Here is a 144,179-nt window from a genome sequence, read left to right as displayed (position 1 = left end):
TATTCTCAGTTATCATCTGAAAAAAGGAAAGAAGAGCAAATAAAAAAAATATAAAAGACAAATAAATACTAATTTTAGTATTACTTATTGAAAGCCAATTTCAACAGAGGTTGTTATTTTTACCAACTTCTTCAATGATTATATTTAATCTAACAAGCACAAATAGTTTTCGATATCGGTATTAGCCACAATGAGCTGTGAATTATGGGTTATCAGTATCGATCCTAATATTCCATTATGTGTGTCCCGGTAAAACTAGTGTCCTCATAGACCAGGATTCTGTCAAACTAACACAACACACTGAGATTCTGTAGTCAAGTTAAACATCAGGAACATGTACTTATGATGTCCTCATAAAACGGTGTCCTCATAAAACAGGTGCAAGACACACACAACCTGACACACACAACCTGACACACTGTAATAAACAAGCATGTTATGTGATGCATTAAAGCCATGAACATATTGTTTTATCATTCATACTTATCTGTGGTAGTGATATTGCAGTATAGGCCTCTGTGAAGTCAGGCTATGACAGGACTATGCCATGTCATTTTACAGTTGATTACTCAATTTCTGTACCTAAATTAGACTTCCGTGGATTATTTTTATTTTACATCTTTGTTACTTTTTTTTTACCTATTCTTGCAATTTATTATTTTCTGTGCAGAAACCCCTACAAAATCACACCAATCATTCTAGAATGATTAATTATTTCCCAAATACAGCTATTTAAGTAATTTGGTGAAATAGTTTTTCATATTGCATTATATTGCAGAAAAAATGAAATACTGCAATATCAGTTTTTTGCAATATTGTGCAGGTCTATTACCGTGGGTAATTTTTAACCTTTAATATTACCTTTTAATAATAAAACAAGTAAAATCATCACTTTAAATAACACATAATGTTTCTGCTTTATTAAACAGTGTCACTTAAGCATGGAAACACTGAACTCACCTTTATAATGATTGCTAAATCTGCCCTGGAGCTCATCTTTGTCTTTCTCCTGAAGTGTAAAATGTATGTCCTCCTCCAGAGGCACATGAGATAATGCCTCACTTCAGGCATTATCTCATGTGTCTGCTGTCATAGAAAAAGGCCCTCTGTTGAGAATTCCTATGGATCACATGACGTAGCCAGTCAGGGGAGGAGCTAAGTCTCCTCAGGTGTACTTAATCACTAGTGTTTGGTGTGTTTTGTGTGTGCCACATGCAATGGAGGTAGACTGTCCTTCCTTTCTCTCCTGATGAGAGCCCTTTTGTAGAGTTGATGTGTTCCTGACAATGTAAGTTTGTGCCCTTTTGATCTGTTACATAATGTCTTGAGATTCTGTTTGAGTCTAATTCTGAGATGTTCTATGTGATTACTCTACTTATGTTTCAGTGTTCTTACTAGTTTGATGTTGAACTGTTTAGGATTGGATTATGAGATTAATGATTTACTATTGAAGTTTTGTGGTGTTAAAGATTCTGTTTGTTGTTTATTTTAGAAACCATACAACTCTATGATCTGTTGCAATAAAATGAGTATGGACTGAGTACTGGACCCCTGTGTTTTAATGGACACACCATCCTGGTAGCACATTTCCTGAACCAAACATTCAAAACTTTACATGGTCCTTTGAGCCGGAGAGGCTGCTAGGATGGATCAAGATGATTCTAAAAGACCTAAACGGATATCAAACTCCCCCAGATGGCATCAGGATTACTTACTGACTCAGTCAAGAAAACCAGCTTGCACCCAGGGACAAACCACTTCTGATCATGTGCTTCGGGAAGTATCACCAAGAGCTGCCATATCTGAAACTCAGGCTGAGGTGAGGGATCTTGCCGCAGATGTACAGCAAATAAAAGAAATGTTGTCAGAACTGAGCCAGAGAATGAGAACAAGTCGAAACTCTTCCTTTTCGATCAGTTCAAAACAGAGTTCCAGGACAACATCTCCTGTTGTTAAACATAATCAAGAGGATGAAAATTCTAGAGCATCTCTTGTTCATGAATTGGGTGAATGCCTAAGACAACATGAGGCAAATCGACATGATATTGATCCACCTCCATCACCTCCTCAACTCAGCAGACAAAGTACTCTCCCTCCTCCACCAAGATCTAAGCTGCCTACACCATTGCCACAAGAAGGATCATTAGAGCCTTGCTCTCTATGGCTGCCTGAGGCACAAACGTTAACGGAACCTGTTGTTACACGGCATGTTCACTCTCAGTCCCAGTCCTCTGAGAATCTTCCTGGAATGAGTAGAAATCCAACTCAGTTTGGCAATGTTCCGCCTTGCTCCTTAATCCAACAGCCATCGTATCCAGTCTATCCAGCCAATCATCTGCATGTAACAAGAAGCGGTGGGCCAGTTCCTAGTCAAGGGCAAGGCAATGGAATTTCCCCATGGATGTTTCCAAATTATCCAGTACCCTTTCCTCCTCTTGCATTATATCCCCCTTATGGTTCTTTTGTTTATCCAAGTCATGTCTTTCCGATGGCCATACCATCATTAAATAGTCAAGTTCCGTCAATACCTCCAGCACAGTTTGGACCATTCATGGGCACTTCAGACGTGACCGCTACTGGTAATGTTCCTGTGTTTAGACCTCAGACATCGTTTGGACCTACGGGTATGATCCAATCAGGAGATTCAATGGTGAGTCAACCGGTAGTAGCCGCCTATGTTCAGCCTTCCACAGTAACTGGGAATTCAAGACTAGCTGCAATTGAGAGACCTTCCTTTCCATGTTTCAAAAGAAACGATCCTCAAGAATTTGCAATGCTGAATATGGCACTAAAAAATCTATTACCTTCAGAGGAAACAGAACAATACAAATATCATATCCTTTTGGATCATCTGAAGCTTGATGATGCACGGCATTTGGCCCTGGCATATGCTCATGACCCCCAGCCTTATACTACAGCATTACATGCCCTCCAACGGAAATATGGCCAACCTCATCACTTAGTGCTGCGGGAGTTGGCTTCCATTCAGAGCCTTCCAGCCTTACGCTCTGGGGATTCCCTTGGGTTTAGTCAGTTTGCACTACGAGTCCAGGCTCTCGTAGGCATGCTTCAATCATGAGGTCAAGATCAAGGGGCAAAGGAGTTGGCTTGTTCTTCTCATGTTCACCAGCTTCTAAGTAAGCTTTCAGCCCATCATGTCTCCAGTTTTGCTAGACATATTCGAACTGTCAATCCAAATATTCCATATAATTTGGTGGATTTTGCAAAGTGGCTGGAGGAGGAAGCAGAATGTCAAAGTCTAGTAGTCCAAGTATCCGAACAATCAAAGGGGGCAACAAAGTATCAAGTGAGAGAAGAGAGACCTCCTAAATCTCTGCATTCTACGGCCACCTTTTTGCAGGGTGCAAATCAAGAGGAACATTGTAACACAAAAGGTAGAATGTCTCAGCATGATAATAGCAACCAATCAGACCCAGGACCTTTCTGTGCCTTTTGTGGTTATCAAGCACATCATTTGAGCCAGTGTATACATTTCCAACAGTTCGATGTGGAGGCTAAAAGGAAATGGATCCTGGATAATGGTCGTTGTTGGAGATGTGGGCGGACCCATCGTTCAGCTAATTGTGACTTGAAGAGGCCTTGTCCATACTGCAAAGAGCGTCATTTGGGAGTTTTGCATGAAGTTAATGTTCGTAAACCTGACTCTGGGATATTCTACTTGAGTAGACCAAGTGGCCTAAATTCTGTGCTGTTGAAAGTGGTAAAGGTTATTCTGAGTTATGAAGGAAGGACTGTGGAGACCTATGCCATTCTTGATGATGGTTCAGAAAGAACTATGCTCCTTTCTTCAGCTGCAGAGATGCTGGGCCTAACTGGGGCGGCTGAGTCGCTAAGGTTGAGAACTATCCGACAGGGTTCTGAGGAGATTAATGGCTCGTTGTGAGTTACATTGTTTGGCAATGTTTTCAAGTTCCTGAAGTTTCAACGTTTTCTGCATCGGTTCCCAGCGTTCTGTCTTTGCAGTTCCTTGTTCGTCAACCGGTAGCTTGAAAGGAGCAGGTTTGGTGGGCTCTGCTACCTTTTTCTCAGTGAGGTGGAAGTCAGGAAGAGGTTGGACCTGGTCAAAAACAGCTCTGTTTTCAGCACGCCGTTTAAGTGCATGTGTCTTTAAATGATAATGAGCTTTGCTCACTCCGCCCCTCTGTTCTGTGGGAGTTTTGCCACAACACCACACGTGGAGTGTTGCAGAGGAACATCGTTGAATGCGGTGTTGAGAGGCGGCGTTCATCTTCCAGTGCGAGCTGTCGCCTCCAGAGCCTCCAGCCGTGTGGTTCTTCAGCCTTATATTAACAGGCAATGTTGACATGGTCCTTCGAGCCTTCCAAGATGTTGGACTTACCTGAACAGACTTACCCTGTCCGTACTCTCCAAAGATGCTATCAGCATCTTAGAAGGATTCCTCTTGAAGAGTTCCATCAGGTTAAGCCCCTGTTGTTAGTGGGAGCAGATCATCCTCATTTGCTATGCTCCACGGAACGAGTAATATTTGGTCCTCCTGGAAGTCCTGTTGCACTGCATACTCGTCTAGGATGGGTATTGCATGGTCCCACTTCCTTGATACCCGAGACTGATTCTGTCTCTCAGTGCCACTTCTTAGCTACTTCCATCGAAGATCAGTTACAGAGGGATGTAGAAAGATTGTGGCAAGTCGATGTCCTTCCTTTCTCTCCTGAGGAGAGCCCTTTTGTAGAGCCTGTCCCCGCCGAGGAGTCCGTCCCTGTCCCCGCCGAGGAGTCCGTCCCTGTCCCCGCCGATGAGTCCGTCCCTGTTCCCGTTGAAGAAGATGGGAAGTTGACTGAATGCTTGTACTCTAAACCTCTTGGATATGCGACATCTAATATATCGGACCCTGATCCCATAACTCCGAATATACTGTTGATGGGGCGGCAAGATGCTTCACTGGCTCAAGTAATGTATGCTGATTCTGAAATACTTTCATGTAGAAAGTGGAGGCATAGTCAAGTTCTGTCTGATAGATTCTGGTCAAGTTTTATCAGAGATTATCTTCCTTCCCTTCAAAGTCGTCAGAAGTGGATGCAGGAGGGAAATTTGATTTCATGTGATGCTGTAGTTTTGGTCGTTGACCTGCAGCTTCCACTGGGACTATGGCCTATAGGAACTGTCACATAGATCATCATAAGTCCTGATGGCAGGATAAGGGTTGTGGAGGTTCTCATTGAAGGGAAATGCTATATACGCCAAGTCAGCCATCTGGTGGTCCTTACTAAGTTTTTGAATTAATAATTGTACAGAATTCTCTAGGGTCAAATGTTTACACATTTGGGGGCGGCTGTTGAGAATTCCTATGGATCACATGACGTAGCCAGTCAGGGGAGGAGCTAAGTCTCCTCAGGTGTACTTAATCACTAGTGTTTGGTGTGTTTTGTGTGTGCCACATGCAATGGAGGTAGACTGTCCTTCCTTTCTCTCCTGATGAGAGCCCTTTTGTAGAGTTGATGTGTTCCTGACAATGTAAGTTTGTGCCCTTTTGATCTGTTACATAATGTCTTGAGATTCTGTTTGAGTCTAATTCTGAGATGTTCTATGTGATTACTCTACTTATGTTTCAGTGTTCTTACTAGTTTGATGTTGAACTGTTTAGGATTGGATTATGAGATTAATGATTTACTATTGAAGTTTTGTGGTGTTAAAGATTCTGTTTGTTGTTTATTTTAGAAACCATACAACTCTATGATCTGTTGCAATAAAATGAGTATGGACTGAGTACTGGACCCCTGTGTTTTAATGGACACACCATCCTGGTAGCACATTTCCTGAACCAAACATTCAAAACTTTACACCCTCAATTATCCTGACCATTGCATTTCTTTTGACATATTATTCAACAAGCTTAAACTTAAGACATAAACTGTGTTTAAGTGAAAATAAGTATGAGTATTGTTTCAGTACCCATGCCTACATAATGGGTGTGTTCATATGGATGAAAGCCTGTTGTGTTCGGTCTCTTGATTTGTGATAGTGGCAGCTATTGTGAAACTCACCTTCTTCATCTACTGAGTGTGGATGGCATCAAGGTCTTGTCCTGAAGAATCACAGGGCCAAACGCTACGGATTATATCTCATCTGATAACAAGAGCACAGCCATAAGTTTAAGAACTCTAATGATATCTTTACCCCCTGATATTGCATTGGGGATATCAATTCAAACATTTTCAAGGCTAAGAGTATGAGCCATGAGTATACTCATACTTATAAGCTGGCCAGATATCTGTGAAAAATAACTTACGTGCCTGAACCACATTTAGCATTTAAAAGTAAAAAGAATTTCAGTATTTATCAGTAAAAAAATTTATACAAAATAAATACCCCTGAGTTGGACAGTATGGTGTCTGTCTCATTGGCCAACATAATTCAAACCAGACCTAGAGAAATAAAACAGAGCCAACAATGTTACATGGGATTTACAATAGAACATCTACAAACTAGAGCAGAGTTTATTTTATATATATAACGTTATAATTCTTTAGATAATGTATTGTGAAATAAATGCATATGAAATTAGTATCACGATTAATCAATAGAGGGTTTTTTTTTTCTGTTGCTCCTGAAATCACCTTTTTTTTAAATCACTAATTTGTAAGTGATGTCACTGATTAACAGTACAGTGCAGTATTTTAGGCTAAATAAATTAGCTTACTTCCTATCACCCATTGTTGACAAATTACCAGCAAAACAAATCAAAAACTGTTATCTACACAAACATAAGGTTAAAACCCCAAACTTTCATACACAAGAGCTCCAGTCTATAAGGTTAGTTAAGTTAGCCTTAACTTAACGTAAGTTAGCAGCTAAGTGAAAATGGTTGAGAATGCTAACAGACTTTTTTGAAGACACAAAACCATTTATATAAAGTAAATATTCAACAGAAGCGTGTCAGTTACACGCAATAAAGGTGTCAGGGACGTTTGTATGTATTATTTGTGGGAATTTGTTGACTAAACTCACCTGAAAGCAGTGAAAACAACAGCGAGAGACGGGAGTTCTGCTGTTTGTCAGTTGATGACGTTTCCTCGTTTCCATCTGCTCTCGCGCGGCGCAGCGCGCTCGCTCCAGTGTTTGAATGCGACTCGAATGTTCACGCGCACGCGGATTAAAACACTTCAAAGTCACGCAGTATTTAAATAAACATCTAGAATTAAAACATATAACATCATTTAAAATACCATTAATATTAAATCATGAATTTTAAACTCATTGTGTAGTTCTATGACCCATTCATGAATTAGCCTATTAAAAGTTTTTTATTTTATTTTTGAAAAATTCTATTTATATTTATAATGATACCTTGCGTTACAATACTAATAATTGCGTTATATAACTAAATGGCAATTTAAAAAAAAATAAAATAATAATAATATCTGGGTTCCAATAATTAACTAGTGTATATTATAATCAACTTCGTCTATATTAACTTATTGTTTGTGTGTGTGAATTATTATTATTATTATTATTATACTAAATTATATATATATATATATATATATATATATATAATTTAGTATAATAATAATAATAATAATTCACACACACAAACAATCTATTTCACACACACAAACTTTCTACAGGCTTTCAGAGAAATCAAGTGTTATATACTGATATATATATATATATATATATATATATATATATATATATATATATATATATATATATCAGTATATAACACTTGATTTCTCTGAAAGCCTGTAGAAAGTTTGTGCACCTCAAATTTGGCTTGTTTTCGGCTGCTGTGAACGGTTTGCGTGCTTTATCAATTTATTAATCTCAACTCGTTTACATATCCCTTATGCTGAATTCCTGCAACTCAGTTAATCAAAAATAACCAGTTCTGGGAACGTTGCTGACATGTTTAGAAAAAAGGTGCTATGTTTTAGCAAACAAGACAGTGATTCAGGTAAGATAAAGTTAGATTTGGTGATGTAGGCCTAAACACCCAACTCAGAAACCAAAAAAAAATGAAAGCTGTCACTTGACATTCCTTGCCTACTGCTCTCAGAAATCACAGAATTTAAAGTTATAAGGCTACTGTGCACACACAGAGACATAAAAGAAAGAAATTTCATAACAGAAAATTGTTTTCCTGTTTGATCATTCTGCATACAGCAGACTTAACTTGACAACAGATCACATTTATTTCATAAGATGAATTACTGAGATGAGGTTCATGATAAAAAATGCAAAATGATAATAAAATAATAATGATCTTAATAATAATTTAAAATGCAGAAATTATTTATTCTGTATACATTAATTTCAACATATATCTTTAAAAAAAAATCAAAGTTGATTTATAAGTGTTTTTATTACCCTTTTTCAACCATTTAGCATTAAACATTATTTCAACGTAGTTTCAACATTGAAACAACAACTGTCATTTTTTCAACCTTATTTCAACGTTGAAGGTTGGTCATGTACCAGTTGGTTTTCAACCATTTAGCATTAAACGTTATATCAACGTTGTTTCAACGTTGAAATGACAACTGACATTATTTCAACCATATTTCAACGTTGAAGGTCGGTCATGTGCCGGCTGGGACATTGTGTAAGTAACTTTAACTTTAGTTCTTCTCCCAGTTCACCTGCCACTTACTTTTATGTATTTCGGGAGAAGTGGATGAATTCACTTGTTGTAAATCCAACAGATCCGATTCTCTGAACTGCATCTGCGGCACAAACTAACATGGCGGCGCCCATCGCGCATACAGCTCAACTAACGCGATCGTTATAAAGGTGTTCAAAAAACAAAACACTTCCACTTGCATATATTTGACAATCGGAATATCAGATATTTCATGCCATATCTAACAAATTTGTGAATATTTTGAATAAAAAAGGAAAAATGACATAAAAGCAGATCATCATTCATTCAGCTCTGTTGTTGCAGCGGTGTGTCACGTGACAGGCAATGACGCGTCACCATGGAAACCATAAAGTGACACATTCTGAATAACGGTCACCTTGAAAAACTCACGCTGGGGGGTCAGCCAGAATATTTTAAATTTACGTGTGAAAGGGTTAAACATATGAACGGATTAATAAAATTGTAAATTCATTATATATATATATATATATATATATATATATATATATTATATATATATATATAATTTGCATTACATTTGGGTTATGCAGTGTTTTTAAATTATATTTTACACTGGGGTGCCTTGAGATTTTATGCACTTTTGAAAGGTGCCCTGACGGAAAAAAGTTTGAGAAAGGCTGATCTACCCGACTGAAGATCCAGACTTTTTCTTCAAGGAGTATGTGGTAAGTGATTTTTTTTTTTTTATATAACAACAATTCTGTTAATACTTTCATGTTTTATAAAAGAAGATATGATTGATTATTATTAAATGCTCAATTTTCATTTCACAATAAAATATGTATTAGTGGAATAATAATATTTTGTTTTATTCATTTTAATAAAATAATATTTTTAATAGTAATAATTTTGCAGGGGTAATAACTCTTTTCATTTCATGTGTATGCCTTTCATTGTTCATCTGAACACAATAGAATTTGTAGAAGTTTTCAGATGTGTATGTCCATAAAATGGAAGTAAATAGCAGCCAACAATGTAATAGTAAAAGTTAAAAGTAGCAATGCAATTTGCTGATTACTTTTAAAATATAAAGGGTCAAATTCACCTGGGCTTAACCAAAGTGTTTTGTGTTTTGTCCAGGCCACTGAGGATGCAGAAAATGAAATCCCAAACACAGTCAAGGAGATTGTACAGAAGACATCGGAGTTGTGATCGAGGGCATTAAGGTTTTGAGGGACCTAGACTGCGTGATCCTGGCATTCATCATGCTGTTCGATCTCATTTATGCTCTTGATCTTAATTTTCCTGACAACCTCAAGTACACCTTCAAGTTTATCCAGAAAATCCTAATGAACTTGGATGGACATCTAGGCTGAATGCAAAAATCCAGCAACTTAAAATCAAGCTGTTTGCATGAGATCGATGTGCACTTTTTTGAGAACACAATGAGAATTATTTGAGAAAACGTTGTATATTGAGTCATTAACATACTTATGCACGCACACACACTACACATTTTTTTTTTTTTTTAAACACTCTTACATGCTTTTTCTTACACACTTTTTGTGTGTATTTCTACTTAGTCGTTCTTGTCTTTAGGGATAGTTCACCCAAAAATGAAAATTCTGTCATTTACTGATCCTAGGGATGTTCCAAACCTGTATAAATGTATTTGTTCTGTTGAACACAAAGGAAGATGTGTTAAAGAATATGGGAAACTTAACAGTTCTGGGCCACCATTGACTTTCATAGCTGTTGTTTTTTCTTCCTACTATGGAAGTCAATGGTGGCCCAGAACTGTTCAGTTTCCCATATTCTTTAACATATCTTCCTTTGTGTTCAACAGAACAAATACATTTGTACATGTTTGGATAAAGGCTTTAATGTGTACTTGCATTTTTCTAAGTACTTTTCACATTAAATAACTATTGCACTATTGAGTTTGAGTTTGTCTCTTGTCTCTATGGGGTACAAAATAAGGATTTCCTAATTGATTTTTCAATGAAATGTTCTAATTTAAGTTTAAGAAGCATAAAACTAATTTTATAAATGTATCCATTTCATCTAAACTATTTGATCAAAATTGAGTTGGACCAACTCATTTAAGTTGGTCAAAATTGAGTTGGACCAACTCATTTAAGCTGCTCATAATTGAGTTGGACCAACTCACTTAAGTTGGTCAAAATTGAGTTGGACCAACTCATTTAAGTTGGTCAAAATTTAGTTGGACCAACTTAATTACATTTCATTGCATGAATTAGTTTTTTATAAGTTGGGGCTACACATTTATTGGATGGAAATCCTGCCCTCAATTAAATTGAGTTTATCCAATGAGTTATTTTTTTGAGTGTACCCAATACGTCTGACACAACATTTTTAAGAAAAAACAGTGCTTTAAAATACAACTAAACCATGATAACAGATGATTTTGACAGTCCTACATAAATGCATGTTGATTACTGAGTTTCAGGCATAGTGCAATGTTCGAGAAATCTAATATTGGTGTAATCTTTGTGAGGTCTCACAACGCACAACTTTGTGTTGGGTGATCCAGGCATACCTTTACTAAAATAAAATATTATGGAAGTAATTTACTCAAAACTGTAATTATACCATATTTTATTTATTAATATTATGGCTTCATGTTGATTTAAAGTTTTTGTTTGTTTGTTATTAACTAATACCTTTATCTTTTAACTAACATCCAGCACAAAATTAAAGAGATGTTTGAGCTAAGGATGTTCTCTGACCCCAAATAAACAGATAATGGAATGTTCACAATCTACAATATACAGTTAGGCTAGATATTATCTTACTTAGTATGTGTGTAAATAGTTGTGCTTAAATCTTTGGGTGTATTTTTACACACCATAGGGATGCAAAGTTCCACATGGACTAACTTTCAAACATAATCTTATTCTTTATCTTTAAGATTCAAAAGACCAAATCACTAAGAGGGTTGAAAAGAGCCGTTTATAATAAAAAGTTTCCAAATGATGGTTTTATTACTCCACTAGATTTAGTCATCTTGTCCAGATAGCAGACGACACTGTTTCACATTTTGTATGTTGGACTGTATGTGTTTTAGGAGAAGACGTTTCTTTGAGAGCCGTCAACATTCAGTGTTTATTGAAATAAATGACCATTAAGAATTTAAGTGATAGTCTTTCTGTTTGACTAAATTGATACTTCATTTAGTGCAACTTTCCCTCTATCTACGAAAGTGCATGCTGTTTTACACTTAAACTATTACAACAGAATCACATCTGACTATTGCACCGAGAGAGCCATATTCACCAAAGCTTGAGGCTGTTAAACAAAGTTCCACACTTTGGTAAAACCTGCTGATAAAATTGCACAAAAGTAAATTCTAGAGGTCAGCTGGGTTAAAAGTAAATGCATCATCATGAGCCATTTAAAACAAATACAGAAAAGCCACTATAGTGATCAGTTTTGGCTTTGTCAATTACGCTGTTTACATCTGGTTTTTGTACAGTTTGCAAAAAGTATATAGTCTCCGAGCGTAGTCAAACATGTTCATATAGTATTTTATGAAAAACATGAACAAATATTGCATAAAGATAATTAAATGACGGTCCTTCTAGTATGAGAGTGTTTAAGACACTTTTAGAGCATCTTTCTGCTATGTCTACGAAACATCGATGTGAAAGATGAGTATTGCTGTTTTTTCTGTTACATATTACACTTCAAACTCGTCTAACTATTACACTTATTTTGTTATTATTACACAGTTATTTTGTTTGTTTGTTTTTGTGTGTGTGTGTCGCTAATCAACAGTTAAGCTAATGAATTACAGTTGATATGTGGTATTTTTACGTGAAAGGAGGGTTGATTCATTTTTTTATTCTGTCCACACCAATACTTTGAGTTTTAGGCATCTGTCTTTTAGGCTCGATCCAGAAAACAGACGTTGTGTTTTATGTCTTAATAATTGTTCTTCTTTTTATGATCTTCTTTTTATTCAGCATAATAAATGCCGAAATGTTTTAACATATCGTAAATTTCAATGGTTAGATAAATCATCTAACTATTATATCTAACAATCAAAAGTTATATGTGAAACAAGCTCAGTCGCATTAGAGTTGGATTCTTGTTTATATTGAACATTGTTATTGAACCGCATGTTTAACAGCGCTATTGTTCTCGGCCTCATCAAAGTTTTCACCGGAGCATACAGACTCTGAAACAAGACCAAATATTAGCACGTAACATTTTGGACACCTTTGTTTTTAGGCATCTTTGATTTTGTTTGCATTTCTTCTGAAACAACCTGTTTTGAAATTGTTTAACAATTTTTAACATCACTAGCGTAACACTTATCGTATTGCCGGGTGTGATTGTAATGTTTTGTATGGCGTTTTCTTTACACTTTCCCCCGGATATCTGTTTTCTACAGTTAGTTGTTGTAATGTTAGTGAACTCTATGTCTTCTCTTTGTTCATATACGACAGTATTCACACGAATTGGTTTGATTTGATAAAATGATGGTTTAAACCATCATCTTCAAGTGAGACATTTACATTATATTATTATACCGTCCTAGTTTTTAAATAGCGCTAAAATGTATATTTTATATTTTAACCCTTTATGCGGATATAGAATGCCGCACAAGGTTCTCTGAAATATCTTATCGTGTAAAACATCTATGTAGATCTAGCTATGTTTTTAAAAATACCGCGAAACAAAGACAAGGACGCATCTTTCTATAAGCGACCCTCAAAATCTGTGCATACAACAAAACACATGTAGGTGTACAATGATTTATCAGAAAATTACTTTTGTTTGAAGAAAAACTTAAATCAGCTGGTGCTTGATAACTATTGAAGTTATTAAACACGGTAATGATGTGTTTAATGCGATATTGATTTTAATTCTAACTCAATGCGCTAAAGGTCTATGAACTTTAACATCTTAATAGTTAACTTAAAGCATGCGCAAAATGAAATAGATCCTAACTACTTTCTAAATGTTTGTTACAGAACTTATGGCGAACAATTCACCCATGCATATGTTTAATCAGATTTTGTAACTGGATTGAGTAAAAATAATAAACTTCTCTCTGGTGGCATATGCATAACTTCTCCATGACGCTACTTCTGTTGCATCATGTATAATTTACATAGTTATTTATGGCTTTCCTGATGATGACACCTGTACATCCTACGCAACAGGGTGGGCGAGGGCCCACCCAATCGCCGTCCTGATAAATATTTCAGGACATCGCACGCTCTAAGCTCTACTCTAGCTCTACAAGCCGCGGACTGCTGTGCTACTGCATCATCTCATTGATCAAAAGTTGAAGGACTGTCAAAGCCCGCTTCAACATTTGCCTGAACCTGACGCAAACTACGCTCCTGACCCAAAAACACAAACCCTGGACGACTGTACCGCAAGGACTCACTCAGGAGATTCCAGGAACATTCCAGGAACAAAAAGCATCTTTCATCATCGAATAGTGGACTATTCGAAAAATTGAAAAAATGGCAACGCAAAAACGGATGGAGAACGAGTTCGCGTTGAGTTCTGGCGATGTGGGGCACAAGTATAATCCGGCGTGTGAGTGCGCCACGGGCAAAGAGTGTCCTTTAAGAGCTACGCTAGACTCTATGTTTAAAGATAATTTTAGAGGCCAAATGGTTGGCTTGATGCACAGGATCATCGATGCTGCGTGTGGTATGAAAAACGATTGTGCACAGGATACCAAACGTGTGACAAATCTCAAAAATGAAATGGTAAGAGGCCTGACAAATTCATGGACTGATGTAACACCCATGTTTTTTAACCCCAAAGAGCCGAACGGCGTAATCCTAATTTGCCCCGCTGTGTACAGAACAGAAAAAAAGAACATTTTGTGGTGTTGAACAAAATTAGATTTTGTTCTTAGCATCGGTTCCTGCATCATAGAGGGAGTAAGCACGTTAAATTTCATAAAAAATTTAAGGAGGTTCATTAAATGTTTTAATAAGATTATGTGTTCTGTCATGGACGACTAGACACTAGTCATGGGATGTCCAGCAGAGAGAGAAGGGCTTGAGTGGACACGCCCTGTGGTCACATTTTTACCCGCCACCGCAAACCTCCTGTTGTCCTCTCACTCTGCCTTTTCTCCCGCTTCGCAACGTAGCCATCCTACAGCTTTCCACCCCTGTGACAGCCGTAACATCGACCACCACGTCATCCATTTCAGGCCAAATGGAGGAGCAGGTGGGTTACTTTAACACGGCATTCAGCAACCTGGCCCTCTCCAGTCCCATTTCCTCCCGTGGAGTTGAGGATATGTCTCACCAGCGACCTCCGACTTGTCACAATCCTGGCATGCGTCGGGAACAGGAACGCCTTGACACCTTTCAGAATTGGACTCTTGCTACAGTAACTCCAGCTGAGCTTGCCAAAAGTGGTTTCTACTACCTTGGCCAGGGCGACAGAGTGGCTTGCTTCAGTTGTGGAGGCCAGCTTAGCAACTGGGAACCCGGGAGATCGTGCAGTATCAGAGCACCAGAGGCATTACCCCAACTGCCACTTCGTTCGAGGTGACCGTGCAGATAATGTACCTTTATCTGGTGGCGGCCTTTCCAATGGATCTAACTCGGCAATGCAACAGTGTGAAGAAAGGTTGCTCACATTTGTCAACTGGACCTCAAGAATAACTGTTCGACCAGACCAATTGGCTAAGGCTGGTTTTTACTATGTTGGTCGTAATGATGACGTGAAGTGCTTTTGTTGTGATGGTGGACTCAGATGTTGGGAGTCTGGTGATGATCCATGGGTAGAACATGCTAAGTGGTTTCCAAGATGTGAATACCTATTGCAAGAAAAGGGCCAAGAGTTTGTAGATCAGATTCAAGCAAGATTTCCAAGACTATTTGAACAGCTATTGATTAATGGAGACAGCAACTCAAGAGAATTTGTTGATCCACCTGTTGTGCACCTGGGTCCTGGAGAAGACCGTTCAGAAGATGCAGTGATGATGAACAATCCTGTGGTGAAAATTACAAAACCGTTCAAGAGTTGGTGTCTGATTTACTAAGTGCAGAAGATGAGAAGAGAGAGGAGGAGCGAGAAAGTAAGTTTCTTACTTTTCTTAAGAAACATCATCTTGCCATATCACAGCACCTAAAAAGTGTGCAGAGCTTAATGGACCATCTTCTAGAGGAGAACGTCATCTCACAGAAAGAGTATGGCATTATTCGTAACTGCACTACAGTCAAGCAGCAGACAGGGCAGCTGATTGAGTTAGTCCTGTCGAAAAGGAAATGCAGCAGCAGAGGTCTTCCGCAACTGGATCAAGAAGAATGATGTCTACCTGCTAAGAAAACTGATGGCCCAGACAAATGAAGCTGCATCACCGAGTCAAGATCTTTCAGACTTGTCTATGGAGGAACAGTTAAGAAGATTTCAAGAGGAGCGCACATGCAAAGTTTGCATGGATAAGGAAGTGAACATTGTCTTCATCCCCTGTGGTCACCTAGTTGTGTGTAAAGAATGTGCGCCTTCTCTGCGCAAGTGCCCCATATGTAGAGGCTTGGTCAAAGGCGCTGTCTGTACTTTCCTATCATAAAGTGAAGATATTGATCATCCAAGCAGGGCCGGCTCTAGCCCTTTGGTTGCCCTAGGCAAGATTGAGTTTTTGCGCCCCCCCCCCCTACAAAAAAATGCTACAAAGAATGTTCATTGATGAACAAACAAAAATGCTCTAATAGTCACTCCAACACTTCAACAAGCAAATTATGACTTGAAGAATCAACTGTAAATTGTTTATACACAAATTCTACAAAGAATGATCAAGGATATTTACCAAATTGGATTAATTTAAGCAAATTATGACCATTAAACTGGTTTAACTATACCTTCTACAAACAAATGTGCTATTATGGATAATGTATGTACCACTACAAAATTGAAATATTTAAGTTCTTTTAGTTCTATCTCAAATAATAAAATATTAACAGTTGTTTCTGCCATTTCTATTCACCTTCAAAGTAACTATAGCTAGCAAACTATAGCTTAGTGACAGCAAACGTCCAATATTAGGTGATGTAGGCTACAATACTAAGTAAATTTATTTCATTGGACACCTTAATAGCTAAGATGAGAAGACTTACTCTATACTGAGCTTTATTTTTTATCTTCTTCCTTTCTCCGTTTTCGTCCCTGTGCACCAGAGGTTTAGACCACTTCATTTTCGATCAACGCGCCAGCAGCTGAGCACTTCCCTAACGTAACGTAACGCAACCCTCCCGCCCCCCGCCAATCCAGAAATGGTCGACAAAAATCATAAATTCAATCTAATAATCAGGTTGACAAGTAATTAAACGTGTGGTTGAGGGGGCGCCCTTTGCCCTTTGATCATGTTTAATAAACATGTTTTATTTCGCGTTTCGTTCTAATTTTATGATTAATATGGGAAGTAGATAGGGCGACACTAGAGTGCGTCCGCGCCCCCAACACATTTGTCGCCCTAGGCAACCGCCTAGTTCGCCTATAGCAATCGCCGGCCCTGCATCCAAGTAACAAACAGTTTTTGGATTTGCAAATTTACATTTAACTTGATGAATAAAAACAATGTAACCAAAAATTTTTATAAAAATTTTACAACTTAGTCTAAATAAGAGCAACGTAGAGTCCTCGGATTTCTTAAAAACATTGTGACAAACTTTGACAACATGTTGTATGGACAAAAATACTGTTTGAAATATTTTTGTATAAATAAGATCTAAGACGACTAAGTACAGTTTTTCAACCATCTAAAGTTTTTGAACAGACGCTGTTTAGTAAAAATAATACATAAGTCTTCTAAGAAGATAAATAGAAGATATGATTTTAATAAAACTTTTATTGACATATATAAATATCTAATTTAAACTTTTAAGGTTATGCTTTTAAAAGAATTTAGTATACAACTCTGGATGTACTCTGGAACGCGGACTAGATTTACTGTGACATTATCTCCAGAGGCTCATCTGGTCTGTAAGTCCTCTCGTCTCTGTGAGGGTCTGGAACATTTATTTCACACTGTAGTTTATCTCTGAAGGATCTGGGGCTGTTTTGTTTATGACAACTTAAACTATTTGCTTTTTGGATTGTTTTTTATTGTTGCATAAAGAACTACATCACCTCTCTGGAAATGTAAGGTGTTTTTATTTAGCTAAAACTTTGTTTACATTTTTTAAATACATTTTAGTAACATATGTTATTATTCATTGGTTATATATTTTATTAATAATCTAATTTAAAATAGAGATTAGTTCATTTTTTAGAACCATGTGTGTGCGCGCGCGCAAAACAGCTTAGAAATGATATTAAATTATTTATTTATTTTATAGTTTTCTGTGATGGTCGTGTTTAGGTGTACGGGATAGAATATGCAGTTACGGTACAAAAATCATTATGGCTATAGAAAGCCATAAAAATTGAAAACCCGCATGGACAAAAAAAAATGCTGATTGAATCTTTTCATATAAATGAGTTCTCTTACGAGAGGTTCTCTCGTACTGCGTAAGTCTTACGCTAGGGGAAAATCTCTTTTCCGCGAGATACTGAAGCCAAAAAATTATCCTTAATTTTGAAATAATGTAAAACGCGTTGCGGCAGCATGCAGACACAGGCGAGACAGCTCGCGCGCCTATTGGCTGCCCCGCGGCAACTGCAGCAGCCTATCGATGAGGCCCTATCGTGACGTCAGCTCCAATGGGGGCGCTTCGCGCCCACTACGTCATGTCCCGCCGAGACAGGCGTGGCCTAGGGCTATAAATATAGCTCGAGAGGCTAGCTCACTGATTTTTCATCTCTTCAGCGGAGCTCACGCATCGCTGGATCCTGAGAGAAGAAGCCGTGCCGTTGAAGAAGCCTTTCAGCAGGACGAGCCTTGCATCTGGAGTCGCTGGCCGCGCCACCTTCAGTCGCCGTTCCTGCTGCGCTATCCGGCGTTATATCCTTTTACTGCTTAGTGTGTGTTCGCCGCCGCGACTCACACTCATTTGCTAAAAGAGCAGAGCGTCTTTTTCAAGATGTCTCGTTCCTTCTGTGGCTCGTGCCGAGCCCCACTCAGCGACGGGGACCGCCATATCATCTGCGTTTCCTGCCTGGGTGAAGGACATGCAGCTCTCGCGCTCGCTGACGGCGGATGCCCTCACTGCGAGCTACTGCCAATGGCGACTCTGAGGACTCGCCTTGCAACCTTCCACGAGACTGCACTTCCTGCCGTTATGCCGCTCCGTAAAAAGCGCCGTGCTCAGCGGGTCCCTGAGCCTCCTCCCACCGAAAGAAGCTCGCCGGTTCGCCCGCCAGCTTCACCGCCTGCTTCGCCTGAGTCTCTTACCCCCGGACAGTGGCCGCCGTTGGCCGCCGCTTCCGCTGGAGATGACGAAGAAGAAGCGGTCGTTATTGAGGAGGATCGCTGTTCTATCCTGGCGTCGGGCAGTGAGGATTGGTCGAGCTCTGTGGATCTCGCCCCTTCTTCTGCCCACCAGCCGTCAGGAAAAAGGGCCAGTATTGAAGCTGAGCTGACGCGTCTGCTCACACAGGCCACAGAGAGCCTCTTATATAGAGAAAATAAGTATTTGAACACCCTGCTATTTTGCAAGTTCTCCCACTTGGAAATCATGGAGGGGTCTGAAATTGTCATCGTAGGTGCATGTCCACTGTGAGAGACATAATCTAAAAAAAAAAATCCAGAAATCACAATATATGATTTTTTAACTATTTATTTGTATGATACAGCTGCAAATAAGTATTTGAACACCTGTCTATCAGCTAGAATTCTGACCCTCAAAGACCTGTTAGTCTGCCTTTAAAATGTCCACCTCCACTCCATTTATTATCCTAAATTAGATGCACCTGTTTGAGGTCGTTAGCTGCATAAAGACACCTGTCCACCCCATACAATCAGTAAGAATCCAACTACTAACATGGCCAAGACCAAAGAGCTGTCCAAAGACACTAGAGACAAAATTGTACACCTCCACAAGGCTGGAAAGGGCTACGGGGAAATTGCCAAGCAGCTTGGTGAAAAAAGGTCCACTGTTGGAGCAATCATTAGAAAATGGAAGAAGCTAAACATGACTGTCAATCTCCCTCGGACTGGGGCTCCAGGCAAGATCTCACCTCGTGGGGTCTCAATGATCCTAAGAAAGGTGAGAAATCAGCCCAGAACTACACGGGAGGAGCTGGTCAACGACCTGAAAAGAACTGGGACCACCGTTTCCAAGGTTACTGTTGGTAATACACTAAGACGTCATGGTTTGAAATCATGCATGGCACGGAAGGTTCCCCTGCTTAAACCAGCACATGTCAAGGCCCGTCTTAAGTTTGCTAATGACCATTTGGATGATCCAGAGGAGTCATGGGAGAAAGTCATGTGGTCAGATGAGACCAAAATAGAACTTTTTGGTCATAATTCCACTAAACGTGTTTGGAGGAAGAAGAATGATGAGTACCATCCCAAGAACACCATCCCTACTGTGAAGCATGGGGGTGGTAGCATCATGCTTTGGGGGTGTTTTTCTGCACATGGGACAGGGCGACTGCACTGTATTAAGGAGAGGATGACCGGGGCCATGTATTGCGAGATTTTGGGGAACAACCTCCTTCCCTCAGTTCGAGCATTGAAGATGGGTCGAGGCTGGGTCTTCCAACATGACAATGACCCGAAGGACACAGCCAGGATAACCAAGGAGTGGCTCTGTAAGAAGCATATCAAGGTTCTGGCGTGGCCTAGCCAGTCTCCAGACCTAAACCCAATAGAGAATCTTTGGAGGGAGCTCAAACTCCGTGTTTCTCAGCGACAGCCCAGAAACCTGACTGATCTAGAGAAGATCTGTGTGGAGGAGTGGGCCAAAATCCCTCCTGCAGTGTGTGCAAACCTGGTGAAAAACTACAGGAAACGTTTGACCTCTGTAATTGCAAACAAAGGCTACTGTACCAAATATTAACATTGATTTTCTCAGGTGGTCAAATACTTATTTGCAGCTATATCATACAAATAAATAGTTAAAAAATCATACATTGTGATTTCTGGATTTTTTTTTTTTAGATTATGTCTCTCACAGTGGACATGCACCTACGATGACAATTTCAGACCCCTCCATGATTTCTAAGTGGGAGAACTTGCAAAATAGCAGGGTGTTCAAATACTTATTTTCCTCACTGTATTTCCAAATACAAATAGCGTCATGTCACAGGCGATTTTTTAGATTCGCCTTCGAGGGCCAGGCATATCAATACACAGTCCTACCATTTGGCCTGTCCCTAGCACCCCGTACATTCACGATGTGCATGGACGCAGCCCTCGCTCCCCTGAAACTTCGGGGGATGCGAGTTTTGAACTACTTGGACGATTGGCTGGTTCTAGCTCAGTCACACTCAGAGCTCATAGAACACAGGACCATTTTACTCGAGCATCTCGAGAATCTGGGTCTCGAAGTCAATTGGGCGAAAAGTTCACTGTCTCCCAGTCAGAGAATATCCTTTCTGGGCTTAGAACTGGACTCGCTGTCCATGACAGCGCAGCTGTCGCCGCAGCGCAGATTGGTTATTCAGCGCATGACGGAAACCTTCCGCCGCGGCGCTATAGTCCCACTCAAGAAGTTTCAAAGGATGCTGGGTCTTATGGCCGCAGCATCAGCAGTTCTTCAGCTGGGTCTGCTTCGCATGCGCCCGCTGCAGTTCTGGCTACAAGCACGAGTACCGCGCCGAGCGTGGACTTCCGGTCTTTTTCGCCTCAAGGTCGATCAAAAATGCATCTCAGCACTGATACCTTGGAAAGCGACCGACTGGTACCAGTCAGGTGTAAGCCTGGGGACTTCCTCGAGTGTGAAGGTGGTGTCTACGGATGCCTCCACCTCGGGATGGGGAGCGCTGCTCGAGGGCAGACTGTTCTGCGGCCAGTGGTCAGAACGAGAAAAGCTCCTGCACATAAACTGCCTGGAAATGATGGCAGTCGACAACGCGCTGAGGCACTTTCATCCCCGAATAGCAGGACACCAAGTCTTGGTCCGCTCGAACAACATGTCAGTGGTAGCCTACATAAATCGCCAGGGAGGCATCACATCCCGAAACCTTTACAGGTTGGCTCAGAGCAGCGCATGTGCCTGGCCATCTGAATGTGGGACCAGACATACTGTCCAGGAACAATGTTCCAGCAGGGAATGATCTCTACATCCGCAGACTGTTCAGCTGCTGTGGGAGACATTTGGCAGAGCGAAAGTAGACCTGTTTGCGTCTCAAGAAAACGCTCACTGCCCAGAGTTTTTCTCCAAGAGCAAGGATGCGCTGGCCCACGTCTGGCCCCGCTGCCCGCTCTATGCTTTTCCCCCCGTCGCGCTCCTACCCCAGGTGTTAGAGCGGATCAGGGAAAACGGATGCTCAGTGCTACTAGTCGCTCCGTTCTGGAAGAACCAGGCTTGGTTCCCAGTTCTGATGCAGCTGACGAGCGCTGCCCCATGGCCAATACCAGTGAGGAGGGACCTCCTCTCTCAGGCCAAGGGCTCGATCTGGCATCCTCGCCCGGAGCTCTGGTCCCTACATGCGTGGGCCATCAACGGATACCCACTGATCTCCCAGAGGGAGTGTTAAACACAATCGTGCAGGCTAGAGCCCCGGCGATGAAAAACCAGTGAGCTAGCCTCTCGAGCTATATTTATAGCCCTAGGCCATGCCTGTCTCGGAGCTGACCCATTGGAGCTGACGTCACGATAGGGCCTCATCGATAGGCTGCTGCAGTTGCCGCAGGGCAGCCAATAGGCGCGCGAGCTGTCTCGCCTGTGTCTGCATGCTGCCGCAACGCGTTTTACATTATTTCAAAATTAAGGATAATTTTTTGGCTTCAGTATCTCGCGGAAAAGAGATTTTACCCTAGCGTAAGACTTACGCAGTACTCGTTCCCTCTCTAGAGAGAACCGAGGTTACGTTAGTAACCGAGTACGATTTAAGACGACTAAGTCCAGTTTTTCAACAATCTAAAGTTTTTGAACAGACATTGTTTAGTAAAAATAATACTTTAGGTCACAGTAATCTTCTAAAAGGTAAATAGAAGATGCGTATGTATTCAAACTTTAAAGATTTTATTTAAACAGTCTTTTAATTTTAAAAGATCATATTTAAACTTTTACGATTATGCTTTGAAATAAATTTAGTACGAACAAAACTTTGGCTCTGGAAAGGCATTAGCAGACTAACATTACATGCGTTGTGACATGATGCACATAGAGATTAGTTCATGCGCGCGTGCAATACAGCTTAGAAATGATATTAAATTATTTATTTATTTTATTTATAGTTTTCTGTGATTGTCGTGTTTAGGTGTACATGATCGAATATGCGGTTAGTGTACAAAAATCATTATGGCTATGAAAAGCCCCCACCATAAAAACTGAAACCCCCGCATGGACAAAAAAATGCTGATTGAATCTTTTCATATAAATGAGATTTAAGACGACTAAGTACAGTTTTTCAACAATCTAAAGTTTTTGAACAGACATTGTTTAGTAAAAATAATACTTTAGGTCACAGTAATCTTCTAAAAGGTAAATAGAAGATGCGTATGTATTCAAACTTTAAAGATTTTATTTAAACAGTCTTTTAATTTTAAAAGATCATATTTAAACTTTTACGATTATGCTTTGAAATAAGTTTAGTACGAACAAAAACTTTGGCTCTGGAAAGGCGTTAGCAGACTAACATTACATACGCTGTGACATGATGCACATAGAGATTAGTTCATTTTTTAGAACCGTGTGTGTGCGCGCGTGCAATACAGCTTAGAAATGATATTAAATTATTTATTTATTTTATAGTTTTCTGTGATTGTCCTGTTTAGGTGTCAAGGTGCACATTCTGGAAACATGACAAATCAACAGCCTAACAACCTTCCACAACGACAGCATAATAATAATAATAATAATTCTACATCATTCGGACAGCCATTAATTCAGATCCCTAATCAGCTTAACTTCACAATGGGCTTTATGCACAGCTGCACTACTTCCTGAACTTCAGGCAGGTCCTTTGTTTCCTGTCTGACATTATTGGACAAACTGATTAATCCAGGTGTGCCTGGCCACCTGGATTAATCAGTTTGTCCAATAATGTCAGACAGGAAACAGAGGACCTGCCTGAAGTTCAGGAAGTAGTGCAGCTGTGCATAAAGCCCATTGACCAGAAGAATGGTGGGACAATATTTGTTCCAATCATGGTAGAAACCCCAATATATGGTGATGTTAACATCAGTGCGGTGAGTGTCTGATAATTTAAGAAACAGTTGCTTAGTTAAGAAATGATTTGTGTATGTTATATATATTTATGTATGAGTATTTTTTGTTTAGTTTTTCAGGTGTCTCACTCTACCTCGGTAAACGAACATGGTAAGATCTCTTGTTGTAGAACACTGTGCATTCATAAGTGTGATGCTCCTGTTAATAATATGACTATCCAACTTTGTCCTGATTTTTAGAAATTCTTCAGAATGTAAGGAATGAGATGAAATCAAGAATGCTGCGTGACGCTGAGAGGACTTTGGAGGGAAGTGCACCACAGTCGGTCTCTCTAAACAAGATCTACACTGAACTGTTTATCATCAATGATGAGACTGACCCCATCAATAGAGAACATGAGATCTGGCAGATCGAGACGACACATGATTTAAACACATCAGCTCAGAGACTCATAAACTACAAGGAAATCCTTCAGCCACCCACAGATGAAAATATAATTGTGTGGTGATTTTCCAAATGATACAACTTAGTCTAAATAAGAGCAATGTAGAGTTCTCGGATTTCTTAAAACCAACACAACAACAACAAAACATTGTGACAAACTTTGACAACATGTTGTATGGACAAAAATACTGTTTGAAATATTTTTGTATAAATAAGATCTAAGACGACTAAGTACAGTTTTTCAACCATCTAAAGTTTTTTGAACAGACATTGTTTAATAACAATTATACCTTAGGTTCAATTTAAACAAAATCATTTATATCATACATAAGTCTTCTAAGAAGATAAATAGAAGGTGCGTATATTCAAACTTTAAAGATTTGATTTAAGTGGTCATTTTCTCACAGATACACCTTAAGGAATTATTGAACATTTCACAGGTGTGAGATGACTTGTGACACTTCACATTTCACATTATTTTACATACCCATGATAAATAAAAAATATACTTTAAGTTCAAGTCAAGTTTTTCCACAGACCATCGATGTAGAATATTTGTTTTTATTAAGAATTTTAATAATTTATTGAATTTAATTTAAAACATCTTTTATTTTTAAAAGATATCATTAAGATTATACTTTGAAATAAATTCAACACAACATTCACAATGATCACTGAATACAACCCTCAGTCAGAGACTGTCAGACGGAGCTGAGAAAAAGAGAGAGAGAGAGAGAGAGAGAACCACTATGTGATTTTATTTTTAACGCATTTTTGTGAACCCATTCATAAACTTGTTTAACTCCCTAAACATTTAACTGATTGTACTTTTGTGACATTGTTTAATCACAGTGTCTGAACAGCACGTTTCAGATGTCAGAGCTCAAAAGGGTGGCAGGGGGAATCCCGTGACACACACACACAGAGACGCATACTCCCTATGTTTTTTGAGACGGTGCTTTGAGAGACTCATTGCAATTTTTTATTTAAACTTTTGGTGTGAGGGTTTAGTAAGATCTTTATTTTATATTATTTATATTCTTTTAAAAGAACTGAATGGTTTTTCAACATTTGTGTGTGAGATAAACTTACACAGTTTTTCCCTTATCAGTTTCACAGTACAGCCCGGATGCGTTCAGGAATAGGAGGATCGTGTGTGATACCAACTTCAAACACACACACACACACACACACACACACACACACACTAAATGTCATGTTCAAAAGGCTTCAATAGGCTTCAAACAATATCAACATTTTCTGTCATACCGGGACATATTGTTATAACAGTGTCTTCAAAAACACACACTAACTGTCATGTTCAAAAGGCTTCAATAGGCTTCAAACAATATCAAAACTAGCTGTCATAGCCATGACATATCATTATAACTGTCTTCAAATGATCAAAACCTTCTGTCAATATCAAAAGGCATCAAACAATTAATACTTTATGTCAGATACCATAACATATTGTTTAATCACAGTGTCTTCAAAACAGCTTCAAAAGACTTCAACTTTCTGTCAAAAACTACATGATCAAGGGCTAACCGGGTCAATAGGTCAAAACTTTGTCAAAACTACATGATCAAGGCCTAGGAGGGGGCAACCTGTCAATCAAAAATCAAAACTAACTGTCAAACCCCTTTGATCCTCTTTGATCTCCTTTGACCCCTTTGATCCTATGCCAAAAGGGGCGGGTACCTGTCACCGGAAGGGGCGTGGCACCTGTCAATCAATCATTTTTGACAGATGGTGGGTCATATCAACTACTTACCTATAAACTACTTACATGTAAGTATAAGGGAACAAAATGTAAAGTTTGGGAAATAAGTAGCCAGTTAAAGTGATGCTTGTTACCCTCTTGTTCCATGTAGTTACAGGGTAAGTACAATAAAAATACTTATATCACTGACTCGGAAACCTTTATTTGAAAAATAGATTAATTCAAAAAAAGATTTACAAGACTTCTTTTTCGTTTAAAACTGCTATTTTTAATCAACAATTCATTTCAAATGCTTAAGTCTTGACAGAAAGTAGCAGGTTTTGTCCGCCTTTTTTCTCAAGATGTATACGACTTTCCTTACTCAGATTAACACAAATTAAGGTTTTTAGAAAAATTTAAAAAACATCTCTGGGAATACATATAATGCAAGCTCATGTGCTCCTAAAAGTTGGAGCATCAAACAACACATACTGCAATAACTACAGTAATCCATACGATCCAATGGATGGATCAATGTCTTCTGAAATGAAACGATACGTTTATGTAAGAAAAATACCAATATTTTAAACTTTTAATTTTAAACTGTAGACTATCACTTCAGAACAACTGTAATAAGTTGTTTTTCAAATAAAGGTTTCCGAGTGATATTAGATTGTGTGTATGTATTTTTATTACCCTGTAACTACATGGAACAAGAGGGTAACAAGCAACACTTTAATTTATGGCCCGCAAAGTCACACTTACCCTGTAACTACATGGAACAAAAATATATTTCCCAGTATAAAAAAAACAAAACAAAAAAAAAACCTGTATAAATGCATAGATATGTACCCTGTACATTTGTACCAAATGTAAGATTGTTGTATCATAATAGTAGAATAAGTACCCCTTAGTTCTATAATACTTACAATATAAATTTTTTTTTTTTATTCTCCTGGTTGTTACCCCTTTATTCCTTTACATATTGTTCCCTTATGGCGCTTTTCCATTACCAGTACCAGCTCGACTCGACTCGCCTCGCCTCGACTCGCAGGAAAACTGCCGTGACTTAATCTTTTACGCGAGACACACCCGCTACCTACACACACAGGACAATGGAGGAAATCGAGTGTATGCTGTTTTTGGATGTTTTTGTTTTTGCTGTTTTTTATTCTGGATACTGCGTCTGGCGCGTGCAATGATGACGCAGTGAAATAGTGACGATTCTCTCTGACCAATCAGCAGTCTGCCATGATTTCACGTCACATTTTAGCAGTGTTGTATAAAGTACTAGAAAGCAATACTTGAGTAAAAGTACAAGTATCGTACTAGAAAAAGACTTTGGTAGAAGTGAAAGTTACCTTTTAGAATATTACTTAAGTAAAAGTCTTAAAGTATCTGATATATACTGTACTTAAGTATCAAAAGTAATTTTCTGATATTTAATGTACTTAAGTAATTGAAGTAAAAGTAAACGTTTTTTTTTTTTTTTTGGATTATGCGTTGAATTCAGTGATCACGGAAACGCGAAAAACTGGAGGGACTGTGTAGCCTGTACTGTAGGCTACTTGTGTTATCGTTTATTTCCCACTGCATGTACCTTTAGCTGTAAAAAAAAATTGCATCACAATAAGTGTATTGTGATTGTCACTAACATTTTTGTAATTAAACTGAATTTTATTAGGTTTAGTGACATGTTACAATGTTTACATGGTACAATTTGGTAAGCTACGCCTTTTTATTATTTCAATTCAATTGTGATTTTATTTAATTTTGACTCATTTGTATAAATATTAGGTAGGCTACACAAAAAAAAAAATAACTCACCTAATGCTGTAAACATACAGAGAGCCCTATCAGCTGGTAGTAGGCTATTATTTAAGGTTAAAAATAATTAAATATAATGCGTTTTTTATTATTATAATAAAAAAACTTTAATGATATAAGTAAAAATATAATAAATTTGTAATATAGAACACATATTTAGCAAAATACTCTCTATAGCTATTTTTTTTCTTGCCAACTGTGCTATAGGCTAGCCTATGTTTATTAAATGGCTTTCCTGAGGTAAATGTGACATAATTGTCCTTCAGCTATGTTATTGACCTCTTCACGCTGATGAAAAACACTTATTGATCGATATTATGTATGAGGAATATACATTTCGGTAAGTTGTCATAAAGTAACTTGCTTTGTCTAGTCTGTCGGTCTCCGTGTACTCTTTGCTTCGCGATTTTTCTGTGCGTGAGAAAATGCATGTGTGGCGTGAGAGCGTGTGAAAAATGTCAATTTCGTGTGTCTCACGGTGAATGCGTGAGAGTTGGCAGCTCTGGTTAAACGTGCTCCAGGTCCTCCAGCAGGTGCTCGTGCTTCCATGGCGGTTTCAGTTGTGCTTCCTCCTCCTTTGGCATGGCAACAAACAAGCATTACGCTGAAATAGAGCGCGCGCCGTGCGGAGCGTGCGTACTGCAATCTAGGAGCAGTGATTCGCCAAACCTCCCTTATTGTAGTCGCACACATTTCTTCTGATTTTATTTTGTAGTAACGAGTAACGAAGATGCTTAGTGGAAATATAGCGGAGTAAAAGTATACATTTTATCTAGGAAATGTAGTGGAGTAAAAGTGAAAGTTGACATAAATTTAAATAACGAAGTAAAGTACAGATACGTGAAATTTCTACTTAAGTACAGTAACGAAGTATTTGTACTCCGTTACATTACAACACTGCATTTTAGTAACGCCTCAGCTCGCCTCAGCCCGCTTAGAACCTCGCCGGAGGTGGTACGAAAAAAAGTACCTGGAAGCAGGTACAGGTACAACTTTTACACTGTGGAAAACCAAACAGAGCCGAGTCGAGTCGAGCCGAGCCGAGCCGAGCCGAGGCGAGCTGGTACTGTGTAGTGGAAAAGCGCCATTATACTTAAATGTAAGTACTTTATAGGTACACTATAATTACTGAAGGTTACACTGTAAATTCGTCTTAATAACGCAGTACTTTCCGGGCTGTAATCTAAAGCATTACTGTATTTTCTCCTTAAAGTCCGCGTGAACCGGAATTTGCAAACGACTTTTCTCCAGTGTTGTGACGTATTTCCCAGTGAAAAGGAATATTGAACAGAGGGCAGGGTTTTACTCTAGCGCTCCTCCTCTCCATCTTTCGCTCATTACAGACTAACGGTTTGAGGGGAGTGGTTAAGCATTTCCCAAACCAAGCCATCAAACCTACGTCATCAGAGAAGGAACGCCATTCCAGACCGGAAGTAAATTTTCAGACTTTGATTAAAGTCTAACGTCACAAACTACCTTGTAACCAATCAGGTCATAGTGCCGGCGGGCTTTAGCATATCAATAACAGCAAATTAGCAGGGGAGTCGCCAGAGAAGCCAGGTTATCCCAGTATATTTTTCTGTTGATCGGGTAGATTTAGCAATATAGCAGGTGTATGATGTATATTACGATATTATAAAGAACTATATGCCTTTCTCCACTGACGTTCTGAGTTGTTCAAAGCGTTTCTGATCATTGTTAAAAGGCAGCTGTCTGACTCTGAGATGGCGAACGGGAACATGGTTTGTGTAACATTAGCAACATATTATTAGCTCTTTGTTTGATAACATAGTCAAGCAAAAGGCAAAGGCAAAATATGAATTACCGTTATGTGTCCGACGTTGTAAAGAGCGATACCATTGTGCAGCGTTTACCTCAGTAAGTTGGCCAAGTGAATTTCTGAGCTGGCATGAGTAGAGGCTGGGCTATTTAGCATATCCATGACTCTGCATGAAGTAAGGGTGTAGAGTTGCATTCAAGCTATTTTAAGGCATGGCGGATTTTTTTTTCACAGGAAAAAAACGTAGCCTATATGTTATTTTTGGTGATCAAAGAGTTTTAAGGGATTAAATGATTGACTATAGGGGGACTTTACCAATATTCCTTACTCTATTTATTAACATCTCAAAGAACTTAGTTCCTCTATGGCTGCATTTACACTTGGCATTAACATGCGACCTGTATCCGGATGTTGTCCACATACACATCGAAAAGACAAACGCGCTCCTGATCGGAATGTTATCAGATCAGTGTGTCCAGGTTCGGAGGTAGTCGAGGACATAGACATAATAAATACATAGACGCCCTATTGGCCGCTTTGGAACGTTGCTGCAATACATCAACGCGTCCGCCATTTTGCGGAGGGCAAGACTGCGCTGTAATCAAATGCAAACAGGTGAGCTGCGGTTTTTCTGTATAAACCCCAAAATATTTATCAACCGATTTCAGTGGTTTGTATGTGGTGTACAAAAAAGTTCCATGTCTAGTTATTTAAAATCTCGATAGTTAGACTTATAAAATTTATTTATTTTTAATAAGGAATGGTCAAAGCTCAGGGTTGTCATGTATTTGGTTTTTCATTCTTGGATAAGAATTGTGAACACCCCCATACTGAGATATAATTTAATTTTCACATTAAATTAAATAAAGTTTTCTTATTGTGGGAAAAGCATATTCTGTCATTGACCCGATTTTAGCAATAAAAAAGATAACTGATGGATCCTTTATGGTAATACATGGTACAACTAGTGCAATGCAAATAGTAAATATAAAATAAAGTGAGAAGTAGGCTAATAGTAAATAGTTTAGTCAATAAAATAAACAAACAGTATACAGCAAATTAAATAGTAATGAAAAGTATAATTATATAATATCATAAGTACTAATATAATAATAATAATATATTGATAATAGCATATAGTTTATGTATAATACTATAATAATAGCATATTATGCCCTGTTGTTACAGGTATGTTAGCCTGTTATTGTTACAGGAATGGTTACTGAGTAAACCTGCAAAGTATTTTTGATACAAGGACAGTTTTCATCTATATAGCTGACTTGACCTACTCTGCTACAGTGGCATAACAGATTAACAGCAGAGTATATCATTGTACTTTTAGAATTTTCTGTTATTCTGTGTTCATACTATCATATGTGGAAAGGTGGTCCTCGGAATGTTTTTAAACACTCATTGGTGGGCCATGAGTTGCAAAAGGTTGAGCACCCCTGATCTACCCAATCAGCACGAGAGGACGCATATATATATATATATATATATATATATATATATATATATATATATATAATCCACTCGTGATATATGTGATATCCACAGTTTAGCCCACATAGACCACTGTTGTGCTTACTGTGTGAAGAGTTTTGACAAAGTAACCCAAGTATTGAGAAATGGGTTCAAAAAAAAAAAAAAAAAAAAAAGTGTTTTAAGTTTTAGAATAGGTAACGTTAGTTAAAAAAATACGATTTATAATGCAAGGCAATACAAAAGTAACCCATGTTTTAGAAAAGAATGCTAGCTGTCTCTCGGTAAATAAAGCAGGCCATCTGCTTCTCACATCTTTAACCTGTTTAGGTTCTGTTCACACATAATCTCTAAAATGTAAAAAACGTATAAAAGGCTCATGTGTGAAAGCAACTACGTTAACATTAAACCACTAATGTAAACGTTATGTATATTAAAATGGACTCAATGGAAACGGGTCAACGAAAGAGGATGACATTTTTGAGGCAAAATTATAATAAATTTAAACCATTTTCGGACTTTTTGCTGCCTAGGAAATACATTAAATTAATCTTAGACAAAACCAGTTGAGATAGAGACATATTGAATTTTAAAATTACTTAACGTTACCATAAACAGCCTAGCAGAGAAGAAAATGGCGCCTTCCCGTTCAGCTGTGGTCTATGGCTGTGGTCCAAGTTACGTCGTGTATTGGCAAACATGTTCAAAAGCTCAACATGTCTGAAATATCACATAAAAAGATTAATTTGAACACTTATTGCTTAAGAAGCATAAGCATAACAGTTCAATCTCTATTACTTATCGCCGTTTCCTTCTCTTAAAGGTAACTTAAAGCATTTTTTTTTTAAACGGGCAATAACGTTACGCATTCATGTTTAATCAAGACGAAAATGAAAAATAACGAAAATATAATTATTTATCGGGATTATTTTAAGGTTGAAACGCTTCACTAACAGCCTTACTAAACTGTAAAGATAAGAAACACAATATTTTAAAATAACCTCAATGGAAACATCTGGAATTTCTGAGGCAAAATTATTACTTATAGATTTAAACCTTCTTCTGAATTTTCGCTGCCTAGGAAATAAATTAAATTACCCTTAGACAAAACCAGTCTATTAAGACATTGAATTTTAAAATGACTTACCATAACTACTCGGTTACTCACGTAACCTCAGTTCCCTGAAATGAGGGAACGAGTATTGCGTAGCTATACGCTATGGAAAAATCCTTTTCTCGAGAATATTGAAAGCTAACTTTTAAAACGCAGTGAAGCTGCACGGCTAGCACAGTGAACGCGAGCGCGGTCATTGGCTGTGCTGCGGCAACTGCATGAACCTATGGCGTGGCGGTGCGGGCGCACTAGCCAATCAGGGCGCTTTGCACCCTGGCGCGTCATAACCCGCCATGATGGGCGTGGCTTACGGCTATATTAGCCCATGACTCGCCATAGGAAATCAGATTAGAAATTCCTGAAGCGACCACTGATCGCAGCACAAGCACGGCATAGTACGCAATACTCGTTCCCTCATTTCAGGGAACTGAGGTTACGTGAGTAACCGAGTAGTTCCCTTTCAATGAGGTCTCTCCTATTGCGTAGCTATACGCTATGGGATAACCCCTGCAAAACGCCGTGCAAAACGCTCTTCGCTCGGATCTAAGAATAGGCCATGCCTCTTGTGGAGTGCGCTCTAACCCCCAAAGGGCACTGCATGCCCCTTGATTCGTAAGCCAGCGCGATAGCGTCCACTATCCAACGCGACAGACTATGCTTAGAGACGGCTAGCCCTTTTGAGCGGCCGCCAAAGCACACAAATAGCTGTTCTGATCATCTGAATGAAGCGGAACGTTCCAGATAAGTTCTGAGTGCCCTGACAGGACAGAGCAGACTCACATCACTTTCTCCGTCCGGCGAAGGAAGGGCCGTTAAGGAGATAATCTGCACTCTGAACGGAGTGGAGAGCACTTTTGGAACATAGCCATGCCTCGGTCTAAGGACAACCCTGGAGTCATTAGGTCCGAACTCAAGGCAAGAAGCATTGGTAGATAATGCTTGTAGGTCACCCACACGCTTGACTGACGCGATTGCCATAAGCAAAGCGGTCTTGAGCGAAAGCGACTCAAATGGGGGGCCTTTCAGGGCCTCTAGTACTAGTGACAGGTCCCAACTAGGGACAGAGGGGGGCTGTGGAGGGTTCAACCTCCTAGCGCCCTTTAGAAATCGAACTACCAGGTCGTTCCTTCCCAGTGATTTACCAGCTACCGCAGCATGAAAAGCCACTATGGCTGCCGTATACACTTTGAGCATGGACGGGGTGCGTCCCGCGTCCAGCAGCTCTTGTAGGAAGGCGAGCACCGATGGTACCTCGCATGACTGTGGGTCTAGCTCCCGTGCTGTGCACCAGCTAGAAAATGTAGCCCATTTCTGGGCATATAGGCGCCTGGTCGACGGCGCTCTGGCCTCAGTTAAGGTCCTCAACACCCTGTTGGAAAGATCCCCTGATATCTGTTCAGTGGCCATGCATGCAGGGCCCACAAATCGGGACGAGGGTGCCAAATCGTGCCGTTCGCCTGAGAGAGGAGATCCCTCCTCAGCGGAATCGGCCGGGGGGCTGAGGCCGCCATCTGAATCAGCTCAGGAAACCATGACTGATTTTTCCAGAGCGGAGCTATGAACAGCACCATGCTCTGGTGTTCCCTGATTCGCTCGATGGCCTGCGGTATCATAGACACCGGCGGAAAAGCATAGAGCGGGCGTTCCGGCCATACGTGGGCGAACACATGCCTGCTCTTCGTGAAGTACACTGGGCACTGAGCCTTGTCTTCTGAGACGAAGAGGTCGACCTCTGCCCTGCCGAAGACGCTCCACAGGTGCTGAACCGTCTGCGGTTGGAGAGACCACTCCCCTGGGAGTACTTTGTCTCTGGACAGCATGTCCGTGCCCTGGTGCGTGAGCTGCCCTGAGCGAGCGCAGGTTGCGCTGAGCCCAAAGGATGATGCTCTCCGCCAGCACGTGCAGGTTTCTGGACCTGTCCCCGCCCTGGCGATTCAAGTACGACACCACAGCTCTGTTGTCCGTACGGATCAGCACGTGATGGTTCCGTAGGTATGGGAGAAAGGCTTCCAGCGCTAGAGCGACTGCCTTCATCTCCAAACAGTTTATGTGAAGGCTCCTTTCCGAGTCTGACCAAAGACCGGATGTTGGCCTGCCCTCGAAGAGTGCCCCCCAACCTAGGTTGGAGGCATCTGTCGAGATGGTCTGTCTGACTGACACGATACCCAGACTCACGCCGGACCAAAACCATTCGGCCCTTTTCCAGGGAGCCAGAGCTCTGACACAGCTGAGACTCGCATGGCCAGATCGCCATGCATGAGCTGGAACGCGTTTTTTTAGCCAGTGTTGCAGTGGGCGCATGCGTAGCAAACCCAGCTGCAGGACCGGGGATGCAGAGGCCATCATGCCCAGCATCTTCTGGAACCTCTTGAGAGGTGTCAACGCGCCCACGCTGAAAGAGGTGGCCAGGCGTTGTATAGAGAGAGCACGTGCTGATGTCAGGCACGCTTTCATGTCCAAAGAGTCCAACGTTATGCCCAGGAAGGAAATTCTCTGTCTGGGCGATAGTTCGCTCTTGGCAGCGTTGATCCTGAGGCCCAAAGAGTCTAGGTGACTGAGAAGCCAGGATCTGTGAGTTAATAATAACTCCTCCGATTGCGCTATGACTAGCCAATCGTCTAGGTAATTCAACACGCGCACGCCCCGTTGTCTCAAAGGGGTAAGTGCCGCGTCCATACACTTCGTAAATGTACGGGGAGCCAGAGACAGGCCGAATGGAAGTACTATGTACTGGTAAGCCTGCCCCTCGAAGGCAAATCTCAGGAATGGCTTGTGATGGGGCGATATCTGGATGTGAAAATAAGCATCTTTCAGATCCACTGAGAAAAAACAATCTCCTGGGCGAATTTGCGCGAGAATCTGCTTGGTCGTCAACATTCTGAATGGCCGTCTCATGAGCGACTCATTCAGTTTTCTGAGATCCAGAATGGGTCTGAGATCGCCATCCTTTTTGGGGACGAGGAAGTAACGGCTGTAAAAGCCTGACTCGCTCTGCGAGATGTGAACCGGCTGGATCGCTCCCTTTTCTAACAGTTTCAACACTTCTGTGCGGAGAATGTGGGCCACGCCCTCTCTCACTGTTGTCTCGACCTTGGCTCGAAAGCGCGGTGGTCTGCGAGCAAACTGAAGCGAATAGCCTTGTTCTACTGTTCTCAGTACCCACTGTGAAATTCCTGGGATGGCCCGCCATGCACTGGCATGCAGAATCAGGGGTTGAATGAGCGTTGGGCGGGAGCCCGCCTGATGCGGAAGTTCAGCCCACTGCCCACTGTTTCGCGAACCCTGTCTGCTGCGGGCGGCATGTACGTGAGAAATCTGACCCGGGGCTGATATCATATGTAGGGGTGCGTGCGGCAACGCTGGCACCGAATCTACATTCATGTTCTCTATCAAACCTGACGAGCAACGCTGTGATAGCGTATTGACAGCACTTATTAGTGAGAGCGCGCGCGCCTCACTCGTGCGACACTCAGAGCCTGGCGCTGTAAGGGCTGATAGCTTACCCCGTTGGCAGCACTTATGTAGGTATGTGCGGGGTTTGTAACTGGCACATGAACCTCTGCTGTATGTACAGCGTGGGCTAGTGATTTGGGACAAGTACTCATGTGTAGCTGTGCAGACTTTGTGGTGGGCACTGGAACTACATTTACAACACTCGCAGCGAGAGCTGGCGAGTTTGAGAGTGGGGGGAGTGCTTGTGTGTAGATGTGCAGACTCTACGGTGGGCACTATATCTACATTTTTCATGCTTGCAGCGTGGGATGGCAGGCTGCTTACAGTGGAAACAGTGTTTGTGAGTGAGGACGTGCGCTTTATGATGGGCACGTGACCTAGACATGACAATAGACAATAGAAAATAGCTCTTTTCTGGGTTTATTTGGGTCGGCGTGAAAACGGCGTTTGGGTGCAGGTGAGCGTCTATTGTAACAGGCACATTTTCCGCAAAATTCACTCTTCCAGCCGTCTTCCAGCGAGGGGGACTGGAGAGAGCTTCGCCCTTTTCGGGGAGATTAACCCGGCCGCAGCGGGGTTTGGACTCACCCTTTTCGTCCCAGCTAGGACGACTTGCGAGGCTCGGTCGAGGACCCCTCTTCTCTGCAAATGGCTGCCGCCTCGAGGAACGTGAGCGGCGGCGGATCTCAGTCGCGGGACGGGACTTAGTCTTCTCCCGCCGCCCGAGGTTGAACTGGAGCGTTTCGGGAGAAAATGGCGCATGGCCTGGGACGCCTGCTGAGCTTCGGAGTAGCGCTCCGCGAAGTTCTTCACCGCAGGACCAAAGAGGCCGGATGAAGTGATGGGGGCGTCGAGGAAGGCCGCCTTATCCGTGTCCTTCATCTCTGTCAGCACAAGCCAAAGGTGTCGCTCGAGTACCGTGAGGTTAGCCATCGCCCGCCCGATAGCCTGAGCCTGATAACCCTCTCGTCCAGTGCGCGGAGAAGCTTCGCTTGGAAGACTTGCAAGACCGCCATGGAGTGCAGCGATGAAGCGGCCTGGCCCGCGGCGGCATAAGCGCGGCCAGCGAGCACCGATGTAGCTCGACAAGGCTTCAGCGGGTGTGTCACCTTCGTCCTCCAGCTCGATGCAGTGGGGGGGCACAGATGGGCGGCCACAGCTTCCTCGAGGGGAGGGGGGGGGCTTCGTAACCTTCTTCCTTCGCGCCGTCAACACTGGAGAGCGCCGAAGAAAAAGAAGTGCGGAAATGAGCAGAATGAGGTGCTTTCCAAGACTTCGTCATCTCGTCGTGCACCTCCGGGAAAAAGGGTGCGAGCCGCTGTGCAGGGGTCTGTCGACGACCCTCGAGAAACCACTCGTCCAGCCTGCTGCGCGTCGGTTGGTCGGGCGAGGACCAGTCGAGCCCGAGGTCTTGCACGGCCTTAGTGAGCACGCGGATTAGTTCGGCGTCGACACTAGTCCTCGTGCTATCCTGTGTAGACGGGGCGGAAGCGGCCCACTCACAGTCCGAAGCAGCAATAGACAGGCTGTCTTTGTCGTCCTCCTCTTCCTCGTCCGAAGCTCCAAACGAGAGAAGACCCGCCTCGCACGAGGAGGGGCGTTGGTCAGCCTGTGTAAACAGGAATGGGCGAGGACTCAGGTGATGGAGAAGCACGTGGGGACTTGACCGGCGTGGGTTCTCTGTCAACCGCAGGCTCAGGCTCTCTCTGCGAGCACCGTTTCTTCTTACGCGGCTCGAGCAAGAGAGGCGGAAGAGCAGGCTCGTCGTCGAAAGCCGCTAACCTGTGACGTAGCGAGGTTAGGTCCAGGAAATCACATTCAGGGCAGCCGCCCTTGGTCAGCACGGCCTCCGCGTGGTCGCGACCCAGGCAGGAGGAGCACAGGATGTGACGATCCTTGACGACGAGCAGGCCTCTACACGAGGCGCAGGTGGAGCGAGGCATTACAACACCTCAATTTGCTCTTTTAGAGAAAAACAAGCGTGAACGCGACGGCGAACGCGCTAGTTGTGCGTTTAGAAATGATATTTATAGCACGCCGGATGGCGCAGCGAGACGGCGGGCTGAAGGCGGCGGGGGCCAGCGTCCTCAGAACTGCAAGGCAGTGGCTCGTCCTGCTGATGGTGCTTTTCTACAGCGGGGAAGCTTTCTGTTCCGGAGTCCAGCGAAGAGAAGTGAAGTCCTCGCTGAAAGGAATTTGATCTGATTTCCTATGGCGAGTCATGGGCTAATATAGCCGTAAGCCACGCCCATCTTGGCGGGTTATGACGCGCCAGGGCGCAAAGCGCCCTGATTGGCTGGTGCGCCCGTGCCGCCACACCATAGGTTCATGCAGTTGCCGCAGCACAGCCAATGACCGCGCTCGCGTTCACTGTGCTAGCCGTGCAGCTGCACTGCGTTTTAAAAGTTAGCTTTCAATATTCTCAAGAAAAGGATTTTCCCATAGCGTATAGCTACGCAATAGGAGAGACCTCATTGAAAGGGAAATATTTATTTTACATCAGCTGTCATGCAGTAGGTGGCGGTATGCAAGTGGGTTTGCCAACCGGCGACCATGCACCATTAAAAGGAAAAGAAGAAATTAAGAAGCTCAAATGTGCGTGTGTGACCAATGAGGTCTTTTCTAGCCCGTCAAACACACTGGTTCAAGCTTCTGTGTTTAACATATTTGATGCCCACTTTTGTAAAGAATCACTCAAAAGTCATTTATTTACTATTTTTATCTGTCGTCAGACTACCTGAGACGTCGTTGCCATAACTCTGTGGGTTGCACCTTGCTTCAGACTTGACTGACAGACTGAGCATCATGCTTTCTAACCTTAAATCCACTTTTTTTCCCTTTATGTTCCAATTATTCTGCTTATTGTACATAAAGTTTATATCAGTAGTCCCTTATTCTTAAGTGTGACCTCACAATCAGTTTACAATGTCTACTACCATTGTAGCATGTTTACTTCTACCAATGTCTTTATACAGTGTGTGCAATATAATGTATATGAATACCTCCGATGCAAAAGCCTCTAAAAGCCACCTCTGTCAAAATGAGATAATAATATTGAGTGAATGCTCTCAGTCTCCGCACATACGTTCATCAAATACTTTCACTTCAAACTCACTAAATCCCAGCCTCAGCTTTGTTAAAATTAACGCAGCATCTGTTTTTTTCATCCTTTGGCTGCATTACGGTAGGCTATATAATCACACTATCATTCATTCAAGTGCTATTAAATTATTCAAGCACGATAAGATGCAAAAAGAACTCAAATCTATACCGTGCTGTCTGTGAAGCGTCTCTCTGTGAACAAACACCCAGAACGCGCGTACAGAATGCCGCATCAGACAGCATGGCAGCGCCGCATTGAGTTCTCTTTCGTGCTTGAATGGTCAAAAATACACTCAATTGTGCCAAAATTCCTGCTTTGTTGAGTATCCTTGTAAGCACAGTAAATGAGTTAGTTTAAGTAATGTAATCGTCTGGCTTTAGCCAGGTTTCTGTGTAACAAATTAGATCAAAGGGGAAATATTAATAATAAATCATAACTTGTTATGATTAACTATGAATATTTGGATCAGTTAATTGGATTAACTTGATGTAGCTAAATTAATATTAAAGGGTTAGTTCACCCAAAAATGAAAATTCTGTCAGTAATTACTCACCCTCATGTTGTTCCAACCCCGTAAGACCTTCGTTCATCTTCGGAACACAAATTAAGATATTTTTGATGAAATCTGAGAGCTGTTAGTTAGTTAGTTTTAGCTTTATTATCCCCCATGGGGCAATTTAGTTTACAGCCAGCAGTCACATACAACGTACCATCAACACAAAACAAAGAACACATAATAAAATAATACAATAAATATACTCATTCATTTAAAAGACTAATTGCTCTGGGGATCATGGACTTTTTGAACCTGTTGGTGTTACCCCGTGGAACATTATAACGACGCCCGGAAGGAAGCAGTAAAAACTCTTGGCACAAGGGGTGAGAAGGGTGAGCAATGATAGCCTTAGCCTTCCTCACACATCTGACCCTGTACACCTCGCTAAGGTCATTTAAGGCAATTCCAGCAATTTTACTACACACTTTAACGACATCATTAAGACGGTTATTTTGCTTCTCCAAGAGGGAACCGTACCAACAGATAAATGAGAAAGTAAGAATTGATTCAATAAAACAAAAATAAAACATTTTCATAAAGGTAGTGTCCAGGTTAAAATTTCTAAGTTTCCGATAAAAGTACATACGTTGATGAGCCTTCTTGCAGACAGCATCTACCTGGGACTCAAAGCGCAACTTATTGTCAATGACCGTCCCTAGGTATTTGTAGTTCTCTACCTGATCCACAGCCTGGCTGTTGATAAGAGCAGGTGGAAGAGACACAGGTGACCTGCCAAAATTGATGTAGCCTACATTTCTTTAGTTTTGTTAATGCTGGCTGGCTCACTCCTCCATAGACTTCTAGGTGACCGAAACTTGCTGGTCCAGAAAATGTATTAAAGAGATCGTTAATATAGTCCAAGTGACTAGTGGCTCAATCTTAAGTGTATCAAGCGACGAGAATACTTTTTGTTAGGGATGCACCGAATATTCGGCCACCGAAATTTTTCGGCCGAAAATGGCCCAAAAGTGCATTTTCGGTTTTCGGCCGAAAGACTTTTATCACCGAAACAATACGGCCGAAATGTTGTGATGACGCAAACAGCAGACACCGCGACCTGCACGTGCTTGTCTGAAGCAACATTACATAGCTGCGGTGTGGACGTATTTAAATATATCTAAGAGTGACCCACGGACAGCGATTTTCAAAACACAGACATCCCAAGTCTTCCGGAAGTTCCGGGAGTCTCCCGCGTATTGATACCGGCTCCCTAATGCCCGCAAATTAGTTTAAATCTCCCGGAATCGCGAGCGAGCATGAGCGCGCATACGTAGCGCGCGCGGCAGAGAGAGGGAGCGAGAGACCTTTGCGTGTGTGTGCAGAGCAGCCGTCATTTCTCAGAGGTTTACCTGAGCTGTTTATGGTTTTTGCAACTCACGTCCATGAGCATATAACTGCAGATATTATTTTGGGCTATGGCAGTATTGACCTAAATGCACTTTGTTTTTATGAGAGAACATTTCATTTTTAAACCTTTCTCCAGGCCAGTAGGCTTTTACATTATTATTTAATGTACACATGAGTGGGGTCAAGTTAAACATTTAATTTTATACTTTGCAAATGCTAAATAAATATTTGCATAAAATTTTAATGGATTTATTCTTTGAAACTTTAATATTAATTTATGCAATTGCAATGCCTTGATTTTAGTAAACTTAGTACACAGTCATAGCCATAAATGCAATGGTACTAACAATAATTGGCATAATTTCTTTCGGTGTTTCGGTTTTCGGTTTTCGGCCTTGGTTTCCTCTTTTTCGGTTTTCGGTTTCGGCCAAGAATTTTCATTTCGGTGCATCCCTACTTTTTGTGCGCAAAAACAAACAAAAATAACAACTTTATTCCACTAATCATTTCCTTCTATCTGGGCCTCGAGTTAGTTCACGTAGTGTTTTTGCGCAGCGCGTCTGTGTTACACGTCACCACGTAGGCTCACTATTGGCCGACGCTGGTCATGTGTGTGATGCGTGTGACGCACAACACAGATGCTCCAAAAAAGAGATGTTCTTCTATTTTTTAAAGATTGCCATTACATCACCTGCCAAAATAACCTTCGTACCCGCCACGGTCGATTTTTAATCGAGGTTAAGGTTAAATAAAAATACTAAAAAAATAAGAGAGCTCTAAACACATTGCAGGCTTGATCTGTTTCGGCATGAGGGCAAAAGAGAACCCATGTGGTTGCATATCTGCTGTATGTATTACATCTAATGTTAGGTCGTACACAAAAAAAAAATAGGGTCCTGCACAAAATAGCTTCACTTACCTGAACAGCGGTTCGGTTGTCAGTGTTCTTCACCCTTCAGCGGGAGAAATTTCAAACGACGCATCACGTGAACCTATATATATATATATAGTAAGTAAGCAGAACTCGGCAACTCTAGCGAACTCTAGTCACTTCTTCGCTGATTTTCCCTTTTGTTGTTGCATGTTTTCCCCACGAGCTCCCCCTACAGCTGTGGGGCATATATTTCACAACACGGTCGTAAAAAACTCACTTGCGGCGGCCTCCTCCCCCTCTCTACCACTGCTCATGTGCGTTTGTTTTGATCAGAGCAAGCCAACTGTATCATGTGGAGCTATGTCTACCAAGGTGGGTAATCTGGTAATACATCATACATGCGTGTGTGTTTATGTCGAATTGCTGTAAAGCAATTCGTGTTTCGCGCTCGTTCTCGCTTCTCACGAGACTTCCAATTTCTATCTTGCCGGGACGGTAGTCCCCAAGTTGCAAGGTTGGTTTTCCGCCTGGGAACGCTGGGGGGAGCGGGGAAAGTCACCAATATCACCAGAACAGGTTGTTTAACCATCCAAATGATTTCTAGACAGTTTTATTACGTTAAAAAAGTTACCAAGTTCTGCTTTAACATGATTTTGTGGTGCTTAAACTAGTATTACTAGTACTAGAGTATGGAAAACTTAGACTATTTTCTATGTGAATTAAGTTTTTTTTATTAGAAATTCATAAAAACAAATTAAAATAAATAATTAAAAAAAATTTAACTCAATTGTCATGTTAGGAAAATGTATATTTTGTTCAGGTCAAATGGATTTTGGAATTTTTAAATGATTATTGAATTTTGTGAACACTGCTGAAAACTAAATGCTATATTTATTAATTATTTATAATTTTTTCTGGACATAGCTTTTTTCACTGACTCATAAGTCAATTCATATTATTATTGTTATTAATTATTAAAATCATTACATCTCTTTCGTAGTTTTAATAACTGCACCATCCATGGACAACACTTTAAACTGTTTTATTTCTCCCGTGAAAAATTGTGATGGTGGGGGGGACAATCCTTGAATATATAGTAGCGGCCTAAATACTTATAACTGTCCAGTACACAAAGTATGGCCCATAATCGCTACACTGATCTGGGCCACACACCTCCCATGCACAATCGGCCCAAATGTTGTCTGCCGTCATGTAGTGCCATCCTTGCCACACTTGGCCCACAGTTGGCTGACATGATCTGGGCCACACACCTCCCATCCACAATCGGCCCAAATGTTGTCTGCCGTCATGCATGCAGTGCCATCATTGCCACACATGGCCCACAGTTGGCTGACATGTTGCATGCCAGTGCTGGCAACACGCCAGCAGTGCCATTGTGAGGCCACATTTGGGCCAAGTCTGTTTGCTATGTGGGAAACTTCAAATAATAGCCCAGGCTTTTATTTTCAATACAACAATACAAGTTACCAGTAATATCCATCGAGCCTATGACCTAGTTGCCAGAAGGCTACTCTGTAAAACAACTGCAATCATTTGATACAAAAGGACCCTACTCATCACTATCATCATCACCGCGATCCTCAACTACAAGTTCATTGGCGAATTCCTCCTCCTCGTCGCTCTCCTCCACTTCTCCCTCTCCGGCCTCCGCTAACTCTGCCTGCCTTGCTTGCGCTAACAGCTCCCGCCCAGATGCGCAGTGTGCAATCTTTTCCATGGAACTGGCTTAAACAGACGATCTGACGGGTTTTAGAAAATTAAATACAACCCGAAACTAAAAAACAGACCGGGCCTCTATTTGAGACCGGCCTTTATTTATCCAAACCTGTAGCCACACCAGGCGTGTAAAAGAGACAGGCGTCTATTTGGGACTCGGCTATTATTTGAAGTTTTATGGTAATCTAAACATACATACATACATGGGTAAAACGGTAAGTGACCAGAAATGGTCCAGGGAATGAAACTATAGAAAAGATTAATTTAGCTATGAAAAGAACAATCATCTTCTTTCAAAGCGCCTCTTTAAGAGCCATCTACCACTTATTATTAAACCTCTGTTTAAAATGTGCGATACTTGCATCTCTTTGCAGTGGAAGCAGTGTGTGACATCTTTGAAGAAGATCTCATTGGTCCCATGAGTCTATGGTTGGAGTTGCGATTGAGTTCTTCTGCATTGAATGAAGAAATTGTGACAAACTCCCGGTGTTGTCCTTGACTCTGTTGTGGTTGAGAGAGTCCATTCTCTCCTGAATGAGCACATGGCTGGTAGTGAGTCAAGGCCTGATGCCCAGGGGCCTGGTGCGGCCACGCAGGACAGCAACCAGAAGATACCAAGAAGGGCCAAGAGAGGGAAGAGCTAGTGTAGATGCTCTATAAAGCCTGATAAAAGTCCCACCTCTCAGGGTTGGCTTGACCAGTTAAGGAAGGTGGAATTTCCAAGCGGGAAAATTCCTTTGTTGGGGGGTTTTATGACTTTGTCTAAAGGCGGGCATACACTGTACGATGTCTTTGCGATTTCAGCAAGGTACCTACTCACACTGAACGAGTAGATCGCATGCGATGTAAAGCCAAAGCTCAGGATTTATGTGCTCACACTATACGGTCCGAACGTCAAGCTGCGACCTCACTGCTCACACTATGCGTGTGAAATATGCGCGAATCAGCGCGACAAACCCTCGTCAATATCAAGATGATTTAGCATTTTCAATTTATGTATTAAATTATTATTAGTATTATTGTATTATTATTATTATTATTATTATTATTATTATTAGGGAAGGCCAAGGCTACTTTTATTATTAAATTGATTAAATTGCTATTATAATTAAATTGCCACGCAATAATTTCATAGCGCATCACCGCATAACCTGTGAGGATAATAAAATATTACATAGAAGCTTACTCCTCCTCATTGAAAATTGTCTAAAACATTTTGGTCGATTACAATGAATTATAGGCTTAATTATTAACAGTCTATAATATGTCCGAACACTGCAATATTTCATCAATGAAAATTAAAAACAGCTTTATTTCAAAAACATTGTTTAACAAATTACTAAAAGAGTACATCGCAGGTGGCTTGAAAGACGTGGGTAATGGTTAATCCATTTTGCAACACGAACTGGAGGTAAGCAACAGTAATTTGTAGCTAGTTTGAACTACAGAACTAATAGATCCCTCCCTCTTTTAATTTTTATATATTTTTTTGCTGCAGATGAAACTTCTGTTTTTGCACAGGTGCAGTGAGGGAAAAAAAACACTGAGTTTAGGGCAATCGGTTCGTAGCTCTGCTTCAACTGTGCAATATAGTCACGAGGAGCGACCAAAATATCTAACATGCCAGAAATTCATCCGACTATCCGATTGCCGGTCGGGAGAGGTTAATCGCCTCTCGTTTCCCTCGTACACTGCACGACAAACGACGCACGACAAAGCTGAAAATCGGCCCGACCCGAAAAAGAGTCGCACGAGTCAGAATTTGACTCAAAATCGGATGAAAAACGCAGTGTATGCCCGCCTTAAAGTGTGGCTAGACATGGGCCTTGCCGTTTGTGTCCATTTATACTCAGATTAATATAACAAACACACACTGCATTCTATGAGGAGGTGATGTACACTAAAGTGTGAGTTGTTAAATGAGTATTAAGTAGATAGAAGACACAATATAGGTGGGGTTACATTAACTAGTAGTTCTCTCATCTATTCTTTATGAATAAAGCATGCACAAAATAAATAGAAATGCAAGAGACACTATACAAGACATCATAATATCAAACTCACAATGTCCTGGGATGAATATTAATTTACATATCAGTTCGTCCATAAATGAATGCAGGAAAGTTAGGTTTAAGGGCTATGGGTCTTTCCTATGGCCTCTGTTTTACCACATGACCAAATTTTTATCTTATCTGATGGTCGCCCTGGTGACTGAGGCCTTTTTTGCATCTCTTTTGGGGGGATGTTTCATTACGAAGAGTGGGCTTTAAAGCTTGTTTGTTAAATGTAACAAATATATTATGTGTCTGATTTGTCTCAGTCGTTACACTGTCAAACACTGTAATCTGTAATCATATCATTAACAATAAGTGCTCTTGAAAAAAGGGATCTAATGTTAAGCAACCCAGCTTCATCTGTATTATATCTGTTTTTTATTTGTTGAACATCAATTAAGTTCTTACCCTTAAATGGGTTTGGGAATTTTTAGTATTTACTAATTCGGGGAACAGACACAGTCTCTATATTATGATATCTAGGTGAAAGTGTCTCTATGTGTTAGGATTTATCTGACTACTGTGACAAAAGAGAGCTAGCAGACGGTCAGTTTAGCCAGTGTGTCTGCTTTCTGACCTTGGCCCCAGATAGTCAAGGTTCAACTCTAAGACTATGAGCCATATTACTACAGAGAAGAGTGGCACCATCCCAGGAGGGATGAATACCATCTCTTTTTAACAGGTCAGGGGTCTCATTTATAAAACTGTGAGTAGGATCCTTACTAAAAGTGTACGTGCGCCCGAAAGACAAAAATGGCGTACGCCAAAAAATATTCAGACTTATAAAACCGTTCGTACGCCAGAACCTGCGCAGAATTCACTTTATAAATCCCAGTCAGCGTAAGACTGTGCGCACATGCGTCTCCACCCCGAAATAACCATATATGGAGCTTACAACGCCTAGTTTTACTATGCAGATCCTCATCTGCATATCATTTGCATATGATTATTCATACACGTGATAACATACAAGACACATTAGGCTACATTAATAAAAATCATGTAGTTGCCTATCCTTGCCTTGTTTTTGAATACATAAATCAAATAGTGTAAAATACATTTCAGAGAAAGTTTTTCTCAATCTTTTCCACTGGCTGAATTGTATTTTTAATTGATTTATATTTTTAATGGAAACAGATGCCTTGGGCATTATTTGCACGAAACTATTTTCTCAGACAATCTGGTATTATCATGATAAGCAATTATCTCTGTGGTTAAAACATTAAAACACAGCACGCCACAGGAAAAGTGTTAAAAAAACATTGCATCCACAACAAATATTTCTATTGATTGAATATAAAAAATGTTGTAACTTCTCAGTAATGATTTCATGTTTAAGTGTTTAACTCCATTAATTTGAATGGCATATTTAATCTAAATGTTTATATCATAAGTAAAACATAGTTTAAATCATTATTTTATTTATTTAAACTGTTATTTGTGTCAGTTTCACTAAACGGCCCAACGTGGTCGCTGGCGCGGACATTTAAGAAGGGATGGATATTTGCTTCAAGTGATAGGCTTGGTGAGTGAAATTATATTTGTATTATCTTTCTGTATATGTTTAATTTTCTTTAGATTTTCTGTCTAAAAGTGACCAAAAAGACATTTAACTCCAGCTCACCATCGGTGTCGCCAAACTGCTCCATCTCCAAAATGTTCGTACGCATGGGTCAGAGTTTGCGTGCAGGTGCGCAAATTTTCCTGTCAAGTTTGTTTTTATAAATCACAACTTATGCGTCGGAAGTGGCGGACACCTCTTTCAGGGCCTGTTTTGTGCGTACGCAACGGTTATAAATGAGGCCCCAGGTCTGCCCCAAAAACATTTCCAATTGTCTATGAACCCTATATTATTCTGCGGACACCACTTAGACCGCCAGCCATTGAGTGAGGACAGTCTACTAAGTATCTCATCACTCCGGCGAACAGGAAGGGGGCCAGAGCAAATTACAGTGTCTGCCAGTTAGCTACAGCTGGCATTAGCCAGCACTTTTCAATTTGCTTTGATGTCAGGCGCTCTGGCTCCCGGCAAACATGTGACTGTGGTGGCTGGTGTCTCTATTTCCATGTTCCGTGTCATAGAATCGCCAATAACTAGGGCACTTTCAACAGGATTCTCAGTGGGTGCATCACTGAGTGGGGAGAACCGGTTTGAACACAGAGTTATGAATTGTACAAGTTAACCGGAGTGCATGGTTTTTATGACATATATGCAGATGCATTAGTCCGGTATCAACAAAGGCACAGTATTGATATATTCAATATAACTGATATTGAATATATTCAATAGTTATATTGATATATTCAATATAACTATTGAATGGTTGACAAAGTGTTTCCTGTTTCCTGTCAGTATGATCGTCAGCTCATAACTCAGAAAATCGACTTGTAGCCTATCGCATTCTTATTATAAAAAAAAAAAAAAGTGACCAAATTGTACATGGTAATACACCATGTGACTCAGATAACAAGTAATTTATGGTGAGAGGAGGAGAAACATTTCTACTCTGGACCAACCTTTTGAGTTTAAAAGCATCAGACAAGTCAGATCAAGATTTGGGAGATGAAAACAGGTTAAGAACGAACACCAGAATAATTCTGGTCGTGTGAAACAGCCCAAATTGTTCTAAACGTGAGCTCCTATCTCTGCTCGGCCACTTTAATTTTGCGGTAAAAATAATTCCACAAGGCACACCTATATATCACACCTTCTCTCGCTCAAATCCTCGGTCCACGCTTTAAGGCCCAGGTATACTTAAAGTGAAATCGAAGAACGAACTGTTGTGTAATTTCTAACAAAATCAGGCCAAAATGAAGTTCGTTCGGAGTTCATTTTGGGAGTTCGAAAAAGCTTGCCAAAGTGAACTTTCCGGAAAAGTTTGTTCCGGCCGGTTACATAATAGGTAGGTGTGCACTGAGGCCCCGCCTTCTTTCACGTGAAAATCTTTTCTGGTTCATTTGGCCTGTTCAGTCGGACGAGGTCAGACATCCGTGAGTAAAAACATGAACACACTAGAGAACTGCATTATAGTAGAAAATGAAGTTGTACTTCTGATGAAACGAGACAGTGACACTGTTTTTCATGTTGAATACGGAAAAGCGGCTTGATTTAAAGCTATTTGTTGTAAAGTGATATATAAATAAATGTGACGTGCCTTTACTGGAGTGCCATGGAGCTTGTGCAAACATCCACATCGCTATCAGATGCTTTTCTTATGCTTTATTAAAATGCTTCCTGTTTTCTCAATTTTGTTGTGTGTTTATTTTATTGAGATGAAAAGCACGCAGCACATATTTACATTTTCATCTAAACCCTCAGCAGTATGGGCAGCGTCAGATGTTCGAAAACAGTATATCGCTGGTCACGTATTTCGAACTTCGTTTTACCCCTAAACAAAAAACGAAAAAGAACTTTGTTGTGAGTATATCGGGCCTTTAGAAAACCAAATCTCCTTAATCTATACAACAGACTTTATCAAGGGTGCTTGTTTGCATCTCCTTGGCCCCCCCAGCTTTTGGACATGCCAAAGTACCCAGCCTCCTCAGTGCTGTTTGAGCTTTTTACCCTCTAGTCGTAGCAGCTTTCCTGTGGGGGAAAAATAGACTGCCAACAGTATTCTAGTTCATTGTGACAATGAAACAACCATTAATAAAGGCTGTTCTAACTCCCCTACAATGGTGCCGCTTCAAAGACAACTCATTTGGATTTTAGCTTGCGATTAATTTGTTATAACAGCCAAACACGTCCCTGGGTTCAAAAACCAAATCGGTGACACCCTCTCTCTTTTCTTTTCAGAAATTTAGGCTGCTGGACCAACCCCAGTACCTCACTATTGAGAGCTGATCTTTTCATAAATCACATTCTAAAATCTATTCTTGACGCATCGCTGGACTTCACCCTTCAAGCCATTTTTCCTCTAGAACCCTCCAATCATACCTGACAGCATGGAGAGGTTAAGACATTCCATATCACGTACAATTAGCTGTTTCTCGATTTTTCCCTGATTTCTGTCACCTCATTCATTTCTTATTTATCAAAAATCTCCAAAAAGGTTCCATTAGAGGCTACTTAGGTGGAATACAATTCTTTCATAAAAATGTATCTCACAGCCTCCCCGAGATAAACAATGTGCAGACATTCAAAGGTATTCCAAAAAACCAACCACCTACCCGCCCAGACGCCAGAAAAATCATAACTCTCGACATACATAGTTGGTATCTCCACTCTTCACGTAGGCCACTCAACAAATACTGCCTGCACACTTGACGCAATGTTCATCCTAGCCTTTACATTGAAGATAAGCATCACATTGATAATAATGGGAGCAGGTACCATGAGCACATACAACCTCCTAGACAATGTTCAGCAAATTATTTTATTTGCATGCTGTTGATTCAGCATTAAACATTCTGAGTTTTCTCCATTAGCACTCTCAAGTCTCTGATGTTACTGCGTTTGCCCCTTTCTCATTTCTTGGTTGACTAAGCAGCTCCTCTATTCGTTGAAGGTCATTATCAGTGTCCTGGTGTTTCTCACTCCTCATTTCTCCAATTAGATCATCTGTAAGCTTTAGACGAGCATTCCTGCAATGGAAATATCAGCTCAATTATCTTTTCAAAAGGATATGCGTCTCTTCAAAAAATCTGTGCATTTAAATATTCTCTTTTCTTGGTTGAACTAACCATTCAGTGACTCTCAGCTCATATAACTCTTGTCTTTCTCGTCGCCTCTTGTCACGCATAGTCTCGCCCCCCAGCTTCTGCAGACCCATGATTAAAACTCCAGCCGGCAACCTGTAACATCACATGTTCTTACAAATTCAATTAAGCAATATCACATGAGAAAGAGTGCTGCTATATTGAATATCAGCACAGATATAGAAACAAGGGGCACAGGACATCATGGCCATGCTGATATTCAGAACAACAGCATTATGTTCTCAATGATACTGCTATCATACAACAGTTTTATAAACAGTAAGTTATAATAGCATAATTAATATTTCAGACACAATATGGCCAGCCATTTTCTTATTGTTAAATCAATGTTAATCAATTTGTTGGTTTTATTGTTTAATCAAACAGTTTGTCCCTGCTACATAGAATGCCAATGCTTGATCCTGCTTTGACTTCTGGAAGTGTGATGAATTAGTTGATGAATTATGTAGTTGTTGTGGAGATAACTTTTTTCAACTTGTCTATTAGCATGTTCCATCATGATCATCTATAGAACTGTAGTTGGATGCCTACAGAACCAGAGAATATATGTTGCATAGAGATAAAACAGGTACTGTTGCTTAATTACCACTCTTAGTACATGTCTCTTATCTTTAAGAAAACATACACCGTTTAAAAAGTCAGTCACCTTACTGTATTGTGCATAATAAATGTGCGTTTATGAATTATGCAGACGGTGAGCATTTTCGGGATAAAACTAATGACATAGCTCTGGTCTCTGTGAAAATAGTCAGAGACAATGGTAACTTTAGCCACATTAGCCATACAGCATGCTAACAAGCACATTCAGAAATGCGATTTGGAAACATTCACAAAATATGAAGTGCGATACTTGTACTGTTTATGAAGTTTGAGCACAAACAGTGGGTATCGACCCATCTTTCAGAATCAACTTTTGAGCAAATCCAACGTTGAACTGACCCTTGTTTGCAAAGCAGTCTGGCGTGAAATAATTTGATCAAGCATATAAAACTTTACCTAATTTCTTTGGCACATTTCCCTCATAAATAAAATTCATCCACTGTGTCCTCAGTGGCTCAGATGCTGGGAGTCTATGGAGACTCATGTTCATTAGTACATTCAAAAACAGAAGATTTGTAATGTTTATCTGGCACAGACATTATATCAATAGGTGCTATAATGAGGATATAAACATGGCTGACTATAGCCATAGTCAATTGCATTATGTGCTCTAAAATGTTTCAACAAAGTGTTCGTGCTGCCTTTAAATTTTAAGTTTAGTCAACTTAAAATGTGAAGTTGAATTAAAGGGTTAGTTCACCCAAAAACGAAAATTCTGTCAGTAATTACTCACCCTCATGTTGTTCCAACCCCGTAAGACTTTCGTTCATCTTCGGAACACAAATTAAGATATTTTTGATTAAATCTGAGAGCTCGATCACTCCATAGGCTTCTAAGACACTATAACTTGCTGGCCCAGAAAATGTATTAAAGACATCGTTAATATAGTCCAAGTGACTCCAGTGGCTCAATCTTAAGTTTATAAAGCGACGAGAATACTTTTTGTGCGCAAAAACAAAAAAATAAGATTGAGCCACTTGGACTATATTAACGATGTCTTTAATACATTTTCTGGGCCAGCAAGTTATAGTGTCCATAAGCCTGTGGAGGAGTGAGACAGCTCTCAGATTTAATCAAAAATATCTTAATTTGTGTTCCGAAGATGAACGAAAGTCTTACGGGGTTGGAACAACATGAGGGTGAGTAATTACTGACAGAATTTTCATTTTTGGGTGAACTAACCCTTTAAGCGACAACTTGGATATTTGAGTTATCTTAAGTAAAATCCGGGAAAGTTATTTTGACCCTAATTTTTAGGTCGTGATAGCGGATCTGACAGTGAATCAAACCGCAATGACTCTTTCAGACTGTGAGAAAGAGCCAAATTCCAACTCCACACTCCAGACCCTTAATCAGACGATCTGTCATTTAAGACTAGTCAGTTAACCCAAGACTAATGGTTAAAAGGACGAGACATCGTGACTTGCATGAGGAAAACCACAAAGATAACCCCAGAGTTTGTTGGACCCCCAAGACAGATATAACACAGATCATCTTCTTAAAGACCTCGGTTTGACCTGAGCTCTTAAACCACAGGATTGAAATCCCAAAAAAAACAAAACATAAAATGCATCAAATCATTCCAAAACAATGCGAACTTATACAGGACAAGCATTTGTTACTGTTACTGTTACTTTTGATATGAAACAAAGTCTTAGGTTTCAAATTCTGTCTATTTTATCACAAAATTCAAACAATACATTTTGGCGCTCTTTATTGTAGAGATCACTGTAGCACCTCAGTTCAAGCTAAGTGGTGCGCAAGTAAACGCGATCATCCATTCGCTGCTACAGAACGAAATAAACACGAATGAACATGAACATGTTGAAAGATACAGTCCATCTTACCGAAATACGCGTCATGTCTCAATCAGTGTTTCAACCACAGAAAGACATCAATAAAACAGCTTAACACTTAACTCAGAAAAGCCATTCGTTAACCATTAACTTGAGCGCACTCACCACCAAGTGGGCAGGGGTGAGAATTACAGTTACATGTTAAAATATATCACCCTCAGTATAATCTGCCAAAATAACAGACGGCTTTTCAGATTCGGGAAAGGTAATACACCATGTGACTCAGATAACGTGTAATTTATGGTGAGAGGGGGAGAAACGTTTGCACTCTGGACCAACCTTTTGCGTTTAAAAGCATCAGACAAGTCAGAACAAGATTTGGGAGATTGTAATGGGAATTTTAATTTTCACACTCTAGGTGTGCTCCTGATTTTTCAATATAATGATTAATGTGAACACTGTGAGACAAAGGGGGAGACAGCTGTAAAGGGAACCTCTGACCCCTTGGGATCAGAGGTGGTCCCATTTGGGACTTCTGAGTTTGTAGGAATAAACTCAGCAGGATTAGGTCACTAGCAGAGAAACCTTCCCTTCTATAGATAAGAGCCGGCCTGTAAGAGACCTTGGAAAAGATATAAAGGCTCCTCTGCCCTCCCTCCCTTCGTCGCACTTGTTCCACAGACTGTACTAATGACTTCTGTGTGGCAACTGGGCCTTCTTGCAAGAATAAAATACTTTTTTAATGATCATTTGAATTTCAGAGTGTCTCTTACGCAGTTGATGATTGTTTAATGAAAAATTGCCACAACAATTTTGGTGTCAGAGTATTGGGATGAGTTTTCCTTGAGGGCTTTCCGGGTCTGATCAGCGGACGGTGGAGGGAAAACGCCCTGAAAGCAACAGGCTTCAGTCTCACCTCGAAAAATATTGAGAGAAGGAGAACCAGCCGCTTCAGACCCGGGGAGGACTTCCAGAGGGAACTCAAAAAAAGAACCCGAGTGGCGACAGAAAAATCTCTGGTAAGAGACAGTAAATTCATTTACTTTTGGGGATTTGAAAAGAATTTTTGTTTTTAAGAAATTATTTTGAAAAGAATTTTTGAAAAGAAAATGTCGTGATGGACCATAATGGCTGTATTTGAAAACTGAAACTAAAGCTGTGGTACGAGGGAAAAGGCTTTTAAGTAGGGGATGGAAATTGAGACCACAAAAGGTCAAGATATTGTCCGGACCGAAGCCAGTACTCGTATAGAAGATTAATTCAAGGCTGAAATAATTGATCAAGGGAAGGAAGTTTTTTAAAAGGGCAGGAAATTGAGACCTAACAGGTCGAGGAATTTCCAGGCCGAAACTGAATTCCAGAGAAAGATATTGAGAGTAAGCAGAAATTAATTTCAACCCTTCTGACTTTGGGTGAAAAGTTAAAGTGCGCTGAGAAAGCCACAGGCAGCAGTGAAAGAAACAAAACAGCCATCATGGGAGCATCCAACAGTAAATGTTGCACACCAGTGTACTGTGCAATGAAGAAAACTATGGGGAAAAGGGCATGTTAGACATAGGAAAGTTGTGCCTGTGCAAAACGTGTGTAAAAAACTGTGAAGCAATGGTTGAATGTTGGTTTGAATGAAACAGCAGAGATAAGTGGGACTGAGAAAATAATGATAACATTAAGTGAAACGACAAACTATAAATAAGCTGATAATTATGAGTCAATCTGATGAAGTTTCCAACCAGTGCTAATGAAATTGATGGCATTTAGTACAAATTTTATACTTTATGAAGAGTCCTGAAACAAACAGTGAGACAGAAGAGAGCAAACGCTGTAAGCAGCTGTGCTCTGAAGCTTTGACTTCAAAGAAATGTGAAGTTAAAAAACGAAAATGTTTAGTGAAAACCCCTTAGAATATGTTGAATGATTTTCTGTGCAGTTTATGAAAATGAATGTGCTGCCATTGATAATGATGAAGATTATGATTTGGCTATTGTGATTGAATCCGCCACTGGTGGACTGTAAAAGAATACAGAGAACTGCTTATCAGTGGCTCTGTTTACATTCCTGATCGGGACACACTGCTTCAAGGGTGTGCAGTAAGTTGGAGCTGTTTGAAAGCTCAATGATCAAACTATAGGCAAAGTGAGTGTTTTAATTGTGGTCAGCAGGGCCATTTAGCCGGTAATTGTAAATGGACACTCAGAAAAGAAAGTGATAACGTGAAAGTGTATTAATGTGGGTTTGAAAGTAGAACAGTATTTAAATGACGATAAAGTTTTCGTCTGAGAAAGAACTAGGAATGTGAACGCAGTGCTAAAGTAAGTGAAAAGAACGTGCAAGTAAATAAGGGAGAAAAGAAAGTTAAAGAAAAGTTGATAGATGGAAGTCGTAAGAAGATTGAAGGTTAAAAGAAGGTTGAAAGATTTAAGTCTTAAGGGAATCCTTTTGAAGGAAAGATCTATAATAATATTTTTTTATAAGTGAATTGGTGAATACAGGTTGATGTAAAATTACAGATGACTCCAACAAATGAGTTGCAAAATATTTTAAAAGTACCGGTAACTAAAAGGATGATAGTGAATGAAACGCTTTGATAAGGTTTTAGATGATATAGAATGTATTAGAATGTATCACAAGCAGAGAGGGCAGCCTCAAAGTTAGTGTGAATCCTAATTGCAGATTGATAAACTCCTAGAAAACAAAACATTGAAGTAATTGAGAACTTGACAACTAAAATTGAGATGAAATGTGATCAAATAAGTAAAAGCAGTATTACTGGATTAATAGTTGCTAAATGTAAAATGTGTAGAAAGGCATCTGATTAAACAAACAATTTGTTAATGTTTTGAACTTGGAGGAATAGTTGACCATGAAAGAACTAAGAGCTGATGTTTTGCTTTCAAAAGATAAGCTTGTGATTGGCTGAAACAGTTTGCTTATCTGAATCTGGTGTGTGCTGTGGCTGAAATGGCCAGTGCGACAGAGACACGATCTGAGAGGAAATTTGTAATGTCTAAATTCCCTGATGTGGGCAAAAGACAAATATAAAAATTGTGTTTATTTGAAAACGCATGTAATTTCTGGCAAAGATGCCTTACGCTGGAGTAGAGTTAAAAGATGGTAGATAAAGTTTGATTTTAGAAGTTTATGAGAGTGCACTGTACCAGTCCTGAATGCCTCAGAGTCTCTCTCATTCAAAGTCAGCTGAAGGCTGTTATCTGAGCCTGCGTCATAATATAGTAAGGCACAGTGTTTCAGTTGAAAAATCATAGACATGGAGATGTTAAAAGAAATAATGTTACAGGATTTTATACTTAGAGGGCATATGTTTTAAAAGTAAAACTGAATGACTTTAAAGAAGTCTTAAACAATAAAAGTGACGTTTTTGACTAGTTTAATTCAGGGCCAGTAAATTCTTTGTCTGATCTTAGCTTCCACCATGATACAGGGCCGATGGCTCCGGCTACAGATGTAACAGTACACTGAATAGATGAATGTGATTAAAGTTCACTGAGATTTTGCTGATTTGAAGATGTTTAATGGATTTTAGAGATTAAATCGTGTTGCTATTAACCTGTCTCCCTTAACACTATTAGGCAAGTCCGGGTGAGGTGACTCTTGAATGTGACTTTCCTGAGCTCCAGAAAACAGCTGAGTTCTGTTGAAGAAAACTGATTGCGTGATGATGAAAAAAAGAAAATGAAAATAACCGCGATGACCAGTATGCATGAGGTGTATATCCGATGACGGGTAAGATTCTCCAAAGGCTTTAAAAGGATGGACGCCCAAAGCAGGATTGCATCGCTGCTGGGCGCTTTGCCAAATAGAGAAGGCAGGTGTTTTTATATGTGAGAAAGGTATGAGAGTTGAACGCTGAAAGACTGCACTAGCCACCAGCATCAGCAGGTCACTGAGAGGGGAGATGCTGTGCCGACGAGTCATGGCAGTCTGACCCGCAAAATGTGAGTTCCTCTATACCACTCACCAGAAAACCGCGTTTCCATCACTGCAACGATGCCAGGGGACACACCCTGATGGAGATTAAAGATAAAGAGCTAACGGGAATGGGCTTTCAAGAGCCAGCTGAGACCATGAGGTGATTGTCATTATTTGTTGTGGAGACAGTAACAAAACTTAATTTATGTCAGGAACACGATGCTGGTTGCCTTATGGGCAAGGGAAAAATGATAGAAGTGTTGATATTGAAATAATATGCCTGTAAGATAGTTTTAACTCCTGAAGGTCATTAGACATGTTGGTGGCTAAAGATGAAGACAGCTTTTGTAGATTCAAGAAAAGTCTGAATAAAGGTTAATGGTCAAAGGTTATTGTAATGAATTTATTATTATGTTTTGTCTAAATTACAGTCTTAGGAGACGGTTGGAAAGATTAGTTGTGTATAGTGAGAGAGACTCTGAGTGGAGGAAGGGTACTCTGTCTGTCTTTCTGTTATCCTGCTAAAGCAAGCTGAAGCAAAATAATGATAATGAACCAAAACAACCCAGCTGACTTTTCTAAGAGAAAATGAATAATGAACAGATGTGCTTTGAAACTGGTTAAGAGACCATGTAAAATTAGAAGTTTAAAATCGTATTATAAACGTTAATCTTTTTAGGAAAAGATGTGAATATGAAAATATGAGTGATTTATAGTCAGGTATGTGTGTTTGAGGGTGAATGAACTAGGTCTTGGTAAGTGTTAGGTTATGGGAGCTATTCTGTCTGAATAGTGTCAATGTATGTGTCATTAACCTCTGGAACGAGAGTTTTATCATTACAGATGGGTTAAGGCAAATGACAAATTTGAAAGAAATTTGGTCATCAAGCTCTGTAGATTATTGTGAACAAAGGGAGGAGAATGTTGTTTGACTGATACTGACCAAGTCTGTACACCACGACCTGACCTGATAGAAACAATTGATGACTTTGACATTGGAAAATGTTTGTAGATGACTGACTTAAGAGACCAAATAACAGGCCTGAAAAGCAGTGAGACTCAGGGCCAGTGCCCTTCAAATTATTAGATAAGAAGAACTGATTGTGGCTTACGTAATGTTTTGTTTCAGAGGCAGAGAAAGATGTCTGGGGGGAAATTTGGCTGAAGGACAACATTTGGGTTAGTTGAAAACTTTGTTTACCCAAACACTGTTGTGCATCATGCATCAAAAGGGGGATGGTAACAATTGCCATACCAAGGGGTTCAAATTTGATGAATGCAATCGCACAGGTGGGACGATAAATGCTGGGAGGACACAGGGTTTAACTGGGTAAAAGCCCTGCAAGAAGTCGTTCTTCTCCCTAACAAAATTGCTGTCTGTAAGTGTGCTAAAAACAAGGACCGTTTCAACAGGGAACGCCAGGGCAGATGCGGCAGCGAAGGCCGCGGCAGCACAGCAGACAAAAGAAACTACGTACTTTACTATCTGACAATAACCTCGACATTTGTTTTTCTTTACAGAGCATGCAGACTTTTGATACAGGGCAGAATGAAAGGCCACACCTTGCGCAGCGCATAACTTAAAATTTTCCTTTTGCAGAATGTCAGGATGGATTGTGTCAAACAGAACTGATTCTGTTCCAAATGTATAAATATTGTTTTGTTGATTTGTTGCAAAGTTGATTCCACAGGTCACACCAAAAGGGACGACCGGCTAGACAAACGGTCGCTAACAAAATAGCTAGGGTCTGCATTCACAGGTGACAGCAGACAGCAAATGGTTGATTCCAGTGGAGGTGCAGTCGGGATCTGAGGGAAAATCCCGTAAGGATTGGTACGGAGAGGGTGACACCTGGGTCCACGCCTCTCACCTTAGACTACACCAACCAACCTCAGCAACCCCACGCGCCGACGCGGAGGGCAGTGAGGGATCAAGGACGTGCTAGCAAAGAGTCACCTTGGTGAAGACGGAATGTCCATGGGGCGAACGAGATGATCAACACACCTGGAGGAGGGTGTGGACCAACTAATGGTTTAAGTTTAGCAGAATAATTTGTTTTGTGACGATTTTGATGATTTTATTTGATTGAATCAAACTAGGGCTTAGTATTGATATAGATCTAATGATTTGATTGGTGCAAATGTTTTCAGGAAAAGTAGAAAATCTATTCAGTAATGTGGTAAAAAGGGGGGTGTTTTTCAATTTCTTATTTTCTTATTTTCTTACTTTCTAAATTCTTTCTTTCTAAGGACGATGATAATATGTAAAGAGGGTTAAAAACAGTAGCCATCCGTGTCACGAGGTGGCGTACAAGGACAGAGTTTGAAATGAGGGACTTTTATTTTACTTTTATCTTTTCCTAATGATGTTTTTCTTTCTAAATATAATCTATTCTATTTCTTGTTTATATTGAGGTGACTGAGGGTCCGACCTTGTGTTGGGGGTGCAATAACAGTGCTTATCCACCTAGCCCGGCTTTATATAAACCTTTACTTGCTTGCTATAAAATTAAGGGCCTATCCTTACAGAACAGCCTAAGCTTATTTCATTTTAATCTTTTTCTGTTCCTGCAAGTTTAAGAAGAGTGATCAGAGTTGTAGTATTAGTATGATGTGTTTTGATTGATCAGTTATCAATGAATGATAAAAAGGGGGAATTGTAATGGGAATTTTAATTTTCACACTCTAGGTGTGCTCCTGATTTTTCAATATAATGATTAATGTGAACACTGTGAGACAAAGGGGGAGACAGCTGTAAAGGGAACCTCTGACCCCTTGGGATCAGAGGTGGTCCCATTTGGGACTTCTGAGTTTGTAGGAATAAACTCAGCAGGATTAGGTCACTAGCAGAGAAACCTTCCCTTCTATAGATAAGAGCCGGCCTGTAAGAGACCTTGGAAAAGATATAAAGGCTCCTCTGCCCTCCCTCCCTTCGTCGCACTTGTTCCACAGACTGTACTAATGACTTCTGTGTGGCAACTGGGCCTTCTTGCAAGAATAAAATACTTTTTTAATGATCATTTGAATTTCAGAGTGTCTCTTACGCAGTTGATGATTGTTTAATGAAAAATTGCCACAACAGAGATGAAAACAGGTTAAGAACGAACAGCTTCATTCAAGCCATCTAACTACTCTAGTCTAATTTTTCTTGCGTTTACTTTGTTTTCTTTTCCTTTCTGCTGTTATAAGTTAAGGTTTACCACAAAGTTATTCAACGACTACATAGTCTATACTACTATATCAACCAAAGCTTCAACTTCAGCCATGAGAGAGACTCCATTCATCCACCAACACACCAACATGATTGGCCACCCAAGAACGTCATTCCAGACACGATGAGACCACTAGCCAAGTGCATATAAGTGCATATATTGCAAGAAACTTGGGATCTCATCATTTCACTCTTTTGAAACTCATTCTTTCCTCACTTTCTTTCTTTCTGCAACTCGTGTGAATGTGTGTGTGCACGTGTTTGTGTTAGATATTAGTTTGATGTGTTAGAATAATCAAAGTCTCGTTTGTATTTAAAGAGAAGTGTCTTGTGCTTACGAATTTAATGTCTTAAAGTGCAGATCTAGTTACCATGCTAATAAATAGTGTTTTCACTATAGTTTGGATATAAATATCTGCAACAGAGTTGATAGTTAACCCGTTTAATTGAACGCTGGACGACTCATTTGTTTGGTCGTAAATTAAGTGATTTCTTCAAAATTCACTATAAATGAACTAATAATTCCCTTTGAGCTTAATATACCTGTTTCCCTTACACAGCATATCAATTCGGAATAGGCTATTGTTGCTCCCATTTAAAAAATAATAATCTCACCAAGCATTCTTTTAAATTTACAATAGTAGCTATTGTAAAATAATAGCTACAACTGCACCCGTTTCTGAATATTTCTTGATGATTTCTTTATAATTAAAAAAAATTACACTTGTTAATAAAAAAATAATCTGATGTATGCAATAATATATAATAAAGTTTTGTTTCAAAATGGATGAGGAAAATATAGTGCCTTGAAAATCTGCAGCTCGTCAAAAATAAAAACGGGACATCGTAAAATGACGCATAGGCTGGAAGTACCAAGTGCTGAGCTGAGCTAAAAAGTCAAAGCATGTTTCCAGTATACTTAATATGTTTCTACTGTTTTGGTTAACACATTATAAACATTTACTTTGCACAAAACCTTGGCAAAAATTTACGTCAAGATCAACTTGACTATTTATATCAATTTCCTGAAAATATAATGCATTATTGATAAAACGAACACATGTTTAGTTTGACAGTTTTGCAATCCATTCATTGTTTCCAATCTTTAAAATAATACAGTGATAAGACTGTAATTGTGTGATAAACATGTTTCCAATATGTTTTATATTGTTACACTTTCTGATGTTTAACAAAATACTTAAGAAACATGTATTTCATTCCTCTGAAATTACACAAATATGCTCAGTAACATCAGCTCATTGGTTCTCAGTATGTCAAATGTGTCCAAAAGAAAATTTGCAGTTACAATTCTTTTTTGAACTCTTTTTTTAACTCTCAGTTCAGTGTACTGGTGATTCGATAACTGTTGACTCAAGAAACTGCTGTAGCAGTATTTGTACGTTCGGTAGTACACGCATGCTCAGTATCAGTTCTCTCAGCACAGCATGTCTTAGTTTAGTGAACTGTTTGAGTTACTGGAGTGACATATACTCCATGATATTGGTTTATTTTGAGTCGGAGGGACTGTCAGGTATTTCCAAAAGTGATTACTTTAGAAAATTGTGGATCAGCGCTAACGAGACGTGAACTGTTTTGAACAATTCAATCCTATTTGGTGAACTGGTTAAACCGGTTCACTCAAAATATCCAGTTCAAAAGAACGATGCACCAAAGATTACTGTACCAATCTTTTTTATGGATTCAAAATGTTTGCATACAGGACAAATGAGCTGCCCTGTGTCCAAAACCATGGCCTTCGTGCTTCGTCACATAAAGGCAGTTAACTTGCAGTCCTGTCAGACAAGCTGTTCCACTTTGCCGTAAATAGTAAACAGGTGAATGTATGGAAACGGCTCAAGGGCAGATTTCTTTAGTGATACAACAAAACGTATGCGACAATGCATTTTTTTTTTTTTTAGGGATGACATCATTACACACCATTTAATCTGTAAAATGCCAAATGAATGGAAACAGGCTGGAGACAGCAAATTTCTCAATCTGTTTTTTACGCATATTCACTTTGTCGACAACAAAAAGTGGATGGAAACTTGGTTTATGCGGCTCACTCAGGACGGAATCTATGCTATTAGGGCAGGTTGTCATCTGTCATGGGCGGGGCTTGCACCTACTGTGACATCCCAGTAGGGGCAAATCTTGAACAGCGTATTTTCAGACACTGCTTCTGATTTATCGGGATTATTAAAAAAAGGCTGGTTATTAAAGGCATTATAGGCTGGTTGTTTACACACACTGTGGACATACTTCAGTGCTCAAACACCATGTAAAAGTTAATTTTGCATAATAGGTCCCCTTTAACAAACTAGCATTTACTATACACCAAGAAAGGAGTTTGACCAAAGATACTAGGTCTACTCTTACAAGGGTTATTATAGTTTTTCTTTATTTTAATTTAGTTATTCCTATTTTATGTCTTTTCAAGCTACACTTTCATTACTTTTTTTTCTCTCTTCAGTTTTCTAGTTTTACTACTACTACTTTTCATTTAGTTTTAATAAATGAATAATTTAATAATTTAGTTTTTCATTTTGATTTTAGTATTTAGTATTTAAGGGCTGTCAGTTATTGTGCAGCCCTTTTGTGTACAAGTTATTGTGATAACTGCTTGGTATTATTTAAACATTTAACAGCATTAATTGTCTGCACACAGTCTAGTGTTTTTCATGTTTAATGCAGGTGGGTTGTAAAGCTTTTTGGGTTTTATAATACACCATGTATCCAAAATTAAAATAAAAAATTAAATAAAAAAGAGAATGTCTGGCCATTCATTTTATTTTATTTTAGTTCATTTTGGAGTTGTATTTTTAAATGTATGTTTTCATTTAGTTTTAGTGAGCATGTTAGTGTCTTTAACTTCACACTATGTAGAGCATGCTGATCTATGTATGTGCCTTTTTCAATTTGCTGCCCATTTTGTTGCACCTGACTGAGGCGTTTAAGTCTGTCTGCAGGCTCACTGTGCACCAGGTGTGTGCTAAGCAGCTGTGTGAAACTCTTCTAACTTAAGAATATCTAGGCTAACAAAGGGAAACGGGGAACAAGAAAGAGTGAAATAGAACTAATGAACTTAAAACAAAAAGAAAAACAGGAAAATTGCATAGATAAATAAATAAATAAAAATGCAGCCCAGCTTGATAGTTCTTCAGATCACAGACCTCTGTTTAGCATATGGGTACCTCTGGCAATGCAAAATGAAGAATGAAAAGAGGAAGACTGGAGGAAAAGAGCAAAAGGGGGGGAGGGAGTTATTTTGGCTGGGGATGCAGATTCAAGAGAGAGGATTACAGGGGAGGCCACAGCTGACTGACAGAATGTCCTCAAGAGAGGGGGACTGGATGGGGATATAGATGGGTACTGTAAGGGGGCAGAGAGGGCAGTGTTGCTGCAGGGCAGACATATCTCCCCAAAGAGTGACAGCACTGATACTGACTGACTGCCTGACTGACACACACACACACACACGTTGGGTTTTCATGTTTTATGGAGGCATACCATAGACAATGATTGTTATACTGAACAAACAATATAATCTATCCCCAAACCCTAAACCTACCCACCATAGACAACTTTCTGCATAAAAAAAAAAAAAAAAAAAAAAAGAAATATAATTTTATTAAAAAAATACTTATTTGATCATTAACTTTCTTATTTCTTATTTTATTTCTTTACTCAATAATTTGCTTATTTAGTTACTTTGTTTTATATATGATAATCTTTTTCTATTTTGATAGCAAAGGTGGAGTGTTTATTAATAAATCAGGTTATTTCCCGTATAGTGAGGTCAGATAAATCCCATCACACAATGTGCGCCCACTTCAGGCGTATTTGTTTCGCAAAGTGCGCATAAAACCATGGCGAGGTATGTACGAACGGGACACACCGAGATGAAAGCGCAGATTGCCTGTCGAGGGAACTGAAAATGGCTAAATGCGCTTTTCATGTCATGCATATGCATTCATGGGATGGTCAAGGGGAAAGTGTAGTGGAAGCGTAAACTGCGCCTAATTATGTATTCCGCGTTATGTACAGAAAAAGCCGGTGAAAGCACGCCTATATTGAGCTGAAAATTCTCCGCCTCTTAAAAGCAGGTGTAACTTAGGAAGCGGGTTTCTGGCATATGCCTCCTGGTGAAATGGCAATCCGAGCAAGACGAAGATATAGGCTAAGGAGACGAGCTGAAAAGATTTTTGCCACAAGAATCACACTTTTTCAGTTGAGTGAAAACAAAATCATTAAGCGTTACAGATTAAGCAGCTACGCAATATTACAGTTACTGGAAGAAATCAAAGATGACATAGAATCTCCAACTCAGCGTTGACATTCCATTCCAGCAGTTGTTAAACTCCTCGCTAAATTACAATTATTGGCATCAGGATCATTTTAAACAGTCATAGCATCAGCAGTGGGAATATCGCAGTCTGCATTTAAATACGCGCAATTTACGGTATAGTGGGTGGGGACAGGCGCTGATTACCTGATGAACTGCAGGTTTGGTACATAACACGCCCACTGCGGTTTCACATCAAGCGCTTTCTGCGTCTTGGCCATGGCGCTATTTACGCTGCGTTCGCAAATGTACGTACATCTGGCCCAGAGACTCTTTCACCTAGATATCATCATATAGAGACTGTGTCTAATCCCCGAATTAGGAAATACAAAAAACTTCCAAACTTCCCCGCAGGGTAGAGCTTTTACCCTAACTAAGGGTAAAATTTTTATTGATGTTCAACAAATAAAAAACAAATATAATACAAATGAGCAAATGATAAAGCTTGGGTTGCTGAATATTCAATCCCTTACTTCAAAAGCACTTATTGTTAATGATATAATTACAGACTATAACCTAGATGTGCTGTGTTTGACATAAACCTGTCTAAAACCAAAACGATTACATTACTTTAAATGAGTCAACCCCCAAGATTACGGTTATAAACATGAACCTTGTCTGAAAGGCAAAGGGGGAGGTGTTGCTGTAATTTATAGTAACATTTTCAGAATTACTAAGAAGTCTAGTTTCAAATATAATTCTTTTGAAGTGTTGGTGCTTAATGTAACAATATCTAGTGTAAATGATAAATCACGTTTGAGATTTGTGCTGGCTACTGTATACAGGCCACCAGGGCACCATACAGACTTTATCAAAGAATCTGACTTTCTATCAGAGTTAGTACTGGCTGCAGATAAAGTCCTAATTGTCGGTGATTTTAATATACATGTAGATAACGAAAAAGATGCATTGGGATTGGCATTTAAAGACATTCTTAACTCTATTGGAGTTAGACAACACGTGTCAGGACCTACTCATTGTCATAATCATACTCTAGATCTAATACTATGACATGGAATCAATGTTGATGCCGTTGAAATTCTGCAGCAGAGGGATGACATTTCAGATCATTATCTAGCCTTGTGTAAACTTCATTTAGCCAAGGCTGCAAAGCCAACTCTGTGTTACAAATATGTTAGACCTATCACTTCTGCAACTTAAGATTGCTTTATTAATAATCTTCCTTTCATCATCTCAGCATCCCAGATATCTTAGAAGAACTCGATACTGCGACAGAAACTTTTAACTCTCTCTTTTCCAGCACTTTAAACAAAGTTGCTCCTTTGCGCTTAAAGAAGATTAAAGAAAATAGTCCAACGCCGTGGTACAGCGAGAACACTCAGGCCCTTAAGAGAACAGCCAGAAATATGGAGCGCAACTGGAAGAAAAGCATTTCATGGAAAGAGAGCACGATTGCATACAGAGAGGCCTTAAAAGCTGCTAGATCTGTTTATTTTTCAACCCTATTAGAAGAAAATAAACAAAACCCTAGGTATTTATTTGAAACAGTGGCTAAACTAACGAAAAATAAAGCTTCAAGCCCAGATGTTTCCAAGCAGCACAGCAATAATGACTTTATGAACTTCTTCACTTATAAGATTGATAATATCAGGGAGAAAATTATAACTATGCAACCGTCTACTACAGTATTGCATCAGGCAGTGATTTGTAGTCTCCCTAAGGAAAAATTAGATTAATTCATTGCTATAGGAGAGGAAGAATTTTCTAAACTCGTTAAATCATCTAAATCGACAACATGTATGTTAGACCATATACCGACTAAGCTACTGAAAGAGACGCTTCCAGAGGTCATAGATCCTCTTATTAATATCATTAATGCATCTTTGTCATTAGGATACATACCAAAAACTTTTAAGCTGGCTATGATTAAACCGCTTGATTAAACAACGCAACTTGATCCTACAGAATTAGTCAATTACAGGCCGATCTCGAATGTACCTTTTCTGTCAAAGATACTAGAAAAGGCAGTATCCTCACAACTATGTTCCTTTTTAGAAAGAAATTATATCTGCGAGGATTTTCAATCAGGATTTAGACTGTACCATAGTACTGAGACAGCTCTCATTAGAGTCACAAATGATTTGCTCTTATCATCCGATCGTGGTTGTATTGTATCTCTCTATTAGTGTTACTCGATCTTAGCGCAGCATTTGACACCATCGACCACAACATTCTTTTAACCCTCTGGAGTCTGAGGGTTTTTTTGGGCCCTGGAGGTGTTCTGACATTTGTTGTTTTTTCAGTTATTTATAAACATGTTAATGGCAAAGGTGTAAATTCACTCTATAAAGCACAAACAGGGCTACCATCATATCTGATCAACATGCTTGTAAATCTTTGTGTTTTTAAGAGAATAATGTTTATGCGTGGTTATTTGAAAAAATAAAAATGAAAGTTGCTGAAATAAAACCACAAAACACATACTAAATGTGTGTACACAAGACTTTTGACAAATGGATGTTGTCGCCTAGTGTTTTTTCTTCAAAATGATCTGAAAATCATCCTGCCTAATCGTTCTCATAAAACAATACATTGATTTAAACCTTGTAAAACAGTTTTTTTGTCAGAAGAGGTTTATGCATGGGAGGGGTAATGGCTCATCAATATTAATTAGATTCAGACCAGGGGTGTGACAGACACTCCCTCAGTGGCTAATGGGCCATCAAGTGCCTGAACAAAGAAGAAGAGATTCAAAGGTTTTGTTTTTCAATCTGTTTTATTGTAATTCCTCTATGTGGAGCGGATGCTTCCTGCTCAGCTACTGTTCGGACGCTCTTGCTTACTGCTCCGCGCTTTGCTCTATCGCTTTTACATTTTATCTCCTATATTTTTATATTTTATTTCCTTTTATCACCTAATTTTATCTTCAGCAAACAGCACAGTGCTCAGAGAACAAAGTTTGGATTACTACAAAAACGCAGAATTCTTTTACCCGACCAGCTTACATTCCGGGAAAGGAAAACACAACTGCCTACATTCAGGATAAGAGAGAAAATGCCTCTTCAGGTTCAAGAATCTACTTGCTGCACTAACTGCCACAGACTTTTACAAAGGATTGCAGTTCTTGAAACAAAGTTACTTACGGGACCACCAAACCAGACGGAGCACACAACAGAGCTTCGTCATGGACAGCCTCAGCATACAGCCGGTGAGTCCCATGAAACTAGTGCTCCTCGACAGGTAGAGAAACAAGCCGATCGACTTACAAATAGATGGCACATACAGGGAGCGAAACCCAAAGGCACTCGAGACATCAGATTGTCACGAGCCTCACATATTGCCGCAGTAGCATGCTCTACCCCAGATACAGCTCTGACAAGAATAGCAAACACTGGTCTCCTACCACTGCCTATACATCTTGAGAACAGATTTGAAGTACTAATGAATGTAAATGAGGAATCCCCAAATGTGATGAATGTGATCAAAAACAGACTGAATGGGCCAGTAGCTAACACTGATGCTAACTGGCGCTCAAGGTCGAGCAGACAGCGGCACTCAGCTCAGAGCGCAGCCGGGCCCAGGACTCTGATAGTGGGGGACTCCATAATCAGAAACATTAGCAGCAGGGATACAACTACGTGCTGCCTTCCACAAGCAACAACAACTGATATAAACAGGGAACTTCAGAACATTGTGATGAAACATAAGACTGCAAATCGACTCATCATTCATGTGGGGAAGAATGATATTCATAAAGAGCAGTCAGAACTCCTTAAGAAGGATTTCAATGAACTTTTTGAAACACTTAAAAGACTGACAGTTCAAACATTCATCAGTGGACCACTCCCAGCAAGAGGAACAAACAGGTTTTCACGGTTGCTTGGGCTAAATACATGGCTGCAAAAAACCTGCAATATAAAAGGAGTAAACTTCATTGACAATTTCAATCTTTTCTGGAGTCAGAGACAACTTTTTCATCGGGATGGCCACCACCCAAACAAACTTGGTTCAAGAGTGTTAAAGGACAATTTCTACTTCTCCCTCAATCATCCTTCTGCAATGTGTGCCAATCCATTCAATGTAAACGGCACACACACACCTGGACACAGTATGAATGACCACGGGACTTCACTTCAGCAGCAAAATGGACATGCGGTTGACATATCACACAAGGACAATGATAACACCACTCCGCCACAACAACCTCTGCTCACGGACTCAATCTCAGCTGAGCCCTGCCCACAGAGCTCACCACAGACAGACATATTAGAGCTGCTCGAAGATTCAGCACCCAAGGACGACTTCCTGGAAAACAGCCAGGGAAGCCAGGACAGCATATCACAGCCTCCTATAACACCAGAGCAACAGCCCCTTTCACCAGACACCTTTTCCCTCTCTCCAGCAACGCCACTACTGTGCTTCTCACAGAAAATGGAAGAACTGGTGTATGCTGGAACCAAACTATCCCACTCTTTTGCTGCAAGCCCCCAGATAACAACCAAAAAACGACAGGCACCGCTGCCACCAAAGCCTGCGGGCCCAGCTCGCCCTCCCCCTCCTGTGAGAGCTCTTCGGCCTCTGCCACAACGCCAGGGCCCACACCCTCCTCCTTCTGCTCGAGGTGAACCAAAAACAACTGATACCAGCTCTCAGTGATATGTGTCGGGTGCCCGCTCTGATAACAGTAACTTTCTCAAATGTTTACAAAACAAGCGGGAACCCAGTGTGCCTGTATCTTCCTCTATTGCTGTTCTGTTACAAGATAGAAAGTCTAAGGCCTTCAATAGCCGTACAGCAAACCCATCTAATCTGCTGCCTATTACATGTGAAAGTAAGATTGATGTGGGGACAAAAAGTAAGACTGTTAAGTTAGCACTTTTAAACATTCGTTCACTTAAAAATAAATCACTTCTAGTTAACGACTTAACCACAAACAACCTAGATTTTATGCTTCTAAATGAAACCTGGCTAGAAGACAGCTACAGTGCAACAATCCTCAATGAAGCAGCCCCTCCTAACTTTACTTTTATGAGTGTCTGCAGAGCTGTTAAGAGAGGTGGGGGTCTAGCTGCTCTTTTTAAAGATATCTATCAATGTAAGCAAATATCATTTGGGAATTACCCTTCTTTCGAATATCTGGGTATTGTGTTAAAAGGTGCTCCACGCATTTTACTCATCATTATTTACAGGCCTCCAAAATACTCTCCAGCCTTCGCTGAGGACTTTACAGAACTGTTATCAGCAATTACCTCAGAGTTTGACTGTTTTACCATTGCTGGAGATTTTAACATTCACATAGATAATGCAGAAAACAATATGGCAAAAGAAATCAAAACTGTTTTAAAAACTTTTGATCTGACTCAGCATGTACATGGACCCACACACAATCGCGGACACACTCTAGATTTACTTATCAGTAAGGGTCTAAACATTTCATTGATTGTTATTAAGGATGTAGCACTGTCTGATCATTTCTGTATTTTCTTTGATATATTGATCTCTCCTGCCATTGAAGCTAGATCTGTGTCTGTCAAGAAGAGATGCTTAAATGAGAACACTAGTGTCCTATTTATGAAGGCTATATCCTTAACACCAAGCATATCTGCTGACTCTGTTGATTTTCTCCTTGATTCTTTTAACTCAAAAGTTAAAGGTGTAATTGATGATATTGCTCCTGTGAAAGTCAGGAAGAAGAGTGGCAGACAAAAAGCACCTTGGAGAAACTCAACAGCAGTGCAAAATATGAAAAGACAATGCAGAAAAGCAGAGCGCATGTGGCGGAAGACAAAACTTGTGGTCCATTATAACATCTACAAAGACAGCCTTCATGCTTTCAATATGGAACTAGGCAAAGCTAGACAGACTTTCTTCTGAAATATTATAAACAGCAATTTAAACAACACACGCACTCTTTTTGCTACTGTAGAGAGACTGACAAACCCCCCAAGCCAGATTCCCAGTGAAATGCTCTCAGACAGCAAGTGCAGTGAGTTTGCTTCTTTCTTCTCTGAGAAAATCAATAATATCAGAAAGGTGATCAGCACATCCTTGAGTTGCACTGGGGTCAGACAGATCAGACCACCTGAGAAAGTAGTTACTATGTCTGACTTCAAAGAAATTAATGGCAACATTTTGGAAGAAACCGTACAGCACCTTAAAACATCAACCTGCGCTCTCGACACACTTCCCACATCGTTTTTCAAAAGTGTGTTAAACAGTTTAGAAGCAGATCTTCTAGAAGTGGTAAATGCCTCACTTCTCTCTGGGAGTTTTCCAAACTCCCTGAAAACTGCAGTTGTCAAGCCCCTCCTGAAAAAGAGCAATCTAGATAAGACCATATTAAGCAACTATAGACCGATCTCAAATCTTCCTTTCATAGGCAAGATCATTGAAAAAGTTGTCTTCAATCAGCTGAACAAATTCTTGAGCTTGAATGGATCCTTTGACCATTTTCAATCTGGTTTCCGACCGCACCACAGCACAGAGACAGCGCTCATAAAGATAATAAACGATATTCGCTTAAATACGGATTCAGGCAAATTATCAGTGCTGGTGCTACTCGACCTCAGTGCTGCATTTGACACTGTCGATCATAACATACTTCTGGACAGGCTGGAAAACTGGGTGGGGATTTCTGGGATAGTTCTAAAATGGTTCAGGTCATACTTAGATGGGAGAGGTTATTATGTGAGTATAGGAGACCATAAGTCTGAGTGGACATCCATGACATGCGGAGTCCCTCAAGGCTCAATTCTTGCACCACTCCTGTTCAACCTGTATATGCTCCCAATGAGCCAAATAATGAGAAGGAACCAAATCTCTTACCACAGCTATGCAGACGACACACAGATTTACTTAGCCCTATCGCCTAACGACTACAGCCCCATTGACTCCCTGTGCCAATGCATTGATGAAGTCAACAGTTGGATGTGTCAAAACTTTCTTCAGTTAAACAAAGACAAAACTGAAGTCATTGCGTTTGGAAACAAAGATGAAGTTCTCAAGGTGAATGCATACCTTCACTCTAGGGGTCAAACAACTAAACATCAAGTCAGGAATCTTGGTGTGACACTAGAGTCAGACCTTAGTTTCAGTAGTCATATCAAAGCGATAACAAAATCAGCATACTATCATCTAAAAAATATTGCAAGAATTAGATGCTTAGTTTCCAAACAAGACTTAGAGAAACTTGTTCATGCTTTCATCACCAGCAGGGTGGATTACTGTAATGGACTCCTCACTGGCCTTCCCAAAAAGACCATAAGACAGTTGCAGCTCATACAGAACGCTGCCGCCAGAATTCTGAGCAGAACCAGAAAATATGAACATATCACACCAGTCCTCAGGTCTTTACACTGGCTCCCAGTTAGATTTAGGATTGATTTTAAAGTATTATTACTGGTATATAAATCATTCAATGGCCTAGGACCTCAATACATTGCAGATATGCTCACTGAATATAAACCCAACAGATCACTCAGATCATTAGGATCATATCAGCTAGAAATACCAAGGGTTCACTCTAAGCATGGCGAGTCCGCTTTTAGCTATTATGCCAGCCGCAGCTGGAACCAGCTTCCGGAAGAGATCAGATGTGCTCCTACAGTAATCACATTCAAATCCAGACTCAAAACACATCTGTTTAGCTATGCATTTAATGAATGAGCACTGTGCCAATGTTCGTCCGACTGTTTGAACTGTACTGTATTTTATTTTTATCTGTATAAACTGTTTTAATTATTCTTATTCTTTTTATTATTTTAATTTCTTCTATGTAAAGCACTTTGAATTGCCACTGTGTATGAAATGTGCTATATAAATAAACTTGCCTTGCCTTGCCTTGCCTATGTGGAGGAACTAAATGTTCTAAATTTGCAGGTATCTCACAGTAAATGCATATGGCGGCCTCTAAGCAAAATAAAGCAAAATAATGCAAAATGAGCAAAAACTAAAATAAAGGCAGATAGAATATAGTTACATGTCTTGGTGCCATTTTTGAAAACAGTTCCTGTTCAGCTGAAGACACAAGTGAACATTACATGCCTGGCATTTCCAAGGTGTGTCCTGCCTTTTACCAAGCACATGCACAACTGATGGACATAGCATGCTGATAAGATAACACAAAGAATTTTATTATATTCTAATTTTGTCAAGAACTATAAAAAATCGTCAATAAGCTCATAAAGTTTTACATTTTTTAAAAAGCTGGTTATGTCTATTTTGATGTTTCTGCGTAAATTCAGCAGACGGGTTTGTTCCGATCAGAGCATGTGAGTGGAGAGCGCATTTCTGAATATTCCGCTCCGCTCGTTCATTCCGCAGGGTCGCTCGCTCAACCCAGAATGGCCTGAGCCTGGTTCGAAAATATGTGGAATAGGGCTGCCTCAGACTTAAAAAAATTCTAGTCGACTAGTAGTTGTTCATTTAAGCCATTCGTGGACAAATCGCCCCTGTATATTATTTTAATTATGCTACTTAAATAGTCTATATAGCCTACACAGGATAATGAGCGTTTACGTAATATAGCCGCACTCAAGCGCACGACCGCACGCATAAAGCTTGCCACAAATAACCGGTAAAAGTAATGATTATGAATGTGTCTAAAATAGCAAGGAGACATTTAATTATTTATTAATAATTATTTATTAATAAACTGGTGTTTTCTTTGTCGCTGCAAAGATGAAGTTGACGATGCGGATTCGCCATGAACGCCAGAGAGAAATGCACATTTCATATGGATTTCACAATCAAAGAGCCTATTCCTTTTGGTTTTGAATATTTTCGTTTAAAAGTATACATTTCAGGCTTTCTATAATAGATAGCCTATATTTCTAAAATCTGTGAGGCACAAGCTGAGTTTCGGCGCCCTTCAGTTCACGTGCAATGCAAGTGATCATGCCGGCGTCTTATTATTGTCTGCTATATATTTTCTTATTATTTATTAAATACAGGCAATTGGTTGATAAAACATTGATCAAAATGAAGATACAATTTATACAAAACGAAAATCTTTTAAAAAGAGTCTTTCTACAAAACAAAACTCAATGAAGTGGTCAAAATCATGTCTTACATGTCATGTCTCCAGACATATTTGCGCATCTCATGATGTATCACACCTTTCTCGGCGACCAGCGCCGTTACTAGGAGGGCGCCAGCGCCTCTGCCTCGCGTGGATGATAGCCCTGAAGACGCCTAGCAATGGTATACCTTTAGTTATACCTCAAGAGTTTTCGGAGCGCACTAAGAGACAACGCCAGGTATGATGTGTAATGGAGATTACAAAGCGCTCTTCTTTGGTCAGAACCACGGAGAGGGTGTGCCTCCTCTAAAAGTGTCCGCCGTCCGTGTGAAACAGTATGCTATTTTTATTTACCCGCCACGGTGGCCGGTAGGTGAAGCGAGTTTACCCGCCACAACACAAAATCACCCGCATTTGGCTGGTGGCAGGTGCTAATTTCCATCCCTGGTAGATACGCGAACCGAATTTTCCCGACAACGCTTTATCTGTAGAGTGGTAAAGGGATCCTCCATAAGGAGAAACTAGTTGGCACTTTAGCACCCCGCTATGACATCGGGTCCAGGCGCAGGTCCTTCATCAGATCTGGATACAGCCTGGATCCGACAGGCTGCGGGAAAACCTTGGGATAAACAAAAACACTAAAATTAGTGTAGATGCCATTCTTCTTATGATGTAACGAGTACATCAGGATTTATGGGAAGTGTTCCCGGTTCCGGCTGACCTGATCTATGCAGCCTAACATTGAATTATAAAAGTCTATAATGTGTTATGTGTATGCTAGGTCAAAGAGATGTGTTTTTAGTCTAGCTTTGAACTGACAGAGTGTGTCTGCTTCCCGGACAATGGTAGGAAGACTGTTCCAAAGATTGGTGCTAAATAAGAAAAGGATCTACCGCCAGCAGTCGATTTTGATATTCTAGGTGTTATCAACTGGCCGGAATTTTGAAAATCGCAATTAGACGTGAAGGACTATAATGTGTTAAGAGCTCGCTCAAGTACTGCGGAGCTAAACCATTTAGTGCTTTGTAAGTAATCAGCAATATTTTAAAATGTATACGATGTTTAATAGGGAGCTGTCAGTGTTGACAGAACAGGGCTAATATGGTCATACTTCCTGGTTCTGGTAAGAACTCGAGCTGCTGCGTTTTTGACCAGCTGTATTTTGTTTATTAAGCGTGCAGGGCAACCACCCAGTAGAGCATTATAATAATCTAGCCTTGAGGTCATGAACGCATGAACTAATTGTTCCGCATTTGTCAATGAGAGCATATGGCGTAATTTAGATATATTTTTAAGATGGAAAAATGCGGTTTTACAGATACTAGACACGTGACTTTCAAATGAAAGATTGGTATCAAAGAGTACACCCAGGTTCCTAACCAACGACGAAGCCTTAACAGAGCAGCCATCAAGTGTTAGACAGTATTCTAGGTTATTATGTGAGGAAGTTTTTTGTCCAATAATTAGAATCTCTGTTTTTTCAGAATTTAGTAGTAGGAAATTACTAGTCATCCAATTTTTTATATAAGAAATAATATGCATTCCGTTAATTTTGTGAATTGGTAGTTTTCGTTAGGTTGTGAAGAAATATAGAGCTGAGTATCATCGGCATAACAGTGAAAGCTAATTTCCATGCTTCCAAATGATATCTCCTAATGGTAGCATGTACATAGTAAACAGCAGTGGTCCTAGTACTGAGCCTTGTGGTACGCCATACTGAACTTGTGATCGATAAGACATCTCTTCATTTACTGCTACAAACTGATAATGGTCAGATAAGTATGATTTAAACCATGCTAATGCAATTCCACTAATGCCAACATAATTTTCAAGTCTATTTAAAAGAATGTTGTGGTCAATAGTGTCAAATGCAGCACTAAGATCGAGTAACGCCAATAGAGAGATACAACCACGATCGGATGATAAGAGCAAATCCTTTGTGACTCTAATGAGAGCTGTCTCGGTACTATGGTACGGTCTAAATCCTGATTGAAAATCCTCGCAGATATCATTTCTTTCTAAAAAGGAACATAGTTGTAGCGAATACGACTCTGGGTAAATATGAATTAGCTCAAGAATATGGGGAATCTTGGGAATATTAATATTTATGACTCATGGTCATAATTCATAAGTCGCATGTACATTTATTTTATCCATTATCGAGATTACCTTGTTCTATAACTATCTGACCAACATTTAATTCGTCCAGCGAAACAAATGTAAAATCATTACAGTCAAGAAGAGGTATTCACAAACTTCAAGAGAGTTTCATGTCCTGGCCACGGACACCCAACTTTCTGAGTTTATAAATTAAAACTACTGAATGTAGTCTAATTTCGAGCTTGTAGCTTAAATAAGATCTTTGATTTCATTGACTCATAAGGTGGATTCTTCAAACACAGAGGCAGTGAAAAGTATTTATGAATTTTAATAAATGCAAAACTAGAGATTATATGAGCTACGAATATAAACGTACGTAACAATGCAAACAATAAACAAACAACATATAACCAAACAATAACATAAGTGATCAGAATGAAATGAAAGAAAGAAAAAGGGAAAAGAGAAGAGGAAGAAGGGTAACTTAATTCACAGACCTAAGAGATAGACACCCGGAAAACAGCTTTTATCAACTCAATATAGGCCTACTTGCAGAATTCTGTGCTCTTTCTGGTGAGGCTGTAGAAGAGGCGCGCGTGTCCGGCTGGTTTGCGTCTGGCTTCGTCTTCTGGGTCGTTTCGCAAGACGATGTAAAGGCTTACTTGAATTTAAGTTACCGAGAAAGTTAGATCATTTCCCTTGTCGAGGGGAAAGGCGATAGGAACTTAGTTGCAAAGAACGGCAGCTACGACTCGAACATGTGTTGGTCCGAGGAGAAGGCCTGAGCCTTTCAGATGTTTCTTGAAGCCGGGGAGAAGAGGAGATCGATGAGAGAAGAGAGGGATCAGAGAGAAGAGAGAGATCAGAGTGGGGGTCTCTTCCTTTTAACAGACATCTGTTTACGCCCTGTTTTGGTGACAGAGCGAATCAAAACTTCTGATGTGTAGAGGGAAGAAGTCTTCTTTGTGTGAAGACAAACACACCCCCTTTTACCATATGTCTTATGAGGGAAAGGATTCATACTTAGAAATGTGATATTTCCTGGAACAGTTTAAGTATTATTGTACCTTGCAGTCAAGATTCGTCTCCGTGAGATGGAGAGGATTACATAGATATCCATTATGACAGGTAAAGATTGGGGAAACATAACGTTACATTTATATGCATGATTACACACAAATAAAGTTTGATTAAACACACAATAAAATTGTCAGTGTTTCCGTTATGGTAAGTGAAGGCACCTGGGAAACAAAGGAATACGTATCAAACATTTGAAGGGTTTTCTCTGAAAAGTTCCCTGAAAAGTTCCATGTGTTGGAATGTTGGCTTGCATAGGAACTGGATAAGATGCAGCTTTGGAGTCATAAAGTTTACGACCATGTCGGGGTCGGTTTACAAGACACTATTGAGGAACCTTCTTTCAGTGAACATTTAGAATTCAAGATTTTACTCTTAGCAACCCACACCTCTATTACACGTGCATATAGGAATGTACACACATTATGAAAATAAAAGAAAAGATATTTCTCGTATTCTCAGTTATACACAAAAGGGTGTTTGTGTGTGTGTGCGGAATGTCATGAGGCTGTAAGGTTGGGGGATACGAGTCACATGGGTGCTGGTAAATTGGTCCTCGTGGGGCAATTATTAACCAGCGCTGTCTTCCCGAGGGCAAAGACGATGTGTTCGCCATCACATGATTCACTTAATCTGAAAAGCAGATGCCATTGTTGTTACATAGTTGTGAAGATACTGCCTTTTCTAGTATCTTTGACAGAAAGGGTAGATTCGAGATCGGCCTGTAATTGACTAATTTTGTAGGATCAAGTTGCGTTTTTTTAACAAGCGGTTTAATCATAGCCAGCTTAAAGGTTTTTGGTACGTATCCTAGAGACAAAGATGAATTAATGATAGTAAGAAGAGGATCTATGACCTCTGGAAGCATCTCTTTCAGTAGCTTAGTCGGTATAGGGTCTAACATACATGTTGTCGGTTTAGATGATTTAATGAGTTTAGTGAATTCTTCCTCTTCTATAGCAATAAATTAATAGAATTTTCCTTAGGGAGACTACAATGCACTCCCTGATGCGATACTGTAGTAGACGGTTGCATAGTTATAATTTTGTCCCTGATATTATCAATCAAAAAGTCATTACTGCTGTGTTGCTTGGAAATTTCTGGGCTTGAAGCTTTCTTTTTCGTTAGTTTAGCCACTGTTTCAAATAAATACCTAGGGTTTTGTTTATTTTCTTCTAATAGGGTTGAAAAATAAACAGATCTAGCAGCTTTTAAGGCCTCTATGTATGCAATCGAGCTCTCTTTCCATGAAATGCGAAATACCTCTAGTTTTGTTTTCTTCCAGTTGCGCTCCATTTTTCTGGCTGCTCTCTTAAGTGCCTGAGTGTGCTCGTTGTACCACGGCGTTGGACTATTTTCTTTAATCTTCTTTAAGCGCAACAGAGTAACTGTGTCTAAAGTGCTGAAAAAGAGAGAGTTAAAAGTTTCTGTTGCAATATCGAGTTCTTCTAAGCTATCCGGGATGATGAGATAATGAAACTGATTAGGAAGATTATTAATAAAGCAATCTTTAGTGGCAGAAGTGATAGGTCTAACATATTTGTAACACAGAGTCGGCTTTGCAGCCTTGGCTAAATGTAATTTACACGAGACTAGATAATGATCTGAGATGTCATCGCTCTGCTGCAGAATTTCAACGGCATCAACATTTATTCAGTGTGATAATATTAGATCTAGAGTATGATTACGACAATGAGTAGGTCCAGACACATGTTGTCTAACTCCAAAATAGTTCAGAATGTCTTTAAATGCCAATCCCAATGCATCTTTTTCATTATCTATATGTATATTAAAATCACCAACAATTAGTACTTTATCTGCAGCCAATACTAACTCTGATATAAAGTCAGCAAATTCTTTGATAAAATCTTTATGGTGCCCTGGTGGCCTGTAGACAGTAGCCAGCACAAATCTCAAACGTGATTTGTCATTTACACTATATATTTTTACATTAAGCACCAACACTTCAAAAGAAGTATATTTAAAACTAGATTTCTTAGTGATTTTGAAAATATTACTATAAATTACAGCGACACCTCCCCCTTTGCGTTTCAGACGAGGTTCATGTTTATAACAGTAATCTTGCGGGGTGAACAAGATTATCAGTTATCGGTTATCAGTTTGTAGCAGTAAATGAAGAGATGTCTTATTGATCAAAAGTTCAGTATGGTGTACCACAAGGCTCTACTAAGAACTAGGACCGTTGCTGTTCACTCTGTACATGCTACCCTCGGGAGATATCATTAGCCAGCATGGCATTAGTTTTCACTGTTATGCTGAGGCTAGATTATTGTAATGCTATTATGGGTGGTTGCCCTGCACACTTAATAAACAAACTACAGCTGGTCCAAAATGCAGCAGCTAGAGTTCTTACCAGAACCAGGAAGTATGAACATATTAGCCCGGTTCTGTCAACACTGCATTGGCTCCCTATTAAACATTGTATCAATTTTAAAATATTGCTGATTACTTACAAAGCACTAAATGGTTTAGCACCCCAGTACTTGAGCGAGCTCTTAACGCATTATAGTCCTTCATGTCTACTGCGATCTCAAAATTCTGGCCAGTTGATAACACCTAGATGTCAAAATCGACTGCTTGCGGTAGATCCTTTTCCTATTTAGCACCAAACTTTGGAACAATCTTCCTAACATTGTTCGGGAGCAGACACACTCTGTCAGTTCAAATCTAGACTAAAAACACATCTCTTTGGCCTAGAATACACATAACACATTATAGACTTCTATAATTCAATGTTAGGCTGCATAGAATAGGTCAGCCGGAACCGGGAACACTCCGCATAAATCCTGATGTACTTGTTACATCATAAGAAGGATGGCGTCTACGCTAATATTAAGTCTCTCTGTTTATCCGAGGTTTACCGCAGTCCGCCGGATCCAGGCCGTATCCAGATCTGATGAAGGACCTGCGCCTGGACACGATGACAACGCAGTCCTGAAGTGTCAACCAGTCCTTCCCCTGTGAAGACCTCCTTCCCTTCCCTTTACCTCACCTCAGTACTAATAAAATGTTGTCAGGATAATTCCGGTTCGCGTGGCTACGCAGACGAGACAAAAAAAAAAAAAAAAAGATTTTCAGGGACTGCGTTCTCGAGACACCAGGCACTGTTTTGTGAGGGCTTTCCTGTTAGAATGGTGTCGTGTTAGCGGCCCCTAAGTTAATAACTAATGATCTTCGCAACGTAAGTGATTCAATCAATCAAAACTAACTTTAGCTGGACAAACTTTATCCTAGAGCTGTTGTAAAGCCTAAACAATCTTTACGGTATCTAATCTGTTACGGTAATTTCCTATTATCACTGTAAAGCTGCTTTGAAACAATCCATATTGTAAAAAGCGCTATATAAATGAAGGTGACTTGACTTGACTAGTGAGGTGAAAACATAGCCTAATTATTTGTGTATCTGACTCAAAATATTATATTTATTATGTCTGTTGTGATGTTAAACAATGCATTAAAAACTGAAGAGTATTTCTACATGTCAGCGTGAAATTTACTGACACATTATCCTCTCATGCAGTTACAGATGCAGCATTTTTATTCTATTTCTGTACGAGATGAGAATAATATCTTGCGTCAAGAAAGAGTCAGAGTTTGACATACAGTGGGTACGGAAAGTATTCAGACCCCCTTAAATTTTTCACTCTTTGTTATATTGAAGCCATTTGCTAAAATCATTAAAGTTCATTTTTTTCCCTCATTATTGTACACACAGCACCCCACATTGACAGAAAAACACAGAATTGTTGACATTTTTGCACATTTATTAAAAAAGAAAAACTGAAATATTACATGGTCCTAAGTATTCAGACCCTTTGCTGTGACACTCATATATTTAACTCAGGTGCTGTCCATTTCTTCTGATCATCCTTGAGATGGTTCTACACCTTCATTTGAGTCCAGCTGTGTTTGATTATACTGATTGGACTTGATTAGGAAAGCCACACACCTGTCTATATAAGACCTTACAGCTCACAGTGCATGTCAGAGCAAATGAGAATCATGAGGTCAAAGGAACTGCCTAAAGAGCTCAGAGACAGAATTGTGGCAAGGCACAGATCTGGCCAAGGTTACAAAAAAAATTCTGCTGCACTTAAGGTTCCTAAGAGCACAGTGGCCTCCATAATCCTTAAATGGAAGACGTTTGGGACGACCAGAACCCTTCCTAGAGCTGGCTGTCCGGCCAAACTGAGCTATCGGGGGAGAAGAGCCTTGGTGAGAGAGGTAAAGAAGAACCCAAAGATCACTGTGGCTGAGCTCCAGACATGCAGTCGGGAGATGGGAGAAAGTTGTAGTAAGTCAACCATCACTGCAGCCATCCACCAGTCGGGGCTTTATGGCAGAGTGGCCCGACTGAAGCCTCTCCTCAGTGCAAGACACATGAAAGCACACCTGAAGGACTCCAAGATGGTGATAAATAAGATTCTCTGGTCTGATGAGACCAAGATAGAACTTTTTGGCCTTAATTTTAAGCGGTATGTGTGGAGAAAACCAGGCACTGCTCATCACCTGTCCAATACAGTCTCTACAGTGAAGCATGGTGGTGGCAGCATCATGCTGTGGGGGTGTTTTTCAGCTGCAGGGACAGGACGACTGGTTGCAATCGAGGGAAAGATGAATGCGGCCAAGTACAGGGATATCCTGGACGAAAACCTTCTCTAGAGTGCTCTGGACCTCAGACTGGGCCAAAGATTCACCTTCCAACAAGACAATGACCCTAAGCACACAGCTAAAATAACAAAGGAGTGGCTTCACAACAACTCTGTGACTGTTCTTGAATGGCCCAGCCAGAGCCCTGACTTAAACCCAATTGAGCATCTCTGGAGAGACCTGAAAATGGCTGTCCACCAACGTTTACCATCCAACCTGACAGAACTGGAGAGGATCTGCAAGGAGGAATGGCAGAGGATACCCAAATCCAGGTGTGAAAAACTTGTTGCATCTTTCCCAAAAAGACTCATGGCTGTATTAGATCAAAAGGGTTCTTCTACAAAATACTGAGCAAAGGGTCTGAATACTTAGGACCATGTGATATTTCAGTTTTTCTTTTTTAATAAATGTGCAAAAATGTCAACAATTCTGTGTTTTTCTGTCAATATGGGGTGCTGTGTGTACAATAATGAGGAAAAAAAAAATTACTTAAATGATTTTAGCAAATGGCTGCAATATAACAAAGAGTGAAAAATTTAAGTGGGTCTGAATACTTTCCGTACCCACTGTATATTTCCTCCTCCCTATAGCTACATAGGAAATGTGAAAAAAGGGTGGTGCTTGACATTGGAGAACAGATGGCGCCGGTGGTCATGGCATGCCGTCTACCTGCTCTGTTTGTTTTTGTTCTGTTCCTGTTGCTGTTAACCTGTTGCACTCAAAATGCATTTTCATTATTTATTTATGATCGGAATCAACTGCTAACGATCCAGACGACTGTGGATGCCGCTTTTAAAAATGATTTTGAGGGATCTGGTTTTATCCTGCCGTACCTGCTGGAGAAAATCCCTCTGCACCTGTGCCGCACCTCCTCCGGTGCTCTTCGAAGACGCCGCTGGAGAAAGCGAGGAAAACGCGGCGGTGTTATTGTAAAACTGAAACGGGCCATGGATGACAGAGAATTCAGTGCTGCATTTCGCCCAGATTCAACGCACGTGGATAGGAGAGCTGTAAACCGAATACTATGTCGGCGTTTTGCGACTGGCATGAGTGGCTGGATTCACCCGATAGTCCCTGATGGTCCGGCCTTTGCGAGACAAACGGGATGGTCACGAGTCTGTTCGAGAGGCATTGAGCTGCGAAATCTTCGTCCCGTTCGCTGCAAGCGGCAAATGATCAAAGAAAAAGCCACAGTGCAGATGGCTTTGCTCAACGTTCGCTCCGTGGGAAACAAAACCTTCATGCTCAACGATTTTATTATGAACAATAAGCTGGACTTCCTTTTTCTGTCGGAAACTTGGCTAAAGGTAGGAGATCTCACTCCGATGTCCGAACTTTTACCTCTGGGTTACTCCTATTATAATTCCCCTCGGTTAACTGGTCGCGGTGGGGGCCTTATGTCTATTTTTAAAGATGAAATCGGATGTCGGTCGATATCAACCGAACTTTACAATAGTTTTGAGCTACAAACGTTTCAGATAATGTTTACAAATCCTGTGCTGGTGGCTCTTGTGTATCGTCCTCCAAAGCCAAATAAGGACTTTGTGAATGAATTTTCAGATTTTGTGAGTAAACTGATTACACAATTCGACAGTTTTCTAATTATTGGGGATTTTAATGTACATTTGTGCTGTGGGCAGGATGTGGTCTCCAGAGAGTTTGTAAATATGATTGACTCTTATGATTTGACACAGTGGGTCAAAGGACCAACTCATAAGTTGGGTCATACGCTAGATTTGGTTTTATCTTTTAACCTACACATTCAGGACATTATGATTGACGAAGTAGTGTTTTCGGACCATAAACCAGTGTTCTTCAATGTATGTTCTTACAAGAATGTGGAAAAGTCACTGCCAGAAAAAATGTGGTCTCGGAAATTCAATTCCTCTACTAATGCTGAATTCTCTATTCTGTATAAAGATTTTGGTGAATCTATTTTATCTAAAACATCTTTGATGAACTTAAGTGTTGATGAGTTGTTGGAACGGTTTACTTCAGTTTGTGCAGATATTTTGGATAATGTTGCTCCTCTTAGAGCTAAAAGGGGTAAAATTAAACATTTGCCATGGGATAATGAACCCCTACGGGCACTTAGACAACATGCTCGACAAGCTGAGAGGAGGTGGAAAAAACATAAATTGCAGGTCCATTACGAGATTTTTAGAGAATCGCTACAATCATTTCAGAAGGCCTCTAGAGATGCTAAACACAAGTATTACTCAGATGTTATCACTCAACATGTGAATGAACCTAAAATTTTATTTGAGATAATAAATTCAGTTATTAATCCTAGGCAAACTAGGTATCCAGATCCTTCAATCTTAAACTGTGAAGATTTTTTGAAAATTTTTAATGATAAAATTGCTGGTATACACTCTACAATACTAAAAGTGAATTCCATCTTATTACCCTTCCAGCTTTGGTGGATATTGTTGTACATCTTAAGCCTTCTTCATCTAAAGATGATGTCATGCCACCTCGTTTTTTTAAGGAGATTTTTGCTAGTGTAGGAACCACAGTGCTGAACCTTATTAACAAGTGCCTCAGTCAGGGCACTTGTCCAGCAGATTTTAAGTATGCTACAGTTCGTCCATTATTAAAGAGGCCTAATTTGGCAATAGAGGATCCTAATAATTTTAGACCGATCTCAAATCTACCTTTTTTAGCCAAGGTTTTAGAAAAAGTGATATTCAAGCAGCTACAAGCACACATCACGGCAAATTCAATTAGCGAGCCCTTCCAGTCGGGCTTTAAGTCCTTTAAGACAGTGCTGGTCAAAGTGTTAAACGACATCTTTGTTTCACTGGATAATGGTAAAAGTGTTATTTTGATTCTGCTTGACCTTAGTGCAGCGTTTGATATGGTGGACCATGAGATTTTAATTAATCGCTTAGAACATTGGGTTGGCCTAAAAGGTACTGTTCTCAAATGGTTTAAATCTTATCTTACAGACAGATTACATTTTACATTTACATTTACATTTATTCATTTAGCTGACGCTTTTATCCAAAGCGACTTACAATTGCTATATATGTCAGAGGTCGCACGCCTCTGGAGCAACTAGGGGTTAAGTGTCTTGCTCAGGGACACATTGGTGTCTCACAGTGGATTCGAACCCGGGTCTCTCACACCAAAGGCATGTGTCTTATCCATTGCGCCACCACCACCCAGATTATTTTCTGTTAGCTTTGGGGGCTGTGATTCCTCAAGATTACATCTTCCTTGGGGAGTCCCACAAGGATCAATTCTTGCCCCAATTCTTTTTTCCCTCTATATGCTACCATTGGGGGCAATCTTTCGGAAACATAAAGTGTCATTCCACTGCTACGCTGATGATACGCAGATTTATCTGCCCGTGAGAGAATTAAATTCAAATTCACTTGATACTTTATTAGCATGCTTACATGATGTTAAGGAGTGGATGGCTGCAAACTTTTTGAAGCTTAATGAAAATAAAACTGATGTCATCGTGTTTGGCCCTAAAAAACATGACGTGCTGCAGTGCTTGAATACAACTTCTTTGAATGGTTTTGTTAAATCTAGTGTAAAAAATTTGGGATTTGTTCTGGATAGTGATTTAAAGTTGGACAGGCAAATTAGCTCTGTGGTGCGATCCTGTTTTCTTAGCTTACGTCTGTTAGCTAAGACTAAACCATTTCTATCTATTTCAGATTTTGAGAAAGCCATTACGTCCATTGTCTTTTCTAGAATGGATTATTGTAATTCCCTTTTTTATGTAGTTGATGCTGGAGCAATTGTGCGTTTACAGAAAATCCAAAATGCTGCAGCTAAAATGATAAAGTCGGCAAAGAAATATGATTCTGTGACTCCACTATTAATTTCACTAAAGTGGCTGCCAGTAAGATGTAGAATTACTTATAAGATCCTCATACTAGTTTTTAAGGCCTTGCACAACTTAGCTCCAGTGTATTTATCCAGCCTGGTGGCAATTTACACCCCTTCTAGATCCTTGAGATCTGAAAATAAACAGCTGCTTTGTACTACCAGGACTAAATATAAACATGGGGTGATAGAGTATTTTCTCGAGCAGGTCCAAAACTATGGAATGACCTCCCTCAATCGATTAGATCTGCCAAAACACTATCCATGTTCAAAGCTATGCTAAAACAACATCTTTTAAACTCTAATGGAGAGCTATTTTAACTGGGTTACTGTCTATGTGTCTTTTTTATGTGATATGTTTATCTATTCTATTGTTCTGTGTTTTTTATTCTGTTATTGTGAAGCACTTTGGACAACGCCAGTTGTATTAAATTGTGCTATATAAATTAATAAACAAACAAACAAAACAAGCTACCGCGAAAAGCTTACTCAGTCTGGATGAGCTTCAATGAATGTAAGGATGCCTTCCTGTCATATAGCCTATCACATGTGCGCACTTGAATAAGCCCAAAGAATGCAGTGTTTACATGCCGGGAGAAATCAAGGTAAGGGGCAAAAATCTAGTCGATCGGTTTATGCTTAAGGAACATTATGCTTTATTACTACGATTAAGGAAAACAGGTTAACCTGTCCACAAGACCACTTAAGCTGTGACTGTGGCAGTTTTTTACCACCGCGGTGGACCAACTACCAACAACTGGGGGTTGAGGGAGTGTGTGTGTGTGTGTGTGTGTGTGTGTGTGTGTGTGTGTGTGTGTGTGTGTGTGTGTGTGTGTGTGTGTGTGTGTCAATTAAATACATTTTTAAATATAAAACAATAATAAACAAGGCTCAATAATGCTTTTGATTTTCACAGATGACTGCTTTGTGCTGTGTTTGGACCTAAAGACTTTTATTAGGCCAATATAATTTGAGTGATATTGTTATTAATTTGTAAATGTATTGTTTTTAGTGTCATTAAAGGTTGTATCAGTGATTTCAGGCCCAAAAAAAAAAGATCACATTCATCTAATCTTTCCTAACGATCCGCTAGCTGCCGCCCCATAAGCATGCCGTCAAAAAAACGCGTCTCTGTAGGCAGCCTAGGCTCTGAGATTTGCACACAAAAACAATTGGTTTGGAAAAACATTGTTTTTGTGTGCAGATCTCAGAGCCTAGGCTGCCTACAGAGACGCGTTTTTTTGACGGCATGCTTATGGGGGCAGCTAGCGGATCGTTAGGAAAGATTAGATGAATGTGATCTTTTTTTGGGGGGGGGGCCTGAAATCACTGATACAACCTTTAAATGTTTTGTTAATGTGCTATGGAAACAAAACAAAATGCTGACGAACAACGATGCTATAGCCTATTCATCTTGGCAAACAACAACTGTGTAACAGGCTATGTTTGATTCTGTTATGATGCATTCATTCTGGATGTACTGGTGCTCGTAGATAGCCATAGATAGGCATAGATAGGCATGGGTCATCCGCACTTTTGTCTGGAGTATCGCGGGTTTTTGGGCTAGTACACACGTGTTGCACTTAAAGTAGATCAGAGTTCAGACGGCTATCGTTTATTGTTTTCTTATTGCTGAGTGTTTAATCGAACACTGCACAAACACTCGGTCACAACTGTATGATGCGTCTCTTTTATAACAAGCACTCTTGACAATTTGTGGATAGATCACCTTGCAAATTTAATTTTGATGTGGGATGTAGTTTTATAGTCAGTTTTAAAAACATTTTCATCGAGGAGAACTTAATCCTCATACGCACATGTCGGTGATGTCACACATGTGGTGATGTCGTTATGAAATTAGGGAAGGCAAATTAATTGTAAGTCCTAATATTAATAATAATAACACTAGCTGTATAATAATAATAATAATAGTAATTTAATAGCCTACATTAATGGGAAAAAAAGCCAATTATCATCTTGATAATATCGCCATTTGCGATATCTCTGACTATACACGATACTATTGTCTATCGGCACAACCAGAATACACACACAGAATATCTCTATCTCTTTCTCTCCGTGTTCTACTCACCCCATCACAGCTCCTATGGCTGTACCAGCCAGCAGCCCTCTAAGTCCCAGATTCAGCCGGAACAATCCTCCTGTTGCAGCTAAACACATAAACACTGTCATTCATTCTTGTCATCTTAGTATAAAGCAAAAATTCGATGAAAATCTACATAAAAAACCCTACTAAACAAACAACAAACAAGTTTATGAACTTACCACCTGCAACAGTGAAATGGCTCAGAGCGTCTTTGTCGCTATACACTGTCAAGCCAGTATTTACAGTGCTGTGTAAAAAAATAAATAAATAATTATATACATTTAAATAGCATAGTGTTTTTCATAATTGGTGAAACTGACAGCAGGATATATCCATGGTTTTTTAAATCAAATTCAAGGCTTTTTAAGACCTGCATGGGTGAGGTAGAGCAATGTCTATGGCAACATCCTAAACATGCAGGGCTCACATTTAATAAGATCATAGCCCATCAATCACATTAAGCAATATTGCGATTCTTTTTTTTCTGTTGCCAAATTGAAGACCTCTTGAAATGATAATTAAGACTTTTCTTTAAACTGTGTTTAAACTTGCATATGAATGTCTTATTTATAGTTAAATATTATATGAAGGAGAGGACAAAAATATTTGAAACTTGCATATGAATGTCTTATTTATAGTTAAATATTATATGTAGGAGAGGACAAAAATATTTGACATAAAAACTTACATTTTGTTTTGTGCTCTTAAATAATAAACAAACAAAAAACATTACCATTAACACTAAGTAAGACAAGTTAATTCAAAAGTGTAATTAAACTGATTCACAAAAATTAAAACTCAATATATCTATACTTACTTAAACAGGGTCACAAATGCTGCTACCCTCCAGCTCCACCTTGAGCCAAAGCTCACAAACCCACGAATAGCTGCATTATGTGCGGACCGCTGGCGAGACAAAAAAAAAAAAAAGGATATAGACCATCAATATGTGCATATTTTACCCACATACAATAATGTGCTTTTCAGCTATATAAAATGTACAACAAAGCAATTCAAGCCTTAAAAAACAATGGGAAATTAGAGCAGATATCTGTATGACCAAAACATGACAAAACCACTACAAACAGACAGTGTTGGGAGTAACACGTTACAAAAGTAATGTATTACAGTAACTTATTACTTTTTGTTGTAACGCAGTAGTGTAAGGCATTACTAATACATTTTCAGTAATATTTTACTCGGTACATGTTCAGTAACGCTTGCGTTACAACACACTTTAAGCCCAAAATTTAATTGTAAAAAAAAAAAAAAAAAAACCCGGGGAAAGGAAACAGCCAGACCACCAGACATTAACGAATGAAAAATGCAAGTAAGTTATTACCTGTTCGTGGTCAGTCAATAGCCGCGTGTGGTGTCCAAGTTTGTAAATAACGACTAAATGACAGCTTCTGATATATTTGTATGGCGATTTATTTCATTCATCTCCCTCTTGTATTGTGTGACATAGTCCAGTAAAAGCATGTTTAGGGCAGGTTTTACAGGAGTGCCGCAAGGCATGAATTCGGTCTCTGTGCTCGCACTGGACAGTGGAAAAGCAGTTAATGGGAGAATATGGTAGTAGAAGAAGCTACATTCGTGGGATGGACGTATGCGCATTACTCTGTTCTGTGTTTAAAGAGAGCAGTCTGTTTTCTTTCGTTTTGAATTGTTCTGTTTAAAAGTAGACATGTCTGACTGTGAGGCAAGTAGACGCTGAGTTTCAGTTCATTTATGAGATCAGCTCCAGTTCACGCGCCCGCGCCTCCGTGTCCTGATTATCTCTTGTCTACTATATTTACTTCTTATTTATTAAATCCAGGCAATTGGTTGATGAAACATTGATTAAAATTAAGATACAATTAATACAAAACGAAATTCACTTTAAAGAAAGGCTTTTTTTGTGCTGTTCTGTTTGAGGTCTCTGTGAAAGTTTTAAAGCAGTCTTTCAGTGCCGCTTTCAAAGCGCTCATGTGCGTAACCGGGAACTGTCCCATATCCGTAACATTGTTTTTTCCTCATAAATGCGAACACGAAAAATAAAATAAAATGAATATATTATGTTCTGTGGAGAGCCAACCCTTCTTCATCTGGTAGGTAGTATTACTTTTGGCTTGATTAGTGTAATTCACAGAATTACAAAAAAATATTTTGCTACCTAAAACTTAAAGATTTTTTGTGTCACGCATGCATGCATGTCTATTTCCCTTATATTAAATATAAACCGCATGTGTGTAGACTGATATTTTTCTAATGTCTGGACTCCTTTATTAAGGGAGTAGCCTATGGATATATAAACAGACGTTTCAATATATTGGTATTAAATGCATTTTCTGAGAATTTATATTTCAAGTTTTTACTGCAAATGTCACGTCCATAACGCTGGAACTGCCCAATTTTAAAGAATTTATTCTCAACTAGTTTTGTGGTGTAGGTACGTATTTTATAATGTTAATTTCAAATAATACTAATAGTAATTTTAAGATGTGGTAAATTTGGATCTGGACGGGAAGGATTAACTCTGGGAGTTGGAAGGGGTGTGTCGTGATTCTGCCTTCTCACACCGCGCACCGTGACACAAGATCGTGGATCTGAGTGTTGCAGTTTCATATCGCATATCTTTACAGCCCTAGTCATTTTAGAATGTTAAGTTCTACTTCTATAGTTATTTTGGTGAAAGTAACTCAAAAGTAATACAGGAGTAATGTAACGCATTACAATTCTGAGACAGTAATATTGTAAGGTAATGAATTACTTTTAAATAACAGTAACAAGTAATGTATAATGTATTACAGTTTGGAAGTAACTTGCACAACACTGCAAACAGATGAATACATTTTCAGCCTGTCTTGTGTCTTACCACTGCATCCACTCTGTTTTGGTACATTGCAGCCTGGCTGAGCTGAATAAATCTCTCACGAGCATGTCTGGCTCCTGGTAGGCCTCCATAGACCATCCCTACTATGGCTGCAGCAATTCCACACTTTACTATATTCCTTAACTCTTCTGAGTACATCTCACCTTCACTGTGTGGAGAGCAGAACATAATTAAAGAGAAGCAAATGCACCATGCACCACATATAGTCCATAAGAGTGTCTCTGATATTGCACACAATATGGTAACCAGATGTCTCTGGTTTTCTGGAGACAATCCCAGTTTTGGCATCCTGAAACATGAGGTGCATTGTTTTGGACACAATTTTGAAACATTCCTGAAGGTTCTGCAATCACAACGCAGTAAATCACAAACACACTCACCTTAACTATATCACCACTATAGTTGTGTACACTTGATATGAATAAATCAAAACCACAATATTAAATGCCCTGGATTTACTGAGTAGTCCACTATTTTGTAGAGGGAAAAAACATAAAATTTTCACCTAAGATCTGCAGCAAATTAAAGGATGGAAAATGACTTAGTACGGTGACCGGGAGGGGACGCATTCGGTTCACTTAGTTTTGTCGTGGCCATGACATATAAACTCGTGGAAACACAAGTCATGGCCACACATTTTTTTGAGATAACGTCATCCTTATGTTGTGGCCACGCAATGTATAGTTGTGGTCTTGAGATTCTATATTGAGAGAATGACATTTTTTCTTGTGGCCACTACTTCATATGTTGAGGGAACTAAATCTATTTCTCATGGCCATGAATTTAATTAATAAACAACCTGCACGACCATAGCGACCTGAAATAGTCAGAAATGGATAGGCCTATAATAATATTTATTTTTAATTAAAGGGGTGGTTCAGGATTTTCGACATCGGACCTCATTTTCAAGTGAGCCTGGTTGTTATTCATCAGTGGAGACAGTTTTCAAAAAAATTCATCCAGTCCTTACTTTTGGATAGTTCGCCGGTGCTAGGCTAGCGCGAGTCAACGGTGCACGCGTTAGCCTGCCATTAAAAACAGTTTTACCCACTCCACAGTACACCAAAAGCAAATAAATTATAACACCAGACTATCGATGTAAATGTCTGTGGAGAGAATAATGTTAGAAATTAAACTACCCTTTCATCACATTGCATTAGTTGTAATTTGTTCCCTGTATTTATAAGCAGTCTACAGCAGCGGTGGAGTTATATTTGGTTACCTAGGAAACCGAGAGAGCCACGGTCCACATAACTATCACGCAAGTGTATTTACCTGCCGCTGACAATGTGATGAAAGGGTAGTTTGATTTCTAACATTATTCTCTCGACAGACATTTACATCGATAGTCTGGCGTTATAATTTATTTGCTTTTGGTGTACTGTGGAGTGGGTAAAACTGTTTTTAATGGCAGGCTAACGCGTGCACCGTTGACTCGCGCTAGCCTAGCATAGGCGAACTATCCAAAAGTAAGGACTGGATGATTTTTTTTTAAAACTGTCTCCACTGATGAATAACAACCAGGCTCACTTGAAAATGAGGTCCGATGTCGAAAATCCTGAACCACCCCTTTAAAGGGATAGTTCACCCAAAAATGACCAAACAGATCTCGGTCCCCATTGACTACCATAGTATATTTTTTTCCTATTATGTAAGTCAATGGGGACCGAGATCTGTTGATTACAAACGTTCTTCCAAATATCTTCATTTGTGTTCAGCAGAACAAAGAAACTCATACAGGTTTGGAACAACTTGAGGGTGAGTGAATGATGACAGAATTTTCATTTTTGGGTGAACTATCTCTTTAAGAATGACAAAATAAGGGCGGAATTAAGAAATTATTATATCAATATATTATAGCCTATTATAGTATAAATATAATAATAATATAAATATATTTATATATCCCATCTCACAGCCTTTTAAAGGTGCAGTGTGTGATTTTTAGCGGAATCTAGTGGTGAGGTTGCGAATTGCAACAAACAGAAGTTACGGTGACCGTCAGGAAAAAATGACGTCGTCTGAGACAGCAGAGAGTAGCCAGTTAAGCAATGAGGTTTCTTTACAAAGATAAATTAAGAAATGATGTTTACTTTATTATTCAGTAAAACGATATGTAATTGTGAATATTATTGTTACTTGTTCATCATTGTATCAGTGTTTTATTCGCTGACTTTAGATAGCTTCCTTGCACGAAGAACAACATAGTGATGAAACGCGTTTGTCCGTTTAGGGCTACTATAGAAACATGTCGGCGCATTTCAATGTAAGGTGACCCGTGGTGTACTGTATGTACCTATCAATGACATCATGTCCACGCTACCTCGATTTTCGGTTTTATTCTGTAGAAACCATGTAAACACCAACGACGCTTTAATATATTATGTGTTTTATTAGGCAAGTGAGCAACTGCTTGGATACATTAATTGATAGAAAACGTCTCAGTTACTAACGTAACCTCGGTTCCCTGAGAAGAGGGAACGACTATTGCATAAGTAGCTTACGCTATGGGGAAAACTCCTTTTCTCGAGAATATGAAGCCAAATTTTCAAAACGCAGTGCAGCTGCACAGCATACACAGATAAGCAGCGAGCGCGGCCATTGGCTGTGCTGCGGCAACTGCACGAACCTATGACGGGGCGGCTCGGACACGTCAGAGCCCGCCAGAATGGCCGTGGCCAGAAGCTATAAATTCAGCCCATCGTGCCGTCAAAGTCTTTAGGTTAAATCAACTGAAGCGATACACCGATCAAAGCACAAGCACGGCGGTTTACGCAATAGTCGTTCCCTCTTCTCAGGAAACCGAGGTTATGTTAGTAACCGAGACGTTCCCTTTCGAGAGGTTTCTCCTAATGCGTAAGTAGCTTACGCTATGGGAACCCCCTTCAAAACGCTGTGCGTGCTTGACTTCGCTCTAATATATGCCCGAGGCAGATGCCTGAAGCCATAAGAGTAAAGTATGACCCCAATAAGTCGGTCAGTGAACGGCTTCATAAGGGAAAACACAAGGAGTGGGCCTAATGAGGGCCAACCTTAATAATGATATAAGTGGTAACATACATTTGAACTATAGTTCTTGTAAACAGGACCGGAGAATAACGGGAGGTCCGGGAGGTCCCCGGGTACCCGTTGAGGGGCCATACGTGAAGGGCCCATAAGTCGGGACGGGGATGCCAGATTTTCCCGTTCGCCTGCATGAGGAGATCTCTCCTCAGCGGAATCGGCCACAGGGCTGATTTCAGCAGTTGTGTCAACTCGGAGAACCAGAGCCGGTTCATCCAGAGGGGGGCTATAAGAAGCACTGCACATTTGCTTTCCCTGATCCGATCGATGACCTGAGGTAGCATCGCGACCGGGGGAAAAGCATACAATGGGCGGTTCGGCCATTCGTGGGCGAGCGCGTCCGTGTTCCTTGAAAAAAAGAATCAGCAACGAGCGTTGTCTTCGAAGGCGAAGAGATCGACCTCTGCCTCGCCGAAGATGCTCCATATTAGCTGAACCATCTGAGGGTGAAGAGACCATTGCCTCTGGATAACATATCCGCACCCTGGTTCAGAATGCCTGGCACGTGCGCTGCCCTCAGCGAGCGCAGGTTGTGCTGAGCCCATAGAATGAGACTCCTGGCCATGGCGTGCAAGGTGTTTGACCTGAGGCCGCCTTGGCGGTTTATGTAAGCCACCACTGTCATGTTGTCCGTTCGGACCAGTACGTGGTCGCCCTTCAGATATGGGAGCAAGGCTTTGAGTGCTAAAATGACCACTCTCATCTCCAGACAGTTTATGTGTAAGCGCTTCTCTGGGCTCAACCAAAGGCCAGAGACAGGCCTAGGTTGGAGGCGTCTGTCGTGACCACCTTTCTCCTCGAAATCACACCTAAACTCACGCCCGACTGGTACCAGTCGACAGCTTTCCAGGAAATATGGGCTTTGATGCAGCCGCGACTCGCCTTGATCAGTAAGTGGCCGGAGCGCCACGCGTGAGCTGGGACACGGCTGTTTAGCCAGCGTTGGAGAGGGCGCATTTGCAGTAATCCGAGCTGGAGTACCGCTGATGCTGAGGCCATAAGACCCAACATCCTCTGGAATCTTTTGAGGGGTGCCCGCTCTGAAAGATGCCGCTAGGCACCGAACAGAGAGCACGCTCTCCGAAGAGAGGCGCGCTTTCATATGCATAGAGTCTATTACTATACCCAGAAAAGAGATATTCTGGCTGGGAGATAGTGTGCTCTTGATAGTGTTGATCCTTAGACCCAGGCATTCTAGATGGCTGAAGATCCAAGATCTGTGTGTTATTAACAGTGCTTCTGATTGTGCTATAACCAGCCAATCGTCGAGGTAGTTCAGTATTCGCACTCCCCGCTGTCTCCATCTGTGTGCGCTGTCTGTGCTGCATCCATACATTTCGTGAACGTACGGGGGGCAAACGATAGGCCGAACGGTAGAACCGTGTATTGGTATGTCTGTCCCTCGAATGCGAATCTCAGAAATTGCCCGTGATGAGGCGATATTTGGATATGAAAATAGGCGTCTTTCAGATCCACTGAGAAAAATCTCCTGGGTGAATTTGCGTGAGGATATGTTTGGTCGTCAGTAGTGGTCGACCGATATGGGATTTTTAATGGCCGATGCCGATGCCGATATTGAGAAAGCAATCTGGCCGATTGGCCGATATGAGGCCGATACAATACATGTGAATACAGTAAATGAGAGACAAAGAATATTGGTGAAACTAAATGAACATTTATTGTACATAATATTTATGCAATAAAAAATATTTACTAAAAGAATTATTGCACTTTGCATTCCCTGGTGTTGGCTCTGTAAAGTTTTCCCACTAGGGGATTTATTTTTCTGTCCAGCCCAAAAAAAAAGTGTAATTAGATTTTTTCAGTCACATAAATAATTACTGCTGCTTACTGCAGGTTACAAATAACATTTATCATTAATGAACCAATCTAAACAATATTCATAAATTAATGGCAAAATAGTATGTGCAATTACATACATTTTATGTACAATGCATAGTTAAATATAAATCTCACATAGTTTATTTACACTATTTACTTTAAACAGGTTGTTTTACTTTAAGTATATTTAAATAATAATGATTTATGTCTGTTTAGTTTTGCTTGTTTGTTTCTTTGAAACGTTGCAAGCCGTCACATGTATTTGCATGAACATGTATACCTACACACGATATTACGCCAATCATGGATAAATAAATACAGTAGATAGTGAATAACATTTGAGGATTTATTTTCAAACGTATTATTATTATACCATAGTGTTCTCCTCTCATCCACCTCACGCGACCACTGATCTGTAGTGCACGCCACGCGACCCAGCTTTTCCGTGCACGCGAGTCCGTGGGAAAACAGCGTCTAGTTTAAACGTAACCCGAGAACAACGCGCGTATCTGAGGAACAGCCAGTCACAGGATTTTTGACTGTTTGTGAGGTAAAATATTTTCAGTTTTGTTTGAATTCGTTTATATCACATCTGTGACCCCCACTGGAGCTACCCGGTGGTCTGCGGATCTGACATATCACGGTACTGTTTGAATAGACTTTGCTGCACGCCGGAATGTTATTGTGTGTAACACAATGTAGCGTCAGGTTAGAATGCGAATGGTCATTTACTGTGTCCGTCAGATGTCTGCTTCACTTCTGAATGGCTTGTCTTACGTGCTGGGCGGAGCAGAGCGATTGTATTCAGTTCATTCATGCTCGCTCTGTTCGCGTCAGTGGAAAAAAGCACTAATGCAGTCACAAACTGTTTTGAAATATATCGGCCAAACGGAAAGATTTATCGGCATATGCCGATATCTAAAAAATTCCAAATATCGGCGATATATCGGTCGACCACTAGTCGTCAGCATTCTGAACGGGCGCTTCGCCAGCGCATTGTTCATGCGTCTGAGATCTAGGATGGGTCAGAGACCGCCATCTTTTTTCGGGATGAGAAAATAGCGGCTGTATAAACCTGACTCGCTTTGTGAGGGGGGAACTGCTTCGATAGCACCCTTCTCCAGCAGTTTGAGCACCTCGGTGCGGAGAACGTGTGAAACATCTTTTCTCACTCTCGTCTCGACCACGGCTGAAAAGCGCAGCGGTCTGTGAGCAAACTGTAGCGAGTAGCCATGTTTTATTATGTTCAACACCCATTTTGATATGCCGGGGATAGCCTCCCAGGCTCTGGCCCGTACCGCTAGGGGTTGAATAAAGACTGGGGACGGGTCGCTGTGAGATAGGGACCCGGCCGTTTTGAGCTATAGATGCCGTATGTACATCGCTCATAAGCGGGGGCACGCGCTGCACAGCGGGCTTACCCATATTCACATTTCCAGCATGGGTTAGAGGGAAAACTGATGCGGGAACAGTTTTTATGTGTAGATGCGCGCGGTGAAGAGTGGGCACATAATCAACGTTTATTGTCTCTAGGGTTGCAAAGGGGCTGAATATTTCTGGTAAATTTCCAGAAACTTTCTAAAAGTGAATATCAAAAACTGAAAATTTCCAAATAATCCTGAAAAGTTTCCGAAAGTTTCCAAATAATCCTGAAAAGTTTCCAAAATTTCTGGAAATTTTGCAACCCTAATTGTCTCTCCCGCGCTGGTTGGGGGGAGAGTGAGTGTTGAGTTGACAGTATTTGTTGTGAAGCAGGCACGCTCACTACTTTTATTAAACTTCCCGCGTGAGCTGGGGAGATATTTGTGGCTGTGGGAACAGTGCTTATGTGCAGGGGTGCGTACATGACAGTAGGCACGCACGCTACATTTATGAAACTTCCAGCATGAGCTGGGGGAATGTTTGAGACTGTGGTAACAGTGCTTGTGTGTAGGGGTGCGTACATAGTCGTGGGCACGCGACCTACAAGTGACACAGACAGAAAAGGGCTCTTTTCGTGCTTTGAGTGGGTCGCCGTCAAAACGGCGTTTGTTTGCAGGTGAGTGTGTTTTGTAACCGGCCCATTGACTGCAATGTAGACATTTCCAGCCGCCTGATAGGAGGGAACTGGGGAATGTTTGAAAAGCTTTGGGGAGATCGGTCCGGCCTCGGCGGGACTCAAACTCTCCCTTTTTCTCCCTGCGGTTAGGAAGGCTTGCGAGGCTCGGGGTCCAGCGCAATCTTGGGTCGGGGTCCCCGCCTCTCAGGGAACTGCCGGCGCCTAGCGGAGCGAGAGCGGTGACGGACTTCAGTCGCTGGCCAGGGCTGAGTGACCGTCAGTGCTGCCTTTACTTGTTGAGGCGGCGCCGCCGCCTTCTGGCGGCTCGACGCGGAGCTGGAGCACTTCGGCAAAAAGTGGCGCATGGCCTGCGATGCCTTTTGAGCCTCAGTGAAGCGCTCGGCGAAACCCTTGACGGCCGGACCAAACAACCCACCAGAGGAGATAGGGGCGTCGAGAAACGCCGCCTTATCCGCGTCCTTCATCTCCGTCAGCGTGAGCCAGAGGTGTCGCTCAAGAACAGTCAGGTTCGCCATGCTGCGGCCGATGGATTGGGCTGTCAATTTAGTGGCTCGCAGGGCCAGGTCTGTGGAGCTGCGCAGGTCCTTGAAAGCCTCAGGTCCAGACTCGTCCATAGAGCGGATAAGCTTGGCCTGAAACACTTGGAGGACAGCCATGGTATAAAGCGCCGACACAGCTTGACCGGCAGCGGCGTATGCGCAACCGGCGAGAGCTGAAGTAGTGCGGCAGGGCTTCGACGGATGAGAAGCTTTGGACTTCCATCCGGCAGCAGTGGGGGGGCAGAGGTGGGCAGCCACAGCCTCTTCGAGGGGAGGAATTGCCTCATATCCTTTATCCTTCGTCCACGGAGGAGAGCGTCGAAGGAAAAGAATGTTTCAGGCGAGCTGAGTGTGGTGCCTTCCACGACTTAGAGAGCTCATCGTGTACTTCAGGGAAGAACGGGGCGGGCCTCTGCTGAGGGGCCTGCCGTCGCCCCTGCAGGAACCACTCGTCCAATCTGCTGCGTGCAGGCTCTTCCGGGGAAGACCACTCAATGCCGAGGTCTTCGACGGCCCTGGAGAGAACACGGATCATTTCGGCGTCCATGCAAGCTCGCTCTAGCGCCGGCTTGCGTCGACGGTGGGGGGCCGGAAATGGAGCCCGTCCACTCATCACAGTCAGATGCAGCGAGAGAAAAGCTGTCATCCTTGTCCTTCTCGTCGTCCGAAGCTCAGAAGGAGACGAGACCTGCCACTCGCACAGAGGGGCACTGGTCCACCTGTGTGAACTGGACCGGTGAGGGGGAATCATCCAGCGAGAGCGAAGCACACGGGGACTGGACCGGCGTGACATCGCTCGTCTCAGTCCGCTCAGGCATCCTTTGCGAATGGCGCTTTTTCTTACGCGGCTCTAGCAACTTGGCGAGTGCAGCTTCTGCATGGTCACGGCCCAGGCAGGAAGCGCAGAGGATGTGGCTCCCCCGACGAGAGGGCCTCTGCACGAGGAGCAGTGTGCTGAAATTTCTCTTTTAGAAGTGTCGCGGCAGCGAACACTTGATCAAGAAAGGATACGGCACGCCGGATTGGCTCAGCAGAACAGCGGGTGAAGGCGGCGAAGGAAGCCGGCGTCCTCAGACCTGCGAAGCAGTGGCTTGTTCCGCTGGATGCTCGTTGAGCATCATTTTCTTAATGCTATCAAAGGCTTCTTAATCCGGAGTTTCAGCGAAGTGGAGGTTCGCTGAAGGAGATTAAATCTAAAGACTTTGACGGCACGATGGGCTGAATTTATAGCCTCTGGCCATGCCCATTCTGGTGGGCTCTGACGTCCGAGCCGCCCCGTCATAGGTTCGTGCAGTTGCCGCAGCACAGCCAATGACCGCGCTCGCCACTCATCTGTGTATGCTGTGCAGCTGCACCGCGTTTTAAAAATTTGGCTTCATACTCTCGAGAAAAGGAGTTTTCCCCATAGCGTAAGCTACTTATGCTATCTTAATGCTAATGTTGCTTATGGTTAACCTGATAGCTGAAGAGCCACAATGTATTCGTAAAGTGTAGCATTTAATATCATGCAATTATATTGTAATTAATGGCAATGTCCTTGTTTTCTTCTATTATAGCGCCACCAAGTGGTGCAGTTCCACTGCTTTTTTGTGTGTTCTCAGAGTGAGCCCATACATGTGTAGACATTTTATCTGTATGTTATGCGACTAGAGTTTTGACACTGAGTCAATGGGCTCCGACGAGGAATTCGGTGTGAACAGCGACTTCGACAAGTCTTGTTTATCGTCATCGGTCTTTTTCCGTTTACCCATCTTTGTTGTATGAGCAGGTGCCACTCGAGAAATTGGCAGTTTTGGTTGTTTGTCCGCCATTAGCACAGCTGCGGCACACCGGCAATCTTGATTTTGAATGATGGTACGCGCTGTGCAAGAGAGGGGTGTGATCAGCGCGTACACGAGCTTGATTGACACTGCTAAGGCATTCATCCTGGCTCTGATTGGTTGTTTCTGACCGGGAGCGGTGTATTTCTGCAAATGGCAATAGGACCACTGGGAGGAGCCAGAGGAGCTTGATTTTTTTCCACAGATTATCTGTCTCATATTCTACTGTCAGGACATAATGACAGTTTTAACAAATATGTAAAAAATAAATTTTTACAAAAGTTACCTACAGCAGCTTTAAGTCTGTTTTCACAAGCGCTACGTAAAATTAGTTTGTACGGTATTCGAGAACGGTTTGACGAATCAACTTGAATTCCATAACTTTTTGTCAGCATGGTCTGAAGATGATCTGGTTCAATTTTCGTGAAAACCGGAGCAACCGTATAGGACGAGTTCGAAAAAGTCGTTTTTTCTGAGAATTCAAAATGGCGGAAAGATTTTCATGACGGAAAATGACGTCATAGGGTGCAATCGAATTGTCCTGAGCTAAGGAATCATTTTTGTTTCTAGCCCTTATGGTTCAAAAGTTATTAGCATAAACATGAGTGAACATGTCGTTCCCTCAACATAGAATCTCGTGGCCACAACATAAGGATGTCGAAAAGAATTATCTTGTGGCTAAAAAAAAGAAGAAGTTGTTAGTGGGGGTAAATTAAATGTTATCTGCAGTGACGTCACAATCATGTTGCATTGTTGTATATGGAGCTGCCTGAAGTGTACATATGAAGTAGACTCGCTCCCTCTGTAAAAATCGAGTCGTCGAGGGTCTGTCTGTAAGAACTGAGAAATTAGGAGATGCCGGACAGTCTGGTTGAAGGGCGACCAGACCCTGAGAGGACAAAGGACCTCTCTGGAAATTAACATTTGAACTCACCCTCGTGCACTATTGAGACGAAAGTCTAACCTCAGAGTCATCCTATCTACATCTCTTTCCCTCATCCCCCTCTCCTTCTCCCCCATGCGAAGATCACCAAAAACTCACCCAAGAATATATGGTTTAATGTGAATGATTAACAGAGTATTATACATATTTAGTATCATTTGAAATGTCTCATTGCGACTGGTACAAATGTCTCATTCCCAAATAAGTAAAACAAAAGGTAATAAGGTTTTTAAGAGTTTAGGGATAATTGGCACACAAAGGAAGGTGGTCTCCTGGCAAATGATCTCACACCCCCAAAAGGTGTAACCTCTGAATGCAAATTTCCATTGTTAGAAGATGTTTCCATGTGAAAGAGGTCTGTCTATATAATGGAATGTAGCAAGGGGTTCAGGGCCTTCTGTTACTCAGATGAGCCCATGATGTTGAAGGACCTCAAAGAATTCAGCATCATGTATTTTAATGTCGGGTTTTAAAGGTGCTCTAAGTGATGCAACGCGTTTTTTAGGCCAAAATATTTTTTGTCACATACAGCAAACATCTCCTCACTATCCGCTAGCTGCCTGTCCCCTGTAAAAAAACGCGGTCTCTCTAGATACCACAGGCTCCACAAACGGCAACAAAAACAAACTGGGCTCACCCGCACCACGAAACATAATAAACAGTGTTCCAGCCAATAACCAACTAGAAGTATTGGAGGGTGGGGTTTGGAGGGTTAGTGCGCGTGCACCTGAAGGGGGTGTGGAGGAGAGAGAACAGAGAAGCATGAAGAGGGAAGTTTGAATTATGGCCGACACACGACCAAAGAGACGACGTTCCGATGAACAAATTGCAAAGAAGAGGGACAAGGATAAGGGACAAGGATAAGGAACGCGTGAAGTCCCGAATTTACATCGGAAAAACCTTCGAAAGGTGGCGAGAACTCCGCCGGCAGAACGGCTTCCAATCCGACATAGTTGCTCTGTTTTTGCAGAACAGGTAAATCCATTTTTCTTTCTAAACTGACGTTCATGTTCGCCAAACCAACACAAGGATGTAATTAGCTAGAACTATGCAGTCAGCGTTAACTTTGGTGAATACAACATGTTTCTAGCAGCGATCAATCTCTATTGTAAATGATCAAGCAAATTCACAGTAGGGCGACAATTTGTGTGAACGATTGTTTTCACCCACTGTTTGACGTGTTTGAATGTTCATTTATAGGCTATTGACAACTTTGACTAAATTTGTTTACGCCGCCGTTGTTTATGCTCACTCGACACTGGGAAACGCGAAGCTAACGTTATCTTGCTATTATTGTGTCCTTGTATGGGAGCTAGTTATAACCTCAGGTGGTGAAACGATTTTAAGATAATGTTTCTCTTTTTCTGCATTCTGTTCTGCAATATATAAAAGCATTTATCTAACTTGGCGACATTACACATTGAATGAAGTATCAGTAAAACTTAACTTTGTAGTGACTATTTTGACTTTCCTTTATGTCGGAAGGGAGGGGAGGGGGGAGGAGACGGGATGAGGAGGAGGGAGGGTCTAGCTAGCTTCCGTTTTGTTTGACAACAATTCAAATGTCAACGAAGTAACGTCTCCCGGGATCGCTTAGAGCACCTTTAATGTCACTTAAACATTAAGATTCCAAATTAAACATTTATTAAAAACCAACATCTAAAAGGATATTAAGATATCTTAGTATCTAATATCTAAATATCTAAGATATCTAATACTCAATGGGTTACAGACATGAAAAGTTATGTTATAAAATAATTATATCTAGGTTATTTTATATATATATATATATATATATATATATATAATATATATATATATAATATATATATTATATATATATATATATATATATATATATATATATATATATATAGTGCAATGCATAAGTGAATACACCCATGCTAAAGTTGACTAAAAAGAGGAATAAAAAATCATATTTTGGAAATATGAGATTGGCATGGGGTACTTTCCATAAGATCATCTCTCAATGCAAATCAAACTAGCTTTTAGGCTAACTGAAATAAAATCATGCCAATCTCTAGGTATGGTGAAGGCTATGTGATGATGTGGGGCTATTTTAATTCCAAAGGCCTAGGGAACTTTATCAGGATGCATAGTATCCTAAAAAAAATAAAAAAAAAATACTTAAAAATAAAAATCTGCCTGCCTCTATGGGAATTTAACATAGGGGTGTACTCACTTATGCACCATGTATTTTAAGGAAGAACATTTATTTATTTACGATACATTATTCATTCACAAAGAAAATTGGTGTCCTTAAAGGTTGGATTTTTCCTAATTTTTTTAATTAAGGCATTAAGTTCAATTTCCAAAATATGATTTTTTATTCCTCTTTTTAGTCAACTTTAGCATGGGTGTATTCACTTATGCATAGCACTGTATATATATATATATATATATATATATATACATACATACATATATACATATATATTATACTTTAGGTTATTTTCCTACTCCTGTAATTTGTCTACAAATCTCAAGTGAAAAGTGTCATTTTGACTCCCCGCTACAAAATTGTGGATTAATTAGCAAATATTAATTTATGGTATTTTATATTTGGCTTTCATCGCCATCCTTCTTCAGAAAAAAAATGGTAACAGTTTACTTGAAGGGGTGTGCATAAAACTGACATGACATGACACATTTCATGAATATGAAGGAGGTTTTATGCATGTTAATGACAACTGTCATTAAGTGTCATTCGCTCAATAATGTAATTTTTAATGCAAAGATGACATTGTTTGAGATGTCTTTGTTATGACAACTTGACATAAACCAATACATCATAACCTGTCAGTGTCTTTGTCATGACAACTTGACATTACCAAGACAACATAACCTGTCATAAATGTCATAAACATGACATAGCAGATTAATCATCAAACTTAAGAAACTACTTAGCTTTATGGGTTAACATTACATTATATTACTGACCACTTTTTTTTCCAGTGGTACAAATTGAATGTGTCATTAAAATGTCATTAAGTGTTAATACTCTGTCAAATAATTTTATAACAGTGTCATGAATATTTTTCTTGACCTCAACTACAGTGATACGAATTTAATTTTGTCATTACAATGTCATTAAGTGTTAATACTTTCAAATTATTTTATAACTAATACTGGAATACTGGGGGGAAAAAAGTGGTCAGAAATATATTCACGACACAGTTATAATGGCCTCATGACAGCCAAAGTCAAAACCAACCACATGACAGTTTAATGTAATGTTAACCCATAAAGCTAAGTAGTTTCTTAAGTTTGATAATGAATCTGCTATGTCATGTTTATGACACATTTATGACAGGTTATGATGTATTGGTTTATGTCAAGTTGTCATAAAGACATCTCAAACAATGTCATATTTGCATAAAAAAATGTCATAATTGAGTGAATGACATTTAATGACAGTTGTCATAAACATGCAAAAAACCTCCTTCATATTCATGACGTGTCATGCCATGATTATGAAGCTGTCATGTCAGTCTTATGCACACCTCTTCAAATAAAGTGTTACCAAAAAATGAACAAAATCAAACTTTTAGTCTTGAGAAGTTTTTGAAATTTAGAGAATTTGACATGGAATGTGCTTAGTTAATTGTGAAAGAGATATTCTTATCACAATTCAAATGTGGCCAGTGAAATGTAAAGACCTACATATTTAAAGCAGCTTGTGTGTAGTTTTGTGTATTTTTGTGACTTTTAAGCCCCCTATAGTTAAAGCTGCATAACTTTTGGCACTCTAGTGGTTAATTAACAGAACTGCATGTGTCTTGCAGAAGAACATTGTAGCCGGAGCTACTTCTCTCTGTTTAGATCTATGACGAGCCACGCAGGTACTGGGCTACTCCGCAGTGGTACCAGTCTAAAATAGTCTGAATATAAACACTTTATAGGTGTACCGTAGTGATTCAGGATAAGACAAAAACATGGTTTGGAAAATTATGTACTCGCTTATTATATACATTTTGTAAATTTTGAACACAAAAAAAAGTTACTGACTGCAGCTTTAAAGGAGTAGTTCACTTTAAAATGAAAATTAGCCCATGATTTACTCACCCTCAAGACAACCTAGGTGTATATGACTCTCTGGCCAAATGAACATACGGACTCGACTTAAGTGTAAAACGCAACTTAGGCGAGTAATGCAACGTACTGCTGATATTTACGCTACGCCATGTATCATGCACTACGCTAAGTTGTAAGTAAGTAAGTTGCGTTTTATACGCAAGTACACTGCGTATGGCCATTTGGCCGGAAGCTAGAAGTTAAATATGTAGCGTGTTAAATATGAATATTTTTCTTACACAAACTCATCACTTTGCTTCAGAAGGCCTTTATTAACCCCCCGGAGCTGTGTTGAATTCTTTTATAATGGATGGATAAACTTTTTTTACCTTTAATCTGATGGTTGCAATGGTTGCAATCCACTGCCATTATAAAGCTCGGAAGCGTCAGGGTGTTTATTAATATAACTCCGATTGTATTCATCTGAATTCACTGTCATAATTATACTACTGTCCTTAGTGGACAGCGGTAAACATGCATTTGTTGACAAGCTAAATGATTTCAAAAGCCCCCCAAAAAAACACATTGACTGATAAGGTATTACACCATGACAAAAAGAATAACACAGGAATGACAGAAATGTTTAGTTTTGCTGAAATACTGCTATTGTTTTCACATATACATTGTGTACTAAGAGTATGCGGGTATGATTGTAATCAAATGTTGGCGACATGATAGGCCACATTGCACATAATATACATTTGACAGTATAGAATATTACAAGTTAGCAGATAGGTTTGCAAGGCTGCAAACTTTCGAAGCTTACCTGAAATGAGATGAATTTATTTGCATGATATCTTGAGACGGGACTGTTAGATGACTATTGACATCCCGCACAAACTACAAAACTGTGTGAGAAAGGGTTGACACTAGGGATGTGAATTTCTGTTAAAAATGCCATTCGACAATCGAGGAGCAAAAGTCGAATATTGTAAAAAAAACAAAACACTCTCACGATGACAGAAAGGGAGGACAATTTCATCTTTAGCGATTTGTCATCAAACAAACTGTTTATTAATTTAACAAGTAACATGTTCTCGTATTTTTTGTGTGTTTTTTTTTACATAGTAGGCCTATGGTAGGCTAATTGGAAGAAAAAAAAACAATAGCACGACAGTCTGTTTCTGCAGCGCCAAACCAGATGCTTGTTAGATAAAAAAAATTAAATAAATGCGGCAGGATACATGTCATAATGATTTTATACGAACCTGCCCTAAACAACTTTAAATGCCTACTTTTTAAACAAATTTTTAAACAAATTAGTTTCAATCAATGTAACTATTCATAGCCTAACGCTTAGGCATATGTCATATTCTTGTTAAAAAAATGAGCATGTCAACATGTTCTGGGAAGAGACATGAGCGCAACCTACTAACAATTAGTCCAGCTGCGGAGAATACCCGCTTGGATGGCACAGAAGTCGCAGGCACACAAGTAGGAGATGGCTAACTTTGCCAGCCGGGGATATTTCTTCTCGTTGGCCTTCCACCATGTCATGGGGTCAGCGTTCATTGGTGGGCATATGTCTTGGCAGTATTGCAAGAGTTCGGTTGTGCCTGTTGCTGTCTGCTCGATGTTATCCTCGCCATACAAGACAGCAATTGCTGCAGCAGAGAGGGCGTCATTTCGTGGATTTTTAGCCGCCGGTGGTTCAGTAGGCCTTTCTCACGATTCCTCTGCGCCTTCCGTGTCTCCAGCGTTATCAATGATGGACAGGAGGTCTCTGACTTTGGCCTGCACAGCGCCTCTAACATCATCTGTTGCAAATCTAAGGTGCTTGTGCCTTGGGTCTAGGAATGATGCGATGTATGCAACCTTTCGCGCGTTGCTGACTTCTGCAGGCCCAAGTCTCCTTTCCAGTGAGACAGACACTGTGCTTTTGAATCCCTTGACTTTGGTGTTATCCCCTGGGATTTCTTTGAGATGCTTGGACAGTAAAGTTACGGTCACCGGGTACACCATGGAGATGGACACATCATATTCCCCACACAAGGCAGTGGTGACACATTTTAGCGAGTACAACTCGGGTAAGACCTCCTCCATTACAATCCAACTATCATCTGTCAATTCTAGGGTGCGTGCATCTGATAGCTTAGTGACACTCCTGTCTGATAAGGCAGAACACACGGCCCATCGCTGCCCCAATAAGCGCTCCTGTCATATACCGAATTCCACCTCGTCTTACAGGATTGCACTAACTTATGCTCAGGTATGTTCTGGAGTTGTTGCTTTTGCTTTAGTGCCTGTGTTGCAACTGTGTTGTGATGGAAATGGGAAACTAGGCGATTAGCAGCTCCAATTATGTGTTCTATGTTCGGTAGTTTGAAACCATAGTTTATTGCAAGTTGAAGTGTGAGTACGAAACAGGGCTGTGAGTCCCATTCAAGTTCATCGTTAGCGTTGGCCAAAACCATGTTTTTGGCGTTGTCATGCACGCAGGCTGTGACCTTTCCAGTTAGCCCCCACTGGTCTCTAGCATTAGAAATAACAAGTGCCAGATTTTCAGCCCTATGTTGCTCTGGCATGGCTTTGGTCTGCAGAACGGCACCCTTCATCTCCCTGTTAAGCATGTAATGGCAAGTGATCGTAACATATGGTTAATTTGTTAGTGCCGTCCACAAATCTGTGGTCAATGACACTGTACGTGCCCTCGCTAAACAGCCGCGCAGATCAGTTGCACTTTCACCATGCATTTTTTCTACTCTGGTGGTGATTGTCTTTCTTGTTGGAATGGTGTATTCAGGCTCAATGAATTTCAGTAGCTCCCGGAAACCTTCTCCTTCAACAAAGGTGACGGGGAGCATATCCTTTGCTATCATCTTAGTAATTAGCATAGTGATCTGCTCACTGCGCCAAGCATCCAATTTATGTCTACCCAAGAAACTAGCCATTGACTGCTGGGTGCTGCCTGAGGAGGATGAAGCTGCTCCCGGGTGCTTTGATCTCAGGTGGCTATGCATCGTTGTTGTAGAGTGGTGGTATGCCAACTTTGCTTGGCATAATTTATCATTGTTAATTTTCTTCATGAGCTTCTTGGTTGTTGCATGGTTGGTCGCAGAGTTACCGGTCACGACAATGCTCTTCTTCTGTTGTTTGTTTACACTATGTACACAACGCAGGTAGCCTAGATCGCGCAGTAGGGCGTTTCATTCATGTTAGCGACACCTTGCTAAAATACCCTGCTGCGTGATCTGTGACAGTAGGCGCGGTGTCAATTATGTAGAACACATTGGAATTGCACGAAAATATAACAATATTCGAAAAAGCTCTTTTATGATCGAATTTCGCACGCAGTTCGACTATTCGAAGATCGCGACTCATCCCTAGTTGACACCAATATGGTATTATGTGAATAAGGTATTAAAGCTATCCACCCTTTTCACTGAATTTACATATATACTACCAGAACAGATGTTTGGGGGGAGCCTCTGGCCCTATTAGAAGTCAGTGTACCATTAGAAAGATTTTTAAACTAATATTTAAAAGGGATAGATAGATAGATAGACAGATAGACAGATTGCATGACATAAGTATTTGATCACCTACCAACCAGTAAGAATTCCGGCTGTCACAGACCTGTTAGTTTTTCTTTAAGAAGCCCTCCTGTTCTCCACTCATTACCTGTATTAACTGCACCTGTTTGAAAACGTTACCTGTATAAAAGACACCTGTCCACACACTCAATCAAACAGACTCCGACCTCTCCACAATGGCCAAGACCAGAGAGCTGTGTAAGGACATCAGGGATAAAACTGTAGACCTGCACAAGGACCTGGTCAATGACCTGAAGAGAGCTGGTACCACAGTCTCAAAGAAAACCATTAGTAACACACTACGCCGTCATGGATTAAAATCCTGCAGCGCACGCAAGGTCCCCCTTCTCAAGCCAGCGCATGTCCAGGCCCATCTGAAGTTTGCCAATGACCATCTGGATGATCCAGAGGAGGAATGGGAGAAGGTCATGTGGTCTGATGAGACAAAAATAGAGCTTTTTGGTCTAAACTCCACTCGCCGTGTTTGGAGGAAGAAGAAGGATGAGTACAACCCCAAGAACACCATCCCAACCGTGAAGCATGGAGGTGGAAACATCATTCTTTGGGGATGCTTTTCTGCAAAGGGGACAGCACCGTATTGAGGGGAGGATGGATGGGGCCATGTATCGCGAGATCTTGGCCAACAACCTCCTTCCCTCAGTAAGAGCATTGAAGATGGGTCGTGGCTGGGTCTTCCAGCATGACAACGACCCGAAACACACAGCCAGGGCAACTAAGGAGTGGCTCCATAAGAAGCATCTCAAGGTCCTGGAGTGGCCTAGCCAGTCTCCAGACCTGAACCCAATAGAAAATCTTTGGAGGGAGCTGAAAGTCCGTATTGCCCAGCGACAGCCCCTAAACCTGAAGGATCTGGAGAAGGTCTGTATGGAGGAGTGGGCCAAAATCCCTGCTGCAGTGTGTGCAAACCTGGTCAAGAACTACAGGAAACGTATGATCTCTGTAATTGCAAACAAAGGTTTCTGTACCAAATATTAAGTTCTGCTTTTCTGATGTATCAAGTACTTATGTCATGCAATAAAATGCAAATTAATTACTTAAAAATCATACAATGTGATTTTCTGGATTTTTGTTTTAGATTCCGTCGCTCACAGTTGAAGAGTACCTATGATACAAATTACAGACTTCTACATGCTTTGTAAGTGGGAAAACCTGCAAAATCGGCAGTGTATCAAATACTTGTTCTCCCCACTGTATATATAATATATGAACACAGCTGCTTTAAAGTCAACATGAAACAGAAGCAGCGATAGCCTTTTCTTGCCTATTGTGACATATATTCAGGTGAAAGGGCTTTTTGAACAAGAAAAGATTGTTGGGATTTGATTTTGTCCATCAGGAATTGAATGGATCGTTGTCATTTGCTGTTGCTGATCTAATGTGGGTGGCAGGTTGAGAAGAGATGAGCATCCGCAATCATATACCTCCTACTTTATAGTAGGCGAAAAACAGCATGTGACAAAAAGTATGTCCAAATTCACAGGATGACCTACTACTTCCGGCAAGATTTTGAAGTGTGCATACGATGGAGGCCACAGGAGAGGTTTAATGAATGGCAGTAAAGGCTGGAATACACTACATGACTTTTGCTCAGATTTTTGATCTGGGTGTCTGCAGTAGTTGCCAAATGTCTGTGCCAGTCTGCAGATTTTGTGCGTTCGGAGTTGACAATTCACAGAATATCACGTAGTGTATGATGGGCACAGACTACGATTTTTTAGCTTCAGACTTTGATTCCATCCAGTCGGAGGAATCTATCATTGATATTTTGAGCCGAGTTTAGAACACATATAGTGTGTGATGCATCGCTAATAAATATACTGTACATAATACAGTCATAATACGCTGACCAGACAATGGAAATCAAGGGTGCAAAGTCACAAAGATCGAGAAAAAATAGAGACGACTTACGAGAATGGGTAAAGTAAAAAAAAGAAGGAAAAACTTACCATCTAGATCACGGATCACGAGCTTGGCGCATGATCGTATTGAGATAATAGGAGATGGAGCCGCAAGCTTACGCATGCCATGCATGAAATAAATGTGTTAGGAAAAAGCAGAATCTGCCGTTTGTTTAGTAATTGTTTGCAGCAGTTTCAGTATTCACACAGTGGGGTTAACACAGCTCACTTCACTCCCAGGTCGAAAAATACGGGAAAAAAAAAAATCACAAAAGAATGCGTTGAGTTTCTGTTTAGTGTATTGCTAAACTTATCGGTTCAAAAAACCGCCCACAAAACCTCTCGCAATACAACTTTAATATAGTAGGATGTCCTGTTACTTTATCCTCTACAGTAAAAGACCTGGGTGTTATACTCGATTGCAACCTGTCTTTCAAAAATCATATTTCATATGTTACAAAAACCGCCTTTTTCCACCTTAGAAACATTGCTAAGCTACGTAATATGCTATCAGTTTCTGATGCAGAAAAGTTAGTTCATGCATTCATGACCTCGAGACTAGATTACTGTAATGCTTTATTAGCCGGTTGTCCTGCATCCTCAATTAACAAGCTACAGTTAGTCCAAAATGCCGCCGCTAGAGTTCTTACTAGATCAAGAAAATATGATCATATAACACCGATTTTATCATCACTGCATTGGTTACCTATAAAGTTCCGTATTAATTACAAGGTATTGCTACTGACTTATAAAGCCCTAAACGGCTTAGCTCCAGTCTATTTAACGGATCTTCTATCGCCCTATAATCCATCGCGCTCTTTAAGATCACTAAATTCAAGGCTTTTGGTCATACCTAGGATATCCAGAACCACCAAAGGAGGGAGAGCATTTTCACATTTAGCTCCAAAACTCTGGAATAGCCTTCCTGATACTGTTCGTTGCTCAGACTCGCTCTCCCAGTTTAAAACTAGATTAAAGTCGCATCTCTTCAGCCAGGCATTCATATAATATTTTTAATCTTACAGTTCAAATTACAATCCGGCCTCTAGTTAATAAACGCCAGAGGAGAACTGGCCCCCGACTGAGCCTGGGTTCTCCCAAGGTTTTTTTTTCTCCATTGGGTCAACTGATGGAGTTTTAGGACACTATTAGGTCACTTGATGGAGTTTTTCGGTTCCTTGCCACTGTTGCCTTTGGCTTGCTCAGTTGGGGATATTCTGGGGATATCTAATTTGATTTTATCAATAAATTCCACTAGAAACAAACCTTGTTGTATTATTTTAATTTAATACTGTGAAGCTGCTTTGATACAATCTGTATTGTGAAAAGCGCTATACAAATATACTTGACTTGACTTGACTTGACTTGACTTGTATTGTAGTGTAGTCGTGTATGATCCTCAGTCGTGTAGTGTATGATGCCCAGCTTTTCTCTCTAACCATTTACAAAAGTCGACAAGTGTAAGATGCCTACCGTTTAAAAATCTGTTCAGATTTTAAAAGTCATGTAGTGTATTAAAGCCTTAAAGCGATGTAACTGACGCTGGTGGGTCACATGATAATGACAACATGGCAAATGCAGTACGCCCAGATTACAGTCATTTCTCACACATTCACACTATATAGAACGTACTTTGTAAGCGGTCGTGAATTACTTATGCAAAATAAGTACCTACTCAAGAGAGAATGCGATTTCAGTCGCAGCCGAGATGTTGCTGCCAAAGGGAAGGGAAGTTTATCATGCAGACATTAAATGATAAATATACTACAACCCTGTGTTGATGAATTGCGAACACATTACTAATACTCACCCCCTGCTAAAAAGATCTTTGATGCGGTCCCATCCTGTGTCAGGTAACTCTGGCTTGCCTATGTGTTGTGGTAAGGTCTGTGCAGAGGTACTATCAGACGCATACACACGAGGAAGAGTGAGCCCAAGAAGAGCCTTGAGAGGACCCAGATGTGAGCCCCCAGGTACATTCACATCTGTCCCCCCACATAAATCCTGCCGCCTTGCAGTACACATCAACAAGCTGTCAATGAATGAGAGAAACAAAGCCAGAGGTATGAGATCGTGTTTATGCACTTTCATCCACACTGACATACATGCCCTATGGTTATGACAGAGATTCATGCAGAGAGGCTGCATTTTAACACCTGAAGCAATGCAGCTGTAAAAAAGAGTGTCTGCATCACAGAGGAATAAAGGGTCTGTTACTGGAAAAAACTGCCCGTGACTTTTTAATTGAGAGTAGGAGGTTTGGGAAGAGTGCACTGAGATCTTTACCCTTTCAAAGGAGGAAAGACATAGCCTATGCCAGCCGTAACGTACATTCGAAGACACGCCAATGCACTCAAATCAAATCATTAGTAAACCATAGTAAAAAGACAATATGAACGCTACTTTGGAGGTAGGCAAAAAGTCGAACACAAAATTCTAAACAAGAGCAGAGAATTAAGCATACATAAAATAGCTAATTCATAATGCACCGTCAGACGCAGACCAACGTCGGCAATCACCAGATTACAACACGTCACTTCTCAGATATTTTCCGATTCAGCTTGTTCAATTGGTGAAACAAAGCTCCGAAAGACGCAAACAGACTACGGCAGGGGTAACAAACACACATCCGACAAAACCAGATGAAGTGTCTGTTGCCGTCTGTCGGCGCGGTGAATTGGCCTTAACACAGACACTTCGTCAGCGTTGTTCAGCGGCGCTTGTTTTCGCTGATTACCAGTAATACTGTTGAATTGCGTTTGTCAGGTCGTGGAATGTCTGAGAAATGACGTAATTTACTGTAATCTGGTGATTGTCGGCGCAGTACCAAATTATACATTCTAAGTGGACTTCTAGTCGTGCATTCTCCTCCACAAAGAGAGTTCACTGTAAAGTATTGGCAGCATGACATTGATGATAAAAATATCATAAAGCAATCAAGTTCTAGACTAAATGCCACAAAATCCGGCATCTCACCTTTCATTCAGCGCTCCTTCCTCGACCATTACAATGTCAACATGATATGTTCACCGTCTTCCTTACACAATGGTCCGGTTGCTCCATCTGGTGGTGGAGGACCCAACTCAAATAATGCACTAAAACAATTCATCGTGTGAAACAAAACTTTTGCCCAGTTTTGCTCGAAAAAGGTCTTTCAAATGTATTTTTATTCAGGGGTTACCTACATGTTTAAATGCCAAATATTAAATAGTTTCTAATTGCACCACTTGTGTCATCGAATTCGAAGAAACTTAACTCCATTTTTGGGTCTTCATTTATATTGTCAGAATCAAAGAAACAAAACATTCAAAATAAAAAGGAATAATACATATGATTTAAAAAAACAACTTTTATTGGTGATGATTACCTTTATTGGCACAGCTGACTAGTTTGACTTTTGATCTGCTCCACACTAGGGGTGATATACAAAAATGACTGAGAAAACAATTTCAAATACAGACAATTATCTACAGCAATACTCAAGCATATTCAACACCTCATCAATTTGGCTCTATTTTGTAAAACTGTTTTACATTCAAATGTTCCTTTAGTGGCACTTATGTGTTGAATAAATACAAATACAAATGAAACAATTGTACTTGTACTGCTGGTCTTGTTGCATTGATAGTGACATAGAAGACATGTTGCATTCCTATAAAAAATTATTAGAAAACTTGGTATCAAATCATCCAAAAAATACTAATAATCTGGACCTGGAGATTCCTTTTCACAACAAAAAAAGACATTCTGCACTGGTTCTCTAAGTAATCCATTGCCATTGTTTCATGTAACAAATGTATTGAAAGTTGTCTTATGTTACAGGATGTTTTGAACTGGCTCCAGTTTTTACTCTTTAAATAACTGGTCCTTTATGCTACCTCTAAAAATGAGGGTAGACGATTATAGAACTATATTAACCACATAAATCTGCAATTGAAAAATATCTACAAACTAACAAAACATCTGAAAAAAAAGAAAAGAAAAAAAGTGTGTGCTGAAACAACTCACTTGTTGATCATGTTGAGTCACTTTGATTATGAGGGAAGAGACGTGTACAGTACTGTAACAACACCAACAACTTACACCAAAGCCATGATGATACAGTTATTTTTTGAGAAACTTTTTTGTTGTATGTTATACCGTTTCACAATCAATTATTTGTATAGTATATTGCAGCTGTACCAGACTTCTACATACCTCAAACTGACTATGCATGACCTTAAGAAGTTGTTTTGAGACTGCTGAATGCTATGAAGAAGACACCAAGCATATTCCAAGCATATTTCAGATGTGCAAAATTGCTGACATCCAGAGAATAAGGGTCTTTTTTTCCTCTTTTAAATATGTAGATTGCTATATGGTAGCTTAAAGCACGTTTAATTGACTTTAAAACCTTTAGAGCAATATCGATAGTCTGAGAGACATTTGGCAGGATTCATTTCTTCAAGTCAGAGTTCAGATCGGCTGGCTCTGTGAAAGATCTGATTGTAGTTTGATTTTCTCTTAGGTTTGTATTTGAGCAGCTTGCTGAAGTCAGTGAGCAATCTCTCCCAGTAACAAGACACATCCTCCATACGGAGATGTTCCAGAATAAAGTGCTGGCCCCTAAAGAAAAACAGAGCCATAAATATCATTATAAGTATTTGCACAGACAATGTTTTAAAAGGATAGGTCAGACAAAAATGAAAATTCTGTCATCATTTACTAATCCTCACATCCTTCCGAACCTGTACATACTTTTTTCTTCTGCAGAAAACAAAAGAAGATATTTTGAAGAATGTTGGTAACCAAACGAATATCTTCTTTTACGTTCCACAGAAGAAAAAGAATATACAGGGTTGGAAGTTGGAACAACATGAGGGTGAGTAAATTATTTTGGTGAACTATCCCTTTAAAGCTGTATATGCCTGACAATCCATTGACAGAATAAAATCATTAAAACCATTAATTACCTCATAGCAATTTCTTCTGCCATTGCATCATTTTCTTTCACAAACTGAAGCAGCTCTCTAACAAACAATCAATAAATAAATACATTCAATTGTCCAGTACTTACATAACATGAGTAAAGAAAAGAGGCAGTTCTCTGCTGGTGTTCTCATTGACATTTCTATGAACAATATTTCACTTAATTCCCTTGTTTGTCTGATGATAATTACATTTCTTCAACAGGTCTGGAACAAAATGAGAGTGAATAAACAATGACAACATTTTCAGCTTAAGATGCTATACACAGATTACATATATCCCCCTAATCATAGACTTTCAACATTTTCCAAAATTGGCACTTTGACTCATTTCATTTAATACAAAAATATGGCCATAACATACTTTGTGAAATGCAAAGTATTTTGAGCATTCATTTAGATTTGAACCCTTTGGGCTAGGTCTGCTCACGTCACATATTTCACTTTAAGACAGATTTGTTTTTTTATAAAGTAAAACCTTGTGGTTGTTTTATCGAAGGACTTTGCAGAACTAACTACGTCAAGCCCAGTGTGCTGAAATGGAACTTTGTATTTGTGTGTAATACTGTTATTTTCAGTTCCAAATGAATGGATTTAGTTGTTTTTGTATAATTATTTATATAATTATTTATAATTAATATAATTAATATAATTATTAATATATTTTGGGTGTTTTAAGTTTATTCTGCAAAAACAACAAACTTCTCTTCAATCAGCTAATAGAATTTAAGCCATGCGAATGTAAAACACACCGAACATAATTACAGTAGGCACAAAGGGAAATTGTATGTTAAGTAAAAGGTTGGATATCAGCTAGCCTGAGTAAAATGTTGAAGTTACCTGAGGTCAGACAAGTCCTGTTTGACAGGGATGTAGTGAACCCAGGGTTTGAGCTGAGAGTAGAAGAACTCAAGCCACTCTTCCCCGACGTGAAAAACCAGTGAGCCACACAGAAACAGATGCTTCAAACGGAAACTAGCAGCAACACCTCTGAAGTTAAAGAGGTATCTGAGAGAGATAGAGAGAACAGACAATCTTTAACAGAATATCTTAAATGCTGGTTCACTGATGGACATCTGATTCAGTGCTACAGCTCTTGCAAAAGCAGAAATGAGGCTGATCATACTTGTATTCACAGTGTTCAACTAGTGGAATTTCCTTCGCCGGGGGTCTACCCAGAGTGTCCTAAAAAAAAAAAAAAACAGAAGTTCAAAAATAGCAAAGGGCACAAATTTATTTTGATTTCGCTGAAAATATTTTTTTCAAGCTTAGTCGAGCTTAGTCTAGATTAGTGTTTGCCAAGCCTGTCCTTGTAGGCCCCTGTACACTGCTTAATACAAATTTTTACTCAATTTTATTGGTTGGCATGACATGAAAAATCTATTATCTAAATGTTATTGTGAACAATTTATCCATGCATGTGTTTTAATTTTTACACATGTTTTGGCCTCATAATGTTTAATCAAAATGTCATAACATAACATATGCAGGACTTTTCTAATCATTTTGTTCTCTTAAACCAGTCCCAGCAAATTCACGTTCATCTGCCTCCACTTTGGAGTAAAAAGCTCATGATGTGGAGCCCACATCTCAAAATCCAACCAACAACCGATAAATAGAAATCTCCGCCCTGCATTTTTTTTCAAAATAAGATAATCCTTTCCACTCGGATGTATGTCACAAGATATCTTGCTACTTCCATTTAATCACAACTTTAATTTAATTCTACATAATCTACATTATTTGTACATGCCTTGTATATTAAAAGAGTAAACAAACCTTCTCTGACTTCCAGGCCTGGTTCTTGGTGTACTCAGCATCCACAAGGTCAGGGGCTTCTCTTGAGAGAAGGATCAGAGGGTCCCTCTCTGAACTGGTCCTTCAAACATTGGAAAAACTGATCAGCTTTGCTGAAAACAACTCTGCATTGAACTGTATGCTGGAGACACAACAGACCTAGAGCCTCTAAAGAATCCTTTTGGGATTTTCTTCTTCCAGGGCCATTGTGCAGCTGATCTGAAGAGTGTAAACTAAAAATTAGAATACATCTAATGGCCTTAAAATTACTACAATGGAGTTAATCCTCTGTATACTCTCAAGCATTCTTAAATCTGGATTTGTATAATATACTGAGATGTTGGGATGAGACCAGACATTAAAAAGAAATGAGACTTTAAATATTCTAATTTGTTACCAACTTTTTCAGGTCATCCCTCATGAGGTCCCATCGGCCTAGTCCTGTGGGGTAGATGGGCCATACAGCAGGACCTCCCTCCCAGAATGTCCATGCAGGGTACATGATGTCCTGGTAGTCTGGCGTCTAAACAGTGAACAAAAAGTATAACTATACTAATACACGTCAGTAGGATTGTGCGGCGTACAGGTACTGGAAAAACATTGGTATATATTATATTTCAACTGGTTACTGGACTAAGTTATCTTTAGAGTCTCATTGTGCTAATGCTGTCAAATACACGCAAGGTTTACATAAACAGAGTTGGTTATGTCTAAAGTGAAAGCAAACATTCTGGTGCGTGTGTTAATATGCGTTGTATGTTAATATGTGGGTAATCAAAATGTATATTAGATGTGTCGCATGCCTGTCTTAAAGCAACAGTAGCCTAATAGTAAACATGCCGCCGCTTGTCCTTAAAGGGATAGTTCACCAAATTTTTTTTATAAATTCTGTCATTATTTACTCACTCTAATGTTGTTCCAAACCTGTATTAATTTATTTCTTGTGCTGAACACAAAAGAAGATATTTTGAAGAATGTGGGTAACCAAACAGTTGCTGGTCCCCATTGACTTCCATAGGAGAAAAAAACTATATACTGGGGACCAGCAACTGTTACCCACATTGTTCAAAATAACTTATTTTCAACAAAAGAAAGAAACTTATTCAGGTATAAAACAACTTGAGAGAGTAAATTATGACAATTAAAATTTTTGGTGGAACTATCCCTTTAATGTTAATAAAACAACAAAACACAAAGAGAAAATCACTTACTGACTGAGAACTTTAATAGTAGCTTTAATAAGAATCAATGTATAATTTATACAGTGAAGTCTATGTAGTGTTTTCATTTAATATTTGTTCATTTAATTACTTTCTTCAATGCTACTGCTAAATACACCTACTGTACCTGAAAAAAATAAAGCACTGTTTATTCCATTTGTATATTGTGCAATGTGTATCTTCGTTCTTATTTTTTTAATAAAGAAAGTAATGACAAAGATCTTTATCTTCGCCACTTTGGCCTAAATGTCTGCCATTCTTTTTGATTTTATATTTTGTTACCTAAGGCTTTGTTTTTAAAATAGGGAAAGACACGGGCTCACTGCAGGGAGCTGATCGCGTAAAAATACGCATATAAGATCGCTGCAGGGATCACCACATATGGAACCCAGCCTAGTACAAGTTACGCGTAGCATACGAGCACTAGGCCTGGCATCAGACGCTCCGCAAAGTCCGACTGCCGAAGGGGTGCGGAGGAACTCTACAGGGTTCGTCTGAGTGGGGAACTCGACTGGAGCAAAAAGAGCACGTTTCCGTTCCAGTGGAAGGGAGTGGCGCAGCAAGCCGACACAAGAGTGGGAACTTCGGTGTTACCGGCTGGTAGAAGCGAGCACACAGGAAGAAACCGGCTCAACACGTAGGCTATAAAACCTAGCGAACGTGTTAGATGTCGCCCAACCCGCAGCTCTACAGATGTCTGTCAGCGAGGCGCCATGTGCCAGCACCCAAGAAGAAGCGGGCGGGCTCTCACCCCGGTCGGGCAGGGCACGCCTTGGGCTTCGTAAGCCAAGGCAATGGCATCCACTATCCAGTGGGCCATCCTCTGCTTGGAGACAGCCTTTCCCTTCTGCTGGCCTCCGTAACAGACGAAGCTGATCCGAGGTCCTGAGGGCTTTGCGTTCTGTCGTACAGACGCAGAGCGCGAACGTGACAAAGAAAAGCCAGGGCTGGGTCTGCCTCCTCCGAAGGCAGCGCTTGCAGGTTCACTACCTGGTCCCGGAAGGGAGTGGTAGGAACCTTGGGCACATATCCATATTCTAGGCACGATTTGTCGACCGAAAATGCATGCAGGTCCCCTACCCTCTTGATAGAGGCCAATGCAACCAGGACTACTGGCTTACAGGACAGAATTTTTAACTCAGCTGATTGCAAAGGCTCAAAGGGTGGTCTCTGAAGTGCCGAAAGGACCAGAGACAAATCCCAAGAGGGTATAGAGAGAGGGTGAGGCGGATTTAGTCTCCTCGCCCCACTCAGGAACCTGACGATCAGGTCGTGCTTTCCCAACGACTTACCTTCAACTGCATCATGATGTGCGGCAACATACACTTTAAGGGTGGAGGGAGACAGCTTTCGCTCCAACCCTTCTTGCCGGAAGGAAAGCACGGCTCTGATCGAGCAAGTTCAGGGGTTCTTCTCGTGAGAAGAACACCAGTCAACAAATAGGTTCCACTTCAACGCAAAGTGGCGCCTCGTAGAGGGGGCTCTAGTGGAAGTGATGGTGTCAACTACCGCTTGGGGTAGGTCACCTAGAACCTCCACGTCCAGTCCAGGGACCAGACATGGAGTTTCCAGAGGTCTGGACGCAGGTGCCACAGGGTGCCCTGTCTCTGAGAGAGCAGGTCCTCTCTCAGAGGAATGGGCCAGGGAGGGGCTGTCGCGAGGAGCACTAGTTCCAGGAACCAGGTCCAGTTGGGCCAATACAGCGCAACAAGCAAGACCTGCTCCTCGTCCTCCCTGACTTTGCAAAAGGTCTGTGCAAGAAGTCTCACTGGGGGAAACGCCAACTTGCGTATACGCAAACGCATACCCGGGGGCCAGTGGCGGAACAGAAGATTCTCCCCCCGGCCCTTACCGGGGGAAGGAGCGGCGCCTTCGCCACCTCCTGAAGAGCAGTCCGATCCACCTCTTGGTCGCCCTTCTCAGGGTTGTTTGCACCTGCGCTTGCCTCCTGGTTTGGCAGCGGCCTGGACTGGCGGGGTCAACTTCCTGCGGCTTGCTCCACACTGAGCCTTAGGTGGTTGCTGCTGCTGCTGGGGCTCGACGACGAGCAGACGAAGACTCTACGGCCGGCGGACGGGTGGGGGCAGCAGCAGTACGCCGAGGCAGGATGTGTCGGATTGTCTCCGTCTGCTTCTGGGCGGCCGAGAACTGTTGGGCAAAGCTCTCGACCGCTTCGCCGAATAACCCAACCTGGGAGAGAGGGGCATCCAGGAACCGATATTTATCAGTGTCCCTCATGTCAGCCAGGTTGAGCCAAAGGTGGCGCTCCTGGACCACCAAGGTGGACATCGCCTGACCAATTGAACGTGCAGTTTCCTTCGTCACCCAGAGGACGAGGTCAGTTGGCACACAGAGCTCCCCAAGAGGAGGTCAGAACCTCTGGGTCAGAACCGCCCTCGTGCATATCTATGAGCGCCTGGCCCTGGTGGACCTGCAAGAGCGCCATGGCATACAGGGCAGAAACAGCCTGTCCACAGGCCTCGTAAGCCTTCGCCGTGAGACCAGACGAAAACTTACAGGCTTTGGACGGGAGGCGTGGATTCCCCCGCCAAGAGGAAGCGGACGCTGGACACAGCTGCATCGCAACGGCACGCTCCACTGGCGGGAGATCCACATACCCCTTGGCTGCCCCGCCGTCGATGGTGGTGAGGATGGAGGAGCCAGCAGGCCGTAGTCTGGCACTATAGGGTGTCGACCACGACCTGGTGAGCTCCTCGTGCACCTCTGGGAAGAAAGGCACCGGGAACCACCTGAGAACCAGCACAGCCCGCCCCGAGAAACCAATCATCCAACCGAGAAGGTTCGGGACGTGGTGGAGGGTTCCACAAAGCATAGCTACCCACTCTGGATCAGCCTCGGGCAACGCTACACTCCCCAGGGGGGGGGTAACGCAGCTAAGTCTTCATCTCCAGAGGAGCGAAGCTCCCCTCCAATGCTGTGATCGACATCTGGTCATCAGGAGGAGCCCCAAAAGACACGGCTGGTCGTTCCTGAGAAGGACCAGTACGTTCTTTTGGGGGCTCCAACAGGGGCACGCGTTTGTGAGGCGTGAGGGGCCCACGGAGATTGCCTCGGCGGGGAAGCCCTCACGGTAATCCTCAGATCACCCTGGCTAAGTGCCGAAGTAGGCCTATTCTGCGGGGCAGAATGGACGCTAGATCGGGGCATAGGCGAGGGGACTGCACCTCCCTACAGGTAAGCGAGTCTCGATCTCAACGCGGTCATAGTCATATTCCCATAATGGGAACATGAACTATCCACAAAAGCTGCCTCAGCATGCTGAATGCCCAAACATGAGAGACAACTATTGTGGCCGTCTGCTGGCGCCAGGGAATGACCACACCCAGAAACGCACAAGCGGAATGACATCCTGAAAAGGACGCAGGGTCATGCTTGTGTTGCTCTTTTTGTGAAGAACGAAGAAAGAAAAGAAAAAACAATACTCTTTCCACTACTCTCACAGTGCTGAGGCACCCAGGGAATGGCCGCAGTGTACAGCAGTGCTGTAAACACTATCAGAAAAAACACCCACCGATACCGACACAGAAATAAGCTTGCTGTGAAAACAACTGTTGAGTGAGCTTAAGCTCGCGGCCACTTGCTGATCGCGCCGTCACACCAACACTGAAAGAGAGTCTTCAACGCTATTGAGTCTTGTAGATTCTGAAGTCAAACAGAAAGCTCGGCTCCAAAGTGAAAGACAATGTGTGCGTGCGCCCGCTTCCTGTTTATACCTGCGCTGCGGGCCGGGGCGCGTGACGCAAATCACGCACGCCAACGTTCATTGGCTCGTTCGGTAGACACTCGAAGTTGATAGAGCTCCCTGAAGTGATCCAATTACATCGTCACGTCAACGTTACGTCGAACGTGAGCGACTGTAAGGGAACTGGTAAGGGAAGCTGTCAAGTGGCTTACAGCAAAATTAAAAGAGTTGCAGCTGTTTCTGCCAAGTACCGGTTGCTTCCAACAGCTGACAACTATCTCTTGTATTCTCCATCTGTCCGGGCTATGGGGGAGGGTGGCAAGATGCAAGCCTTTTCTGACTAAAAAATATCTAATCCCGGCTAAACATAACTCTTAAAGTCTCTCAAAACCAAGTGGAAAAAAACGTGTTATGATCTGATGAGACCAAAACCAAAAGGTAGGTTTGGCACAAAAACAACACAGCACATCAGCAAAAGAACACCATATCCATGGTGAAGCATGGTGGTGGCAGCATCATGCTTTGGGGCTGCTTTTCTTCAGGTGGTACTGGGGGTTTAGTGGAGGAGGAGGGAATTACGAATAGTGTTGTCACGATACCAAAATTATTGTTTCGATACCGATACCAAGTCAAGAATTGCGATTTCGATACTTTTCCTGAAAAGGGAGAAACACTATCAAATATCATTGCTGTGCTTTATTTTAAAACCGGGACAACATTCTAATCATATAACACACTAATAAATGAACATATGAACAGCAGATATATTAAACATTTGAACAAAATATGAAATATAAAAATATAAAAAATAAATTAGAGCAATGACATTCAAGGTAAAAAAATTATAAATTTAGCAGCATTATCTCAGTTATCATAAGAAACATAAGAGTTACCGGTAATAACTTTATCTTGATTATGAACTTTCAATAAAAATATGAACAGCGATTATATTAAACAATGTTTAATATTGGTAATGATAAGCCTCATTGGTGATATATTTGACATATGGGGAGAGAGTTGTGGAAGGCCTATACTTCATGTTAAACATAAATATATAGCAGCAAAGACAACGTCGGCAGTGTTGACGGCAAAATAGGCTACAGAATATTTTGTTCTGTATTGAGAGGTGCAGTATTTGAAAATCGATCATATTTTTTTTAAATTACATTTATATCTGCATTTATGTCAAAACCTAGACTTTCAAACATCAAAACGTCATTTATTAATATGCATTCGTGTCAAAATGACATAGAAACATATTTTCCTATTCTATTTTGCCTGGAAACGATTCCAACATGCTTGCGTGTCGGGTGAAAAATAGGCGTCGGTTCTATTCTAACATGCATGTGTTTTCCGCGCGGCTCAGTGTCACGCAGGCAGTGTGCTAGCTCTTAACATGGGAGCTGAAATAAAAACGGACACGCCACGCAGCTGAGACGCTCACGCCATGCAGCCAGTGTGTCGCCGGCCTTACAAATCTGGAACGCGGTCATTCTTAGAAGTATCGATACTAATAAATGTAGGTATCGTGACGTTTTTAATTTCCAAGAATCGCGATACTTTTGAAGTATCGGTGCACCGTGCAACACTAATTACGAATAGCTCCAAATAGCAGTTGATTTTGGCACAGAACCTTTTACCACCTGCTAGAAAGCTAAGAGAACTTTGATGAATGACAACGATCAAAAACACACATCTAAATCAACAAAAGAATGGCTTCAGCAAAGAAAGATTCATGTTTTGGAATGGCCCAGCTAAAACCCAGACCTGAATCTTGTGGGGGACCTGAAGAGGGCTGTGCACAGGAGATGCCACAATGACAAGTCAATGAATGTACCAACTGATACCAGACTGTTGTAATAAAATCAAAGGGCGCTTCAACTAAGTATTAGTTCAGGGGTATGCATATTAATGCAGTTATTAATCATCTGTTTTAACAGGGGTGTGCTGGTGGATCAGTGTTAATAATCTAAAGGCGGAGTCACAAGTAATGCAAGTAATGTAAATTACCTTAATATAGTCAAGCTACTGATATAAAATCAATTGAAGTAGATTGTTCTTAGGCACTTTGTTGGGGTACAGGGCACACACCTTACTGAAGGAAAGTACAGGCAAGACTGGCTGAACCCATCCAGGAACCTGTGGATAGTCACGCACATTAATCACCACCTCCAAATCTGGCAACCTGTCAATCACCTTTAGGATGAAGTGCTCAACACCGCTGCATCTGCAAAGAAAGAATAATTGTCTGATATTCAACACCTATTTGCACATGACAGGATCATGATTTTACAAAAAAAAAATTACACTTCACCAACCTTGCTGGAAACATGCAGCTTTGTTCTCTGTACAGCTTGTTACCTATTATCTGGTAGTGCGTACCAACACCTCTTTGGACTGTGTCTGCCATGAGCCCCTCATATATGCCATTTTTAAATGGCCTAAGGTCATCTTTCATGACGCTGCAATCAAAAGAGTGATGGAGGTAAGTCTACATTATACAGTCTTTCAACCTGTACAGCTGCATGTATATGGTTATTCTATTGTAAGATACTCTTTATATTTGCTGACCTCAGATGACAGCTGCAGTTCTCCTGACTGCATGGCTGGTAATTATTTGTGGCTTCTGTGATCCACCTGATGAATGACTGCCAACGTTTTTCTGAAAGAAAGAAAGAAAGAAAGAAAGAAAGAAAGAAAGAAAGAAAGAAAGAAAGAAAGAAAGAAAGAAAGAAAGAAAGAAAGAAAGAAAGAAAGAAAGAAAGAAAGAAGTGTCTCGAGATTTAAAACTTGGTTCACACAATGATCATCTTAACGTTTGTACACAATCTGTTCATTAAATATTTAGCCTAAAGACACAGACCGTTGACAACTATAACAAGAAATGCTGCATTTTCAAAAAGACATTTTTGAAAACATTTAACAGATTTGCAGGGTCTAACCTTACAGAGAAGCTAATGCTAAGATATCTCAGATACAGAAACGCAATGTATGAAGATTCACAAATTAAAAAACGATCGCCCAAAGGATCGATAATTATCAGAATCAAACAACATTCTGCAAGTTCTCACCGTTATCAGAAAGGCAAAATTCAACTCCATTCAGCAAAAGAAAGAAAGACGGTGTGAGCAGCCACGGCAGCTCCATTTTTCTGCATCAATTAACCATACTTGGCTCGATTTGAGGAGAAATCGATCAATGTACTAGTATGGTCTGACACTATATTAAAAGTCCCGGCCTCGGCTCAGCATGAATGCTCATCTAATGTTTTGGATCTCTAAACATGACGGGGTTTCTGCGGTCTTAAAAAGTCTTAATTCACCTTTGCACAAATGAAGGCATTAAAAGGGTCTTAAATCAGAGCAGAAAATCTTAAATCTACATTTTACAAATAGATACATTTAGTCTACTTGAGATGCAAATGTAAAATTAAGTCTTGGAAAAAAAAGTAAAAAAAAAAAAAAAGTGAATTTATGCTTAAAACAAGAACAAATTTATGTCAATGAGTTATATGAACTTCCCTTTGAATTTATTTTTATTTATTTTTTAGCCCAAAGAGATATTTATTAACAAACTCAGTTCATTTAAATCAATTTCTCAGAAAACAAGACTTCATATTGTATGTCATTTTATATCTCAAGTAAATGTATTTTGATTTAAGAATCTTTAGACATTTGCACTGGAAAACAAGACAAAAATAGTCAACAGAGGAAGACATCACTTTTTTTGCGGTGTGATCAGAGGGTACAGTAAAACAAAAAATTCTAGTGGTTGGGATCAGAGGTATTCAAGCTAATTTTTTTTTTTTTATAACATTATGGATATCTGTTGGAAGTTGGATTTCCTCTATAAAGTGTATTACTCTAAGTCGCTAATACTGTGTTTCTCCCTCGATATTTTTACATTTAGAGTACATATTGACATTGTGTTCCCTTCAATTTATTCCTTTTTATTTACTTGGTGTGGTGTCTGTCAGGGTTAGTAAACAATAAAGCATACAAGACAGGAAAAGCTAATTTTCCATCTTGTTTACTTTATCACTTCCATTCTCTCTTCTTCTTCTTCTTCTTCCTTGGTGTTTTACGGCAGTTGGCATCCAAAATGTTGCATTACTGTCACCTGATCTCTTTTGTCTCCCGTACCTGTAACAAATCCTTCCCTCGGGGGTCAGAATTACCCGAAGCCTTAAAATTATACTTATCATTTTTTTTTTTTTTTTTTTCAGAAAGTTTAAATCATTTCATTTTCATAATTTTTTCCTATTTTTAATGCAATTTTTTGGAGATATATATTTTTTATTTACCTCTAAATTACTAGATTTTGTATCTATAATTTTTATATAAATAAGCACATTCTTCACTTTTTTCCACTTAAATACAAAATAACTGTCCATTACATGAATAAATCTGCATAAACATGATATCTCACACTGGATGTCTCTGCCAACCTCTTGTGGAAAAAAATATATATAACATGATATTTCATGACTCTTGCCGCTAGATGTACTCGTTACATCATAAGAAGAATGACAAAAAGGCTGATGTTAGTCTGTTTATTCCGAGGTTTACTATAGTCAGCCGGAACCTGGGCCATATCAAGATCAGATGGTGGACCTGCACCTAGACACGACCACAACGCATGATGTAGTCAGCCGGATCCGGGCCGTATCCAGATCAGATGGAGGACCTGCGCCTAGGCACTACCACAACGCAGTCCTGAAGTGTCAGCAGAGATTATGTCAAGAGTCTCCCCTGTGAAGGCCTCATTGACACGACAGCCATCGGCACTGATTCTCAACAAACCCGTCTCCATACCGGCGTGATGACTCTGATCTTCAACCAGATGGAACTGGATAATATTCTGAATGTTCTGATCCAATCTGACTTCTGACCTGTAATGCTGCCTGATCATAATCATACACTGTTCGTTCGTTGGCCAGAGGAGAACTGGCCCCCTGACTGAGCCTGGGTTCTCTCAAGGTTTTTTTTCTCCATTCTGTCACCTGATGGAGTTTTGGTTCCTTGCCACTGTCACCTTTGTCGCCTTTGGCTTTTGGGTTGCTTAGTTGGGGATACTTAATATTCAACAATATTATTGATCTGCCTGCATTGACACCATTATGAGAACTGAACTGAGCTGGACGATGACATCACTGTTTTCTGAGTGGCTATATATATAAATTACCTAAATTAATAACTTTTTTACAACAAAAATGAACCATCACTGAACTTACTTAAGCTGGACTATGACAATATTTTCTTCTAGATCTGCTGTACAGCAGAAACAAACTTTGTTGCATTATTTTCCTGTTATCACTGTAAAGCTGCTTTGAAACAAACTGTATTGTAAAAAGTGCAATATAAATAAAGGTGACTTGACTTGACTAGATGGACTTTAGTCAGCAGGAGCAAATTAATTGTCTTTAATTGTCAAATTAATCCCCTGGCTCCTAAAGTCCAATTTAAAGCTAGTTTGCTTCAGTTGCTCAAACATTTTTGTTAGGTTTGCATTTATACTGAAGAGTCAGATTTTGCAATAATTCAAGTTAGTAAGGTGGACAGCAGGAGAAAATCTCCAAAAATGCTTAATCATTTGTCATGTGTGTGTGTGTGTGTGTGCACTTGTTTATGTCCCTTTTGGGTACATTCACCAGGATACACACCAGCAAACTGAGGACCACTTCAAAAATTGAGGACATTTTGTATGTCCTCATTTGTTTTATATAATGGCATTCAGCATGATCTAAAATGGTGCCCAGGCTTAAAATCTCACTTGTCCCCAAAAATCACTTTTAAGTGATTTGTGTACCTGAAGTGTGTATGCCCCCCCACTAAAGTGTGTATAACACAGCGCCCTCTAGGAGTACTGCACTTCCGGAAAAGATACACACTTCGGGGATTCTGACCAATCAGAGCGTAGGAAGCTACATGATCTGACCAATCAGACGCCAATACGTCATCAACAAACATGGCGGAGGCAAAAACAATCATGATTAATGAATGAATTGACAGATAATCCACATTAAATTATAGATAAATTCCCAATAATTAGTATTTAAATAAAAATAGACTAATTTGCCCTGAGCTGGAGCTCTCGCGATTTATATGAGCATGTTTTTAAACTTTAATCCTCGCAGTTTTGCGCTCGCATCAGAGTCTGCTCTGTGTGTGTGAAGATAATTGCGCTGCTGCCCCGCACCCGCGTCACAGAGACTATACAGCACGTACAGTAACTTACATAGGAGTTTATTAATCATATAGGAACGAGTTTGAAGCGGGGAAGGGACAGGCACATTACGTCATGTGAATTTAAAAAGTATATTTCCTTCCAAAAGCGGAGGGACAATTGTTTAAATTTGTCAATATGGGTGTGATGATTTATTCATCTGAGTTTGTTCAATAAAAATACACAAGCCACAAAAAGATGTGAAAACATGCAAAAATCGCTTGCTTTTATGAGTGATTTTATTTGTTTTAAGTGTTTTCTCCTACTTTGCGCTCTGCCGTTCCCTGTCATATTATGAGTGATTTCCCTGAGCGGCCGCCGCCCCTCCCCCACCCACCGAGCGGGAGTCCGTTACCACAGCAACACATTCACTTACAGCAAACAAGCAAACATTCTCTTTATAAATATTATATTATATTATATTATATTATATTATATTATATTATATTATATTATAGTATATTATAGTATATTATATTATATAGAGGAGATCAGTTACAGCAAACATTCTCTTTATATTGTATTATATTATATTATATAGAGGAGATCAGTTACAGCAAACATTCTCTTTATATTGTATTATATTATATTATATTATATAGAGGAGATCAGTTACAGCAAACATTCTCTTTATATTGTATTATATTATATTATATTATATAGAGGAGATCAGTTACTGCAAACATTCTCTTTATATTATATTATATTATATTATATTATATTATATTATATAGAGGAGATCAGTTACTGCAAACATTCTCTTTATATTATATTATATTATATAGAGGAGAGCAGTATTATATTATATTATATTATTATATTATATAGAGGAGATCAGTTACTGCAAACATTCTCTTTATATTATATTATATTATATTATATTATATAAAGGAGAGCAGTATTATATTATATTATATTATATTATATTAAATTATATAGAGGAGATCAGTTACAGCAAACATTCTCTTTATATTGTATTATATTATATTATATTATATTATATTATATTATATTATATTATATTATATTATATTATATTATATTATATAGAGGAGATCAGTTACAGCAAACATTCTCTTTATATTGTATTATATTATATTATATAGAGGAGATTAGTTACAGCAAACATTCTCTTTATATTGTATTATATTATATTATATTATATTATATAGAGGAGATCAGTTACAGCAAACATTCTCTTTATATTGTATTATATTATATTATATTATATTATATTATATAGAGGAGATCAGTTACTGCAAACATTCTCTTTATATATTATATTATATTATAGTATATAGAGGAGATCAGTTACTGCAAACATTCTCTTTATATTATATTATATTATATTATATAGAGGAGAGCAGTATTATATTATATTATATTATTATATTATATAGAGGAGATCAGTTACTGCAAACATTCTCTTTATATTATATTATATTATATAAAGGAGAGCAGTTACAGCAACAATTCTAATGATACTATATTATTATATTAATTATATTACAGTTTTTATCAGTTGCTTTGGTGCATTTCTCAGATCACAACTACAATTCTTACTTGTTCAATCTCCACATTATCTACTTGTGCACCTCATAAAAACAATTTCTCATTCTTTTGAACAAATTGCAGTACATTAATGCAGTTGATTATGTGCAAGTGTCTGCTGTTTCTTACATTATTAATTGCTTATGTCATGTTTATCAAAATGTATTATACTGGTTCTCTTTTGAATAGTCTTACCCCACAAAACATATAGGCATTAGTTCCATAAGTCATTAAATGCAGAATTGGTTGAACTAGTTGTCATAAACTGTCAAACATATTTTCTATACAATTCTATTAGACTTATTTTTGTCCTGAATTGTTGAATTGCAGAGGTGAATTCTGAATTTCACTAATGAAGGGGAATGTAAAGCATTAGATCAATCAATGATCAACCAGTTCTCTATAATAGCTCAGAGTTCATCTCATGAAGCTTCATCTGGGATGCATACAGAGCACAACACGTTACACACTCTGAGAAAGGAAGAACAACAGGGTGAACAGCCGAGAAGAAGAAGAGGAGCTAGGATGTGTGGTGGAAGGGTAAGGAGGTAAAACAGAGGAACAGGCCAAGATTGTGTGTTTCAGAAGAAATAAGTGCCATTATTGTAGATCATGTCCTCAGTCATGACCATATGGCAGAGGCGGGTCGAATGGTGCAGCCGAATGTTGGGAGAACAACCGTGTGTCTTCAATCATTCAAGCGTTTGTAGACAGAACAGGTGTGTAATCAGACAGTGTTCACTCTACTGCACTGTACTGTTCACCATAAACTGTAGACTTACTGTAATGCTATATTACAGAAGTCTACTTGCATTATACATTATACAGTAAATATACTTGATAGAGACACGTACATACAGTATTTGTGTGTTGATAGTCTTGTTTTTTATATCACAATGACACTGTACTGTAATTTTTTGTCAGACCAACAGTAAAAGTGCATATGTGAATCCTGTCCAGTCTCATCTAGAGTAATGTGTATATGTGTGCTGTTTAAATTTATATATCATTCAGATACAGTGCAGTATTTTGTATTTTCAATCATTGTCATCAAAATCGTAGCCATAGTTTACATCTGAAAATACTGATAGAGTACAGTTATATTGACAACATGACTAAGCATTTTGACATTCTTGTTTGTGAACAATGACACAAGGACTTGTCATTCTGATGGTACTGATATGTTCTTTGATATTGTACTAAGGATTTTGAGCAAGTTACAGAAGTTTGATGGTAGGCTAATCTATTGTGTTCTGCTGTTTGTACAAAATGCACTTACTGGTGTGCAAATCTTAAGGATGATTCAATAAATGTACTAAAGCGACTGATAATTGTTAATAGAGGAGAGCAGTTACAGCAAACATTCTCAGCAAACTATATGTAACTGCTGTCTCTCTCTCTCTCTCTCTCTATATATATATATATATATATATATATGGATAGATAGATAGATAGATAGATAGATAGATAGATAGATAGATAGATAGAGAGGGAGAGAGACAGCAGTTAAATATATAGTCATCATACAAAAGAAAAAAGTGTTTAAAAGAATCATGAATCAAGCTGACACGTTTAAATGTTTGTTTACAGATGTATTTTGTTCTTACTTTGATTTTAAAAGCCATTGGATCTACACTAACACTAACCCTAACCCTAACCCTAGCTCTGCCTCTGCCTGTCAGTCTGACTGAGATCTGCTCATACTGGCCCTCATTTATCAAAAGTGCGTACACCAAATTCCCAGCGTACACCTGGCGTACACCCAAAACCACGGTGACTTTGAGATTTATCAATATGGACGTTGGCGTACGGCACGCTAAAATCCTACGCCAGCTCAGGAGGTGGTGTAGGCCTACATGTACGCACGTTTTGAGTTAGTGTGGAAATGCGCAGAAAAACAATTCCTAACACCACAAAACGCACTGACAAACTAAAAGATATGATATATTATGACCCACTGTAAAAAAACAACAACATAGGGATGTTAACCGATTACCGTTTGACCGATGGTTGACCGTGTCAACATAACCGATTAAAGTTGTCGGTAGTCGGTTAAAAACATTTTTTATCTCTAAATTAGACAGTGGACTAAACGCTACTACAGTTAGCCATCTCATTCCAAGATCTTTTTGTGTGAAGTGAACAAATCCCTCACACTCAATTTTTCATAACTCGCCTGTTTGTAGCCTACTTAATAAACCAATAAAAACATTTGGTTTTCTGTGTCGGCTGCAAAGATGAAGTCTGACTCGCGATCTTCGCAGTAGTGAACGCCGGAGAGAAATACATATTTCATACGGATTACATCGTGTTATTTTGTTTTGAATGGTTCTGTTTAAAAGTAGAGATTTCTGTAGATAATAGATATATTTCTTTCTTTTTTTTAGGTGTGTGAGGCGAGTAGCCTAGTCTACCTTATACGTTGAGTTTCGGTTCATGGATGATAGCTTAAAGGGTAACTAAACCCCTGGTCAGAGCCTGACTCCACCCACTGGCAATATTTGAAAAATGCTAGAAAAGTGGGCAGACCCCAGCGGAGATAGAGGGGACGAACCGTGAGCGGAAGGGCGTGCACCTGAGAGTCCTGCTGTCAGACTGTCTAAAATGGAGAGTTTGCTCACAGGGTCGCAAGACGACGTAAATATGCATCTGATGAGTTTTATCGAGTTGATGTCAATAGCGCGCGCTCTGTATAGGCATATTCATATTTTGCAGCTCTGTGAAAAAATCCAGCAAAATGCGCCGACGCGTTTGTCGACCCCAGAGGATTAACTTTAGCCTAACCATAAATTGTGATTAAAATATATATGATCACTCACATCAAGACGCCGCTGCGGTGGTGGAGTCCATGCAGGATCGAGGAGCAGCGTTTGGCACTGCGTCGCTGTTCAGCGCGAGCTGTGTGGAGAAGCCAATGTCCACCTCTATTGTATCGTTGGAAAAGCAATTCCGCGTAAAATGCAGGTTTTACACTCACGGTCTTCCAGGCCAAGTGCATGCAAACACTGGCGCCTAATTTCCAAGTCTGCTGGAAAGCTATGCAGTTGCACCCAGCAACACTATACCTACCACTGTACTAAATACAGATAAATCTACGCTAGCTCATCCAAGGGCGTGGTGAGCTCGTACCAAGGGAGGGCGTGGTGAGCTGGAACCAGCCTACGTCACGCAGTACCGTTTACGTCACGCAGTACCGCAACATCCAATAGGAAAATTCAACTGTAGTAGCCACCGTTCAACCTGAAGAGGGCAGCACTCAGACGTTTTTACACCATATATTGTAGAATTAAAACACTTTATACCCAAATGTCAAAAAAGTTACTCGAATCAATGAACAACACTAATAAAGCCCCATTCTTACAGATCATTAACAAAAAAAAGTTGGTTTAGGGTTTAGTTACCCTTTAACGTTAGCTCCAGTTCAGGCGCTGGCGCCTCCGTGTCGTGATTATCTCTGCTATTTACTTTTTATTTATTAAATCGAGAAAATTGGATAATGAAACACTGATTAAAATTAAGATACAATTAATACAAAACGAAATTCGTTTTAAAGAAAGGCTTTGTGCTTTCTGTTTGAGGTCTCTGTGAAAGTTTTAAAGCATGCCGCTTTCAGAGCGGTCGCATCCGTTATGGATAACTGTCACGTAACATTGTTTTTTCCTCATAAATGTGAACACGAAAAATAAAAGACAAAAGACTTTTTAAAAAAGACAACCATCCACAACTTTATAACACTCCAGGCAAAGTATACCTCTTTTTTTTTGTTCAGTAATGAAAGGCTTTCAATGACCAAAAAATAATTCAGACTGACAAAATAATAAAAATGACATTCTTCTTCTTTTAAATAATAATAATAATACAAATAATAATAACGACATTCTTCTTCTAAATAACAATAAGCGTCATTAAAAATAAAAATCATAATTATAATAAGAAGTATATTACAAATTGTCATGCAATTATTAATATGAATGAATGGTAGGCTACTCCACATCACATCATCATCATTATTGTACACCCCAATACATGTGACGTGAAATTAAATGCTAATTGTTTCAAAACACGTGCTGTAAAATAATGCATTGTGATAGGTCATTTGCTCATCCAACGTCGGAGAAGTTTCTCTTCTTTGCCGTCTTCCGTGTGTCCATGGCGTAAAATGAGGGCGTGGGGGAAGCGGAGACTTGAATATATAAGGGCGTGTTATTCTAATGACGATCGTTTTCAGCCGCGGCATTTATCAAGGGCAGGTATTGCGTACACCTGGATTTCAAAGGTACGCACAGCTTCATAAATCAGGCGATGAGAGGAGTGTAAGCATAATCTTACGCCAATATACGCAAGAATGATAAATGAGGGCCATTGGCCCTCATTTATCATTCTTGCGTAGAAACGGGCGTATATGTTGGCGTAAGATTATGCTTACACTCTTCTCACCGCCTGATTTATGAAGCTGTGCGTACCTTTGAAATCCAGGTGTACGCAATACCTGCGCTTGATAAATGCCGCGGCTGAAAACGAGCGTCATTAGAATAACCCGCCCCTATATATTCAAGTGTCCGCTCCCCCCACGCCCTCATTTTACGCCATGGACACACGGAAGACGGCAAAGAAGAGAAACTTCTTTGAGAAAGAGAAAGCGAAACCAGGGAAGTGGAAAGAAACAAAATTAATTTCTAGATTTTTATTATTAATGACGCTTATTGTTATTTAGAATGTCGTTATTATTATTATTTGTATTATTATTATTATTATTATTATTATTATTTAAAAGAAGAAGAATGTATTTTTTTTATTATTTTGTTAGTCTGAATAATTTTTTTGGTCATTGAAAGCCTTTCATTACTAAACCCAGTCCGTGCACACCTGCCGGGCCTAACCCTGGCCTAACCATCGTTTCAAAGAATAGTACAACGGCGAGCGCGTCGAGTATAAACGCCTCGTCCGTTTGGGGAGGTGCGCGCGCAGTCTGCGGAGACTCGCGCTGCGGAGCCAGGCGAAAGTAGCCTATAAACAAGGCTTGAAACGTCAGGTAAAGCGCACAGGCTCGCAACTTAAGGAATACACATGCCTACAATTCAAATGCTTTGGTAAAGTCACACAAATTAAACATTGAAGTCCATGTTGCACAAAAATAAACACTGAAGTTTATAATTACTATGTTGTTTTTTTTACAGTGGGTCATAATATATCATATCTTTTTGTTTGTCAGTGCGTTTTGTGGTGTTAGGAATTGTTTTTCTGCGCATTCCCGCACTCAAAACGTGCGTACACCACCTCGTGAGCTGGCGTAGGATTTGAGCGTGCCGTACGCCAACGTCCATATTGATAAATCTCAAAGTCACCGTGGTTTTGGGTGTACGCCAGGTGTACGCTGGAAATTTGGTGTAAGCACTTTTGATAAATGAGGGCCATTGTGATCAGCCGCCCTTCCCCCACAGCACTGACTCTGATCGCGCGCGCGCCCGCCCTTCTTCCACAGCACTGAGACTGACTGCAGAGTGAAAGAGATGAGATGAATGAACTAACAGACTGACCAGTGACAGAGATAGGTAATCAGCAGTGCTGCTCAAAAGATGACAATCTGTTGTGGCTATGCGTTTTTAAAGCACTTTTACAAGGTCTAACAGCTTCTCCGCCCTTTAATGTAAAATACCATTCATTTATTAAAGACATAAAAAGATAATGCGGTTAAATTACACGTTAAAGTTTAATTTAGAGCCTCGAAATAATCCACACCCCTTCCCCCTTCTTAAAGGGATACTCCACCGTTTTTTCATATTAAACTATGTTATTCCCTTAACTAAGATGAGTTGATACATACCTCTCTCGTCTCAGTGCGTGCACTAAATCGCTCTGTCTTGCGGCGAAACTTTGTTAGCCCAGTTCATTCAATATGTGCCAAGCAGAGAAGCTACCAAACACCTCCACGTTTTCCCTATTTAAATACAGTTACTCGCGTAGTGTAACTCGACCTAGGACGGTGACACAAAACAAAACATTGCGCTTTTCTAAGCGTGTAAAATGGATAACTATATTGTATGGCGGAATACCATAGCAAGAGCTTGGAAGTAGTGATGTTACGTCTGACACCGACGCTTCAAACTCGAACGGTCCTTGCTATGAACCACTGCTTCGGAGCTTGTATCATTACGTCACTAGTCACGTGAAAATAGGCTTGTTTGAGATCCGCCTTGCCTCGCCTGAAATGTAGTCGAGAGTAGGCGGCTGCAGTGAGGGGAGGAGTGAAAAAAGCGCAGGCAAGCCGGACAGATCTCTCTTCTCGTAGTGGATCTGACACCTGCGAGATCAAAGATGGATATCGCGGGATTCACGCTCGTGCACAGTGTTGCTAATGAACTGGATGTAATTAAGTTGGCTTGAGAGAGCCAACATATTGAAATCCTATTTAAACTTATTATTAAGTTGGCTTGAGAGAGCCAACATATTGAAATCCTATTTAAACTTATTATTATTAAGTTGGCTTGAGAAAGCCAACATATTGAAATCCTATTTAAACTTATTATTATTAAGTTGGCTTGAGAAAGCCAACATATTGAAATCCTATTTAAACTTATTATTATTAAGTTGGCTTGAGAAAGCCAACATATTGAAATCCTATTTAAACTTATTATTATTATTAGTGGTGCTTGCTGAAAGCAAGGCATCACTATTGTTATTGCTCATACTTATTATTAGTGGTGCTTGCTGAAAGCAAGGCATCACTATTGTTATTGCTCATACTTATTATTCTTATTCTTATTATTATTATTAGTGGTGCTTGCTGAAAGCAAGGCATCACTATTGTTATTGCTCATACTTATTATTCTTCTTCTTATTATTATTAGTGGTGCTTGCTGAAAGCAAGGCATCACTATTGTTATTGCTCATACTTATTATTAATGGTGCTTGCTGAAAGCAAGGCATCATTAGTGTTCTCTTGCATACTTATTATTATTAGTGGTGCTTTTTTAAAAGCATCACTATTGTTATTGCTCATACTTATTAATGGTGCTTGCTGAAAGCAAGGCATCATTAGTGTTCTCTTGCATACTTATTATTAGTGGTGCTTGCTGAAAGCAAGGCATCACTATTGTTATTGCTCATACTTATTATTCTTCTTCTTATTATTATTAGTGGTGCTTGCTGAAAGCAAGGCATCACTATTGTTATTGCTCATACTTATTATTCTTCTTCTTATTATTAGTGGTGCTTGCCAAAGGCAAAGCAACACTATTGTTATTGCTCATACTTATTATTCTTATTAGTGGTGCTTGCTGAAAGCAAGGCATCACTATTGTTATTGCTCATACTTATTAGTGGTGCTTGCTGAAAGCAAGGCATCACTATTGTTATTGCTCATACTTATTATTATTATTAATGGTGCTTGCTGAAAGCAAGGCATCATTAGTGTTCTCTTGCATACTTATTATTAGTGGTGCTTGCTGAAAGCAAGGCATCACTATTGTTATTGCTCATACTTATTATTCTTATTATTATTATTAGTGGTGCTTGCTGAAAGCAAGGCATCACTATTGTTATTGCTCATACTTATTATTCTTATTAGTGGTGCTTTTTTAAAAGCATCACTATTGTTATTGCTCATACTTATTATTCTTCTTCTTATTATTATTATTATTCCGCCCAAAGTTTGGCGCGTAACTCGCCCCGCACCGTTTGTCACAGACCCCTGAGTGAGGTGTCAAATCGACCGGCTCATTGAGGAGAGGTGTGCTATGACTTTTCTAAGCGATCGGGTGTACGATGTTCGCACAGCGGACGAAAAAGCGGCCAAAAAAGTCCCATTGACTTAACATGGGGAGTTCTAAAAACATTTGAATCCCAACCGACGTTTTCACACACACAGACTCCAAAGGGCCTGTCACCCCTGCATCTCTCCCTCTCTCTCTCCCTCAGAGGATTTATATTATCAAGCAGCCAATAAGTAATGGCCTAAAATCTTCATAGCCACACCCTAGCAACCAGTTTTAGCACCCTAGCAACCACTAAGAGCTCCCTAGCAACCACCCTAAACCAAAAAAAAACATTTTTTTACATTTTTTGTATTTTTTAAAGCAATTTTACTCTCGTGGCCTTGCGATATCGCTCCATGCTTGTGCCTATTCGGCCATAGGCACGAGGCCGCAGGCCGAGTGCCGTACTGAAGGCACTCGTTATTAAAGATTTTAAGAACTCTATAAAAACTCCATAGTAACCATATTTGACAACTACCAACCACCTAGTAACACCATAGCAACTAACAAAAAACTCTAGCAACCACCCAGAACACCCTAGCAACTGCCTATCAACCACCCAGAACATTCAGCATCTTGCTAAAAACATGCTATCAACATGCTAATCATGCTAGCATGATGCTAGCAACATGCTAATCAAGCTAGCATCATGCTAGCAACATGCTAATCATGCTAGCATTATGCTAGCAACATGCTAATCAAGCTAGCATTATGCTAGCAACATGCTAATCATGCTAGCATTATGCTAGCAACATGCTAATCAAGCTAACAACATGCTAATAATGCTACCATTATGCTAGCAACATGCTAATCAAGCTAGCATAATGCTAGCAAAACATGCAACATGCTAATCATGCTAGCATTATGCTAGCAACATGCTAATCGTGCTAGCATTGTGCTAATCATGCTAGCATTATGCTAGCAACATGCTAATCATGCTAGCATTATGCTAGCAACATGCTAATCATGTTAGCATCTAGTTAAAAACATGCTAGCAACATGCTAATCATGCTAGCATTATGCTAGCAACATGCTAATCGTGCTAGCATTGTGCTAATCATGCTAGCATAATGCTAGCAACATGCTAATCAAGCTAGCATCATGCTAGCAACATGCTAATCATGCTAGCATTATGCTAGCAACATGCTAATCATGTTAGCATCTAGCTAAAAACATGCTAGCAAAATGCTAATCATGCTAGCATCTTGTTAAAAGCATGCTAATCATGTTAGCATCATCCAACCAACATGCTAATCATGCTAGCAACATGCTAATCCTGCTAGCATCATTCTAACAACATGTTAATCATAATAAATCATGCTGGAATATGGTAAATCGTAGTAAATCATCTTATAAACATGGTAAATCATGGTAAATGATGCTAAAATGTGGTATATCATGGTATCACAACATGTCAATTGTGTTAGCATCTGCCCAGTGGCGAATTTTGCCACTGCAAGCACCACTTCACATTTTCTTCAGGAAATGTACATTCTAGTTATTATTATTATTCTTATTATTATTCTGGACAAAGTTTGGCGCGTAACTCGCCCCGCACCGTTTGTCTCAGAGCCATGAATGAGGTGTCAAATCGACCGGCTCATTAAGGAGAGGTGTGCTATGACTTTTACAAGCGATCGGGGGTGCGGTGTTCGCCCCAGGGGCGAAAAAGCGGCCAAAAAAGTCCCATTGACTTAACATTGCGACGAACTTTGACCACACGTAGCTCTGAGCGAGGATTTCGCAGAAATGTGTGATTTGCCACATTTGAAGAGGCTGACAGGCTCTGTAAGAACATACCTCACAATGGGGTAAAAGTTGCACCCCTGGGGGGCAGGAGATGCCCAAAGTTGCCCCATTGACTTACTATGGGGAAGGAACGTCCCGTGAAACACACATGCTTTTCCTACTATGGTAAATTGCATAGGGACTTTGTATTGAACGTAGCTCTGGATCACAGTGTCATAGAGACAAGGGGGAGGGCTCATTTTACTCAGACGACCAATCAGTCTCTCATGATCATTGTGAAGCTATCAAGCCACGCCCTAGCAACCATTTAGAGCCCCTTAGCAACAAGTTCCATAGACTTCCATTGAAAGAGTTCAAAGAGATATCTCCAGACTGAATTGTCATAGAAACATGGGGGTGGTCTCATTTGACTCGGGGCAGTAAACAGCCAATCATGAATCACCTCAACACTTCCAAGCCCCTCCCTAGCAACCATTGTCGAGCACCTTAGCAACCAAAATCCAAAGAGGGATATCTTCCATTCTGAATGTCACAGAGGCATGGGAGTTGGTTTATATCATTCATACTGACAAGAAGCCTTTGGAATTTCATCATTGGCAGCTGACAAGTAACTCCATAGCAACCAAAGAGAGTATCCTAGCAACCGTTTAGCAAAATGTATACCTCTGCATCAAAACATAGTATAGAGATGGGACTTGGCTCTTTTGACTAAATCATGGTAAACTATGGTAAATCAACCTTGAATCATAGTAAATCATACTAAAACATGGTAAATCATGGTATACTATAGTAAATCATAGTACACTATGGTAAATCGTGGTAAATCATGGTAAACTATGGTAAATCATGTTAGAATCATAGTAAATCATACTTGAACATGGTAAATCATGGTATACTATAGTAAATCATGGTAAACTATGCTAAATCATGGTAAACTATGGTAAATCATGGTAAACTATGATAAATCATGCTAGAATCAGTAAATCATAATTGAACATGGTATATCATGGTATACTATAGTAAATCATGGTATACTATAGTAAATCATGGTAAACTATGGTAAATCGTGGTAAATCGTGGTAAACTATGGTAAATCATGGTAAACTATGGTAAATCATGCTAGAATCAGTAAATCATACTTGAACATGGTAAATCATGGTATACTATAGTAAATCATGGTAAACTATAGTAAATCGTGGTAAATCATGGTAAACTATGGTAAATCATGCTAGAATCATAGTAAATCATACTTGAACATGGTAAATCATGGTATACTATAGTAAATCATGGTAAACTATGGTAAATCATGCTAAAATCAGTAAATCAGACTTGAACATGGTAAATCATGGTATACTATAGTAAATCATGGTAAACTATGCTAAATCGTGGTAAATCATGGTAAACTATAGTAAATCATGGTAAACTATGGTAAATTATGCTAGAATCAGTAAATCATACTTGAACACGGTAAATCATAGTATACTATAGTAAATCATGGTAAACTATGGTAAATGATCCTAGAATCATAGTAAATCATACTAAAACATGGTAAATCATGGTATACTATAGTAAATCATAGTAAACTATGGTAAATCGTGGTAAATCATGGTATACTATAGTAAATCATGGTAAACTATGGTAAATCATGGTAAACTATGATAAATCATGCTAGAATCAGTAAATCATACTGGAACATGGTAAATCATGGTATACTATAGTAAATCATGGTAAAGTATGGTAAATCGTGGTAAATCATGGTAAACTATGGTAAATCATGCTAGAATCAGTAAATCATACTTGAACATGGTAAATCATGGTATACTATAGTAAATCATGGTAAACTATGGTAAATCATGGTAAATCATGCTAGAATCAGTAAATTATAATTGAACATGGTAAATCGTGGTATACTATAGTAAATCATGGTAAACTATAGTAAATCGTGGTAAATTGTGGTAAACTATGGTAAATCATGCCTGAATCAGTAAATCATACTTGCACATGGTAAATCATGGTATACTATAGTAAATCATGGTAAACTATGGTAATTAGTGGTAAATCGTTGTAAATCATGGTAAACTATGGTAAATCATGCTAGAATCAGTAAATCATACTTGAACATGGTAAATCATGGTATACTATAGTAAATCATGGTAAACTATGGTAAATCATGGTAAATCATGGTAACTATGATAAATCATGCTAGAATCAGTAAATTATACTAGAACATGGTAAATTGTGGTATACTATAGTAAATCATGGTAAACTATGGTAAATCATGCTAGAATCAGTAAATCATACTTGAACATGGTAAATCATGGTATACTATAATAAATCATGGTAAACTATGGTAAATCGTGGTAAATCATGGTAAACTATGATAAATCATGCTAGAATCAGTAAATCATACTTGAACATGGTAAATCCTGGTATACTATAGTAAATTATGGTAAACTATGGTAAATCGTGGTAAATCATGGTAAACTATGGTAAATCATGCTTGAATCAGTAAATCATACTTGAACATGGTAAATCATGGCATACTATAGTAAATCATGGTAAACTATAGTAAATCGTGGTAAATCATGGTAAACTATGGTAAACACCTTAGCAACTGCCTAGCAACCACACTGAATACCCTAGCAACCACTTAGCAACGCCCTAGCAACCACCCAGAATACCTTGGAAACCTCCCAGAACACCATAGCAACCACCTAGTAAAACCCTAGCAACCGTGCCGAATTTTGCCACTGCAAGCACCACTTCACATTTTCTTCAGGAAATGTACATTCTAGTTATTATTATTATTATTCTGGACAAAGTTTGGCGCGTAACTCGCCCCGCACCGTTTGTCTCAGAGCCATGAATGAGGTGTCAAATCGACCGGCTCATTAAGGAGAGGTGTGCTATGACTTTTATAAGCGATCGGGGGTGCGGTGTTCGCCCCAGGGGCGAAAAAGCGGCCAAAAAAGTCCCATAGACTTAACATTGCAACGAACTTTGAGCACTCATAGCTCTGAGCGAGGATTTCGCAGAAACATGTAATTTGCCACATTTGAAGAGGCTGACAGGCTCTGTAGGAACATACCTCACAATGGGGTAAAAGTTGCACCCCTGGGGGGCAGGAGCGTCCCAAAGTTGCCCCATTGACTTACTATGGGGAAGGAACGCCCCGTGAAACACACATGCTTTTCCTACTATGGTAAATTGCATAGGGATTTTGTATTGAAGATAGCTCTGCATCACAGTGTCATAGAGACAAGGGGGCGGGCTCATTTTACTCAGACGACCAATCAGTCTCTCAGGATCATTGTAAAGCTATCAAGCCACGCCCTAGCAACCATTTAGAGCACCTTAGCAACAAGTCCCATAGACTTCCATTGAAAGATATCAAAGGGATATCTCCGGACTGAATTGTCATAGAAACATGGGGGTGGTCTCATTTGACTTGGGCCAGCAAACAGCCAATCATGAATCACCTCAACACTTCCTAGCCCCTCCATAGCAACCATTGTCGAACACCTTAGCAACCAAAATCCAAAGAGGGATATCTTCCATTCTGAATGTCACAGAGGCATGGGAGTTGGTTTATATCATTCATAGTGACAAGAAGCCTTTGCAGTTTCATCATTGGCATCTGCCAAGCCACTCCATAGCAACAAAACAGAGTACCCTAGCAACCAAAATCCAAAGAGGTATATCTGCCATTCTGAATGTCACAGAGAAATGGGAGTTGGTTTATATCATTCATAGTGACAAGAAGCCTTTGCAGTTGTATCATTGGCAACTGCCAAGCCACTCCCTAGCAACCAAACAGAGTACCCTAGCAACCGTTTAGCAAAACGAATATCTCTGTATCAGAACATCGTATAGAGATGGGAGGTAGTTTATATCATTCATACTGACAAGCAGCCTTTGGAGTTTCATGATTTGCAGCTGCCAAGCCACTCCCTAGCAACCAAACAGAGTACCCTAGCAACCAAAATACAAAGAGGGATATCTTCCATTCTGAATGTCACAGAGGCATTGAAGTTGGTTTATATCATTTATAATGACAAGGAGCCTTTGCAGTTTCATCATTGGCAGCTGCCAAGCCACTCCCTAGCAACCAAACAGAGTACCCTAGCAACCGTTTAGCAAGATCTATATCTCTGCATCAGAACATCGTATAGAGATGGGAGTTGGTTTATATCATTCATACTGACAAGAAGCCTTTGGAGTTTCATCATTGGCAGCTGCCTAGCAACTCCATAGCAACCAAATAGAGTACCCTAGCAACCATTTTACAAGACCTACATCTCTGCATCAGAATATTGTATAGAGATGGGGGTTGGCTCATTAGTTTCGGTTGGAAAACAGTCTGTATATATCACCATGGTAACTGTGTATTCACACCCTAGCAACAGTTTACAGCCACCTAGCAACCCTATTGCAACATATAGAAGCCATATTTTAGCTCCACAACATCGTACAGACATGGTTGTTGGCTCGTATGCAATCATGTACAACACCCTAGCAACCGAGTGGCGAGTTTTACCACTGCAAGCACCACTTCACATTTTCTTCAGGAAATGTACATTCTAGTTAGTGGTGCTTTTTTAAAAGCATCACTATTGTTATTGCTCATACTTATTATTATTCTTCTTCTTATTATTATTATTATTCTGGTCAAAGTTTGACGCGTAATGCGCCCCGCACCGTTTATCTCAGACCCTTGAGTGAGGTGTCAAATCGACCGGCTCATTGAGGAGAGGTGTGCTATGACTTTTCTAAGCGATCGGGTGTACGATGTTCGCACAGCGGACGAAAAAGCGGCCAAAAAAGTCCCATTGACTTAACATGGGGAGTTCTAAAAACATTTGAATCCCAACCGACGTTTTCACACACACAGACTCCAAAGGGCCTGTCACCCCTGCGTCTCTCCCTCTCTCTCTCCCTCAGAGGATTTATATTATCAAGCAACCAATAAGTAATGACCTAAAATCTTCATAGCCACACCCTAGCAACCAGTTTCAGCACCCTAGCAACCACTAAGAGCTCCATAGCAACCACCCTATACCATAAAAAATATATATATTTGTATTTTTTTATTTTTTAAAGCAATATTACACTCGAAATCACTCCATGCTTGTGCCTATTCGGCCATAGGCACGAGGCCGCAGGCCGAGTGCCGTACATACTGTAAGGCACTCGCAACCACCCAGAACACCCTACCAACTGCCTAGCAACCACCCAGAACACCTAGCAACTGCCTAGTAACCACCCAGAACACCTAGCAACTGCCTAGCAACCACCCAGAACACCCTAGCAACTGCCTAGCAATGCCCTAGCATCCACCCAGAATACCATAGCAACTGCCTAGCAACCCCATCGCAACCACCCAGAACACCCTAGCAACAACCTAGCAACGCCCTAGCAACCACCAAGCATACCCTAGCAACTGCCTAGCAACCACCAAGAATACCCTAGCAACTGCCTAGCAACCACCCAGAACACCTTAGCAACTGCCTAGCAACACCATAGCAACCACCCAGAACACCCTAGCAACCACCTGGCAACATCATCTTGCTAAAACATGCTAGCTACATGCTAATCATGCTAGCTACATGCTAATAAAGCTAGCATCATGCTAGCAACATGCTAATCAAGCTAGCATCATGCTAGCAACATGCTAATCAAACTAGCATCATACTAATCAAGCTAGCATCATGCTAGCAAAATGCTAATCATGCTAGCATTATGCTAGCAACATGCTAATAAAGCTAACATCATGCTAGCAAAATGCTAATCAAACTAGCATCATACTAATCAAGCTAGCATAATGCTAGCAACATGCTAATCATGCTAGCAACATGCTAATCA

At 40.2% G+C, this 144,179-nt stretch overlaps 2 protein-coding genes and 1 pseudogene across 5 annotated transcripts; 1 reads left to right on the top strand and 2 right to left on the bottom strand.

Moving 5' to 3' along the window:
* Window positions 1-14,607: 14,607 nt before the first annotated feature.
* Window positions 14,608-16,163, top strand: LOC311279237 (putative inhibitor of apoptosis; annotated as a pseudogene). Its single transcript has one exon. The product of its transcript is annotated as a putative inhibitor of apoptosis (transcript).
* Window positions 16,164-49,649: 33,486 nt separating this feature from the next.
* On the bottom strand, window positions 49,650-112,422 carry timmdc1 (translocase of inner mitochondrial membrane domain containing 1). The gene is made up of 8 exons (XM_084396005.1): window positions 112,328-112,422; window positions 111,162-111,383; window positions 89,521-89,686; window positions 87,481-87,569; window positions 86,843-86,910; window positions 86,649-86,727; window positions 49,971-50,081; window positions 49,650-49,871 (listed from the first exon to the last, which is right to left on the bottom strand). The coding sequence occupies exons 1-8, from the start codon at window positions 112,354-112,356 to the stop codon at window positions 49,721-49,723; spliced, it is 915 nt and encodes a 304-aa protein (XP_084252131.1). The 5' UTR covers window positions 112,357-112,422; the 3' UTR covers window positions 49,650-49,720.
* Window positions 112,423-112,685: 263 nt separating this feature from the next.
* Window positions 112,686-124,317, bottom strand: poglut1 (protein O-glucosyltransferase 1). Of its 3 annotated transcripts, none has more exons than XR_014626471.1 (11): window positions 124,110-124,223; window positions 123,610-123,700; window positions 123,357-123,500; window positions 123,130-123,265; window positions 116,517-116,638; window positions 116,275-116,334; window positions 116,098-116,197; window positions 115,445-115,503; window positions 115,159-115,326; window positions 114,304-114,525; window positions 112,686-113,956 (listed from the first exon to the last, which is right to left on the bottom strand). XR_014626471.1 is itself a non-coding variant. In XM_084402091.1 (11 exons), the coding sequence occupies exons 1-11, from the start codon at window positions 124,183-124,185 to the stop codon at window positions 113,800-113,802; spliced, it is 1,170 nt and encodes a 389-aa protein (XP_084258217.1). In that variant the 5' UTR covers window positions 124,186-124,317; the 3' UTR covers window positions 112,686-113,799. The 3 variants fall into 3 exon arrangements, 1 of the variants encoding a protein (XP_084258217.1); XR_014626472.1 differs by having other exon boundaries at window positions 114,408-114,525; XM_084402091.1 differs by having other exon boundaries at window positions 114,304-114,360; window positions 124,110-124,317.
* Window positions 124,318-144,179: the final 19,862 nt, after the last annotated feature.

The sequence above is a fragment of the Rutilus rutilus genome (genome assembly GCF_951802725.1).
Source record: "Rutilus rutilus genome assembly, chromosome: 2".
NCBI classification, from domain to species: domain Eukaryota; kingdom Metazoa; phylum Chordata; class Actinopteri; order Cypriniformes; family Leuciscidae; genus Rutilus; species Rutilus rutilus.
The sequence above is the reverse complement of the archived record's forward strand: the minus strand, read 5'-3'. Positions and strand labels throughout refer to the sequence as shown.

What these genes read in the sequence shown, in the direction of transcription:
- timmdc1 (XM_084396005.1), bottom strand. Translation starts at nt 112,356, where the DNA reads ATGGTCGAGGAAGGAGCGCTGAATGAAAG. An exon ending in AAAGATCTTTTTAGCAGGGG is followed by an intron (nt 89,687 to 111,161) that starts GTGAGTATTAGT and finishes CTCTCCACACAG; the next exon opens with TGAAGGTGAGATGTACTCAG. An exon ending in GAGCTGAGAGTCACTGAATG is followed by an intron (nt 49,872 to 49,970) that starts GTTAGTTCAACC and finishes TTTCCATTGCAG; the next exon opens with GAATGCTCGTCTAAAGCTTA.
- poglut1 (XM_084402091.1), bottom strand. Translation starts at nt 124,185, where the DNA reads ATGGAGCTGCCGTGGCTGCTCACACCGTCTTTCTTTCTTTTGCTGAAT. An exon ending in GGATTCTTTAGAGGCTCTAG is followed by an intron (nt 116,198 to 116,274) that starts GTCTGTTGTGTC and finishes CAATGTTTGAAG; the next exon opens with GACCAGTTCAGAGAGGGACC. An exon ending in AGGCCTGGAAGTCAGAGAAG is followed by an intron (nt 115,504 to 116,097) that starts GTTTGTTTACTC and finishes TTTTTTTTTTAG; the next exon opens with GACACTCTGGGTAGACCCCC.